Source organism: Eublepharis macularius, chromosome 10 (assembly GCF_028583425.1).
Source record: "Eublepharis macularius isolate TG4126 chromosome 10, MPM_Emac_v1.0, whole genome shotgun sequence".
Classification (NCBI taxonomy): domain Eukaryota; kingdom Metazoa; phylum Chordata; class Lepidosauria; order Squamata; family Eublepharidae; genus Eublepharis; species Eublepharis macularius.
In genome coordinates, this window is record NC_072799.1 from 32859999 (window position 1) to 32993925 (window position 133927).

General features: G+C 43.0%; 1 protein-coding gene across 1 annotated transcript; it reads left to right on the forward strand.

The window, feature by feature from the left end:
- The first annotated feature begins 20079 nt into the window (after positions 1-20079).
- Positions 20080-103610, forward strand: ENPEP (glutamyl aminopeptidase). The gene is made up of 20 exons (XM_054990714.1): positions 20080-20989; positions 41631-41772; positions 43869-44000; positions 45484-45604; positions 58059-58213; positions 59071-59184; positions 60630-60764; positions 64399-64464; positions 78108-78173; positions 78727-78878; positions 81689-81768; positions 85074-85213; positions 85321-85376; positions 90156-90306; positions 91042-91115; positions 91626-91727; positions 91827-91997; positions 96658-96798; positions 98094-98175; positions 100302-103610. Exons 1-20 carry the CDS (start codon positions 20379-20381, stop codon positions 100437-100439), a joined length of 2829 nt encoding a protein of 942 aa, XP_054846689.1. The 5' UTR covers positions 20080-20378; the 3' UTR covers positions 100440-103610.
- Positions 103611-133927: the final 30317 nt, after the last annotated feature.

A 133927-nucleotide genomic window follows, 5' to 3' on the forward strand; every position in this document is an offset into this window, starting at 1 on the left:
GGGAGCTGGGTCTCATGGAAGATTTCTGTATGTGCAGCTGTCTTTCTTTGCACAAGCACTAACATGATTCCTCCCTAAGTGAAAGCAGTTGTATCCCTACATTTATCCTTTCCCTGTGTGCAAAACGCTATTCAAGGTATTTCTTCTGACAAAATTTCAAAAGCAAATTCAGTAAAATTATGCAAACCATCTGTTGTACATTCCATTGCCCCATATGCACATTGTTAGTTTGTTAACCATTACAGTAAAGTGCTCTGTGCTGCTGCTACCCTTGCACTGTTGCGAAAGCAGACTGCGCTAAGTGCACTTTCCGTTCCACTCACGCATCGCTGGAGCCAAGCTCTGATACAGCACCCACTTCTAGAAGTGATGGGAAAGCTCAGTTTCCACATCTGGTTCCCTGGCAAACTGTACGATAGAAGAGGGACTTGCTGATTTGGGTTCAGTTTTACAGCTGCTAGTGCAGTATTTCTAAATCTCTCTCCTGAGCAGGAACACAAAACGGTTTGCAACCTTGTTAAAACAAGATTTAAAAAATGAAGACAGTACTATCAAAAATAAAATGAAAGCCAGATACAAAACCTGAGGTTGTACAAATTGCTACTGTCCACCTTCAAAAACTCTCTTATGAAACTCCATTTTACAAAAGTTTCTGAAGGCCATGAGGCTTGGTGTCTTCCTCGCACTTTCAGGAAGGCTGTTCCACAAAACAAGGGTAGTCACAGAAAAGCCCCAAAGCAGACAGCATGAGTCATCATCAGTTAAAAAAACAAAACTTCTGGGGTGCCGTACAGGTTCATGCCAGGAGAGGTGGATGTGTGTCCCGTCAAGAAGGGCTTTCAAGGCAATAAGCGGATGGTCAAACATCCAACATTTGCAAACAGCGAGCTGTTTTTTCATCGAACAGTTCGACTCTTCAAGAACAGTTTGAGCCTGTTCAATGGGCCACTTTTCACGTATTCAAACACTTTAGCACAGTACAGGGCAATTGCCCGTGTAGTGCTTGCACATTCTCACACAAGAGAATTCTATTTTCCTCCTTGCTCCTCTGCACCCCCCAGACTGGTTGCCACTACAAGCCACTTGGAAGCCAATCATATAAATAAACAAATTAGCAAATCAATCAGTCAGCCATTGATGATGTATATTTTTTTAAGTTTGGTGTTTGGTGTTAATTGAAGGCTGTGTTATTGATGCTATTTGAGCATGTGCATTTTTACACAGCCGTATGGGAAGGATAGTTCCTCTCTCAAATCATTTAATTAACTGACCCAGCAATCCATGGACCAAAGTAGCATCATCGCATTTACTGCACAAATTCAAAAGCCTCTTCAAGGCAACAACATGAAACGCCACCAGTACAGCTATTGCACAGCTTCAGCATTTTTGACAGCTGTTTGACATGGACAGTGGACAGGAGAAGAACATTCAGCTCATGTGTGCTTGTGGCTGTTGAACACGGCACGTTCAGCTGCTAGATATATTTGCTGAAAACTGCATGGCGGCTCTAACAAGCAGAACCTTGAACTGAACACAGAAACAAACTGGCAACCCCATGCAAAGATTTCAAGATGGTAATGATATGCACAAAATGGGTAAGCGCCAGATAATGAATAGGCAGCTGCATTCTGGATAAATGGAAGTTTCCAAGAGGTCTTGGGAGCAACCCCATGCTACAGTAACCTAGTCTTGAGGTTATCATAGCATGGACCAGAGTGGCTAGACAGACTAAGCCTGAGAGGTGAGATAACTATAGCTGAACATTTTTTTAACTACCACACAAACTTGTGTTTCCTAAAGGAGGGCTGGGTCCAGCAGGACTCCCAGACTTTTCTGTCTGTTAATGCAAAATTCAGCTCATCCAAAATAAGCAACCCAGTTCCCTCCAACAAATTGCCCATACCAACGAGCATCACCTTAATCTTATCTGGGTTTTTCAGAACCACCAGGAAGCCTCGTCTCTGTGCAAATGAGAACTTCTAGACAATTTCTGGTATGGTTAAAACTGAGCCAATTCATTACTTTTTTGTGATGTTAAAGTCTGCAGCAAAAAGTAAAATGTACAGTACAAGAGATACAATTCAGCAGGATAAGACATTGGAGATCCAGGATCAGACCACGTGTCTTTTACATTTACATAAACAGCTGCTATGTGGGTGGAGGAGTTCAGGACCATGGTGCTGAGTGAGGGGATAGCCACCCCTCTAAGGAGTTCAAGGTGGCATACATTGCTCATGTCTCCTCCTCTTGATCTTCACAACAATCCGGTTAGATAGGTGAGTTATCCAAAATGCACTTTATGGCTGAGTAGATATTTGAATTGAGATCTCCCCAGTTCTAATCCTGTACTCCAAGCACTATATCACATTGGTGGACTCGCTAACCTTATCCTTTAAAAAAAAATGCTCCCTACCTATGAAGAGGTGGTGACAGCACCAGAGAGGTGGTCCAACATCTGCCGACTCCTAAATCTGAGCCTTTATTGTCTCAGGAACAGCCTGAGATACCTTTAAAAAGCCTTTTGCTGATAAAATAACAGAAATACACTCTGATTTGGATGCCGGCTAGGAAATCATTCATAGCTATGGAATTGGATGCCATCAATAGTCCAATGACACCCACTTCTGTATCTATCCAAATGCCCTGGCATTACAATAGAGGTCTTGAGCCTGACTGCTAAATGGTTAAATGTCAGAAAGTGATGCTGGGTAGGAAACCTTAAATGGCATCATGCCTCCCACTTAGAAAGGCATGTTTATAAAGCAAATAAGGCTACATCATAACAGATTGCCCAAGTAAAATGCACTATGTTTCTACTGATGTAATACAGTGCTTTGCATTGTTTAACATGTCCTGTTTAATACTTATACTTTGTTCAGATGACAACTCCATTTCAAATTTCTTCAATTCCTGTCCTATCACGTTGCTTATTAGATGTATCATCCTATTGATTTACATTGTATGAGAAAGGTGGACTATAAATAAGAAAGTAAATATTATTTGCCTTGAAATGGGAAAACATATGGCAATCTGTAAGTTTTAAAGGCAAAAATAAATAAATGTTGTTAGTCCAAGAAGCTGTTTTTTCTTCGCTCTGCTTCTCCGTTGCCCCTAATTCAAATATCTCTCACATCCAGTACCACGTGAATCAGCAGGTCTGGACACTTGCAAAGCGATTCCTGGGTTGCTGTGTATGGTGTGGATTGCAAACTTGCAAAGAACTATTCAGCAGTTTATCTGGATAAAGATGCAGAGGAGTTTGCCATGTTAGTCTGTAGTAGCAACATCAAAAGAGTCCAGTAGCACCTTTAAGACTAACCAACTTTATTGTAGCATAAGCTTTCGAGAATCACAGTTCATGCATCTGACGAAGAGAACTGTGATTCTCAAAAGCTTATGCTACAATAAAGTTGATTAGTCTTAAAGGTGCTACTGGACTATCTGGATAAAGAGGGACTCAACAAATAATAAACAGAAAAGAAATGGAAAGCCTGGGACACGCACAGCCTAAAAGAGACTGCATACCTTGCCTTTGTATTTTAAATCTTCCTAACAAATCTGTTATCTCATGCTGGACCCTCCAGCTGCCTATCTCAGGTTTCTTTTCTCTACTTCCAAACCCCGGCACTTTCATATGCCTTGACTTACCCCTGCTGCCACTGATAAAATATTGGCAGCTATGTAAAAGCCAGCATATTGACAAGGGTCCAAACTGAAGAAAACTGAATGAAAAGATTAGATAGAGCAAGTTAAATTGACAGCAGCATATGGAGCCAGCTACACAGCCTGTACTAAGCTGGCCATTTTCACAATTCCAGTCCCATAAATGCTGTGTGTCCACCATTGTTTTACATGGCAACAATACATAGACAAATCTGTTGTCTCCTGTCGAAAGGTCATGGCACCACTCAGGGTGTCATATACTTGCATGTGTTACAGGAAGTGTTTGGAGAGCAAGCACTGAAAGTAAAATAAACTGAGAAAAGTTTTTGCCAGCTCTCACAAACACATTTCTAGTGCCTGGGGCAAAACCAACACCATGAAATAACCAGAAATATGTCAGGAATGCAATGTTAGTGTATGTTGCTGTCAAGATTCAACAGAAAGTTAATCTATCCTAATTGGGTCACTCACCACTACTGCAAACAAAAAAAATCTGGGAAATATCCCAAAAAAGCTGAGCACTGTTTAGTTCAGCGGATTTTAATGGGAGCAATAAGCATCCGGGCTGTCTTGTTCTGGGTTTCGGTTTTGAATGTTTGCTCTTTCCCCCTGATGAGGTTCCCTCTCTAATTTGCACAACCTTCTCAGCTTGGGGAGAGGTATGGTGGGGCATACACCAAGAAAAGGTACGAGGTACTATGAAAGACCTCTGCCTGAAATTCGGGAGATCTGCTATGGCAGTCAGAGTGTGCCATACTGATGCAGGTGGACCCATAGTCCAATCCACTGTTCGTGTTTGTGTATTCGCTCTCTCTCTCTCTCTCTCTCTCTCTCTGTGTGTGTGTGTGTGTGTGTGTGTGTGTGTGTGTGTGTTCAAAGGAAAATATGAGGAGAGCTCTAGAGTCAACACAGGGCAGGTTCACATGGTGAGCAGACCCATTAGTAACTTCGCCTCAAGGAAGATGAGATGGAAGATCACAGGGCTGGGGCATCAGATTAACATTATCAAGGAGACTGAGGGATGGCTGGGGCTCTCTCTTTGCAGTCTCCACTCTGCCTCTCTGTGCATAGAGCTAGTTTGGTGTAGTAGTTAAGATCAGTGGGACTCTAATCTGGAGAAATTGTTTGATTCCCCACTCCTCCACTTGAAGCCAGCTGGGTGATCTTGGGTCAGTCTCAGCTCTTTCAGAGCTCTCTCAGCCCTACTCACCTCACTGGGTGTCTGTCTGTGGGGATAAGAATGACATTGACTTTGTAAACAACTCTGTGGTATTAAGTTGTCCTGAAGAGTGGTATATAAGCACAAGGTTATTATTATAAATTGGGAGGAGTAGCAAACACCCAAGAAGATAGAATTAAAATTCAACAAGACCTGCCTTGATTCCGCACATGTTGGATAATGCACTTCCAATCCTCTTTATAGATCATTTGGAACGGATTCTTTTTGTGTGCGGAACAAAAAATCCACCTCAAACGATTGATAAAGTGCATTGAAAGTGCATTATCCAACGTGTGCGGAATCAGCCCTGAATACTCTGGAGAAGTGGGCAGCTGTGAATAGGATGCAATTCAACAAAGACAAGAGCACAGTATTACATCTGGGCCACAAAAATGGGAAGCACATATACTGGATGGGGGATACACTTCTGGGCAGTAGTATATGTGAAAGAGATCTTGGGGTAAGAGTGGACGATAAACTAAATATGAGCAGTCAGTGTGATGCGGTGGCAAAAAAGGCATATTCAATCCTGGGTTGTATCAAAGAGGCCATAGCATCGAAATCGCAGGAGGTCATAGCCCCTCTCTATACTGCCTTGGTCAGGCCGCACCTGGAGTATTGTGTGTGCAGTTCTGGAAGCCTCACTTCAAAAAGGATGTGGACAAAATTGAGAGGGTGCAGAGAAGAGCGACGAGGATGGCCAGGGGTCTGGAGACTGAGCCCTATGAGTAAAGGCGGAGGGCCTTGGGAATGTTTAGTTTGGAGAAGAGGAGATTGAGGGGGGACATGATTGCTCTCTTTAAGTATTTGAAAGGCTGTCATTTGGAGGAGGGCAAGGAGCTGTTCCAGTTGGCAGCAGAGGGTAGGACCCGAAACAATGGTCTTAAATTACATGCACAAAGGTATCGGCTGGATATTAGGAAGAACTTTTTCACGGTCAAAAGTGGAATCAGCTGCCTAGGGAGGTGGTGAGCTCCCCTTCACTGACAGTTTTCAAGAAGAGGCTGGATGAATATTTGTCAGAGATGCTTTAGGATGATCCTGCACTGGGCAGGGGGTTGGACTAGATGGTCTGTATGACCCCTTCAATGATTCTATGATTCTGTGATTCTCTTATTAGTTCAAAATTCATACTGTCAGCTTTAGAATGAGTTGTTCTAGATAGTTTTGTCCTATTGTTTGCTGCCTGAATATCTCACTACAGTTGCTGTGTAACATTTTTACTGAGGCAACAAGGATTGAAATATACAGCTGCCTTCAGTTTTTTCATGGAGAGATCAATAACAACAACAATAACAACAACATTCGATTTATATACCATCCTTCAGGATGACTTAACATCCACTCAGAGTGGTTTACAAAGTGTGTTGTTATTATCCCCACAACAAAACACCTTGTGAGGTGAGTGGGCTGAGAGCTAGAAACTGTGACTGACCCAAGGTCACCCAGCTGGCTTCAAGTGGAGGAGTGAGGAATCAAACCCGGTTATTCATATTAGAGTCCCGTGCTCTTAACCACTACATCAAACTGGTTCAAATTTGATCCTAAATAAATACTAGACCACTGGAAAGAATGGTGTAAGATTCATGCCACTATTTACATCCTTTGCATGTTGTATGGAAAAAAATTCCACTATGTGCCAGATCAAGAGTATGTCTTACGAAACTTTATTATCTTAAATGTCACCAGTAGTGAAATACACAACTAAAGCTTGTTCAGCACAATGGTGAAATTATTCTATTTTTGTTTGGTCAGCTTTCTAAATGGTATACCTAGAAAATTTGGGTCAAACATGGCAGGTGTTATTTATTTAGTATCCAGTCAGTGTTCAAACTACTGTGGCCATGATCTGCTACATGGTTAAGTACGGGGAGGAAAAGGGGAGTGGCTAAGGACTTCAAAGTAGGAAGGGGAAATAGTGTGGGGAGGGGCACACAGGGAAAATGCAATGCCCCTCATGAATGCTAGTGGGTCCCTGATTGCAATTCTGAGGCGGCTGCTAAAAAATGCCCAAGGCAGCTCAGCAGATCATTAAAACACATATCAATCACTGGGAGAGGAACCCAGCACAAAACCCACCAATTTAAGCAGTAGCTTACCATAAAATACAGCATATTCCATTCATAAAACAAATCACTAACACCTACAAGACAATTCCCACAGTTTTGCTTCCATTTTCACAGCTCTGTGAAAACTGCCTGCATCCATTTTGGAAACAGAGAAGTCAGAAATCCCACAGAAAAGCCACCAGCATTCGGTGAGTGGAGTGCACTTTTTAGGACAGGTGGAAATGGCCAGGTTTTATAGTGCAAATATCTCATAACACTGGCTATATTTCAAATGAGTAAATATGAAAACGAGTTGCTACTACAATTATTTTAATGCTAGTAGTCGATTTCTTTTGGTCCTCTTTCTTCCATAGTATACACTATAGGATCAGAGCTCTATAGAAAAAAATTAAGAGCTGTATAGTAGGGTGGCCATGACTTGGACCACAGGTGCATGACAGAGTAAGGAGGCAGCACAAAACATCTCTTGAGACTGGGCTGTGATTCTCTGGGAACATATCTCAAAAAGCAGGGTACTGAGGGGCTTTGTGGTACTCTGTTGGCAGAGTGAGTTTGCAATTGCTACCCCTGCTCCAGGGTTTTTTTTTCTGGGAAAAGAGGTGGTGGAACTCAGTGGGTTGCCCTCGGAGAAAATGGTCACATGGCTGGTGGCCCCGCCCCCTGATCTCCAGACAGAGGGGAGTTGAGATTGCAATCTAAACTCCCCTCTGTCTTGAGATCAGGGGGAGGGGCCACCAGCCATGTGACCATTTTCAAGAGGTTCCGGAACTCCGTTCCCCCGCGTTCCCCCTGAAAAAAAGCCCTGCCCTGCTCAAAGGAAAACATCAAGAGGAATGAAAAGGGGTTTTCCCTGCTCAAATTCTTCAGCTCTGTTCCGCTTCCTCTTTGTGAGGCCACTCCCTTGCTCAGCCTTCCTATATTGAAGTAAAATCAAAAAGAGTCCAGTAACACCTTTAAGACTAACCAACGTTATTGTAGCATAAGCTTTCGAGAATCACAGTTCTCTTCGTCAGATGCATCTGATGAAGAGAACTGTGATTCTCAAAAGCTTATGCTACAATAAAGTTGGCTAGTCTTAAAGGTGCTACTGGACTCTTTTTGATTTTGCTACTACAGACTAACACGGCTAACTCCTCTGCATATATTGAAGTAGGGAGCTTAGATATTAATGCCTTCCTACTCTCTCCCAATGACTTCTAGCTACTGAGGAGGAATTCTTCCTGACAGCCCATTTTTAGCCCTGAAGGGAAGAACCCATTGATGGCTAATTATTAAAGGTTTGGGGCATTCCTTCTCCCCTTGCAAAACTTCTCCCACTTCCAACTCTCTGGCTTTCTTGAATGACTGTGCCTGCATACCAGATAGAAGGCAAAGTGACCCAGCTGCATTAAGTTAAGCTGCCACATCATTGTAATCTGGAAGGGCTGGGAAGTACCTAAGCATCTCCTAGAGTGAGAGTTCTATTTGGAACTCACCATGCTAGGAAGGGGGCCAAGAAAAAGTGGTGGGGAAGCAGCATGGGGCATTCCCCATGGGTCCAACTATGGTGCTTTCCACATTGATTGTATAGAGGAGGGTCCCTTCTTTTTGCAGCCTGAGTTCCTCTGTCCTTCACATCAGAGGCATGGAATGAATCTACCTAATGTAATATTAAAACAGGGACATTAAGACAAGGATTCCCCTAGGTGTGAGAGGAAGTGGCCTGACTGCATGAATACACCAGGAGAACATGAATCAAGGTTCTTTTGTTTGACCCTCCAGAGCTCCTCACAACAGTGACCTTAAGCAACGGCCCAGTTTTCAGGACAATAATCAAAGCTCTCTGAATAACCTTCATGATACAGCCTCCCAGATGATTTAATTGTTAGTCTATCCCTGGCCATTGTTGGCAGGCATGACTAGTGCCATTTTAAATCAGTCATCTGAAAACAGTCCCTCTTTCTGTACGTCTTTGGGTATCCTCTTACCACAGTGAGTTTGAGCTGTCCAAAGAGCTTGGCTTCATACTGTTGCATCAATGTGATCTCAGATCCTAAAACTGCATGAAGCAGAGTGCAGTCCAAATTCCACCAATGGGCAGCTGTGTCCTGCACTTTCAACCCAATGCCATTGCATATCCTAATTCTACATCAAATTTAACCAGCAGCAATGTGTCCTATAGGTAGATTCAGGTGCATGCGAAAGGCATCTTTAGCCCTCTATTGTTGCAGATGACTCTGCTCCCAACAACCTTATTCCAATGCTGAAGTCATAGCACCCCCTTCTATATGGCAGATGGTTTTGCTCCAGAGTCTTCTTCCAGCACCATTTAGTCTATTCTTCTTTTCCTGACTCAACCCTCCATTAGAGTTGGGCACGAACAGCAATACGGGGAAAAAGCCATGAACAGCCCAATCTGCTGTTCGCAAACAAGCTGTTCGTGTGAGGCCCCCTTCTAAATGAACAGATGGTCATTGCAAGCCTCGTTTGTTGCTGTTCGTCAAGCCAGACAGTCTGGCACCTGCAATCAATTCCCTTGGCAACATAGGCAGGGATTGTCTGAACTCCTGCTGTTGCCCTGGAAACCCCAATCTAAGCCCAATTTAGCTTGATAGGCAGGTCTTCCTTCCAAGTGTGGCACTCCAAATTTGTTACAAGAGAACAAAGACCAGGGGGGAGGGGGGCTCCCAGCTCTGGCTAGTCTTTGCAGACAGTGGAGAGGGAGAGACAGCTGCTGTTGGCATTTTGATAGAGAGACAGGGAGAGTGCATTAGAGCTTGAATTTTATTTGTGTGTGGTGGGATATTGATCTACCCCTTCAGGTTCCAGGGCTGCTGCCAAGCTCTGGGGCCAAGCTTTTATTTATAATTGGTACCTTTCCTGCTGCCTGCTCAGGTAGAGTTTCTGGGAGTGGTGCAGTAGGGATCTACTCACCCTCAGGTTCCAGGGCTGCTGCCAGGCTCTGGGGCCAAGCTATTATTTATTATTGGTACCTTTCCTGGTGCCTGCTCAGGTCAGGTTTCTGGGAGTGGTGCAGTAGGGATCTTGACCAAACTTGGGTGATGGCTGGAGGAGAGCCTGCTGGCCCCTACAAATAGCCAACCACGAACATGTTCGTGAACAGGGTCATGTTCATGGTCGTGAGTCTGTGTTCATGGATGGCAATGAACAACGAACATCATGTTCAGGTTTTTTTTCTGTTCGTGCCCATCTCTACCCTCCATGCCTTCCTAACTGCTCCCACCTCTTAACATCCCTTCTCTGTTTGCAGCCATTCTACCTTACTGCTAGCCAATCCTTCCTCAGAGCATGAGCACCTTGACACATACTTGGCTAGGGATTTCCTTTTTATTTGAAACCCTTCCTGTTTTTCCCACTGCACATTTGATCTCATTTTGGGTCAACCCATCATCTCTTTGGGTTGCTTTTATATTAAAACGAGAGCCCTGAAATTTCTTTGGAGACTCTCACAGACAGTAGCTGACTTGCTGGAATGCTCCGAAGAATATTCTGATCAAAGACCTGTTGTCCTCAGCCTCCAGAAAGTCCCTCAAGTTTGCTGGTTAATAACCTAAAGCTATAACACTCTCTTCCTCATCCTGCCTAACTTGGCAACTCAATCCTGAATTTAGGGAAATACTATCAAGCTGCTACTCAGCTTGAGATGGCCCCCATCTCATCCCACCTGGCTGTCAATTATCCCACCTAAAAACTCTCTTACCACCTCCGAAGAGTAGTTCTCTGCACTCCTGATCTGATCCTACTGAGGATTCCAAGCTCATCCTTCTCAAAGCCCTTACAAAAGGCATCTCGAGCCCATCCAACCCTGTAACTGAGCCTGCTTCCCAGCATCTTGGCTGACTTGCTTCCAGGCCCTATGCCCTTTTGCTGAATAACTGAAATCCTATATCAGGTTCTTAGCTGGTTTAGGTTTGGTTTTTTTCCTTCCACCCAGACCAGCTTTCCTTCTTTTTTGCCCCAGATGATCTTCCCATGGACTCTTTCTTACAGGATAAGTCAATGTTGGTTTCTCTTCTAACCTTCATTTCTCCTTAGATTCCCCATTCACCCCAATCAGGCAACAACCAAGGGTAGCATTGCTAGGGCAGCATTAGCATATTGCAATGTTGTTTCATGCTTTTACTTTCTCTTGCATTTAATCTTCCTAACTCTGTACCTTGTTAAGGGGATGAAGATCATTTCTTCTTTACATTCTCTTTTTCTGTCTCATTTTTCTTTCCTAATCAAAGTGTTGTGCCAAACTAGGATCCAGTTACATTCAATGCCAATATTGTAGGGCTGGACTATTGACATGGTCCAGCCCTACACATGCAGAAGAAAATTTGCATGTTACAGGCCTGACATGTGTATTGATTTGGACAACAATGGGGCCTTTTAATTTTTGTAAGCAGTCTTTCAAGTGTATTGTTCCACTGTTGTGCACCCATGGAACAAGCATGCAAGTGGGCATGTTCAAGAGAGCTTACACTTCACTGGGCCCTCATTTGTATGATCATTTTATTGTCTTGCCATTTGCTCTTACGTTTTAAATTCATGGCGCTATTTCACTGGTGCATAGCAGGGAAGAGGCCATGGCTCAGTGGTAGAAAATGTCCATGTAGAAGGTTCTGGATTCGGATCTTGGTATCTTTGGATAACAGATCTCAGGTTGACTCAAAACTCTGGAGATCCACTGCTAATTGCAGTAGACAATACTGAGCTAGATGGATCAATGGTGTGAAAATATTTTTAAACTTCCACATTTCCAAGAAAAATAAACACGTCTACAAAATGTTAGTAGCTTATGGTTTTTCTCCTTTATCTAAATAAACTTTTAATAAACATTTCCTGTTCTTGCTTGTAACTACTAATAAAGGTAGGGACTGCATTGCAGGACAATCTAAAATGATTCGTGCTGCAATTGTTTAAAGCTAAAAATATCACTGCATACCAGCTGTGAGAAAAATACAGGAGGATTACCAAACTAGTGCAGAGGCAAACCACCTGTCCTGTAACACAGTAGCTTGAACCTAAAACTAATGCCTATCCTGTCTTCCTTGAAATCATCTGAATTAGGCAAATGTACCATTTCTGCCTTACTCTTTAAGTGCTTTCATCATGAGATCTGTTTATATCACTTGAATGCCTTTGTAATGACACAACCCCAACTTGTGTTATGGCTATGCTATAATCTCACCTTTCAATCCTTTTTATTTATGAACATACATCTGGGATTGAAAACATAGTAAGGGAATAAGCAGCCAGTTAAAAAGAAACTCCTGTGAGCCAAAATGTTGTTGGTGAAGATGAGAGAGAGGTCCTGTCTCAGCTACCCTCACCCTCTCCATTTGATTTACCAGAACTAATGGAGCCTCGTTGCCTCTGAATTCCAGATGTTGTCAGTAAACAATGGGAAAGACATTACCCCCAGGACTTGCTCATAAACTATCCTCCAGTACCTGACTGACTGCTGCTGGAACCAAATACTGGACAGATAGACCTTGGATATGGTCTTTCAGAATTCTTATGTCAAGACTTTGTCAAGCATAATTTAGCCTTTTGAGAAAATGTAATAAAGTTCAAGTCACAGAATAGGTCATTTTCCAGGCATTTCAGTGAGAAAACTGTGGAGGCAGCAGAGAAGGAGAGCAATTACAAATTGTTTTCATTGCATGAATTTAGTTCTTGTGTTTCCAGTCTGAGAAGTCATCACTTACGACTGAAAATTGTGACAAAATACGTGTTTAAACAAGCCAAGGCTCTCCATAAAGCTACAACATTTTGGTTTTTACCCTGGCCAGGGAATTACAAAATTTTTCAACAGTGTTAAAACAGAGATGAAGAAATCAGTATTTAATTCCACAGGAAACATGTAGCCAAAAGAACTATTTCAATTGTTATTCTTTTGAGTCACTTCATGACAACCAATCCTAATTTCCTCCTTAATTTTATGTTTAAGTGTTCCTGCAGAGAGCTTTGAGGGAGGCGAAATGGCTTGGTGACCAAAGGTCCCTGCAGGTAGCAGGTTTGAATCCCATTTCAGCTGGTAGTAGTTTTTTTGTATGCTCCATATGCCGCTAGTCCAGTCTTTGGGGAAATTGTCAGATGAAATGCTAACATTTCTGTACACACAATACACCATGTGATATTCATTTCTGTACACTTAATACACCATGTGATACGCACGGTAGGATACGCAATGTTTACAATGTTTAGTGTGCAATCACATATCACACACAATGGATGTCCACTGTCCAGTCTGAATGTTGCTAATCGAGATTTGATCCTAACTATAATTTAGTTATTAAAATATTATATCCTGCCTTTCTGTGTAGCTAAAGGCAGCTTACAAATCTCCATTTGAAAAATACAAAATAAAGACACCCCCCACCCTCCCCACACAAAGATGCCTGAATTAAAAGCCCTGACAAATAACATGGCCTTTTAGTGCTTTCTGAAAATTTCTATTCCTGTTTCATTCATAATGACCCTGACACCCCAGATAAAGATTCAAGGCTCTTCAAATGGGTTAAATTAAGGATTCTGACTTCTCAGCTGAATTGCACAACCAATAAACTCTCCCAGCCGTTTATGGCAAGTTCCTTTAAAAGCCTTTCCAAACATTTCTTTTCATCCCATCCTGTGGCAATTGCAGTCCGGGAAAGTGTGCTGCACTTTCCTTTGCCTGCCCAGAAATCTGTGCTTTAACTGCTGGCCTTCACCACTACCCCCTGCCATAGCAATCAGCGTAAAGGCTGAAATGGAGGTGCTCAGCCTGTTCCCACCTTTGTGGTACTCCACAGTTCGAAGGCTATTTTCTCTTGACCAGGTTCCAGTATTGGAAGAGGTCAACCAGGCTGGGAGAAAAATGCCAAAAGTACTGGGACATGGTGATTAAGAAAAGGAAGGAACAGGGTTTAACTGTCTTCACCCATCTTATTTTATTTATTTTATTTACTTTATTTATACCCCACCTTTGCTTTCCAATGGAGACCCAAAGCAGCTTACATAATTCTCCTATCATCCAACAACAACCCTGTAAGGTAAGTTGGGCTGAAAGAGTATAACTGACCCAAGGTTACCCAGAAAGCTTCCATGGCAGAGTGCCCAGCTCCTAGTCTGACCCTGTAGCTGCTAAATGCCTCTGTCTCTCACCCATACATTCTGCGTTTGTAAAACAAACTCAGATCTTGCCAACACCAGGCCTGCTGGAGGCTCCCTGGAAAAGAGGGGAAAGTGCATTCATGTGCCGAATCACATACCCCTCTGTCCACTCAGCAAGTGAGAATTTTAATAGCCTATACAACAGGGACATGTTTGCTTATCTGACTGAAATTTGGGATGGAGGACCCCTAGGGTAAAAGATACAACCCATGAGGATTTTCGTCTAATTAGGAAGGGGAAGTTACACAGAGAACTGCGATTCTCATTAAAAGAACAATCATATTGCTGTCCTAGTATGCCTGGCTTTAAAATTCATTACTAAACAAACTGATTCAAGTTTTAAAATAAGGGGGGGATCTACCTTTCATGGCATGCCTTTTGACACACACACACACACATTTCTGGGCTGCAAGGGTTGGATTTCATAACTTTCCAAACTGAAAGCATTTCCTGCTTCACAAATCTCCACACCTGTCAGTCACATTAGATGGTTTGGGAAGATTGCCTGACAGACAAATGAACTGTTCCTAGAGCAAATCAGAAGGTAACTGACCTTCTAGTTATGTTGTAACTCTGGGTTTTGATTAAGATACTGTCTAGGCCTATCCTATCACAGCTTTCTGAAAATGCTGGGAATCAAACCTTGGACTTCATCCATGCACAGAATGTTTTCCATAACTGGCCTATAGCCAGATGATGGTAGTAATACTACGTCAATGCAACTGTAGTATATAGCTACATAGTTTACAAGAAACGAGTCTCAGCAGCAGAGGAAGTTTTCAGGAAATTGAAATTTAAGATTCCAAAAAGTAAGAATAAGGAACTTACTCCTTGGGTCCATTTAACTCTCTGTGCTCTTATATTCCAAAAAAAGAACCAATGTGCTTCTAGTCAGAACCCCACTGAGGTTGTTGGCCTTGCATCAGAGAAGAATGTGTCCCAGTTTTATTTATGCATTTTGTGACTTGTTCCACTCCTTTTCTTTGTTTTTAGTCCTATGTCTTGAAGCTTTCCAGAGCAGCTGTTACGTGACCAAAGGGATAGCTTCAATTTTTATTTCTGTCTCTTCGCAGAACCAACCAGTAAACTTCTGTTCTGGATGAATTTTCCATTGGTGAGGAGGAATGGAGAACAAAATATATTTTGAAGACTTCTATATGTATTGGTGCAAAACTAGGGGGCATTCTTGCTCCAGAAACAAGCAACAATGTTGCTCCAAAGCCTAGTGCCATATAATTACAATGGCCAGAGTGCATCTCTTGATCTAGGCCTTGGCAAGTTAATTCTATTCAGGTACATCTCAGAAGTTGGCCACATGCATTTTCTGTGTCACTGTGACCATAGATAAATTCACAGGATGTGCTTTGCCCACAGACACGTGCCACTAAACTGAAGGGGCCATTGGGCATCTCCATCTCCTTTGGGTGAGGTCTTCTATAGCAGTCACTATCTTGAAGGTGATTCTGATAGGGAAAAGAACAAGAAAATAATCAGTGAATGTAGTGTCCTAAAGGACCGTGACTCTTTCCACTAGACTTTTATATTTATGCATTGCTTACATAAGGAGCTAGTTTATACCTCAAATGCCCAAATATTTTGTCCACATGATAATTTTTATGTAGGTGACCACCTACACATATTTATGTGGTAATGGCTAGTCATGCTTTCACAGCCACTATTGTAATAGAAATGGATGTTGGCCATAAGCTATTTTCAGGTATACCACACTGCACACAAACTTTTATATACATTTTAGTGTCTGGTTTGCATGAGTGAACTGATACAGTTATATATGAAGGCTTTCCTTAGCTGGCAGCTGTCTATGTCCCCATCATGTGATTCAGGGTCTGCTTCTCACAAATGTTCTCAGGGCTTCTAACAACGTAAGTGCCCAGTAAAGACTCACACCTATTGGTATTTCGAGAATCAAGTTCTCTTCATCAGATGCCTGGCATCTGATGAAGAGAACTTGATTCTCGAAAGCTTATGCTAAAATAAAATTGGTTTCTCTTAAAGGTGCTACTGGACTCTTTTTGATTTTGCTACCACAGACTAACACGGCTAACTTCTCTGCACCTATTGGTATTACTCCAGCCCCAGGCTTTATTTTCTCTTCTGCCCACAGTGACTCCTTAATCTGATTTGTCATGTGCAGAAGTTGCAAGCAACATTTTCATCAGACTGAGAAAGAAATGGGATACTGCTTCTTGCAGTAAAGCTCACACTCCAGCATTATATAGAGAAAATAGGGACAGACATCTAACAGCCCTTTTTCATGGTTAGGGTTACAGCCCACACTCCCCCGTTACTCATCATGATTGAATGCTTGGCCCTGTCCTGTTCTGTTTGCTGCTGCACAACAACCTGGCCAGTCAGATTTTAAAACCCAAGATGGGTATTCTTTAGGTTAAAGATATGCTAGAAATACATCATTGTCCAATGATCCATCGTTATCAGTGGTTCAAAATAAGTATTAACAGCACATAAACTGGCACCCTATGCACTTACATGTTTGTGTACTAGAGATGAGATGTATTTGCGCTCAGAGATTTACAGTGAAATCCTATGCAGAGTTACTCCAGTCTAAGACCATTGAAATCAATGGTGGCAATGCTAGCCACTCACATTTGCAACATTTTAATAAAGCGTTCCAAAAGACAAAATGTAGGACAATATTGGGGCAGTGGCCTGCCTCCCAAGACTCTGCTCAGCAAAGCTTGGCACCTTCTCCAGCTGAAGGAGCCTTGGTCTGATTTAAGTAAATTTTTAAGTGGTGGCAGAACCACTTAAGTTGGAGTAAGTCTCCTTAGGCTGCACAAAGGCTTCAAACTTTGCAGAGCTGAGCTACAGGAGACAGGACAGTGATTTAATAGGGACAGGATCTAGAAAACAGGGATGGTTAGACGGTACAGTAAAGCACATTTTTTAAAATAAATAATGTTCAAAAAATAATGCATGATATCTGTGAATACTGCTAAAAGAGATGGTTTTTTTACATCTATAGGTTGTCTTTCATAGAATAAGGATACAATACAGAAAAGAGTCAGTTGAAAAAATCAAATGCACATGCTAGTCAATGTAGATTTTACATTTCATTACAAGTTGGTGTAAACACAACCTAACCACCCCCATTTTACATTTCACTTGTGAAAGCATCTTCAGATGGCCCATACCATGACCAAGGAACAGCCATAAAAAGGAAAAGAAAAGGGGGGGGGGAGCCACAAGGAACAGGGTAGTTGTGCTTACTGGTTTGAGGGGCTTGACAGCTTCTCCTATTACAAAAGTGCTTTCTGATTCACACAACTCATGTAAACCCTTCATGTTAATCATGTGATGATCCACAAGTATGCAAGTCCTCACAGCTTGCATGTATGAAGTGTCATAACAACCTATGTTTATTTTAATGAACCTATGTGCAATCCTCAGCTGGACTGTGGCAAATTCTTACATAGAAGTGCTTCCATATTGGATCTCAGGTATGGTTGGAAGGCACAGTGTATTATACCAAACAGAAGTTCAGTGGCACCTTATAAACTTATTTATTCCAGCATGAACTTCAGAAATTTATTCCAGAATTTTATTTCACATGAACTTTCACAAGTTACAGATAACTTCCTCAGACACAATGGAAAGAAAGAAATTTCCTCATTTTTACACAAAAAAATTACAGAAGGGGAAGGGGAAAAGGAGGAAGAGTTAATCAAGGAGAGGCGTGGTTGTGGTTGAATGGCTTAGGTTGTTATACCTTACTGAAGCTAAACAGGTCTGGATTTGGAAGCCCTGTCAGGGATCCGTGGACACTGCCTTGGATTCCATGATGGACAAAAGGTTTAATAACTAAATGTAGGAATTTGGAAGCCTAAGAAGCAGATACAATTATTTATGTAAAATCAAATATGCTACTGGCATGTTTATAAAGTGATGGGGTTTGAGACAGTCTGCCTATAGGCAACATCAGGATAAGGCCTTGGCCTCGATGCTCTGTTGTTTGCCCTCCAGAGTAACCCTCTGGCCACTGTGTAGGACAGGATGCTGAAGTGGACAGACCACTGGTCAAATCCCGCAGGGCCCTTCTTGGCCGTTTTCACACGGCCACGTGCCCAGAAGATTGTATGAAACTCACGGCATAAAAGCATCTTCCTAACATGATTTCCCAGCACGATCCCATTTAATGGCACTTTTTCTGATGTCATCGGGCCATTAAAGGGGATTGTGCCAGGAGATCATGCTAGGAAGACGCTTCATGCTGTGAGTTTGCGCGATCTCCCAGGGCATGTGTGAAAATGGCCCTTATGTTCTTATATGTTTGGGGTGTGGAAGATCAAAGAGACATTTTATAATCTTTTACTAATATTGAGAAAGGCTGTGCTGTTAAATACATATCGAGGAAGCTGGGTCAGGAGTGGAGATGGGCACGATCCAAAACATTTTAACGATCCAGCGGATTGTGGATTGGCACCGATGACGATCCCAAATTAACTACCCGCGCCAATCATCTCCCGTTCCCAAGCTGTGCATCGTGGATCATGGATTGTGAAGGCCAAAGCGGGGCATGCTGGTATTATGTGGGAAGGTGGGTGATGACGGCGGCTGCCGGGTCTGGCGGGCACGGGGAGGTGGCGACGAGCCACCTCCCCTCATGTCCCATTCCCCTAGCTCCGTTGCCAGGGGAATAGATTGCTGGTGCCTGAGCGTCTGGATCCCCGATCCAAGCCCGAACGCCCCAATCCAGGCCTCTCCTGATCGCTGGATCGTTGGACGTGGCCAATCACGATCTGCCAGATCGCGATCACGCCATCGCCTTTATCATGGGTTTTTTTCGATCGTAATGCAGATCATGCCCATCTCTAGTCAGGAGGAATAAGAATTACCAACCTCCTGGTGGGCCCTGGAGATCTCTTGGAATGACAACTGGGCCATTTCCAGACGGCTTACCTGCCTCCGGAACGTTGCGCCATCTTGTGGGGAAAACGCAAAATATCGCATTTTCTCGCACGAGTTTTGTGATATTTCGCGTTTTCCCCGCGAGATGGCGCAACGTTCCGGGGGCAGGTAAGCCGTCTGGAAACGGCCCTGATCTCCAGACTACTGAGATCAGTTCCCCTGGAGGAAATGTCTGGTCCTGACAGTGGACTCTGTGGCATTGCATCCTCACTGTACTCCTCCCCTTTTCCCTATTCTTCCCTCCCCAACTCTCCAGGAATTTCCTAAGCCAGAGGCGGCAATCCCAGTCAGAGTACCTCTACATCCCCACAAAGTGTCATTGATTCAAACAAAGGAACAGCAGGACCGCTGAGGCATCCTGCTATGATCAGTCCACCCTAGTGAGTTACCCCAACTGAACTCAGTGTGATTTGCTTCTGAATGGAGACGCTTCAGATCAAGCTCCCAGAAACGTAATATGAAACCATTTTGATCTGAGGATGGCATTTTTCTCCTATTGTAACACGCAAAATAGCTCACAAAATCACCCAGACTCTCAAAGATTACATTTGGCTCTGTAAGTGCACAAAGAGCCAGTGTTTACAGACTTAAGCAAAACGATCTCTTTTATGGCCAAGTATAACCACATGGAAAAAGAGAGCCGAAAAAAGAAAACTGGAGGGGGGAAAAAACACTCCGTAACTAAAGAGAGAGAAAACCCAAGTAGAACGAAATGTGTGGATTTTTAAGAGCATTGAAATTTCCTTGCACAAGCGTCTGAGGTAGAAGTTCAAGGAAAACCTTGCTTGTAAATGAAATAGGTGGGCAAAATAAAAAGGCAGTGACAAAGGTTGAGGTTCCTGAGCAGTTACACCTTTCTATCTGTGGTCTGTCTTTTGGAAAGCTGCTGACTGAGCCTTGGCAGTTGATCATCTCCAACTGCTGATTAACACAGCACTGTTTTATATTTAACTCTGACCAGAGCAGGAGGAGTTGGGGGTGGGGTTGCCTGTCTTATAAGGCTTGTAACAGCAGCAGCTACAGTGTTTTCTGTGTTAATTTCCTCTGCCTTCCCTCCCTAGCTGCATTCTTTCTGACTGGTCACTTTCCTTCGGTTAAACCAAATGTTATTTTTTAATAAATTGAGTGTCTTCTAGGGAGGTAAGTGGGAGGAGAGACAAAGAGGGGAGGAGTCAGTGAGAGAGGAAAGAGATACAAATCTTAAAATATAAAACAGAGCTTGCTGAACCAGTATTTTAAAAAAATATATTCAAAAGCTACAGCACTGCTGTGTTGTTTGAACAAGTCTTTTTTAAAAAAAAACATTTATCGCTTAGCTGTGGGACTGGGAAACAGAGATGCAGGGAATGGATTTTGAAGATAAGTCACCCAAAAAGTACTGCATGAAGAAAAAGCACGTGGCTATCATCTGTGCCGTGGTCACTGCTGTAGGTCTAATTTTGGGACTTGCACTGGGATTAACCAGACCAAAGGACTGCTATACTTCTGAAGATGGGCAGGTGCCAACAGAACCATCCACAAGCCCTGCACCAGAAGACAGAGACCCCTGCCCTGCTCAGAATGATGACAGTGGAGACTGGAGAAATTTCAGATTACCCCTCTACGTTAAACCAATTCATTATGACTTGGAGCTGATGCCAGAGATGGAAGCAGACCGTTACACTGGAAACGTCATTATCTTCATCCAGTTGGAAGACTCAAGCAAGCACTTGTGGCTTCACCTCCGGGAGACTAAGCTCACAGAAATGCCCCTTCTCAAGAAGTCCTCTGGCGAGTCACTAACTCTCAAGCGATGTTTTCAATACAAACCGCAGGAATATATAGTGATAGAAGCAGCAGAAGAACTTCCTCCTGCCACTTATCTCCTGGTTATGAAGTTTCAAGGCCATTTAAATGGTTCCCTGGTTGGATTTTACAGAACAACTTACATGGAGAATGGAGTAACTAAGTAAATCTCTATTTTACAACATATTAATTCTTCTCTATTATTCTTTGATCAGAATTACTCTCTGCCTCTCTGTCTCATCTTCCTCTTTTCTGTGCCAATGTAAAACGCTGTGCTTTCATAAGAATTTATAGAATATTAAGTTGTATGGCAAGTGCATATGGTTCTGGCATGATGCTCATTCTGGGTTTGGGGAAACAGGTTAACCTCTGCTTACCAATTTGCCCTGTATTTAGAGAATTCAAAATTGGTAGATACGACTTGCGCTGTGTCAATTTCGAGCTGCAATTTTGTCAGGTATCTTCCGTCCATGGCTGCTTTCCCACATGCTGGATAATGCACTTTCAATGCACTTCAGCAATCATTTGCAACTGGATTTTCCTGTATGAAACAGGAAAATTAACTTGCAAATGATCTCTAAAGTGCATTTATCCAACGTATGTGAAAGCAGCCTGTGCTCAGCACTAATCATACTGTTTGTGATTTAATTGCTGGTTGAGTTGTACTGGAAGACTGATTTAAATGCATTTACTTGGAGCAATGGGCTGCATCCCATGGACTTGTTGCATTAGTGGCTGCACTTTCACCTGGGGCAAGTGGATCTCTGCCAGTATCAGCGGCAGGCTTTCCCACTGGACAAGAGTGCTGCCAGTGCCATTGGGGAACAGATCTGTGGTATGCAGCCCAGTAAGCAGAATTCATTTAATTCAATTCCTTTAACATATGGTAATTTCCATTTAAAGAATGATACTTTACTTTTAGACTAGAAAATTTCTGATTTGTAAGGTGTCGAAGAAGGAAACTGGTAACTTAAAGCAGGGATGTGTAATTTATTCTGGCTGGGGGCTGGGTCTTTCCTAGCTATAGTACCCTCTCCCTTTTCCCTCCAAAAATGCAAAGTAACTGTGAAGAGTCTGGCCCCACCTAGTGAAGAAGGCCAGCAGTGGCTATAACTCTGTGTATCCCCTTGTATTGCCTGCGGGGAGCCCATATGGGTATAAACTACATACGTAAGTGCTGTAGGTGAGACAAATCACGTGGAGACATCCTATGCACATACAGCTCCAGGGCATAACTCATAACCAGCTTTCCTTACATAGTGAGCCTTTAAAGGAATGAAGGGGAAACCATCAGAAACTCCCGTAACCCAGTTGCCAAAGCACACGTGCGTTTAAGTAGCTATGAACTTTTAATGAAATATATAAACCAAATTAGAACAGTACCTTTTACATTCCAAAACACTGACCTTCTTAAAATGAACACTTCCTTAAATAAGTAAGAACTTCTTAAAGTAACCGAATGTCCTCTGAACACTTTGTCATACTTACTAGCTAAAAGAATTTTTTTTTCAGGTTTCTGAAACACCGTAAGGGCAAAAATGCCAGGGAAGATATCGGCTGAGTAGAGCTGAACAAATCACATGGATGGTATTTGGCATACTACCAGTTTCGGAGAGAGCTACCCACCCCCCCACCCCTGCCACTTCCCTACCTAACCAGAAAACTTCATATTTTAAAAATAAGATCTTGTGTTTTAAATACAGGTTGTCATGTTACAAATTTAAAAACCTAATTTAAAAAAAAAAACTGGATGAGATCAATCATGTGGGGTGGATCACCCACTGGTTCCAGCCTAGCTGGGGGCCTGTGAATCAGCACTCTGTTGGTTCGAATCTCACTACTGCCATGAACTCACCAGGAGGCCTTGGGTAAGCCACTCTTCTAAGACCTAGCTCCCCAGCTGTATCGTGGGATTAACAGTAACACTGACTTTGTTCACTGCTCTGAGTCAGGCACTAATCTGTCTAGAAGAGCAGTATATAAGTGCAGTTATTATTATTATTTACAGCAGGTATGAACATAGGCTGTATACAGATGACTCGATCAATGCATGAGGGTCAAGAGTGCTTCCGTCCCCCACTCATGCACTGAGTCATCTGTATGGGACTTAAGAGAATTAAGAGAGCAGACAGGAGGAATAAGTCTTTGTCACAAAAGAAAAAAACACATACTGGAAAATCAACAATTAAATGGTGACTCAGCACAACCAGTGTAATAGAAAGAGGAGGGAAAAGATGTTCACAGAACCTGGGAGGTTAAGCAGACAGTTTTTAAAAATGTCTCTGTGTTATACAGTGGAAAAGAGCAAGAGTCCAGTAGCACCTATAAGACTAACAAAATTAGTGGTAGGGTATGAGCTTTTGTGAGCCACAGCTCACTTCTTCAAATACAGTGTGTTATACAGTATAACTGACTCTTAGCTGGTAGCCAATATTTTTCAGCACGTCGTTCATTAGTGCCTTCCATTTGTCCAGAGAATGCTGCTTGAGAGGCCATTTGGTAACATTTCAGGGACTCCCCAGTGTCAAAGACATAGGTTGCCCCTGAATTAAAAACTTCTATTCTTCTTGGATTTATCCCAGTTCATAGTCCTATGCAGATGGTATTTAGAGGCCTCAAGAACATTTGAAAATCAGCAGAGTGTATTAGTAGGCAGCAGAAGAGGAGGAATCCCTGTTTCATAGAAAATCTGTTGAGGAGGTGGCAACTATATAGAGAGAGAGCAGCAGAGGGAAGATTGGGGTGAGGGAAAAGTGGAAAAACAAGCTAGCCATTATTTGATCTCCATAGTTATCCTTGAACATCTTTTAACCTCCTTGTCATATACACAAGCTAGATGGTTAAAGAAGGTGAAAAAGCTGGGGCTGAGGATTCTCCATAATTTAAGTATATGTGAATGGGTGAAATGCCGCATGTAACTATAGATTAATAGATGCAGGTTAATAACCAAGACTAAAACTGTGTGACCACAGGCATGGTGCTTGGTCAAGAAGGGCAGTCTGGCAAGGGAGCTAAAGAGAAATCCCTAAAACAACAACAACAGAAAGCCATATTGACATATTCAATATTCAAAAGATCAAATAATAAAAGAACAATCCATGTGCGGAAATTTTTTTAATAGTGCTGGTTTATACAGATTCCTGACCATCATTTTTTAAAAAAAAGACTTAAAGCATTTGTAAAAGGTTGGAGGCTGGTTCAAACAACCCTCCACATGCAGGAGCCCAGCACCGAGGGAGTCATCCTGCCTGTTACAGCCCAACATATGCCCACGTGACATAAGAGCAGATCCCTGATGTGCAATTTATTTGAAAAAAGCACCCAGGCAGGGCTGGTGCCAGGTTTTCTGGCACCTGAGGCCAGATACCTGCACCTGGGGGCAGCTTCAGGGGTGTTGCTGCCTCCACGTGCGCATGTGCAAAGTGCGCGTACACGCCCAGACTGCGTGATGACATCACTGTGTGTGACGTCATCACGCAGGGCATGCTGCTGCAAGCTGGCCGCCCCATTGGTGAGGCAGGAAGCTGGGACAGCGCGCGGGTGGCCTCCCACCCTCCCGCTCAGTTGCCCTGCACCGTCCCGGCCGCCTGCCGTGTCTGGCTGGCCTACATCTGTGTGCTGGCGGTGGTGGCAGTGGCAGCATGGGGCAACTGAGTGGGAAGGCTAGGAGGCTGCCTGCTCAGTTGCCCCACACTGCTGCCACCAGCATGCACTCCTGGCCCAAATTCCCCCCTCCTCAGTCAACACCCCCAAATCTCTAGGAATTTCTCAGGCCAAAGTGGGCAACCCTACAATAATGTGGCGCTGGAATTAATCACAGACTATCCACAAGGCTCAGCCATTATTTTTGTTTTCACAGAAATTAGCGCTGTTGAATTCTGTGATGCTTCTTCCACCTCAAACATAAACATTGCTTGTGTAACCACTCATCTTTGAGAATGAATGAAGAACATTCCAAAAAGTTACACTTGATTATCTCCCATTCTGTCAGCAAGTTTTGTTTTAATACACAACCTCTGGGTTTAGAACAACAAACAACAACAACAACAACAAAAACAATGTACCACTGCTTCAGTGATGTTTTATTTTGGGAACAACAGCTGGATGTAGTCACAGAGCGGGACCACAAGTGACGCCTGACACAGGTTGGACACTTGCCAGCTTCCCTCAAGTTTTGATGGGAAATGTAGGCAGCTTGGCGGAATGTTGGACAAGTGACAGTTGAAAAGTCCATTGGACAGTAGTCAGAGAGTCAAGCTGCAAGACCAAGATGCCTACATTTCCCATCAAAACTTGAGGGAAGCTGACTAGTGTCCAACCTGTGTCAGGCGTCACTTGTGGTCCCGCTCATAGTTGCATGTTAATACTCAGAGTATATTTACCCACTTCTGGTTCTTATTTTAAGGCTAAGACACTATAACCTAAGCTGCAGGGATGGAACAAACCTTGAAGGAAAGACAGAGCTTTATTTTAACTCCATACCGTCTATTCTGAACATCTTCTATAATATTTCATTTTTATTGTCACTTTCCAATGCAAAGAAAGAAGGCATGTCCTGAAATTTTTTTGATTCAATCTTTAAGAAATGTCGAGAGAACTTGCTTAGCCAGTGGGAACAATTCAATGGAGAGCTGAGCAAAGACACTCTATATGGTTCCCATTCATTTTCCTGAGGCTTGTGTCTTTTCCATCCACTACAAAATGAGTAGGAACAGATGTATTATCCAATTATAAGTGACATGTACTTTCTTACTGGCAGAGGGATATAGGATAGAAAAATCTCAGAGCAGGATTTTAAAAGCAATAGTTTAAAAAAATATATTGCCCTATAGGCCAAGGTTAATGTAATCTTTGAACCCCATGAAGAGGAGGCATGAACAACAAATAACTATTGGATAATTATATTAAGAATTATTTGTTTCATTTAAAGGACGTCATCATTCGTGATGCTTCTGAGTTTGCCAGATCTGTAAAGGAAAATTTCTGGAAGTTTGGGGTGGAGCCTGGGGAGGCTGTATACTATGTAAACTTCATTTATACAGTAGGGGGGGAGGTCACCGTGGGTCATGCCCGCTATCAATACAAAAAGAAAAGTATCTGATAACGATGAGCAATCCCTATTTAATTTCTTTTAACCAACATTTTCATTTTCTATGCTTTTCTCAACTGGTTTTGGAGATTCAGTTATACTGTGTATGTACATTGTATGATTAAGTTTATACATACAGTGATCGTTTATGTGTGCAATACAGGGTTTTTTTTCAGCTGGAATGCAGTGGAACGGAGTTCCGGAACCTCTTGAAAATGGTCACATGCAGGGGCGGCGCAAGGTTTTTTGGCACTCGCGGCTGGCTGGCCGGGTGTTCCCCCACGCGCGCAAGCGCGCACGCTCCGCCCTGCGTGATGATGTCACACGTGACGTCATCATGGGAGCACGCACACACATGCCGCCGCCAGCCCGATCGCTGCGGTGGGCAGCTCTGACGGCGCACGGGTAGCACAGCCAGCGCAGCCCATCTAACTCCTCCTGCGGGCGAAGCAAAGGGCAAGGGCAGCCGACGGCCTCCCGCCCCCCCCCCAACAGACACATATCCCCCCTTTACCTGCCCTGCGGTGTCGCAGAGCTGCAGCCTCAGCGGGGCTCCGTCCACCTCCACCACAGTTGGAAAAAAGAGAGACGGAGTTGGAAGGGGACAGCGCAGGGCGGGAGGGATAGGAGAGCTCTGTGGCGCATGCTCCCGCCCCCCACACCTCCTCCGGCACCCCGCGCCTGAGGCCACCGCCTACCTGGCCTCAATGGGCGCGCCGGCCCTGGTCACATGGCTGGTGGCCCCGCCCCTGATCTCCAGACAAAGGGGAGTTTAGATTGCCTTCCGCACCACTGAGACTCAGTGGCGCAGAGGGCAATCTAAACTCACCTCTGTCTGGAGATCAGGGGCAGGGCCACCAGCCATGTGACCATATTCTCCGAGGGCAACCCACTGAGTTCCACCACCTCTTTTCCTAGAAAAAAAGCCCTGGTGCAATATATGTATATGTATAATGCTGATACACAAATAATGTTAGAATTTGGTATTAGCAAAATTTTGGCTTGGTTCCATGATTTAGTATGTCTTCAGTCTGTAAATATTCATTAATAACATCAATGGCCCTACTATAATATTTTCAAATATTATATTTCTAGTATGCACATATGAAGCCATCTGGACCTGACGCTTTGTATGTTTTACCACATCTTATATTGCTTCTGTGTTTAGAGACTCTTCAGGTATATTCCTGTGTTCATTCAATATTTTCTGAACAGGTAATGAATGTATTGAATCTCAGCTTGTTGAATATAACATTTTATATTTCTTTCACCTTTTCTCAGTGTCCCACTATATCCTATTGCAGATCTTTTCATTCTTTCTTTACCAGAAGCAGTAACGTTTTCTTACACCCTTCCTATAGTTGATACATATTCATCACCATCTTCCCAAATTACCTTTTGCTTTGTTTTTCTACATTGGCAGCCTGTGTGTTTCCATTTTTAGAGACATGGAGTAGGGCAGGAAATCTGGGTTCAAATTAATTCCTAGCCAAGAAGTTCACTAGAGTCTCTCTACATGAGATGACTGGGAGCATGTTTGTCAAGTATCAGGAGACACAATGTTAGCCGGGAAGCACAGTTTTAAAAGACAGAGCCAGTGGAGATAGCTCCAGAGGAGATGGATTCTCTCACAGCCCTCCGCCACATCTGGTGTGCTGGACTGTCTCCCCTTCGGAAGCCTTTGCCCTGCTTAAAACTTTAGCTGTTTTCACATGCACCCTGGGAGATCACGCAAACTCACAGCATGAAGCGTCTTCCTAGCACGATCTCCTGGCACGCTCCCCTTTAATGGCTCGATGATGTCAGAAAAGGGGCCATTTAATGGGATTGTGCCAGGAAATCGCGCTAGGAAGATGCTTTTATGCTGTGAGTTTCGCGCGATCTCCTGAGCGCGTGGCCATGTGAAAAAGGCCTTTGAATTAACCAAGCCTCAGCAGGGCAAAGGCTCCAGAAGGGGAGACAGTCTGGCATGCCAGAGGCAGAGGAGGGTTGTGAGAGAATCTGTCCCCTCTGGAGTGATCTCGCCAGCTCTGTCATTTAAAACTACACTTCCCAGCTAACATTGCATCTCCTGACACATGAAGAACACGTGTCAGAAGTCTTGTGTAGAGAGACTCTGGAACTTTGGATCAATCACTCTCTGTCAGAGCCAAGCAACGTGTTATACTTTTCCTGGGTTCATCCCCAGGTTAGATTAACAAGCATGGTCTGAGAGTTCTGTATTGCCCATGCATGCAGGGGCACAGTTCAGACTGGGACCATAAAGAGTTAAGACTTCCTCCCTAGACCATTTCCCCAAACCGAAACAGCCTCGGAGAGCTTCTATTTGCCCCATTGGCTATAGCTATAGTACATGTGAAACTCATCAGTAGAAGCATAAATTTCCCCAAACAGACAAACAGGAGCTCTCTGGGCCATTTCAGCATGGGAAAAAATCACATCGTGGTACAGGCTTAAGCCTGCTCTCCACACACACACACCATAGTATAAATTTAAATGCCTGTATGTCTGTGACTTGAGTTCCAGGCATGGAGTTTCCACACATCATCTGTTGATTAGATCTGGGAGTGCAACTGGGAAAGGTACAACATGTAGTTAGGCACTCAGTATAAGCTACCTTACAGGGTTGTTGTGAGGATAAAATGGAGGAAGGAGTAACCACATCTTGAGTCCCTTAATGGAAGGGTGGGATAAAATTGAGATATATTTTTGTTAACAAATTTAGGTACCTATTTATCAAGCTGCTATTTCTTAACTTTTCAAAAAGGTTTATATTCTAGCTGTTTTGTTGAAGATGAGCCATTTTTAAGCATCTTTTATAACTGGCCTATGCAACCTATGATTAACCAAACAAACACAACCCACGCCCATGTGTTGTAGCTTGCCCAGTGCTTAACAATCCTCCTATTTTTACAGTTCCCGGTAGGCAGGAAAAACAGGGCTGTTACTGAGCCTCTGGTAAACTACCTTACATGGATGATTGGCAGTGTTGGCGGATCACAAATTGTACAAGCCTGTTGCATAATAATTTCACACAAATCTGCTTGTCTATCAACATTTGCCTCTTGAATTGCTTAGATGATCTGGGCAGGAGCAATACCATCTGATAGCTAAGCTGTAGGCTGCCAACTCTGAATGGGGAAATTTCTGGGGAAGGTGGGGTTTGGAGAGGGAAGGAACCTCTGCAGGATATAAAGCCATACAGGCCACCCTCCAAAGCAGCCATTTTCTCCAGGGAAACGGATCTATGTAGTCTGGACATCAGTTGTAATTCCAGGTAATCACCAGGCTTTACCTGGACATTGGCAACTCTACCGAGAAGGTCTCCTGCATGGCATGTCAGCTTTGGCTTTCGATGGGGTTCGGTTGACTCTTACAAACTCAGTTAAGAGCATAATGTTATACTGGATCCAGTATTATTGCTAGAGAAGCAAGTTAATGCAGCTGCAAAAAATGCCTTCTTCAAACTCAGTTTAGCTTGGAGGATGGCCCCCTACATTGATATGGCCCATCTGGCCACTTGTAGCCATGGTATCATTGGTACGAGTAATGCATTTTATATAGGTCTTCCCTAATGCATTTTATATAGGTCTTCCCTTGAAGTCAAATCAGACACTCCAGCTGATGCAGAACGCTGCAACTGGATTATTATCAGGAGATAGGAGGAGCATGCATATTATTCCCATTCTGCACTCCCTCCATTGGATGCACTGCAGTTACCAGGCTCAATTCAAGATTTCGACTATTACATACAAAGCCCTTTATGGTCTTGGCTCCTCATATTTGCAGGACAACGTCTTTCCTTATGCTCCCCCATGGCAACTCCACTCATCAGAACAGGGTCTTCTGTAGATACCACCCTGAAAATGGACAGAATCAACAGCAGCCGGCACATGTGCATTTTCTGTAGTAGCCCCCACCTTATGGAATGGCCTGCCTGAAGAGGTTCTGGCTTTCCACAAAGTATGCAAAACTGAATTATTCAAGAGGGGTTTTTTACACAGATAATAGGCCTGTGCTATAGGGAAAGGGTCCAGAGAGATCTACTGGGAAAAGGGATACGGATTGTAGACTATGCTACTGCGTACTGTCTGTTGCTGTTAAGTAGGCTCATACTGGATAGTTCCACATTGTTTAATATGCCCTGTCAATCTACTTACATTTTGTTTCAGCATCATTGCAGCTCTGTATCAGATTTCTCGTTGTTTGTACTGACTTATAGTGTGTAATCTGGCTTGAGTCTTGGTGAGAAAGGTGGACAATAAATAGCGTAAATAAAAACATCAAAATAAATTTTAAAATGTGACCTGTGAGTCTTGCTTGAAAGGGCTATTGGACCACAGTAATCGATATTCAGATCACATCCTGGTTAGATTACTGGAATGTGGTTTGTTTAGGGCTGCCTTTGAAAACTGTTCAGAATCTTCAGTTGGTTCAGAATGTGGCAGCCAGTTTAATGTCAGGGTCTGCCTACAGGGATTCTATCACCTCAGTGCTGAAAGGTACCCATCTGTTTCTGTGCACAATCCAAACTTGGTTTTTACCTCAAAAACCCTAAATGGCTTCGGCCTAGCCATTTCCCCATGGTCTATAAATAGTGCGAGACTCACGGAAGGCTGCCTTACATGGATGATTGTGCGATTTTTAACACCATCTGTTTACAAAACGCCACAAATCATGTTTGTGGCATTTTGTAAACGGGTGGTGTGAGTCTCGCACTATTTATAGACCGTGAGGAAACAGCCTTAAAGGCTTGCCTCCTCCCATATTGCCCAGCATGGCAGTTGGGATCCAGTTCTCAAGCCCTGTTTCCCATGCCCCCAATTGCAGGTAAGGGGTGGGGGTGCAACCAGACATAAGGCCTTTTAGTGGTGACACTTTGCCTTTGGAATGCCCTCCCCGTCAAGGCTCGCCTGGCTGCTACCTTACAGTGTTTTAGGTGCAGGCCAGAACATTTTCCTGTACCCAGACTTTTAACTAAGGATTGCATCTTTGTAGCTATGTATGATCTGCGCCTAGCCTGAAGACTGTTTTATCAATATATTTGATACTTCTCAGTTTTATGTGCTTTAATGCCTTGATTTGCTTATAGTAGTGCATGTTTCTAATTGGAACGTTGTTATTACTGACTTGGATTGTTTCATTATATTTTTATGATTATTGGTTTTTATAATATGCTTGGTTTTGTTTGTAGTAAGCTGCCTAGAATAGGCCGGGAGAGGTGACATAATATTTTTCTAAATAAATAAGGTAATACAAAGCCTGTTTGGGGAGCATGAAACATATACTCTAGGAAAGTGTCTTCCAAAGGCTCCTTCCCAGCAGAAAAGAATAGCACTGCTTCTTCTTCTTCTTCTTCTTCTTCTTCTTCTTCTTCTTCTTCTTCTTCTTCTTCTTCTTCTTCTTCTTCTTCTTCTTCTTCAGGGACTCATGATTTCCTTGTATCATCATCAGCAATTAGTCCAATCCTCGCTGTATTCTCAGACTTAGGGCCAAGCTACACATGACGAATGACACTTGAACGGCAAGTGTATTTCTCCCTGTTCACTTGCCCTCCACTCAATCCACTTGCCGTTCAAGTGTCATTCGTCATGTGTAGCTTGGCCCTCATTTGCATGTTTAGTGAGCACACACCTCACACTACGGGCCCAGTACTGCCATGCTTAACACCATGCTGTGCTAACGGACTTGTTTTATTTCGTGCAGAATACCTCACATGGTTGTTGTGAGGATCAGGGGTGATCTTAGGGTGTCTCTCTAGACATGCACATTTTTAAACAGTTGGGTCCAGACCCAACTTGCTCGGGCTGCTAGTCCCCCCAGTGGGGGCAGGGGATCTCCCACTCCCAGCCTCTGCCCCCTGCCATCACTCACCTGGCTGGGAGGGTGGAAGGTGCAGGGAACTGGCTTGGGAGGCAAACCCCCTGACCAGTGTCCTCTAGAAGTGATGTCATTGCACTCACCAGGAGCGCACATGTACTTTGCATGCACACAAGGAGATTGCCCAAACTAAGTGCCAGGTGCCCCCATCCCGGTCGGGAGAGTAAGGCATCCTGGCAACCTTACAACTCAGGGAACCTTCAGCCACCCAGCAGCTATAGAGAATGACTGTTAAAAAATAAAGGAGAGACCAAACAGCCTCAGAATGCCTCTGTGGGGAGAGGAAGGTCTCCTCCTTCCCTCCTCAAGCTGTTTCTGTGTCAAAATAGCATAGAGGGAGGTTTTCACAAAAAACAGACACCCCTCACTCACTATTTTGGAAACCAGATTGAAGAGGGAGGGAGGGAGGAGCCAGTGGCTAACAGGGGCAGCTGCCCTGGGCCATACACCTGGGAGGCCTGACCACCCATGGCCCCACTTCCCCTGATAAAGGGGAGAAAAGAATAAGAATATCAGGTCCCTAGGGATGCAGGTCCCTTTACCCTCCCGGCAGGAGATTGGAGACCTGGCACTTACCTCTCTGCTGCAGCATTGCACGCACACAGAGGGCACACTCCCAGCCTGCACAATGACATTACTTCCAGGAAGTGATGTCATCACGCAGGCCATGTGCTGGCCCTGGGAGCATGCCTGTGCTCTGCAGGGGGCCGAACTGGGCCCAAATTGGACCGCTGCAGTGCACGGGAGTGTGCTGTGCCGCCCGTGAGTGCACCCCAGAAGATGCATTTCCTCTGCTGGCCAGGTAAGCGGGGGTGGAGGTGGGAGCAGAGGATCCCCCCCTCACGGGGGACTGGCATCCCTATTCCTGTTCCTTGTGCCTGCCCCATTTGGGACCTGAACAGGCAGCTGCATGGCAACAGGCCGACAGCCATGTGCACCTGCCTCACATGGAACAAGGGCCACCCCTTGCTTGACAATGATTCTGGAGCCTATCCTGGGCTTTTGCTCAGGGCCCCAGAATTAATGAGACCAGCCCTGGTGAGAATAAAGTGGAGGAGAAAAGAAGTCACTAGGGAGAAAAGCAGGATATAACTAAAACACACACACACACACACACACAAATAAAGGTCTATAAGACCCAGTTCAAATCAACACTCATCCATGGAAGCTCACTGGATTATCTTGGGCTAGTCATTCTCCTCAGCCTAACTTACCTCACAGGGTGGTTGCAATGAAGAGGAGAGAAAGACACTTTAAGCTGATTTGGGTTCCTATTCAGGAAAAAAAACAGGATATAAATAAAGTATTTTACTAACATAGAAACAAGGATAGACTACAGCTGAGTAGAACGGAAGGGAAGAGAGGGAGGAAGAAACTGGTGAAAGGGTTCAGAGAAAGCGGTGTATAGAAATAAAGGCTCCCTTGGGATGACTACAGTGAGGACAGGGAGGTCAAAGCCCCGTGGAAAGATAGCTGCAACTGGCATCCATCTACCCATCCAACTTTTTGTTAACACTTCCATACACTTTCACATTGTTTGGTGTAGGGAATGGATCCCAAGCGCCTGCTGGTGGTGGGCAATCTCCCAGCGGTTTAACTGCTGGCCAGCGACCAGCGGGAGGTTTTGGCAGTCTGTAGATCACCTGCCACCAGCACATACGCAGATGTCACTTCTATCATTGCGCTGGCTGTGGGAGTGCTCCCATGCTTCATTTGGGACTAATTCTCAAAGAATTGGCCCCATATGGAGTGTGGGAGTACTCTTGTGGGTGGCGTGATGATGTCACTTCTGGAAGTGATGCCATCATGCAAGCACGTGGAAGGCATGAGGTAAGTGCCCGGTCTCCTCCACCCTCCTGGAGGGCAAGGGGACCCGGCATCTCACTACTAACCTTATTTGTATCCCTCCACCAGGTTTCTAGATGCCACTTCCATTTCTTTATGATCAGCTAAACATTTAAGCACTATTGCAAAAAGTCAAGGACTGTTGGAATAAGTCAAGGACACCAGAGCACTTACTAATCAGCTGTCCAGATAACTTATAGATCTTCAGGAATGTAACAGGCTACTTCCTGTTTGGGATCCATGGAGGTCTAACGCAGCTCCACTTGCGGAGCTGACCGGACTGCCGTTTTAACCGGCCGGCGGGGTGAAAATAGCCCGCGGCCGACTGCTCTCAGGCGGGGAGCAGGCAAAGAACGCTCAAGACCCTAGGGTGAGCTAGATCTCGGACGAGGGGGGGCTCTACACAACGGGTCCCCTCCCGATCCTTGAGGTCCCACCTTGCGACGGGTCGGCTATAATCTCTGCGGCAGTTTTGGGGCCAATTCGGCTGGCATAAGACCTACATACCCAAGCATCGATTGGGGGAAGAAGCTGAGAGGAGAACTTAAAATCGAAACAGCGATTACAACCCGAGAAAAGTGAAGAGAAGGTAAAGATCATTATCTTCTGAGACGGGACAGATTGATAAAAACAGAGAGGAAAAAAAGTAGATTTTTAAACTGCAACAGACTAGTGAAAAGGAGGGGAAGACTCGGCAGGAATTGAATTTAAAAAGAGACTAAGTTTAAAGAAGTTATTAAAGAAATGGGACTATTGTTTTGAATACCTGTGGCTTTGGAGCTGTGAGAAAAAGACACCATCGCGAGATCTGCTGTGGGAAGACGGGAGACAGGAAGTGCGTAATAACAATAGAGTGGCTGGAGAGAAGCGGCCCTTGCTGGAGGGCAGGAAGTAGGGAATCGCCATTTTTGAAAGGGGAAGGGTCGCGGCTTCAGCGGAAGAGGAAGTAGGCCATCTTGGATTACAAAATCATAGAGAAACCATAGAGAAAAGACGCCCGACATTTTGGACTCTTTAAAATTTAATTTCTATAAGAAGACCGGGACATTTAAAATAGAAAAACGTTAAATTTTACGCCACGGAGTTAAGGAAGAGAGCGGATTCGTGGGAGCGAGCTAAAGCAAGCCCCACGATGTCAAAAAAAGAGTGGCAATCGGCAATAGAAAACCTGGATAAAAACCTGGACAAAAAACTTTTAGATATGATTAAAGAACTTAAGGACACGAAATTGGAGCTGATAAAAGAGGTTAAAGAGGTTACACAGACAGTAAAATCGGAGCTGTCAGAAGTGAAAAAAGGTATGGAAACAATACGAAGTGAATTACAAGGAACGCAGCAGAGAGTTAAAACAGTAGAAGACGCGATGGAGAATTTAGCAGACACGCAACAAACAGAGATGAGATTGGTGAAGGGGAGAATGTCAGTTGCAGAAACTAAACATATGGAGAAGCAGCTACGTTTTCGTGGCTTGCCAGAAGTGGAAGGAAAGTCAGCGCAAGAACAGATGACTGAGGTGTTGGCTGAGTACCTGGGGAAGGAGGAGGAGGAAGTTGTGGCTATCCTAGATGTGGCATACCGTGTGAATTCGAGAATAGCAACCCAGAGGAAACTACCAAGAGATGTGATTGTGCAGTTTACAACACGAAATATGAAAGAGAGGATTGTGACAAAACAGTTTCAAGATCCATTGGAGATTGATGGCAAGACGATTATTATAATGAAGGAACTGCCCAGATCAGTGTTACTGGACCGGAAAAAATATAAAGTGCTAATTCAGATTTTGAAGGACATGAAAATCAGGTACAGATGGGAGTTACCGGAAGGAGTGTCCTTTGAGTTTGGAGGGGCCAAAAAACGCATCAGATCTGAGCGAGAGATGGAGCAATTTATTAAGGACAATGAAAAAGACTTACCAACAAGATCATGAGTATGGAGTGTAAAGTATTATCTTGGAATGTAAATGGACTAAACTCACCGAATAAGAGGAAAAATACTTTTCACTGGCTACTAAAACAAAAATGTGACATTGTTTGTTTGCAAGAGACCCATATCAGAAAGCAGGATGTAAAATATTTAAAATCTGGAAAACTGGGCAAAGAATATGTAGCGGCCTCCAACAAGAAAAAAAGAGGAGTGGTGTTGTACATAAAAGAGGAGCTACAGCCAAAATTTGTTATGAGAGATGTGGAAGCTAGATTTGTAGCAGTGGAATGTATTTGGAATTTAAAGAGAGTGTTGGTAGTCGGACTTTATGCACCTAACGGTGCAAAAGAAAGCTTCTTTGAGGATTTAAGGAAGCATCTAGACGATCTTGCATATGACCAGATAATTCTTGCTGGAGACTTCAATGGAGTGACAGACTTGGAACTAGACAAAAAGACTACAACGGCACAAAAGAAAAGAGGACTATTACCAAAGCTTTTTTTTGAGTTGATTCAACAAGAGACTCTTGAAGATGTATGGAGGAGAGAATATCCTAAAAGCAGACAGTTTACTTTTTATTCTGCAAGGCATTCTACATTATCAAGAATTGATATGATCTGGGCCTCAAAAGACTTAGCATTATGGACTAAGGAGGTAGAAATAATGCCTATGGTAGGCTCAGATCACAACCCAATTATGTGGAAATTTGGAAAAAAGAGAAAAAGGAAAGCATGGAGAATAAATGAGGACTTGTTACAGGAAAGAGAGAATATGGAAATACTGAGAAGAGAGACAAAGTTTTTTATACAATACAACGTGAATAAAGAAGTACCAACCAATAAAGTTTGGGATGCTTACAAGGCGGTTGTAAGGGGCATACTAATGGACTTAAATGGTAGAGCAAGAAAGAAGAAAGAGGAGAAAAGACAAGAGATTGAGGAGAAAATAAAAGCCAAAGAAATACAGCTAAAAAAGAGACCAGGGAAAAAGAAGGTATACCAGGAAATTAAAATACTTCAAGAACAGCTAACAGCAATGAGCAATAAAGAATTGGAGTGGAATCTCAAAAGACTGAATCAAAAAGCGTTTGAGGGTGCTAATAAACCTGGGAAGTACCTGGCATGGCAATTGAAGAAGAAAAGGGAAAAGAAGATAATAAATAAAATTTGCGAAGATAACAAAACGTATTTGGAGCAGGCTACCATTAGTAGAGCCTTTTATAAATTTTACGCTAAGCTGTATAATAAAAAAGAAGTAAACAAAGAATCAATAGCGTCATATTTGGAGAAAACCAAACTTCCAGAAATCTCGGAAGCTTGGAGAAATAAGTTGAATAGTGAAGTAACTGACGAGGAAATAAGTAAGGCAATACAATCTGCAAATCTAGGAAAGGCGCCAGGGCCAGATGGACTTACGGCTAAATTCTATAAGACAATGGCTAATGAACTGGCACCATTCCTAAAAGAGGTGATGAATGGGGTTTTAAGGGATCAAAGGATTCCAGAAACTTGGAGTGAAGCGAATATATCATTGATCCCAAAAGAGGGCCAGGACCTGACTAATGTGAAAAATTATAGACCTATATCGCTACTCAACAATGACTATAAAATTTTTGCGAAGATATTGGCGGAGAGATTGAAGGGGTGGCTCTCGGAAGTCATAGAGGAGGAACAAGCAGGCTTTTTGCCAGACAGACAAATAAGAGACAACTTAAGGACAGTGATCAATGCTATTGAATATTATGACAAGCGTTGTGACAAAGAGGTTGGTTTCTTCTTTGTAGACGCTGAAAAAGCGTTTGACAATTTAAACTGGGACTTTATGTTTGCCACTATGGAAAAGCTACAATTGGGAGAAAGATTCATCAGAGCAATTAAGGAAATTTATAGAGACCAGACTGCAGCAATCGTGGTGAATGATGAATTGACCAAGAAATTGACGATAAGTAAAGGAACAAGACAAGGTTGCCCGTTATCTCCATTGTTGTTCATTTTAGTATTGGAGATTCTGATGATACAAATACGTCAAGATGATGAAATTCGTGGAATAAAAATAAAGGACTATTCATACAAGGTCAGAGCATTTGCGGATGACATAATGTTAATTGTAGAGGACCCATTGGAGAACATGCCAAGAGTGATAGATAAGATCAAGGAGTTTGGAGACTTGGCAGGTTTCTTCATTAACAAAAAGAAGTCAAAGATATTATGCAAAAATATGACTAAGCAGAAACAACAATTGTTAATGGAAACAACGGATTGTGAAGTAACAAGTAAAGTGAAATATTTGGGAGTCGAATTAACTGCAAAGAACATAGATCTATTCAAAAACAATTATGAAAAACTATGGACTCAGATAGAGAGAGACTTGATTAAATGGAATAGATTGAATTTGTCATGGTTGGGCAGGATTGCAGCAGTTAAGATGAATGTGTTACCAAGAGTAATGTTTTTGCTACAGACAATACCAATCATCAGAGACTCCAAACAATTTGAAAAATGGCAGAGGAAAATATCAGATTTTGTTTGGGCAGGCAAGAAGCCTCGAGTGAAAGTGAAAGTTTTACAAGATGCAAAGGAAAGAGGCGGAATGCAACTGCCCAATCTGAGACTTTATCATGATGCAATCTGCCTAGTTTGGTTGAAAGAATGGATGACATTAAAGAACAAGAAACTATTAGCCCTAGAGGGATATAAAAAAATATTTGGATGGCACGCATATTTATGGTATGACAAAGTAAAGGTCAACTCGATGTTCCTGCATCACTTTGTTCGGAGAAGTCTATACATAATCTGGAAGAAGTACAGAATTTATCTACAAGAAGGAACCCCTTTGTGGGTGGTTCCATATGAGGTGATAGACCCGAGAGCTGTTGATAATGAACAACAATGTTTAACGTATAAAGAAATAACTAAAACTGAAGCATCCAAACTTAGAATAAAGACACAAGAGGAACTATCACCTAACTACGATTGGTTCCAGTATAGACAGATCAGAGACTTATATAATTCGGACTCTGTAAAGGGAGGTATACGAATAGAGAATTCGGAACTAGAGCAGACCCTTCTTAAAGAAGATAAGAAAAGAATATCCAAGGTATACCAAGTACTGTTGAAGTGGTATACCGAGGATGAGATAGTTAAAACACAAATGGTGAAATGGGCTATAAACTTTAATAAAGAAATAACAATGGAGGCATGGGAATACTTGTGGAAAACTACAATGAAGACAACGACATGTATTAATATCAAAGAGAACATTTACAAAATGATCTATCGTTGGTACATGACACCAAAGAAGATTGCGCTAGGGAATTTGAATACTTCTAATAAATGCTGGAAATGTAAGAAGCATGAGGGCTCCCTCTATCATATGTGGTGGTCGTGTGAGGTAGCCAGGCAGTACTGGGGGGAAATAATAAGAGAAATGAGTGAAATTTTACAATTTCAAATTAATAAGAACCCAGAACTCCTGCTACTGAACTTGGGAATGGAGGGAATTCCAGCCCAACACAGGACGTTGATATTTTATATGACAGCAGCAGCTAGACTTTTGTATGCGCAAAAATGGAAAGTACAAGAAGTGCCAACTATTGAAGATTGGACTTACAAATTGCTGTATATGGCTGAAATGGACAAGATGACAAGAAAACTGAGAGATCTGGACTCAGGGCAGTTCAACACAGACTGGGAGAAGCTGAAACAATACCTGGAGAAGAAATGGGAGGTGGGAGGAAAACTGTGGCAGTTTGAGAACTACTGAAGTATTGAAGTAGAGGGGGGAGACTTTACCGGGGGGAGAAGAGATAAATGTGAATTAATAAGCAGTCAGATTAATAGATTGACATATATATAGATATATATAGGTTAACAAACAGAACATAGAGAAAATAATTAATTATAAGGACTAAATATAAGGAGCGATTAACTAACAATATTTTCTTTTTTTTTCTGACAAGTTTTGTACCAAACTGAATGTCTGAAGATATAGATGGGTCAAATTGATTGACTACGTGAGGAGAGATATATAGAACTATTATAAAAAGATAGAATGAGTAATATATATAGAGAATAAGTCAAATTGTTTGATATAAACGAATGTATGATCTATATGGTTTATGATATATAGAAATACCTGAAATTGAAAAATTGGGATAAATTGTTTATCTAAGATGGAAACAAAGGCTTACAGTTTGGGCATATAATGTTAAAAATAGTTAAGGATGTACTGCTTAGAATAATGGAGAATATATATTTGTTTTAGATAGAGGAAGTTAATAAAAGTAAGGGAAAGGGGACAAAGGGTTGGAAAGCTGTTGGAAGTCAACAAAAAGGGGGGGAAAGGGAGGGGGTTAGAGATGAAAAAATTGGGGAAAATTGAATGTAAATGTGGAAATAATGGATTCTAACCCAATAAAAATTTTTCAAAAAAAAAAAAAAGGAATGTAACAGGCTATGATCTGCTCTATGTAATTACTTTTTGCTTCTTTTCTTTTAAAAAGAATAACTACTTGTATATAGCTCAAAGTATTTGCAGACGTGGGCCTGGAAAACTGCCAGCATTTTAAATTAATCGAAGAGACAACTTAGATGTGCTTTCCCATCAATCAGACAGTAAGCATGCTCCATCACAGACTGCTAAATTGATATGAGGCGCTTAATTCAATTTAGGAAGCAGATATTTTTATGTGAACGTTGGCAACAAATTTAATGACACTAGTTTCCTTAGTCATTTATTTCCAGTGCAGATGAGATATTCCTGTTAAGGTAGACCCGCCCCCCCCCATGTGCTTCCATAGTATTTTTTTCACTATTTCCTATAAATATTCCAAACCATTCCAGATTATCCATACAGCAGAATACAATAGCAATGAAAGGCAGTTGTGCAAGGTTATCAAAGGATGATTAATGTCTCTATTATGAAAGTGCAGGTTGTAGGTAGCTTTTGACAAGCTGCTTGAAGCCATCCATCACCCATAAAAGATATACAATGTAAACTTGTAGCCTTCCTTGTGAAACCAAGTCCTGCAAAGAGTACAAGATAGGTTCAAATCTCAGGGATTCATCTGGTTATAGAACAGGGTCAAGTCACATGACTAAGTCAGCATGCTGGAAGTATAAATTGAATGGAAGTATACAGCTTTGTAAATGTGTTGAAGCAGCTAAAGGATTACTTTAACACTACTGCAGTGCAGCTTTATCCACATATATCATCATGACACCATAATGTTGGTCAAAATGTGTTCAGTAGTGGCATGGCTCCACGGGATAAATAGCAAATTGGGAGGATGGCTGAATTTGAAGACAGGCTACGGCTCAGTAGTAAAGAATATGCTTGACATGCCACAATGCCTGGTTCAGTTCCCAGCATGTTAAAAGCATTAGGCAGGTGATACGAAAGATCTCTGTCTAAGTCCTTGAAGAGCCACTGCCAGTCTGAGTATACAATACCAATCTTGATGGGCCCATAGTGTGATGCAGTATAAGGCCGCTTCATGTATGTTTGAAAAGTATTCGCATAACTATTACAATTTAGGTGGAATTCTGCATGGAAGTCTGCATATTCTCAGCAAGCAAATGTAATTGTGTGAATTGCTGCTGCGATCCATTCATTCAGTCAGCATATTTTTTAATCATATCTCATTATCATCTTATCAAGCCCTGCACAGTTTGTTTTGCACCAAGCTAAACTCAGACCACCTGTCTTAGTATACCTGTTTTTGTTGCCTGACTGTAGCTGTGGGAAAAAAGGGTAGTTAGTAAACACCTGACAAGACACCGTGCAAGATGGTTAGGCTACGCTCAGTTTGGTGGGCACCAGTTGTGTTGGCCAATCTCATCTTTACTCTTAAAATATTACAATGTAATGCTTAATAATATCTATTTTGTAAATAAGGTCTTTAGATGGTTCACCTCACCCTTATGAGCAGGATACTCCATTTTATTTATTTCAGATGTGGGATTCATTTTATTTGCCATCATTTGGTCTAATTATGTATTAATATTTGGTCAAATTACCTATTTGAGAACAATCGTTTGATTCAACAACCTCCCATTTGTTTCAAAAGGAGCATAGCAGCTACTGATCATGAGCCAACAGATGCACGGAAATCATTTCCTTGCTTTGATGAGCCTAACAAAAAGGCAACATACAATATATCCATTATCCATGAAGACACATATCAAGCTCTGTCAAACATGCCAGTGGAGGTATGTGCAATCTTACAATTTCTTTTTGTGTCTTTATGTGTAAGATAAATGCAACCCAGTGGAGCTTATCAGTGAATCACTTGCTCTGAATCAATCCCTTAATGCGCTTAAAGACTAATTGGAGTTATTCAAGAATACGCTGAAGTACATGGATTCAATCTATCAGAACAACAGACATCAAACTGAATGAAGATGGGTAGCCGTGTTAGTCTGTCTGTAGCAGTAGAAAAGAGCAAGGGTCCAGTAGCACCTATAAGACTAACACAATTTGTGGTAGGGTGTGAGCTTTCGTGAGCCACAGCTCACTTCTTAATCTAGGTGCTACTCCATCAAACTTAATCTCATTTCTTAATATAGGTGCTACTCAATTAAACTGAATGGGCACTAAGTGAAAAAAATATTGGCATTATGCAATACATTCCTGTTTGCCCATTCATAGGGGACATTGTTTGTCAAAACCCAGCCAAGTTCATGGGTTCAGAATGGGCTATTTTTAGCACCTCTGCCTCAAGTTCAAAGTTTTCAATGGAAGTCACTGACACCAGTTCTCTGCCTCTCGGATTTGCAATGGGGGAGAAAATTATATGGATCTCATCCATAAGAATGTCTGATGAATAGCCTAATTGAATGTCAAAGCCACATAACTTGGAATGAATGGTTTTCAAATTTCTAAGTTAAATAATTTTAAAAAGCTAATTCCAGCAGCCAAATTGCTAGCTAGAGATACTATTTCCCAAGGCCCACGTAAACATCCATTTAGTTGTAAGTTCAGGAAACTCAGTATTAGTGCTAAAGAAGAAAAAAAGAGATTCAGTGCACAGAATCATACTGTATGAAGGTATTTTTATTCCTGTCATGATGCTTATGTCCTGTTTACTGTAGATGGGGGGAGGTGTCAGAATGTACATAGCCACAGTCCTGCACATAGTTATTTCACTTTTATTTCAATGGCCTTTAAGTGCATATAACTATAATTTTAATTGCCCAACTCTGTTCAAGATCTGCCACCTCTTTACTTTGCAGTGAATACTCCTAGTATTGTCTTCTTCACCATCACATTGACCATTCAGCTGCAGACATTCTTACCACATTTTCCCAACGTTGCCCAAAGAAAGGGGAGCTGTCTAGACTTTTAAAAAAATGTAACCAGAGCTGACCACACTAGAACAGTGTATAATGAAATGCCATCCAAGAATCCATGTGCAGGCTGAAACGTCAGTTTACAGAAACTTACACGTTATCAGTGGCAGATTAAATGAAAACCAGTGTGGTAGTGTGGTTTGGAGTAGAGTGTTGTTCACATCCTCACATTACCATTAAACAACCTAGTCACACTCTCTAAGCCTAACCTACCTCATACGGTGGTTCTGAGGATAAAACAAGGAAGGGAACATCATATATATTGCACTGAGCTCTTTGGAGGAAGGGTAAAATCAATATGTCATAAATATATACATTAAAAGAATTTCTGAACAATCATGACAAACCGACAGATGGTTCAAGTAATCTACAGAACTTCCAAACTCTTTGTATTTTATGGAGAGTTATAAAATACTCCTCATAAAATACTGGTGGCCTCTGTTTTCAGATTTTCTTTTTTAAAAGTGCCATCACCCATAAAGATGGCAAAAATTACACAGGTAAATAATCTGGCAAGAAAGCCTTATTAAATAAAACATTTATCAATCTGCAAACAAGAGGACTGAGTTTTGACCAAACCAGCCAATTTCATCACAACAATAAATTCTGTAGAACAATTTCCCCAGAAGGAAAACATTTCCATAACAGTAGACTTATCCTTCAACATCACATATTATGCAATCTCAGCTGGTAAGTTTATAGAAGACAGTTGAATATGATCCATATAGTTTTGACCCCTTTCAAAAGTCAGAAATTAAAACTGGAAAAGCTATTCCAAGGGCATCACAAAGAAAAAGCTGCATTCCATAGGTGTAGTAAAAAACATAAAAAACCTTCATGCTGATGCCATGCAAAACACACATAAATAATAAAAAGAAAATCCATTCTATAGCAGAAGTTTTCTTGTAAGTGATATACTATTTGTAACTATTTTGTTTTGTCCGTGTCTTCTTTAGGAAGTAGTATCATTGGGTAATGGTTTGACTCGGACAACGTTCCAAAAATCTGTCAAAATGAGCACTTATTTGGTGTGCTGGGCTGTGCACCAGTTTAACTTCACAGAAAGAATATCAGCCACAGGAGTTCGTGTAAGTCCAATGATAAGTTTTAATATACTAGCTGTTAATATACTAAAAACAGCTGTTTTCATTAAATGGTTTAGGGTTTTTTTTTCTGATATTGGTATTTTGCAGAATAATCTAAACCTTGTTTAGAAAGGTCTCTTCTTTTTGTTTTGCTTTCCCCCCCAAAATCCTTAGCTTGATGTGACATGTGCCTCAGTATAACTAAACCCACTTTTGTATGGGTTTGTTTTAATGATGGTTTTGAAAGACACTTTGGACAAATAGAGCAAAGGTGGGATATAAATTTTAAAACATTAATGAATAAATGACTACTTTGAAAGCAATGAGATTTAAGTTAGTATACACACACTCTTTATTTTAATAGTTCTGGATGCTGAAGAAATCCACTCACTGCATTTTGCTAGCAAATGTAAAATCTTTGTTACCTTAGATTAAGCTCTTGAGAAACTTTGGTTGGTAGAGAAAGGGCCTGGGCTCTTTGTGTCAGTGTCAGTCATCTCTCTCTCTCTCTCTCTCTCTCTCTCTCTCTGTCCCTAGTAGCAGCTTTTCAGTTAAAGAAACAAACATTGCAAAAAATAAAGCACCACAAAAATGTTTGATCCTGGAAAGAGAGAGAGAGAGGGAGATGTTGGGAGGCAGGGTGGGGTTTCCAGACCATTCTTATCCTCCCACAATTCCTCCTGGGAGGCTAGGTTAAGAACAAAACAACTGCTTTCCTGGATCTGACTAGAGGCCCATCCTATCTTCAACTGCAGTCAGCCAGATGATCTTGAGAACGTTTCAGCAGAGCGGGCTGGTGATTCATTGCTACCCTTGCTGATTGTATCCAGCAGCACCCTTGCTCTAAAAAAACTCCATAAAATTCCCCTTTGCAGGTTGTTTTCTGAATGCTTGCCTATTCATATTAGATTTAATGAAACCTGATTAAGTGCAACTTTATGTATGGATTGTTTCCAGGCCAAAAAAAATGATGACTCTTACTGTACTGTTAGCTATGATGGTGCTGTATTTTAAACATGTATCCTCAGCCTAAGTAAAATCTTCCGAAGTAAAAATGATATGAATTGATGTATCTCTCTGCAGCTGTAGTCCTCCTAATGCTACTTTGGCAATATTTAGAAAGCTTTACATCCATAAATGCATTTGCTTCTCATAAGTAATATGTGGCTTGAGAAAATGCTTCACACACAGCCTGACTTTCAAGACAGAAAAGTCAATTGTATTAACTCTCTGATTTGCCACCAAGTACTCTGGTGCTAAATAAAGACTAGTTTGTATCCAGCCAGTTTTAGTGCCTGATCTCACCCAATTCTTCTCTTAGCTACAGCTTCTGATCCATATGGCTTTTGTTCATGCAAGTACCAATATCCCACAGAATAGCATATTTGGATAATCTCTTTTTTTTCTCCAGATGAAAAGCCAGTTGGTCTAACCCACTGAGTATGATTTGAAACAACTCCAATAATGCCTCTGTTTTGTTTTACAGCTCCGTGTTTATGCACAGCCACAGCAAATACACACAGCAGAATATGCAGCAAATGTGACTAAAATTATATTTGACTTCTTTGAAAAGTATTTCAATATGAACTATTCTATTCCCAAACTGGGTAATTATTACTGTTTATGTATCTCTACTGTTAATTTACTGCTAAAATTTATATTCTCCATTTGGTCTGACTCAGGCAGCATCCATCATTGAATATTATATGCTATTATTGCAGTAGAGCAATAATTTGCAACTGGATCTTCTTATGTGGACAAGCAAATCCAGTTGTAAATAATAATGTAATATCTTACAATGTGTAGATGAAGTCTCATATTGGCTCGCCAAAATCTCTGGTTACATGAAATCTTTTTAAACAGACACAGTACCTGGGGCCCTCTACATGTACGACTCTGATCACTGAGCTATTGGTGTGTGTAGGATGTAGGCATACTGCAGTCACAATTAAGAGACTTCACTCCCTTATTTCCAGCAGCTGAATTTAAATGCTGATACTAGCACAACTAATGTAGTACGTTTGGGCTGTGAATCATTGGAAGTCTTAGTGACGTGAGCAGTGAAAGAAAAGTAAACACACCAAGATGCAGCTGGCTGCTGTAAATGGATTCCAGTCCCAGGAATCTCTAGACCAAATCTGTTGAAGATCTAAAGTGGGTGGGACTAAGGCTCAAACTATCTATGACTTTTTTTCACAAGTTTTCCATGGGATTTGTAGCCATACTGCAACTGCAAGTCCCCACGACAGTTCATGTGTGAAAAAGTACATATGAGCCCAATTCTGATCTGGACAGTCATGCGGGGAGAGGATATATTGCTACCACCCATCCTACTTGCAGGGGTGCAGACTGGGCAGAGAAAGGGGGCCCCATCCCCATAAAGCAGGGAAGGAAGCTGGGAAGGAGAAGGAGCCAGCCAGATCTGCAGCTCTGCCAGGGTCTACACCTGGCTTGTACCAACTGGGAACCAACTTCCCTGGCAAGCCAGGATTCACTTTTCCAGGGCTTCCCTCCCCCTTCCATTGGCTGGAATGACAGGATGCTTCCAACTGATATAACCCACACAGCCTCCTACAATTTTGGGAAACTTGGTTTGTTTTGACATATAAAACATCTCCTCACTTGCTAGATGTTCTTATGGTAGTGAGTGTAAAGGCTTTGGGTTCTCTGCTGTGAGATAAGCTTTGTGGTAAGAATTCAGTTCACTGATGCAGGTGGTTTATGAAAATAGCAAAGATTTATTCATGTACAGGTTGTTTTTAAAAAACAGATCAGCAGCCCAGGTCTCCAAACATTCAAAGGAGAAACCTGGATGAGGCCCGTAAATTTAAGCTGGTTATGACTTCAGATGGTGATTTTAATCCTACAGGACTGCCTCCCTCCCTATGCTCTATTGGGAACATATATTTAGTTTGGACAAAAAATAAGGAGCATGGAGGATTTACATCCTTCCTCTTAGAAGACCATGGCCATTTTCACACTGTCTATAAATCACGCGAGACTCACGGAAGGCTTCCTCGCGTGATTTTTAACACCATCTGATTACAAAATGCCATAAATCACTTTGTGGCGTTTTGTAAACAGATGGCGTCAAAAATCGCGCAAGAAAGCCGGTAGCCTTCCGTGAGTCTCAAGCGATTTATAGACAGTGTGAAAACAGCCCATGTGGAGAGAGTGATTTCCCAAGAGGCACAGAGGCAAGAGAGGAGGAGTCAGTAGGCGTTCCCACCTTAGACAAGAGAGTGGCAGATTGCTAGACTTATACATTACATTCAAAGAGACATGCAACGCCCCCCCCAGTGTCCAAAGGCAGGCTGAGGGCCAAGCTACAAGTGATGAATGACACAGGTTGGACACTTGTCAGCATCCCTCAAGTTTTGATGGGAAGTGTAGGCATCCTGATCTTGCAGTTTGGCTCTCTGACTGCTGTCCAATGGACTTTTCAACTGTCATTTGTCCAACATTCCGCCAAGCTGCCTACATTTTCCATCAAAACTTGAGGGAAGCTGACAAGTATCCAACCTGTGTCATTCGTCACTTGTAGTTTGACCCTGAGTCGCCTGTTCCAACACGCTCCTCCATGGCAGCTTCATTCTTCTGAACAGGATCTCCTGCAGGTGCCACCCTGCACATTGGCAAAGTCAACAGCAGCCTGTACATGGGCTTTCTCTGTGGTGGGCCCCACCCTGTGGAATGGCTTGCCTGAGGAGGTCAGGAGATTCCCCCACTCTCCTGGCTTTTGCCAAATGATACAAAATCGAATTATTCAAAAGGGCTTTTTACTCAGATAGGAGGGCTGAATTGTAGGGAGGGGATCTCAGAAGATCCACTAATGAGTTAGGAACCATAGACCTCACCACTATGTTGTATTGGATTCCTACTAATGCTATGTCTTTATGAACTTGTATCTATTTACTCGATGGCATTGTTTATGGAAATGTTCCTGATATTGACTGTACTAATCTCACACTGTGTAATCTGCCTTGAGTCTCAGTGAGAAAGGCAGGCTATAAATGACATAAACAAATAAACAAACCAAGACCTTTAATGATTTCAAGTACAAATGGGTGTTCACTGACTAACCACTAGGTTAGAACCCTTCACACATGCACAGGATTCCACCCACAGCAGCCAGCCCTTTCCCAAGAGTCAGACTAAGGTCTGCTCATCACCAGAGACAGGCCTCACAACTCCATCCTCTCCCAGAGGTAAAGTTAAAACCATTCTGCCACCCTACCTACCACAAAACTGTCTGCTCTCTCCTTGAGGCAGACCTGAATTGAACGGCTGATGTGTGTTCCCTCCCACATTCCACCCCACTCCCGAGAGGTGATTGGCAGCTGGGGCAGCACTCCTATAGGTTCAGGGATGAAACAGCTGAGGAGCTGTTTTATCTTTCAGGGGCAGGACAGCCTTCTGTCAGTCACACCCAGGAAACCTGTTAAATAACAGGCCAGGGATTCTTAAATTGCTGGCCCCAAATATTCTCAGTAAAATACAGGACCAGATAACAGTATACCTAACAATCCCAAATACCATTTTGGATACCCAAATACACCCAAAGTGTAAGATTTTTTCAAGTATATATAGTGATCGGATATATCCAAGTGCACATCCCAAATGCAACTTCTTTATCTCAGTACCATCCTAAGCTCGGCTCACTTAGCTTCACTTACAATCAGACCCATTGCAATATGTGGATGACAACACTGACCTATTTTACAGGATTATTGTGAGGATTACAATAAGATAATGAATGTGAAACACTTTGGACACCTGGAAGTCCTGTATAAAGCCAAAGCCAATAGTACTAGACTAAATAAATAATGCATGTTCTGACATAGAACTCAAACAAATATTTATAAATTGCAAATTGCAAACTTGTGCATCCTCAGTTTGTCATGGGGGGAAGTGGGGAACAGGCAGTGAGGTGAACAGCTCAGCCTCTACTCAGTTTCAATAAGCAAAAGTGGCTTTTCCTCGGCTTTGAAAAGGAAGAAAAGATACGTTCTTTAAATAATGGCAGCAGCAAAGCAGGAGCCCACTTTCAATTAGTGGAATTGACTGGAGGTTGACTCTCTTCCTGACGCAAACCTAAGTAGTAGTGTGAGTCTGCAATGTGCATCTTATAACTGGACTAGCAACAAAGCACCCTGTGTTTAACAATACAATGGGCTCTAAGCAGGGCCTTGTGAGGGCATGTGCTGCCTCAGCAGCATTCCTGCGACAGTGGGCCAATTTTGGCTTAAAACGGGCCAAAATCTGTTAGAGCGAGTGTTAAACTACGCTGCGGAATTAAACGCCGAGCTGGTCAGAGAGGCAAAAGCTTTATTTGAGGAAGTTACATACTTGAGGGAAAGGGGGAGAGATAGATCCTAGCTATCTGACTACATCTTGCAGAGAGGGAGAAGAAGTGTGGCAGGAGAGAGAAGAAGCAGGATATTGCCCTGTTTAGCCCAATAGGAGACAAGACAAGGAAATGACCCCCAGGAAACAAGAGAGGTGCTACTCTCACTGTCCTAACTAAGTGATCCTTGCTGCCCCCTGCATGGTAGGCTCTTCTTACTTCTTGCTGCTGCAGTACACCAGACATTGTTATTTCTAACACCCCTTCTCAATGTCTAGTGTACAAAGTCCACAAAGTTCAGTCTTTCTCGTAGACTTTGAAATTTCTCTTTGGCAAGTGGCTTGGTGAGGATGTCTGCTATCATTTCTTCTGTAGGGCAGTACTGTAGCTCAACAAGCCCTTCTTCTTGCATATTTCTCACAATGTGATTCTTTATGTCAATGTGCTTGGTTCTTGATCCAATTCTTTCTGTATTTGCAAGCTTTATGCAAGATTGATTATCTTCAAAGAGTTGTATAGGTTTGGGTTCATTTATCCCAAAGTTTTCTAATAGTTGTAGAATCCACTTGAGTTCTTGGCATGCTTCTGCTGCTGATATGTATTCAGCTTCTGTAGTTGATGCCGCTACTAGGTCTTGCTTTCTGCTTGTCCAACTGATTGCTCCTCCACCATAAAAGAATACTCGTCCACTGGTAGACTTTCTGTCTGTGATGTCTTCTGCCCAGTCAGCATCCATGAATCCCACTAGTCTGGGATTGTCGCTTGCTGGTAGCTTGAGCTTCAGTTGTGCAGTACCTCTCAGGTATCTTGCCAGTCTTTTGACTGCTTGCCAGTCATTCACACTTGGTGATGCATTTTTCCTGCACAGTATTCCAACTGCTGCTGCTATGTCAGGTCTGGTCACTGTACTTATGTAGAGCAGTTTTCCAATTGCTTCTCTGTATACTTTAATGTTTCTCAGAGGTTCATTGTTTCCATTTTGTTTCAGGAAATCTGTTTCCATTGGAGTACATGTTGGTTTTCCATCTTTCATGTCCATGTAGTCTAGGAAATCCATGATCTTTTGCTTTTGATTGAGAAGATAGCTTCCATCTTCCTCTCGCTCTATTTGAACTCCAAGGTAAAAGCTGACATTTCCAAGACGCTTTACTTCAACCTCTTGGTTCAGGTGCTGAATTATTTCATCACAATCTTGTTGATCCTCATAACAAAGAAGAATATCATCTACATAAATCAGGATAAAAGTCCATTTGTTGTCTTTCTTTCTTGAGTACAGGCAGCGTTCTGCCCCGCCTTGCTTGAATCCTTCTTTGATGAGCATTTGGTTCAGTTTCTGATTCCAGGCCCTTGCAGCCTGTTTCAGTCCATAAATGCTCTTCTGCAGTTTGCATACAAGTCCTCTGTCTTTGGACTGTTCAAATCCAGGAGGCTGTGTCATATACACATCTTCTTCCAGCTCTCCATGAAGAAAAGCAGTTTTCACATCCAGATGCTCCACATGCATCTTCCTTGCGGCTGCTATGCTCAGTAGTGTTCTTACTGAAGTGTGTTTCACTACTGGCGCAAAGGTTTCATCATAGTCTTCTCCATACTTCTGGGAATATCCCTTTGCAACTAGTCTTGCTTTGTACTTTTGTACTTCTCCATCTGCATCAAGTTTGGTTTTGAAAATCCATTTGCATCCTACTGTCCTTTTTCCAGGTGGTAGTTCTGTGAGAATCCATGTCTTGTTCTGGATCAGAGAGTCAATTTCCTCTTTTGCAGCTTTTCTCCATTTCTCTGCTTCTCTTGCTGGCATTCCTTCTATGTCTTCCCAGCTAGAAGGTTCTGGTACAGCTTCTGTTTTTGCCAGGTAAGAGAATTTCAGTGGTGGAACTCCTTTGTTTGTTCTGTCTGAGCGTCTGACACTTGGCTCTGCTTCCCCTTCTCTTTCTGTGGGCTCTGCAGGTGTCTCTTGCGTCTCAGTCAGGTCCCAGAGTTGCACAATCTCTGGCTGCTGTGCTGCATCAGCTTCCTTTGGTGCAGACTCTCTGGTGTCAGGCTTGCTTGCCTTCTCTTCTTCATCAATGTGCACCACATGGCGGATCTTCACCGTGTCTGTCTCTGGGTTGAGGATTCGATATCCCTTGCATCCCAGTGCATATCCAACAAATATGCCTGCTTCTGTTCTGAGATCCATCTTAGACCTCTTTTCCTTTGGAACATAAGTGTAGGCTTTTGATCCAAACACTCTCAGATGCCTTACATTGGGCTTGCGGTTGTACCACAGTTCAAATGGTGTGCTGCTTGCACCCTTTGTAGGTAGCATGTTCTGCAGATAGGCAGCAGTGTTGATAGCTTCTCCCCAATATTTTTGAGGTAGCTGTGCTTCTTGCAGCATGCTCCTGCACATTTCTGTGAGAGAACGATTTTTCCTCTCCGCTATCCCGTTGAGTTCGGGGGTGTATGGCACGGTCAGGTGATGCTCTATTCCTTCATCTGCTAGGAAGCTTGTCATCTCCTTCCCCACGTACTCGCCTCCATTGTCTGTGCGGATAGCTATTGGTTTTCTCTGGAATCTGTTCTGCACCATTGCTAGGTACACTTTGAATTTTTCCAGTACTTGGCTCTTTTCCTTGAGCAGGTAAATCACAGTAAATCTTGAAAAATCATCAGTAAAAGTCAGAAAGTACTTACTTCCACTGGGTGTTACTGTTCCCATGGGTCCACAGACATCACTGTGAATCAGCTCCAGTGGTCTTGTCGTCTGCTTCTCACTCTGTTTGGTGAAAGAAGGTCTTGTGCCTTTGGCTTGAATACAGCAAACACATTTCTCTGCATCAGGACATTTTCTCATTTGCAAATCATTAGTCAGATTCTGCCTTTCAAGCTGATATATATAATCCATATTAGCATGTCCAAGCCTTCTATGGATAAGACTAGTACAATTCTTGTGAGTGCACTTTTCAATTAAATTCACTGTGCCTTCAGAGCAATCCAGCATATACAGGCCATCCTCTAATGTGCCTTGTGCAATTAATTCACCTTCATTGCTAATAAAACATTTCTCTCCTTTGAATACAGTCTCAATTCCTCTTTTGGCCATTGCAGAAACCGATATTAAATTAGATTTAAGTTCAGGTACGTATAGACAATCAGTGATCTGCACTTCTCTAGTTTGGCCACTGGGTAGTGCACAACATGCAGATACGGTCCCTTGTCCCTGAGCCGTTAAAGCCTCTCCATTTGCTGTATACAATTTATCGTGGCTTTCATTCATCTCATTAAAAAACTTCTCGTTGTTGCAAAGATGGTTAGTACATGCACTGTCAATTGCCCATTTGCATATGCTTTGATCATTTTTACCAACATTTAAACAATTCTTATCAGATCTGCTTTTCCTTTGACCATCGGCATTAGGTGACTTAATGGCTGCATTAGCATTCCTAAAGCCCTTTGTTCCCGTCCATCGTGGCGGTTTGATCACTCTCTGCGAATCACGAAACCAACAGTCTTCCTTTAAATGTCCTTTCTTTCTGCAGATGCTGCAGGAGAAATCCCTTCTTGAACTGACTCTTAAAGCTAGCTCTCTTGGCTCACTTATATGATCCAGTTTGCTAAAACTTTCCTCTTGCAGTCTTGCAAGTACATAGTTTAAGCTTAAATTTTCTCTCATTTCCAAAACATGTACTATGTTTGTATAAGATTGAGGAAGACTAGACAGCAAAATTATAGCTAGATCCTCATCCTGGATCTCCTTTCCAAGGGATCTTAATTTCTGTGTTAATTCCATGAAATTTGCAATATGATCTTTCAGTTTTTCCTGAGGCTTCATCTCAATCCGATACAATTGCCTCATTAGCAAAATTTTAGTTTTAATTGATTCTTGACGGTTTATTTCTAGAAGAGACGTCCACATTTGTCTAGAAGTGGGCTCATGAATTACTCTTATCAATTGTTTATCACTTAAAGCATTAATGATAATAGATCTTGCCTTATTGTCGTGCTTGACCCATTTGGCTTCCTTCTGAGGATCTCCAGTCGGTTTTTCATCTGTTACTGCAGACCAGACGTCCAGTTGAATAAGATGGGCTTTTATTCTTTCTGCCCAAAGATCGTAGTTCCTCCCGTCTTGTAGTCGGTCGATCTGGAACCCCTGCTGTGCACTGTAGGAGTCAGCCATCTTTTCTCTATTGTCTGCCCTCTGTGCTTTAGCCTGCGGCTACGGCAGAACTTTTATTGCTCTCTCTTAACTTCAGCTTGCGTTAATTTGCCTCTGTGGCCCATTACCCTGTTAGAGCGAGTGTTAAACTACGCTGCGGAATTAAACGCCGAGCTGGTCAGAGAGGCAAAAGCTTTATTTGAGGAAGTTACATACTTGAGGGAAAGGGGGAGAGATAGATCCTAGCTATCTGACTACATCTTGCAGAGAGGGAGAAGAAGTGTGGCAGGAGAGAGAAGAAGCAGGATATTGCCCTGTTTAGCCCAATAGGAGACAAGACAAGGAAATGACCCCCAGGAAACAAGAGAGGTGCTACTCTCACTGTCCTAACTAAGTGATCCTTGCTGCCCCCTGCATGGTAGGCTCTTCTTACTTCTTGCTGCTGCAGTACACCAGACATTGTTATTTCTAACAAAATCAGACTGGTGTGGAGCTCAGGAGCACTCCTGGGCCCATCATGCCTCCCGGCAGCATTCCTGAGCTCCTCACTGGCCTAATTCGGCCTCAAACGGGTGGAAATTGGGCCAGTACAGAGCACAGCAGCACTCCAGGGCCCATTGCGCTGCTCCGGCACCATTCTTGCGCTCTACACCAGCCCCATTTGGCCTTGAACAGGAGAAACTGGGCCAGTGCAGTGCACAGGAGCACTCCAGGGTCTGTCTCACCGCCTCAGCAGCATTCCTTCACTCTACACGAACCCAATATGGCCTCAAGTGGGTGGAAATCTGGCCAGTGCAGAGCACAGCAGCACTCCACAGTCTGTTGCAACACCCTGGCCTGCTCAGGGAGTGCTGAGGGCCAGGCTGGCATGGCAGGCCTCCCCGGTGCCTCAGTGGCTGTGGCAGCTCAACCCTCTAGAGACCCCAATGAGGCTGCTGCAGCGATGGAGAAGACTGTTGGGCTGTGCAGGGCCTTCTCGCAGCTGCTGTGGAGCCGTGGAAGGAGTGTGCTGGCCCTCCTCGCCCCCTCCTAATCAAGCCATATTGGCAATGACTCTTTATCCTTGCAGAGGCCAGAGTGCACCTGTGCGGGGATAAAAAGTAAGTTGCCTTTTATATAGTAGGATGAAAATACATGGGAGAGTCGTGATTTTGTAACGTGTTTAAACCTTCTGTATAAGACATACATTTATATTCTTGGCATGTATTTATTTGGACATATCCTGCCTTATATCTGTCATAAGTGCTTTTCAGAAATCGACATGTGTTATAGCCAGCCAGAGCCTTGGGAACAGTGCAAGTTATTATAGGATGTTTAATATTAATGTGTGAAAATGTACAGGCTAAAACTAAACAGAGAGCAGTGATTTCAAGCTTCTGAACCAGAAAGGTTGTGCCCATCTTTGAATCCATTTGAATTCTTTGCTAGACCAAGTAGCAGTACTGTGAGTCCTCTCAGAGGAAACCAAAGTCCATAATTCTCATTTAAGCTGGTATTGATTGCCAGCCATGAAGACATGACCCTACACGTTGTGGCGAGCAGAAGCAGATGTCGCTCATTATATGGGGATTTACTTTACTTAATATGCCAATAAATATTTCTTAGCCCCATTTACAGAATCCTGTTACAACCTAATCACAGGAAGACATGGTAGAGATTAGTTTGGCATTAGCAACAAGGCAATGAGTGTGGGGCAGACACTCTGCCTGCTAGGAATTGTGCATCTGTCTGAGAGATGCTATGCTTCTCTGTCGACAGCCTGCTCTTTGTGCAACTCTTTTCCCTTCCTGCCTAAATTTACAGAGAGAAAAGTGGATACAAGGGTTCTTGTCAGATGAACAAGACTTACGCCATTTCCACATGCCCTTAAAGGGATGGCCCACTCATCAAACGCTGGTGGCTTTTCCTCATGAATCCAGATGTCACTGTTTGCGAAATGGTTGTGGGCCATTTGGCTTCTGTTTTATCGGCACCTTTTTTGGGAACACTCTTTCCATGATCCCAGAAGAGATGCTGAAAAAACAGAAGCCAAACAGCCCACATCCATTTTGCAAATGGAGACGTCGCCAGTGTTCCATTTGTGTGCTGTCCCTTTAAGGGCATGTGCAAACGGCATTACTGAGAAGAGCCTCAAAAAGCTGTGATGTTATAATATTTTGAAATATTAAGTGACGCAATATGTATTTCCTCACAACCAGATAGTATATTTTCACAACTCAAGTTTTGCTTTTGTCTTGCTCCAATGTCTGATTTCTATAGCTGGCACATTTGTTCAGACACCAGTGATAAAGCCCCTGAAATTGCCACCAGTATTAGGGAGAGGAGGAGGAGGAGGACAAATATCAGGGACCACTACAGCTAGCCACCTCCTCTCCCTGCTTTCCCCCACTTCTACTGGGCAACAGGACTGGTAGCAAAACAAGAGAATCCACAGGAGCTATACCATACACACTAACTCTCCATTCCACCCACTCGGTTTCTCTCTTTCTCTCTGAACTATTTCCAGAGAGTAGGTGAACTGAGCATCTGCTTTGCCCTTTCTCTTCCATTTCCAGTCTACCTTGCTATTTTGTTCACACATGAAGCTGCCTTTCACACAAAGGACCTTTCTGTACATCTTCTGAACAAAAAAGGATACCTAATTAATTGGTATAATTGGAGAAAGGGGGTTGGAAATTGGCCCTTTCTGCTGATTCCTCCATGGTCCAGCTTACCATTCAGCCCTCTGAGACCTCTAGGTGCCCAGCGACCACCCTGAGTGTCTGCCTGGTGATGCTCTGCTCTCCCAGCTTTCCCAACCATCAAAGGGGTTTTCTCTCTTGTTTTTCCTTTGTTGTGCTGCCACCAACAGGCCACTGTAGAAATTACCCACTGAGAGAGAGAGTGCTCCCAGCTTCCTTTCCCGTTGCTGTTCTAAGATACCACTTAATCCCTGTGTCTTGCACAACCCAGCAACTGATTACCACAGGGATGGCTTACTGCACTTCTGCATTCCCAGGGAAACAGCAGCTTAGCAACTCCTTCCTTCCCTGGGAACCCATTTTAAATAGTGTGTTTGAATGATGGGAGGCTATGTGGTACAGAGAGCAAATACCCAGTATTTAAAAGTAATAAAGACCCTATTAAAAAGTAAAAAGACAACACAGTTGATGCAGTATGGGGCCAGAACTGATGGGAAAGCCCTGTGCAGAAAAGACTGTACTCTATGCATAGCAATGGATTGAGCAAGAAATACAAAATAAAGGCTTAAACGTACAATTCCCCTGTCCCTCACTCTGCACATGTCCTAGTAGATCTTGTTCTAAGGCAGGCTCTTAAACTTAGAAGTCACAGTTTTCTAAAAGCTTGACATTACCTCAGAGTCCTTGTTCAAGTGGGCAGATGTTTGCTCCCCATGGCATCAAGATGGAGCTCTGGTGTCAAAGCTCCTTCCTCTCAGTGTATTCAGGCAGGACAGACCCACCTAAATGGATCTTCTCCATCTGTGCCAAGGGATTTTATCTATTTTATTTTCCTACACCTCTTGTGGGTCAAAGAATCCTTTCCTGAAATCTCCATGAAGATACAGTCTAGCTACTCATGCACTGGTGTCTCTGTGGCCCTCCCAGGTGTCAGATTCCAGCCAATGCGTGAGCTGACCATTTCATTGTCTCTGGCCAGGAGGTCCATTAGCATTTCCAAAGCTTTGATGGCTGGTACCTGTGCAGTACTTGAAAGCAGTTAACTTTCCTCTCTCTGCCTAACTTCTGCTAGGAGAGAGAAAAACTTTTTAAACTAAATGTGGAGGTAAAAAGGTTTTTCTCTACACACTCTTCTTGTTGCAGAACCCTTCCATGCCATTCCTCTGGGTCCATGATCCAGGGTCCAGGAATAGCATTTTGTGGAGGTCAGTGCCTTCAGTGGAAAGAAGGATGGAGAGAAGTTCCATTCTGTTACTAGAAAATTAATCTGGATCTAACCCAAGGGCTCCTATCTACTAATTCTATTCTTATCCCACTCTTCCTTTAAGGAAACACAGTATTAATTCTCCCACCCACCCCCTCCTCCATTTAACTTCACAGAAACCTTGTGAGGTAGATTAGGTTACAAGGCTGCAACTTAGCTATGGTCACCTAGTGATCTTCAGGGCTGAACTAGAATCTATACTGGGTCTACCCTGTCCTAATCTAATAATCTAACCATTTGCATCATATTGGCCTTTGGTCCTTCTGCCCCTCATCTTTATCCTTTTATATCAGTCCCTACTTCTCTTACACACACGCTCCTTCCCTGTATCTTCTCATTGGCCACACTCCAGTGTACAGTTAAACGTGCATCCATGAACTTTACTGGCTAAGAAGATGAACAGAGGGACAGAGCCACACATAAACAGGACTTCCCTGAGAACATCATGACTCGTGTCCCAAATATGAGACCTCTATGCCCTCATCCCTTAAAAGCAAAAGTCCTATAAAACATACTTATGCAGCTGCCAGAGTGGGGATGTGAAATTGGGTCGGAAGTTCTGTGCCCGATGAGCACTGAAGGATTTGCTTCAGTGCTCATTAAAAATTTCTTTCTTTCTTCCAAATAGACAAAATAGCCATTCCCGATTTTGGTACTGGGGCCATGGAAAACTGGGGGCTGATCACCTACAGAGAAACAAATCTCCTTTATGATCCCAAAGAATCTGCAGCTTCTAACAAGCAAAGAGTGGCCGCTGTAGTTGCCCATGAACTTGTACATCAGGTAAGGCTCACAAAGTGTTTCATCATCAAGGCACCAAGGACAGCATTCAGTTCATGAAAGTAGCCAGTTGCTTATCCCATAAATCATATTTCAGGCAGTTTTCTTTGCTTCTCAGGTTGCAGAATTGCAAGGTTTTAAAGTATTGAAATACACCCGAGATAATATTTTGGTATCATTCAGATCAAGAATCAGTGCTTTAGAGGTCAACTGGAAGAGACGACTTCAGCATGGGGCTGTAGCCAAACCTGTCTCTTGTGGGATTTTACTTATGCAAATTTTAGTGGCTGTTCATTGTCTTCTCTCCTGCTCCTCCTCCTCCCACAGGAAAAGGGAGGAGAAATCAATACATGAAATCTCTTTTGTCTACCTAACTGACTTTAGCAAAAAATGTATCAGAAGAGAAAACCCCAAAGAGCTATGCATTAGCATTGGGATGTCTAATAGCCAATTCACAGAGGTTGCCCTGAAAATGAGCGCTATTCAGGGCTCAGAACCTGATTTTTAGCTCTTGCAAAGTTTTAAGCATACAAACGAAGATGTGTTGTTTTGAGAAAAGATGCTCCAAATGTGCGAAACAGCATTTCAAACTAATTTAAAAAGCAACCCAGGGTGAAGATCCCAGACCCAACCTGTGTACTCCATCATGTGTGAATTCTCTTCTCTAACATGTAATTTACTTTTGAAACAAAAATTAAGCATCAAGAGAAACTCCAAACAAGAAACTGTTCTTTATGTTAATTTTAACCCAACAACACATACTTTAATAGCACTGTACATATACTATACTATGAAGTTTTGCTAAGCTTTCATAGAGCTATTACCCTTCACTAATGCTGCTTTACTGCTTCCATTTATAGTGGTTTGGAAATATCGTGACCATGGATTGGTGGGATGACTTATGGCTGAATGAAGGGTTTGCCAGCTTCTTTGAGTTTATAGGTGTAAATGAAGCAGAAAAAGATTGGCAAATGGTAAATATTCATGTGATATTTTGTTTGCTTTTGGATTGTAATGACTGATTTGTTTAGTTCAAAGACTTGAGTAATAATGATGTACTGAAGAAAATAAACCAACAATGAAGAAAGAGCATGGAATCAGTTGATGACATCATATGCATCCATCAGATGTTAAGTATACTGAGAGTTGCTTCAGTGGAGAGAATTGGGTTTCATGACTCTTCAAGACTTCCGCAGCCCTAAGAATGGAAGTTCTATAGAACTGGGTAATAGTCCAAACCCATGTGTTCTTCCTTTGACAAGATACATCCAAAGCCAGATACAGGGACAGCATAAATCCACTGTATTTTGCTACTTACTGAATCTTCACCCTCTTTCCATAGCATTTGCTGAATCTCAAAAACCAGTCTCAGCACTTGACAAACATGCAACTTACTTCGTTGTATATGAAGAGCAAAGATTGGTGCTGAATTCTGCTTTAACCCAATGCCACTGAAAGACAGCCTAAATAAGAAAGCACTACATTGCTTCTAAATGCTCAGGCTAGGGCTTTGAAGAGAGAAACACACGAAGAGTTGAATATTAGAAAAGACATCCTGGTGATTACAATTGGTCAGTTTGAATATTATATAGGATGAAGCAGGGCTTTTTTTTCAGCTGGAACACAGTGGAACCAAGTTCCGGAACGTCTTGAAAATGGTCACATGGCTGGTGGCCCCGCCCCCTGATCTCCGGACAGAGGGGAGCTTAGATTGCCCTCTACGTTGCCAAGTGGTGTGGAGGGCAATCTCAACTCCCCTCTGTCTGGAGATCAGGGGGCGGGGCCACAAGCCATGTGACCATTTTCTCTGAGGGCACCCACTGAGTTCCACCACCTCTTTTCCCAGAAAAAAAGCCCTGGGATGACATATCTAAAATCTGCCATCTGTATATCAAGGCATGTGTCATATGTTGCTATACAAAAATAAGGGATATGCAGAGGATAGTACAAATCTGTTTACAGAGCCCTTAATCCATTTTATAGCAGGTTACCAAGCTAAAATTAGCTATATGCTCTCGCTCTCTCTGTTTGCTAAGCTACAAATGCCATGTAATGTGTATCTGTGGGAAAAAATGTTGTAAAGAGTAAATGGTATAAACAGAGAAATTGCCTGGGTGAAAATGTTTCCATCCTTGAAATATTGTTCTCAAAGAAATATCCTGGAATAGGACATTTGTTACGGCCATGTTCGTACCATAAATGAGAGACGTAAAGTAAACAGGGGGATACCTGGCAATTGAAGCCTTTTTGTTGGTGAAGATGTACAGATCATTCTTAATTTATTCCATTTAATCAAAGACATAGCTGAAAATCCTACACGGTAATTATTTTTAGTAATAAATAGAACTAATAAAACATTTTTTCTTGGAATAGGTTTAACACAGTATGTTTTGATTTCCCCCCTTCATTTCCCCTGCAGCTGGACCAAATTTTAATTGATGACCTGTTTCCAGTCCTGAAAGAAGACTCTTTGCTCTCCTCCCACCCTATTGTAGTGAACGTGAATTCTCCTGATGAAATAACCTCTGTGTTTGATGGCATATCCTACAGTAAGGTAAGAAAGTGCTTGCATTATAACCACAGCTATCATTCCAATGAGATAGTGGGTCCCAATAATAGGATTGGATCCAGTGGAGCCTTTCTGCTTGTGGAAGGACTTCTTTGCAATGGGCACAGACGGTGGAGTTGGATCCAATAACATTGTCTTAGAAAATGGCCTGGAGATGGGGTTTTAAGGAAGCTGGTTTTCCAGCCAGCTTTAAGGGTGCAGTCTGGATTGTGTAGAGTTCTACCTTTAATGCAGGAGACATTGGAACAAGTGGAAGTGATTTCCTTTAAGACTAGGAATGGTGTGATATGGACTGCCCTGGTACAGTTTGGTTGCAAGCTAGTGCAGAACCAATGCACCTGTGCATATCATCACCTTCCAACATTTCAGAGATGAAGAAAGAGATGTTCTTGCCTAACACTCTTAAAGCCAAGGATCACTGTAGCCCGCCAATATTAGACATTGTCAAGATGATTCTCCCCATGCTGTATGATATGTCAATTGACTCCACAATAGAACTAGTGCTGCAATGATCAAAAGTGAAGAGAATATTTTGTCTTTTCATTAAAGAAACACTAGAAAAAAAATCTCTGGTAAGTTAGACATTAAAAAAAGGTAAAGGTAGTCCCCTGTGCAAGCACCGAGTCATTACTGACCCATGGGGGGACATCGCTGTAACATATAAGATAAACCAAAACAACCAGTCGTGAAAACTAACTATGGCCCTTTCCAGATGGCTTACCTGCACCCGGGACATCGTGCCACGTTTTGGATCGTGCCGGGGAAAACGCGAAATATTGCGTTTTCTCGCACGAGTTTTGCGCGACATCGCGCAAAACTCGTGCGAGAAAACACGATATTTCACGTTTTCCCCAGCACAATCCGAAATGTGGCGCAACGTCCCGGGTGCAGGTAAGCCATCTGGAAACGGCCTATGTCACAGAGTCAAAGAGATATATCATATACATCGTATAACGGCACATTTAAAAGTATAAATCCAATAAAGTTTTTTTATATGCATTTAATCATATGCTGCTCTTTTAGTATCTAATAAAGTTTTCTAATGCCTAAGCAAAAATTTATCAATAACATAACAGAGATAGGATATATGAATTTCAAACCCACTGAAAGAACTAGAAAAATATCCAAATCTTATAGAGTGAATGTCAGAATAGTAAAGTGCTAGTGCAAACCATTCAAGAAATATATTGTACAAACAGTTTGATTAGACCTATATGTAATACCAGTCACTAAGAAAAATATTTCACAATCTAATTATTCATCATAGAGAAGAAAAAGTCCTTTTAAACCATTCTTTAAAGTGTCAGTGCAAATTTAGTGTATTCATAAATAGTTCGTGTAAAGTTGTAAACTATCCTGCTATACTTGAAGTAATCCAAATTGGTCCTTCTTAGTGAAGTAATTTCTAACAGTGACCACAACAGGCAATTCAGTTCATTTCCCCTGTTTCCAGAATTCTTTTTCAGATTAGTCACAATTTCTAGATCATGCATATACAGAATTTCAAAGACCAAGCCTAATAGATACACAATTACATTGCAAGGAAAAGCAAACACATTTCTGAGTACTCACAATGAGATTTTCACTCTGTTAAGAATATTGCCTCCTCATACCTCTCACCTAAAAGGCTCATAATACTGTGAAAGCCTGTCAGACATTTAACAGACATTGTTTGTGGCTTTTATCACCCTACCCCATACTTCTAAACGGATATACCTACTTAACAATATGCCAACCACACTAGTGGTCAGGAACGAGCCAAACTCCCCACCACATACTGTGATTAAAACATTAGCTCTTTTTAGACATTTTGTTTTGGTGTCTCAACTGTGCATAATGGCAGTGCATGCTATGGGACACTGTCACCATGATGTATGACTGGGTCACTGTGCATATTTTCCATGCACAGATGGCTTTGATACCCACAAGCAATCCATTCCCTCAAAAATCTTGTGTTCCATTCATGTGTACCAAATCTGATATGTACATTAAAATATGCACAGTGACCCATTCGTGCATGGCAGCCATACATAACAGGAGGATCCTGTGTAGGGCATGTTCTTGTTACATACAGTTGGAGAGCCAAAATAGAATGCCTGAAAAGGGCTTCACATGGAGCTGAAGTCACTGATGTTAAGCAAAACTGCTCACAGCAAGCAAGATAGACATTTTGCCATGAGCATCAGTTGACTCAAGCAGGAACTCTTTCAGTGGTTCCCAGAGCTAAAACACACGAAACGGATTACACAAGGACACTCAAGTGAAGGGTGATGTCATGTTAGCCAGGAAGCTGAGTTCTAAAAGACAGATTGGAAGGCTATGTCAGTTTCTCCTCTCTACAGAGCCACCCCTCCTCCTAGGGTTTGTTTATTTCATCTTTGCCTCCCAGAAGGGGAGGTGAAACTGACAGAGCCTTCCTAGAGGTGAAGAATAAACAAACCCTCTGAGGAGGGGTGGCTCTGTAGGGAGGAGAAACTGACAAAGCCTTCCTATCTGTCTTTTAGAACTCAGCTTCCTGGCTAACATTGTGTCACCCTTCACTTGAGTGTCCTTGTATACTTCGTCTCATGTGTTTTAGCTCTCAGCCTTTTGTAGTGAAACTCACTTAACATACTGCACTTTGTGGGACCTACTTTTCAACTTACTGTTATTTTAAAGACCCATTCAGGAAACTCTGAACAAGCTTATTTTTGGTCATGTATTTATTTACAAATATACATATATATCATTACTGAGGATCAAACTGTATTTCATGGTCCTTCCCCACATTATAAAGGAATAAGCCCAGATTAGCCACTGTGCTTCCTCCAAGCTCCCCCTCCTGCTGTGCAGGAGAAGTGCAATTCACTCTTGGGTCCCAACTCACAGTTTGGAAACCACTGGGCTAAGGAAAGGAGTTGTTCACAAGCAGAACGATTTTGGTGTTGGATTGGTGCCTGGTCTCCAACTCAAAAATGGGTAAGATCAGAGAACTGAATGGATCTGACACACATTTCTTGGACTATGTATTCTCACGTCATGCTAAAATACTGCACATCAAACTGTGTGTATATTCTGCTTCCCTGTGTACATATAGCAAAGTCTGGTAGCCAGAATCTAACAAATCCAGGAATTTCTGAGAACCTTGGCTTTTGCAAGCACTTGCTCATTTGAAAAGAAAATTCTGAAGCCTCTGAGAATTGGCAAACCAGTATAAGAATGCTGGCAGTATCCGCTGAACCTACAGAATCTAAGTGAGTGTTTTGTGGCCAGAGGGTGGAGTTTTCCTGAATTTCCTACCAAGCCAAATTTAAAGAAAGACTCCACCATTTGTTCATGAATGAAGTTGGTTGAGTCATCCTTGTCTCACATGTGTGGCTGCTGGTCCTGGATTATATGTTCACGATGATGATGATGATGATGATGATGATGATGATGATGATGATGATGATGATGATGATGGAGTAAGCTGAGCTGATAATTTAAATGTAAGGAATGATATACATTAACATGTTGTACAGAAACAAGAAAACTACATTTTATGAATCTATACACTTATTTCGGAAAGCAAAGACATTTTCCAAGAATCAAGAATGTGGCCTCCTGAAGCTAAGGCAGAAACATTTATATCTTTGTTTAGGGAGCATCAATCCTCAGAATGCTTCAAGACTGGATCTCACCAGAAAACTTCCAAAAAGGATGTCAGGTATGGTTTATATGCAAGACAAAAACAAAAAGAAGAACTGTTAGTAACCTGAATCATAGCATGAGGTTTTTATCAGATCGAAAGGAATTATGCTTTTAACTTCCATGGTTTGCCAAGTGTGGCACAGTTATTCTTCAGAAGGATGCGCCATCCATTTTCTTCCTAAAAGAAGGCCATAGGCTATCTCTTTGTGAAATCTCCAACAACAGCAATTATGAATTTATGCACATCAAATACACATACTCCCTCCCCTCTTTCTCTCGCCCAACCCTCTATCATACAGGGACAGATTGTGCTGAGATTATGTATCCAGGTCAAATTTGCTCTGCATGTAACAGAGAAACCACCCCCAAAACCACTCCCGTGCCTGCCATGTTGAGGTGGAAGTTCAGGTCAATCACAGCTGTCGCTGGAAAAAACTACAAACAGAAATCATGCGGGTGGCTTGGTTAGTTTCAACATCAATCGCATGACCAAGGAAGGTATAATGCTGTCATGTGAACTAGCCATATGATCCCACATAGTATCTGTTTGCTAATGTTGCATCTTTAATGGCCACATGGAAATGTTTTCAGCAATATCTATGAGTGCTTCTATAAGATTTTTCTCTGTGTGGCCCTCAATTGTGGAAACTATGGGAGGGGGGACTTCTGTACAACATCATCAAGGAGCTATCAGCTTTTGAGTTTCCCAAACCTGCTTTGTAAAAATTTCCCTGCAAAACCTCAGGCATGGGTTGTGGTGTTGTTGTTTTTTAAAAATAATATCCTTCATCTTCTGCCTACCATTATATTATGGGTGCATCTAGTGTCCAGAGACAGTGTTGATATCTCTGTGATAAAGATATATAACCCAACAGTTTCCCTCCTGCTATCACACCCTCCTGCTATCACACAAAGCTCACAATTATGGCGGAAGGTGCTGGTTGATTATATAGCCTCACAAACACGTAGCAATTAGTCTTCACACTACAGTCCTTGGTTGCCATAATAAAAACTAGCATAATAATGCACAGAGCTATGAGTGAGACAAACAGCACCATCTACTGCCACAGTGTAGCAAGTGAAAAAATCTATAGAGGTGTCAGGAAAAATGGCCAATGTGCTTTTGGATACAGCTTGTCAAACATACCCTCAAATGAGAGAAAAGTTAGCAGTCAAATCATGTTATTGGGCCTTTTGGACAACCCCATGTATATCATGGGAAATGTGTGGATTTCCCCAAGGAGCATCCTCTAGACGGTATCTGAAGAAGTGAGCTGTGGCTCATGAAAGCTCCTACCCTACCACAAATTCTGTTAGTCTTATAGGTGCTACTGGACTCTTGCTCTTTTCTACTGGACTTTCTCAAGTTTAGAAAATGGTGATGGGGTGGGGAGAGGCTGAAGCCACTTATTCATCTGTGCCATGGTCTTGCTCCTAAGTGGACACTGATGGCATGGGAACTGAGGAGAATCTATAGCTTGTGTGCGGCTGTGGTCTTTCACAGGCTGTGGACCCCAAACCCTATCCATTTACTCTGTAGTATGTGAAGAGGAGATAGGTGGTTGTGCAGGACCATCAGTAGGTTTCAGAGCAGCTGGTACAGTAGGTCAGACACTCTCTTTCTGTGTTTCTTTTATATACACACATGCTCGTGCACACACACATACACACACACACACACAGAACAAGGAAGCTTCAACTGCATCAATGCCACTTCTTGAATACTACAAAAAAAAAAGTAAAGGAGGAAATCTTTTCTCACACATGCATCCCCTCTCAATATATTCTCTGCTTTGTTTATTTTGTAATGATATATGCCATATGTTGACATTTAGCCCTAAATGGACTTGCAAAAGCAACACTGAAAATGCAAAAGAAAAAAGTAAAGCAAAACAGTACGTAAACAATGTGGTGGGATATTATTTATGCTCTATGTGGAGTCTCTTGGAGTTCCAGTTGGGGGCATTAGAGCAAAGTAAGCAACATGTCTGCATAGTAAAGGAGTGCCTATCCTGGTACTGGGTCTGCCCTAGAACTCCACAATGAAAACATATTTTGGAGAAAAAGATTTCTCCAGTAGGCGTGTGCACAGTGCAAGTACTTATTATGGAAATAGTCATAACTCCAGGTCAGATTGGTAGTTTACTAGGATAAATCCTGGTGGGCTCTTGCCCTGAACCGCCAACCCTCCCCATCCTCACAAGGTGTGGAAGGGCACAACAGCGCCATTTTTCTTTCTACTCTGCTCTTTGACCCTCCCTCTGGTGGCGAGAGGAGGCACGGCCCTTTCCAGGACAGTTTTGGTGCCTCAGTCTGTTCAGTCGACTTTTAAGCTACACTCACATTGGAATCAGCACTGTTTGGATTAAGCTAGTTAAAGCATGGACTCGAAATTCCTTCAAAGCTTTCTGAGTACATTAGGTATCCTGGTCACAGCATCAACCAAAAAGGCTCTTTTTTAGACCTCTTTTTGAACAGGGCAATGGGCATCAGAGGAACATTAAGGCCAGCATTATTTTAAAAGATGGAGTGGACCGCATTTTCTCAAAAACTTGACAGGTTCTGTTTGCTATCAAACCAGCAGTGGATAAGGAACTTACAGTGCTATCCTAAGCAGAGATGTACCCTTCTAAATCCATTAAAGTCAGTGGGCTTAGAAGGGTATAACTCTGTTTAGGATTGCACTGCAAATCAACGGGAAGGAATGGGTGTACTTAAGAAAGTTGATTAAAGTGAGTGGGCCAGACCTATTATGAAGAAACAAATGGAGCCATCTAGAAGCTTATATAGCTCCTAAAACTAGTTGTAGCAGGGTTAGAAACAAAGGATAACAGTAATCAGATGGAAGGATATTGAACACTATTAAAAGCAATTTATAATAGGATGGAACTCAGTTGGTACCCAGATATTGATAAAAAAGAATGTACCTAGAGAGAGAGTTCCAAAATCTGAGTACCACAACAGAAAAGACCCTCTTCTCTGGTAGTCATCCACCTCACCTCAGAAGATAGATGGAGAAAACCCTCATATGAAAATCTTAACTGATGGGAAGATTCATGTGGGAAAGGGTGGCTCAGGCCTCAGTTTAGCCTTTACAGAGTTAAAATATACACTCTGAACTTAAATCATGACAACCAATAAAAGTTTTTTTAGCAATGGGAGAACTGTTAACAGTGGCAATTACCCACTAACCATCTGGCTGCTGCATTTTGTGCAAATTGAAGTTTCTAGACACTTTTTAAAGACATATAATTGTTGGAGAAGTGACAGTCTGCTAAGAGTCTAGTTATTGTAAATACTGTGCGGAAAGTAGTTTAGTCCACTTGTACCCTAGGGGGAGCTGTGGAACATTCTCTAGTGTTTAGGGTTTATTGAATTTTTCCCTTGCAGTTCAATCTACCTCTTGTTTTTTTTCTCTCTGCTGTGTATCAGTATGTGTTAGTGCATGTGCTCTGAAGGCATCTCTGTTGCATTAATGGCTTGGAGTTATTTATTGTTTTCTACAAAAATCCTGTTGCAGTAAATTTATTGAAAGCAACTTCCAAAGTGTGGATTGGATGATTTTTTGGACTCTGCCAACAATAAAGATTGCTGCCACCTTTGCAGTTGCTCATGAATGTGTAACATTTGCCTCTTCATGGTTTACTTGCATGTGAGGAAGCCCTACTATGGAGGTTAAAGTTTTTCTACATTCCCTGGAATGACATGGAACAACTGCAGATGCAAAGCCAACCACATTAGCCAGATATGTGCAATGATGCCTGGAGGGAGACAATGATAATTTAGAGATATATAGTCCTTGCAGATTACACTTTCTAGGCAGTGGGTGACTTAACAAGAGGGTTTTTTTTGCCATGGTGTGCATGTAGCCACTTGGCTTTTGAGTCAACAGTGTCATCTTACAAAGTGGTGTGGAGAGTTTCCCACATATTTGCACATGGCTTAAAAAAAAACTGGAAAAGCAGGAAGTGGTAAAATTATCTTCATGGCTTGGCAAGATAACACGACTGATCAGCTTACCAAGTGGTGGTGTGTATACTATGGTAAATTACCGCTTGGTAAATGGCCATCTATTTTATTTATCTTCCATTTCCAAACAACGCATGCGTATAATTGTAGCCATAAAGAACCTGTTATCCCGCATTCTCTGTATTGTCTGTTTTCTTTTTCAAGCTGACCTCAGGTATAAGTGTGTGGGGGGGGAAATCCATCTCAATTAAAAACAGCCAGCATACACACATACCAAAAAAGACAATTCAGCAAAACCCCAGCTGTTCTTTGACAATAGAATTCAAAATGAAAAATAAACCCTTTCCCACTTGCATTTCTGCAGTATCCATTCACTGGGCCCTGAAAGTAACTTTCAAGGCTCTCCAAAGGACAATTCTATTCTTTATGCAATGGTGGCATTGGGAGTCAGCGTTTTCCATCTTGACCCATTCCCATTGGGCAGTGCATTAGCCCTGCCTGGAGAAGGTTCAGGCTGTGCTCTTTTTTATTTACTGAAGTCTACACACTGTACTTGCATTATACATTCCTGTCTTGTTAAATAGATGGGAGCTATTTTAAGTCGAGCTCTCCAGTTGTTGGAGTATAAGGTGAATCAGGATATAAACAGAACAATCTGTACAATAACATCTAATGGGAGGGAAGTGATGGTTAATGAGAGTTCCATTTGTATCACTGCTTCCATCAGGACAAGCTCTTTTAACAAGAAATTAATGAAGTGCCCTTCTATTCATCTTGCTGAATTTTTTCTGTAAAATTATTCTGGCCACAAAAGATTGAAATAATAGGCTACTCAGCATTCTTACCCCTGGATCCTTTACATGTTTATTCATAAGGGCTTCTTTATTTACTGGAACATTATTACCTAATGTTTAAGCTAGGGAAAACATGGCCCACCACCATGCAGTGTTTTATATCATTCACTAGAGCTTATTGTCTGACAGCTAAAACATACGAGATGAAGGATTGCAGCCTTCAAGCCAGAACCTGAATTCTTTTGAGAATCTGGCTTTCAACACTATTACTTCGTTTAAATGTATTTGCGGTTGTATGCACCTTTGATTAGATAACTGCTGCATTCTTCTGCCAAGATGGGCTCCCAAAGCAAAAACCAATACACAGGCACAGAAAGGTATGTTTGGTAGGCTATTCTGCCCTCCAGCAGTAGATGACACAGTTTTGGTTCTTCTGAGCTCTCCTCTTCAGGAAGAGCAGCATCCAAAGTCAAAGGTTTTCTCACTGGTAACAGATACCATCCAACAGAAGTAACTGTTTCATTCACCTTCCAGCCCTTGGCCACTGAATATTGCCAATCTGTTGCAAAAAGTTGCAATGTATACATATCCACTCCTGTTTCATCAATATCCATTTCTATTGCTCTGTTTTATGTACTTTTAGACATTGGCTTGCTTTTTTGGCTTTTTAAATTGGCCATTATTTGACTTTTCTATTGGCCATGTTTTGGCTTTTTTAAAAAAATGGCTGTGACTTGGCTTGTTTTATAGATTCATTATTTCTGACTTGGTTTTAATGGCTTGTTTCCTTTTAGTTGTAAGCTACCATGAGCTGGTCTGGAGAGGCAGCATATGATTTTGAGGGAGGGGAAGGAGGACCAGCATGGTGTTGGGGTTAAAGTGTTGGGGCTCCAGGAGACCCAGGTTTGAATCCCCATTACATTATGGATGCTTGCTTGGTGACTGTGGGCTATTCACACAGCCTAACCTAATTCATAGGGCTGTTGTGAGGATAAAAGGGAGGAGAGGAGGACAATGTGAGCTGCTCTGGTTTCCTATAGGGAAGAACGACCAGGTATAAATGAAGCTAAATAAATACATTTGCTATATCAGCAATATACCTACCAACAGGGCTTTTTTCTGGGAAAAGAGGTGGTGGAACTCAGTGGGTTGCCCTCGGAGAAAATGATCACATGGCTGGTGCCCTCCCCCCCCCAGTCTCCAGACAGAGGGGAGTTTAGATTGCCCTCTGCACTGCTCGGCAGCGCGGAGAGCAATCTAAACTCCCCTCTGTCTGGAGATCAGGGGGCGGGGCCACCAGCCATGTGACCATTTCCAAGAGGTTCCGGAACTCCGTTCCACCATGTTCCTGCTTAAAAAAAAGCCCTGCCTACCAATATATTTATTTTTTTTTTTGTTTATAAACTTTTTATTAAACGAAAACAATTACAACATACAAACTTGAACATGTACAACAAACAAACAATCAATTCAATGCATGGAATTTTGTTACAGAAGGAGAGTCAGCACGTGTCAACAAAGTTATATACATTGTGGAACTTTATAGTGTAAAACCCTTTGACATAGTTATTGTTTGAAGGATTTTTGATTTCGGCTGAATGTTATGTTTTTCAACATATTCAAAAAACGGGAACCATTTCTCCACAAAATTAGAGCTCACCGGAAACTTCTCTGCTACATAGAGATCGTTGTGTGTTTTTTCCACAATGAAATAATTCCACACTTTTTCCAACCATGCTTCAATTAAGGGAGCTGAGTTTTTCTTCCAAACCAAAGCTATCTCATTCTTTGCTACTACAAGAAAAGTTGCAATCAGATCTCTTCTAATTTTAGGTATAGGTAAATCACCCCACTGATTCAAGAAGATAATCTTGGGGTCTAACGGGATTATATACTCTGTTATTACTCTGATTTCTTCAAGCACTTTACCCCAATAATTTTTAATAAGTGCACATTCCCACCAACAGTGGGCGAACGTTCCTACCTCTCCACATTTCTTCCAGCACTGTGGGGAGGCCAATGGGTATATATGTGATATTCTCTTAGGGGTAAGATACCACCTGTGCACAACCTTGAAAGATTGTAACTTAGTTGAAATAACATTTGATTTGAAAATGTCTGATGTCCAAATTTTTTTCCAGGTTTCCAAGGATTGGTCTACCTTACTGTCTTTGGCCCAGCTGGATTGACATGAAATCTGTTTTTTATTCACCGTGTTTAGAAGGATAGAATAAAGTATCGATATCATACCCTTTTTTTGCGTTGTATAGGAGCGTAGCACCATTTCAAATTCTGTCAGTGGTTCTTTCATAATTGACTTCAGACCTATTTGTTCTGACATGCTTTTAACCTGTAGATATCTGAACCATAACAGTTTTTGTTTCAGTTTACGTTCTAGTTCTAGTCTTCCCAGCAGACCCGCGGGTGACGCTAAGTCAATTAATCTTGTCAAGTTGGCTTGTCGAAAAATGTTTTGGAAAACTGGATCTTTACCTGGAGAAAACCAGGTTTGATTTATGAAGGAAGAAAATCTGGATATGTCTGGAACCAGTTTATTTTTATGTTTATCCCATGAGTTCAGTATTGCAAATAAAAACCTATTTTTATGAATGCTATTGGGCCTGTTTGTTTGCTTATTCCACATTAGATCATTGATAGTGTATGTGTCTATAAGCGTCTTGAAGAGAGTGACCCAGCCTGCTGTATTATTTACGGAGATAAGTTGAAGTAAATTGAGAAGCCTGATTGCTGTTTGGTATAGGTTGAGGTCTGGGAAATTAAAACCACCATCTCTGGATTTCCGACGTAGTGTGGAGAATGGGATCCTGGGGTGTTTATTTTGCCATAGAAAGTTATTAATTAATGTCTGCCATTGAGTGATTAGAGTTATGGGAATTACCGCTGGGATTGCCCTAAAAATGAAGAGAAATTTGGGTAAAATGAATGCTTTTATTAGTTGGTATCTGTCAAACCAGCTAAGTTGTAATTTGTTCCAATTAGAGATCTCAATCTTGATCTGTTTTTCTATCCTTTGGTGGTTTAATTTAATAAGGTCATTTAAATTGGAGGGAATATTAATGCCAAGATATGTTAGATATTTTGATGCCCATTGGAATTTGTACTGTGTGCCAATTTGATCTTCTAAATTTTTAGCTATATTTATGGGGAGAATTTGAGATTTTGATTGATTAACCCTCAGGCCAGAAATATTACCAAATTCCGATAATAAGGGATGGAGATGTTTCAAAGAATTTACTGGATGTGATAGATAAATAAGCATGTCATCCGCAAAGAGGGATAATTTAAGGGAGTCATTTTTAATGGGAATACCATGAATGTCCATGTTTTCCCTTAATGCTATTGCAAGTGGTTCTAAGGCAATTGCAAAAAGTATGGGCGATAGTGGGCAACCCTGTCTGGTACCTCTATTTATTACAATTTTCTCTGATCGTAACCCATTAATTTTGATGTTGGCCGAGGTGTGTGAGTATATAGCCCCTACAGCATTCAAAAATTTTTCCCCAAATCCAAAAAATTGGAGGGTACTACTCAAGTAATTTTTCTCCACAGAGTCAAAAGCTTTTTGAATGTCTAAAGACAAAAATAAGGCTTCAATTTTGTTGTTTTTGCAATGTTCTATCAAAGACAGAGTTTTGTAGATATTATCTGTGATTTCTCTTTTTGGGATAAAACCTGTCTGGTTGGGGTGGATATAATTGCTTATGAATGAGTTTAGACGCCGGACTAGAATGGATGTGAATACTTTATAATCATGGTTGAGCAGTGATATCGGTCTATATGATTCTGCATTTAATGGGTCTTTCCCTTGTTTATGTATTACGATAATGTCAGCCATGTTCCAAGTAGGGGGCATTTTACATTCATTCAAAACTACATTGCATGCATTGGTTAAGTGTTGAGCTAAAAGAACCGCATATTTTTTATAGAACTCTGATGGATAACCATCCGGTCCCGTAGCTTTGTTATTTTTTGCCAAGTTAATTGCTTCTAATGTTTCCTGCAAACAGACAGGTTTGTCTAAGAGAGTCCTATGGCAACTTTCTATTTTTTTGACATTTTTGAGGGATTGTAAGAACTCCATGATTTTAGATTGATTAGGGTTCGTTGATGAGTACAAGTTCGTGTAAAATTCCCTAAAAATTTTTAGAATTGATTTGGAATCGTGAAATTTAACCTTGTTTACATCTTGAAGAAGATGGATATCATTCTGAGTGTTCCTCTGCTTTATTCTTTTCGATAGGGTCCTTAAAGCTTTTGGAGTATTAAACCAGTATCTTTGCTTGGTCTTAATTAAACTTCTATGTACTTTATTTGTTTCTAGCGTCTCCAAGATTTTACGTTGAGCCGTTAGAGCCATGTATGTCTTTTTATTTCCTGTTAGTTTATGTTTCTCCTCCAATATTTTAATGGACTCTTCTAATTCCTTCCTTTTCCTCATGTTTTCTTTATTTATTTTTGATGACAAAGCTATAATATGACCTCTAGCCACAGTCTTGATCGTGTCCCAAAGAGTGCTAGCCCCTATTTCTTCTGACATATTCTCATCTATGGTCCTTTTTAAAATTTTACCTATTTCTTCAGATGACTGTTGGTTATAAATCAAATGCTTAGGCAGACACCATTGTTTAGAGCCTTGAATATGTGGTTCTGCTGTTATTAACACATTGACCCAAGAATGATCAGAGCATGTGCTTGAACCAATATCTGAATCAGTCACTTGATCAATCACTGAATTAGAGATCAATATGAAATCAATTCTAGTGTATGTGTTGTGTCTTTGGGAATAGTACGTATAATCTCTTTCCCCTTCGTGTAGTTGTCTCCATATATCAGTAATTTTATGCTTCATTATTATGGGAAACAGTTTGGTTTTACTATGTTTCTGAGTGGAACTTTTCCCAAAATTTGATTTGTCCCACTTATAATCCATTATGTGGTTTAGGTCCCCCCCCAGTATGAGATGACCTTCCTGAAATTTTCCCAATTTATCTAAAGTTTCTTCTATGAAGTTCAGTTGTTGACTATTGGGGGCATATATAGATGCCAAGGTATAAGGTTGATTCCCCAGTAAACCTTTCACAAAAATGTATCTTCCTTTAGGGTCTTTAAGAGTTTTTTTGTGTTGGAAAGGAAGACCTTTGGCCAGTATTATTGCCACCCCCCCTTGACTTAGAGTTACCTGCTGCACAATATTGGGATTGAATCCAGCTTGCTTTTAGTAAGCATGGAACATCGTTTCTAGCATGAGTTTCTTGTAGAAAGATTATTTGAGAGTTAGTCTTAGCTAACATTGATATCACTCTTCGTCTTTTAATAGGGTTTCCCAAACCTCTTACATTCAGAGTAGTTGCTTTAAATTTGGAAGCCATATTATACTAATTAAATTTCTACTGTTGCACTAAAATATCGTTTCAGAATTCCTGTAATATTATCAGCAGCGATGAGCTTACAATATATTACTTTATATAATTTTACAAGTTTACATACTATCAATATACGTGCAGCCAAACCTTGAATCTTGTCCCTAGATAAATACCTTATTGATCAACCTTGCTTGCTTCTGTATTTTTTCCTTCTTTTTTATTTCCCACAGTTTCAAAAACGATGTTATCCTTGCTTGTGTTTTACGTTCCTTTGGGATTTTACTACCTCCTGCACTAAACTATCCTGTACAACACTCCCCCCCTCTTTCCCTTAGTATAAAACTTCCAATAAGAATGAATACAAGCCTCAAACGTCCCCCCTCCCCTCCCCACTCCCTTACCCCTAGAATATCAAGTAACTTTATGACTTTCCCAATCAACTTTAACACTTTTAACCACTTTTTAAACTAATATATATTTTCCTCAAAATTGTTTCAAACAAGCTTAATTTTCTATAACTTGTAAATAACAAATGACTTCTTATTAGTTTAACTTTTCTTTAAACATGCAAAATTCTGCACCTCTTCCCTTTCTTCTCCAAACACTTTGAACCTTGTTCCAACAATGAATTCCCCCCCTATAAACCAACACCCCCTCCCCCTCTTCCCAAACTATCTAACAGCCCTATAAACACTCTCTATCCCCCCCAACCTCCCAATTTGTCTAATAACTCTGTAAATATTCTTATATATAAGTATATTCTAACTAGTTATCACCTGATATCAACAATTCCAGCTCAATATAGAACTTTCAGACTAGAGCGATCAATACCCACTCTAGTCTTGGACAGCCCAGCTTCCAAATGAAAAGTTCTACAAATAAGGAGCTATGCCGAGGTCACCCTTCTCCCACCCCCCAAATCCCCATTTGGCATTTATTAAAGATATTTAGTACACAACGAAAACTACTTGTTACTGAGATATCAATCCTGTCTTCCAAGGCACCTTAAGCATGTCTTATGGGAATTTTACTTCCCTTCTGCGGAGAAAGTAAGTCCGTTGATTTCCTCTTCTGGTTCTGTTTGCTTGTCTCCATAGGGATCTCCACCCCGATGTTGTTGAGAAGTTCTGTTCCATTTTCCAAGTTAGTAGCAATATGATGCTTCCCATTCTGTATTACTAATATTTTCACGTAGTTTAGCCATTTATATCTAACGTTGGCTTTCCTCAGTGTCTCTGTGATAGGCTTTAGTTCTTTTCGTATCAGTAAGGCTTCTCTTGGCAAGTCATTGAATATTTGCACAGGGGATCCATTAAATAAAAATGATCCAGTTATTTTAACCTTTTCGATTATCTTCATCCTTATTCTTTGGTCAGGAATTTCTATAATTATGTCCCTTGGTACTGATTTATTTCTATATTGCTTGATTGTTCCAACTCGATATGCTTTGGTGATTAGGGGGGCTATACCCTCCTCTAATTCAATTTGCTTTACAAGCCAGCTTGTAATCACAGATGTTAAGTCCTCCTTTTGTGTAAAAATCTCATCAATTCCTCTTAGTTTAAGGTGATTTTGTCTGACATTGATTTCAAGATTAATTAGTCTCTCTTGTTGGGTCTTGATGGTTTCTTGCAGCGTTTTTATTTCACTTTGTGCAGCAGAGCTCATATCCAAGGCTCTGTCTGCTTTCTGATTTGCTGACTGCAGATCGAATTTTATTTCAGCAAGTTGTGAAGTTAATGGGGCAATTAATTTAGACATTTGGTCTAGAATGTCAGTTTTCAGTTTTGCAAGCTGTGGAACCAGTATAATTTCAGAATTATTTACCTTTTCAGTCCCATTTGTAAAGCTTCCGTCGGCCATTTTGGCCTGCTCCATTTTTCCTTCTTCGCTTAGTAGTGTCTCTTTTGATGCCGAAAAGAATGATTGTAAGTTTTTCACTGCTCTAGAATCGTTTTTCTTCTTTTTAGCACTTGGATTTCTCATACTCTATTGTTTAAAAGATCCGTTGTGTTGCTTTTAATGGGGATTCAGGGGATGGGAGGATCGGAGATCTCTCAGCATGCATCCATCCCGCAGGCAGCGATGCCACACCCCCCTCCCTACCAATATATTTATTATTCACTTATTTATACACTGCTTTTCTCCTTAAAAGAGACACAAAGCAACTTACAACATCCTCCCTTCCTTTATTTTATCTTCACAATCACCTTGTATGGTAGACTAGGCTGAGAGAAAATGACTGGCACAGTGTTAACCAGCTGTCATCCACGGCAAACAAAGGACTGGAACTGGGCTTCCCAGATCTTAGCCTGGTACTGTAACCATACACCATGTTCTGATATATGAACTCACTATCAAAAGATATAACGTTGTCATAGCAGGCATCTTTACTGGCTTTCATTAGATGGATTCAAAACATTTCCATAACATCAACAGAATTTGTAAGATCTGTTGTTTGTAAGATTCAAGCCATTTGTATTTCCTAAGATAAATCCACCCTGCGTTAGATGACCCAGGCAAGACTGATCTCATCTGGAAGCTAAGTAGGAGCATCGCTGGTTAGTACTTGGGTGGGAGATAGGGTTGCCAGGTCCCCTTACCCTCTGAGTGGGCAGTGGGAGACCTGGCATGCACTGCACAGATGGGCTTTGAGTGCATGGTCTCCCTGCGCTATGTGATGATGTCACTTCTGGGAAGTGACTTCATCACACAGACCGTGTGCTGCCCTGGAGTGCTCCTGCACTCAGCAGCAGGCTGGTTTTGGCCAATTATGGGCTGAAATTGGCCAGCTGCAGAGTGCATGAACACCGCTGGGGAAATGTGACGGGTCCTGGAGTGGTCCTGCACTCTGCAGAGGACTGATTTCAGCCCATTTTGGGCTGAAACTGGCCTACTGCAGTGCACGGGAGTGCACCGTTCCACCCAGGAGTGTGCCCTGGGAGGTGCATTCTCCTGCCTTTTCCCCCACTGGCCAGGTAAGCAGGGGCAGGGGGTGGAAGGTGGGAGTGGGGGATCCTCCGCCCCCAGTAGGGGACTGGCAACCCTAATGAGAGGCCACCAGGGAAGACTAGGGTTGCTATGCAGAGGCAGGCAATGACAAACCATCTCTGTTGATCTCTTGGCTTGAAAAACCCACAGCTGTGACTTGATGGCATTTCTCTCTCTCTCTCTCTCTCTCTCTCTCTCTCTCTCTCTCTCTCTCTCTCTCTTTCTCTCTCTCTCTCTCCAGCATCTTGAATTGTACCTAAAAAACAACAGGAAGTCAGTGGTGAGTGTAAAGTTGATGCTGGCTTTAGGGTAGCCATCATATACCACACTGCAAGGCCTATGGGCACAAGTTACAGCAACATGGCTGAAGCTACATAGGTCTAGCCCGCTTGAGAATCTTAAGATAAATATAGGATGCAAGAAATACAATAACATCAGGCCACCTCTTGTGCACTTGGAGGTTGTTGTGATGAGTGACATTTAAACATATGTAGTCATTGTCTCACTTTCCTTCCCAACAGAACTACTTAGCCGAGAACGATTTCAAAAATGCAAAAACAGATGATTTCTGGGGAGCATTGGAAAAGGTGGGTTCTGCCAAATGTAGACTCATGATATGAAATGTTTGTTTTCTTGACTTGTGGAGAGTCTGTTGCTGCCATTTTCCCCATGCTTAGGGAACATAATCATACAAAAAGCTCACTTAGTTCAGTAAGGGATTCAAACACTGCACTGCTGGAGTTTATTGCAGTTCAACAGTGCCAGCTAGGGTTGCCAATTATGGGTTGGAAAATTCCTGGAGATCTTGGAAGTGGAGCGTTGGGAGAGCAGGATTTGGGGAGGGGAGGGGCTTCAGTGGGATGCGATGCCACAGAGTCCACCATCCAAGGCAGACATTTTATCCAGGGGAACTGATCCCTGTCATCTGGAGAACAGTTGTAATCCTGGGAGATCTCCACTGTGCTGACACATTGAATGGAAAGGGATGGGGCAACAAGCATCATGGGGACAAGGCATGTGGACAGTGTTCCTGCATGCCTTCCACAGCAGGGGTGGCTTTTCCTGCCCCTGGCTGTGTGGAAGCATCATAATTCACACTGCTTTGATTTTCTGATCATGACCATCTTCTTTTATTCTTAGGCAAGTGGTAAACAAGTGAAAAAAGTGATGGATACCTGGACCCGGCAGATGGGATACCCTGTGTTGCATGTGGACTCTAATTCAAAAATCACACAGAAACGTTTTCTCCTGGACCCCAAAGCAAATGCTTCCCAGCCACCTTCAACATTCAGGTAGTTTCTCCACAGTTTGGCATGTTGCTGCCATATCGGCTGGGACTAGCCAAGATCTTTTGCTGCTCCAAGAGGATGTATCACATGATTTGGGGAGTGGGGGTGTTGCTGTGTCTTTACTTTTTAAAATAATGCTTCATTCATAATGCTGAAATTAAAGAAAGATGATATTTCTAACTTTAGAAAGATGGTTCATAATAGTTGTTTATGAATTTAATGAAATTGGGTTTTATTCCCATTCAACAAAACTCATGATCTTGATCATCCACTTTTTGATCCTTGTAATTGTCACAACCAGGCTAAATGCAATCAATTGCTCATAAAATAATAAGTTATCACAAGTAATGTAGTAGGCACTGAGATAGTTATATCACCCAAATAATTTATCAGTACAATCAATCTGGTTTCACATTATTACCACTTATTTGAAAGCTTGGACCCAATATTTAACTACAATATTTCCATATGCAGTGCCGTCCCCCACCACAAGTGCTGAAATTCTACCTGCCCTGTAGAGCATTTCTAACATTTGAACCTGTTAGTGTTATTTTTTTTATTTGGCCTAAATGGAGAGGAATACCAGTGCTATTGCAACTTATATTGTGCTTCCATCAGGGAAGAAACCTTATGGCATTTTAAATCAAATCATAAATCTTCACCTACTCCACTGCATGTTTCAAAAGGTGTAAGTCAACAGATGTTGCATCATAGAGAATGCTGAGAGCAACTCTTCATTGGCACTCCTGCTGTATTTTCACATTACTATAAAGCTAGTGCTTTCCTATTGGTCCTTAAAGAGAGAAAATCAATACAAAACATACAATTTTCATCAAGGCTATCATCATATGCTTTTCCCTTTAATACCTTTTCCATGTTGCCAGTTGCTTCATGATCCCTTTAAACCTAGCACATAATTATCATCATCTGGAATATGACGGTGTCTGGAGTAATTTAGCTCATTCTTGGAATCAATGGAGATAGTGTTTTTTCCAGAACTTGTGGGCGAGCCAACACAAAATGATGCTTCTTTCTATTTGCAATCCCAAGCAGATACCAAAAAACTGGGCTGAGTGAAAATATCACCCAGAAGAATATTTGATGAGAAATTGGGTGTTGATTTTAGAAGGAGGGGCTGTGAGGTTTACCATTACATGTTTTTCTGTCTTCAGCTAAGAAGACCCATAATCACTCAGTTGCAGGAACCATGTTCTGGCAATATGCTGCAGAACAAAGCCAGAAAACATGGAAACACCCCCTCTTTGTCTAGGCAACTGAGCTACATTTAATGTTCCAGTGCTGAGTCACATCAGAACACCACAAGACAGGAAAGCAACACCTGCACAGTAGTGAATCTCACAGCACTTACTTCCAAAGCTTTATGTGGTCCAACTTTGTAGCTTATGGATGTTACTTGTGGCTCAGCATTAGTATAAATAGCTTTACTAAGCCTAGTAGGTCACCACTGACAACTAATGAGTTGCATTCACACCATTAGAGGATGTGCAGATCTTTCCTAAGGGGAAAAAAAGGAACCTGCTAAAAGTCTGTGAGTGAGCCCTTCGAAAGCAGGGGTGAAAATAAAATAAAACAGCATTCTGTCTCAAAAAATGAAGCAATGAGAAGAGAGAACTGAGTCTGTTGTTTTCTAAGACTTGGTGCAATGGGGGATACTGAAGTAGGAGAAGAATAAACAGGAATCTTGTATGAAAACCATACCCCCAAAGATCTATTTTGTGTTTGTATGTCATTCTGGAGTTGTAGTTAGAGTGTTCCAAGTGGCTACCCATGCTGGTCTGTAGTAGAAGAGCGAGTTTTGGGTCCAGTAGCTGCTTAAATACTAACAAGATTTCCAGGGCATGAGTTTTCAACAGTCAAAGTTCCCTTCATCAGATAAAAGGAGTGAAAAAGGAAGAAGTTTTTATAATCCAGGCAGAGGGTGGGAGGGGTATTGTAAATTAGAGTGTCAGGAAGCTAGCTATAATGCATGTTGTAATTAGCATGATAGAGCAGGTGTGCAAAGTGCCCCTTGCATCTGTAATGCAAGAAAAATCCCATGTTCCGATTCAACTGGGTGGGGGGTGGGGTCCATTGTTCCAGATTTGCAAATGAACTCAATTTCAGCAATCTTACATTGTAATTTTCCTTTGAAGTTTTCCTGCTTGAGAACTGCTACTTCTTAGGTTAATGATGGAATGTCTGGCAGGTTAAAATTTTCTCCTGCTGGTTTTTGAATGCTGTGATTTTTGATATCAGATTTATGTCCATTCATTCTTTTGTGAAGGGATTGACCTGTTTGTCCAATATAGAGACTTGAAGGAAATAGCTTGATGAAATGTATGGCATTGGAACATGAACAGGTGAATGAGCCTGAGATAGTATAGCTGGTGTTGTTAGATCCAGTGATTGTGTTGTTGGAGTGAATATGGGAGCAGAACTGGCATCTTGGTTTTTGCAGGCCCTGATCCCAGAGTTTGTGTTAGAGTAGAACACTCATATCCTCACTCAGCGATGAAACTCACTGGGTGACTTTGGGGCAGTCTCTCATTCTTCCAGCCTAATCTCTCTCACAAAGACATTGTGAGTATAAAATGAAGGAAGGTGAACTATATATGCCGCCTTGGAGGAAGGGTGGTATGAAAATGGAATGACAGGTGTACTCTAGTAACTGTGGAAGATTTGAACACTAATCTTGATGAATCATACCCTTTGTCCTTTTGCTTGTTTAAAGCAGCAAGAAAGATCACGATACATTGCTACGTTATGTTTCACAGGAGTTTTTTTAACATTGCTGTGTTTTCCAAATTTTTCAGTTACAAGTGGAATATTCCAGTGAAATGGTACGAGGGGGATCTGACTAATGTAACATTCTACAATATGTCAGAATTATCAGGTAACTTTAATTTACAGGCAATGGCTTCCTGCCCAAGGCACTTTATTAAAAAGCAAGAAAATGGTGAATGATTTAACCCTCTGTTTTCTAATGCTAAACATACTTATTAAGAATTATGCAGAAATGTATAGAAACAGGCAGAGATTTCACAGAAAGAGAATACAATTTACGCGGTTGCCTTATATCAAATGAGACCATTTGTCCGTTTGGTTCAGTATTGTTTACTCAAACTGACAATGGCTCTCTGGCAGATAATTTTCCTGTTATCCTTTAACTCAGGAGATGCTTGAGAATAATAATCTTTTACATGCTAAGACACATGCTCTATGACTAACCTATGGCCCCACCCTCAGGAGCAAGTTCAGACCAATTCATTGGTTCTACTCTCTAACTGTTGTTTTAAACAAATACCTGTACCAGTTGTGAATGTCAAAGAAAAAAAAATCCTTCTTCTGAAAAAAAGAGTGGCCAGTTTCAAGATATATTACCTCTGGTTGATTAGCAATTTCTGCACTTGAGGTAGTCTGAGATGGTATATACATCCTAAAGGGAAGCTCTTTCTCTAGAATTATAGCAGATATCTATCACAATTTTAATATGCCCAGATGCAGGCTAAGGTTAAGACCAAATCACACAATCAAAGTGCCATGGTAAGTGAGTGAGGTCAGTGGATTTGGGCTAAATTCAACTCATCGTCTCCCAATCCACTTATAACCCTTCCCACATTTATTGTTCACTTGCAAATCTGCTGTAGGGAGTTATGGTAAATATGATTTGGATTAAGGGCAGCAACCACACAAGCAGTCTGCCAAACCAGCTCATATCGATTCTGACAACAAAGGTTACTTACCACATGAATTTGGTTATATAAATCAGTCATGGCTGGGTGGGTGGTAAGCACTGCACTGGGGTTTAATCCATAGTTAAGAGGTCGTATGAATGTTTCACCATTTGCCCAGGAGACCTCCAAAAGTCAATTAACAACATTATTGAGCATGAGCTGTGATCTGCAACAATCAGATACCATTTTGCTGAGGATTCAGAATTCACACATCCATTACCCTACATGTCACCATGTTAAACCATACATTGTTGAGTGTGAGGTTGACAACTATGGTCACGTCCATGACAACAGTGAGAAAATACTGTGTGGGCTCAGTCTTAAGCTGCAAACTTATACTCAGCTGCTAGGGAAGAAGTCCCATAAACATACTTCTGAGTAAATATGCTCAAGTGCATAGTGTCACTAAGACAAATAGTAAATATTAACAAAGATATCATCACCATCTATCTTGGGGGAATAAATATTTCTCAGTCTGGATGAGAAAATTGCCAATTAAATTAATTTCATTAATTCGGTTTAAGTTCTTTTGCCAAGATACTGGTTTCAGTTTTGAAGCAATCCTTTTATCAAAGTTAAAGACTCTCTAAATTGGGGTACCAAAGGTTCCCACTAATTTAACTGAACAAACTTAATAGAACATTTGCAATTAAATTGGTTCAGGTTTCTTGTGAATAAAAGCTGTAGCCATCTCATTGCCTCATTGTCTTCAGAAGTTACTGGAACAGGGAGAAGTAGTGAAAGAACTTCATGCCAATACCTCCATAGTTAGCTTAGCTTCAAAGCTATGAAACAGCAGAAATAAGAATTTGGGGTTAACTTTGGTATTCCATTAACTCGCACATTTTATTGCTGTGATTTCTCAAAAGAAAATATATCTGTGGAAACCAAGACAGGGCATAAAGAAAAAACAATGAGTATAAATTGCAAAAATGTACACAAGATAAATGAGGCTGGAAAGAAAAAAATCAGGCTAATGAAAGTTATACAACTAGTTACCGATTGATCACTTTAGGAAAGAGATGCTATTCGAGTTATATCCTCTTGCACTTACTCTTATTATGACAAAATTTTCCTTTTGTGGAAAGAAACCAAGTTACCACAATAACATGAGCTTTGAGCTGGTCTCAATAGGTAATGAACAGCTCAGTATTACTAGGTTTATATTTCAGATTATATAGTTCGTGTGACGCATTCCAAGTTTTTCACATACACTCTATCAGTAATTCTTACAATAGCTATGTTTTATCTCTTGGCTTCAGTGTGAATTACAAAAGCCACACAAGAAAGGCCATTCACAGACACGGTAGGGGTCTCTTCATGATCAGGAGACCACCCTTGTATGAAGCAAAAAACGGCTTTGTAAATGAATCCTAAGATAAAAGAACAAGCTCTGTTCTGTCATTGCTGTTTGGTGCTCCTACTCACACAACAGGAGGCTCCACTGTCCATGATGCTCCAAATATGTGCCCTCAAAAGTCTGTGTTTCTGTTTAAACATACTGAAACTGGAAAATACACGTGATGCCATATTCACACAAAATGGCAACTATATCTAGCTGGATTGTGTGTAGCATGCTGTTCCATTACATAAGGTTCGAGAGCCAAAATCATGACTGAACATGGCTACAGCCTGATAAGAAATGAGAATGCTTCAAAATGGATGGAAAGTTAGGAGCAGCTAAATGTCAGTTAAAGTGGTAAAGGTGGAGAAATGAAATCAGCCTGCTCAAGCCCCAAGACCTCATGAAATGCTTAAAGGGGAGCATTGGAGGATTATGGGATATTGTTCCAAATTGTCCCCCCATCTTGTGAGTTCACATGGATCCCTAGTTTAGTATCAACATATGATTGATGGGTTCAGAGTAGAGGTGGGCATGAACCGAAATACAAACCAAAGTTTGTCACGAACCTAGCTGGTTCATGAACAACGAACCAGTGGTTCATGGGAGCTCATTTCTCATGAACTGTAACAAATTTTAGCCTGGTTCATTTGGTTCATATTTTGGTTCGTTACTGCAGACAGCCTGGCACCAATCAATTAGTTTCCTAGGCAATAGGGGGATGGGCTCTTGAAGACCTTCTGCAGACCCAGAAGTGACGTTTTCATGAACTGAATGAACCGGTTCGCAAACCAGGGCAAAGTCATGAACGTTTGTGGTTCATGAAACGTGACGAACCATGAACTGCACAGTTTGGAATTTTCCCAGTTTGTGCCCATCTCTATTTCAGAGGGTAAAAAAAATGGGCTGGTGTAAAGCCATCTAAAAAGTTAGTGACTGACGTGACTTTTTAGTCAGAGACTTCCTAGCCTGTACCTCACTCTTCGCACCCCATGGCTTTCTGCATAATTTCAAAGATAATTTTGGACCTTCCTGGAGTTAACTGAAAACAGTTGCTCAGAGAGCAATATTTCATGTAGCCTCACATATTTGTCTTTCACTACTGTTTGTTTACAACCACAGGAATTACACTTACAAGGCCCAACAATCCCAGTCCTGGTTCTTTCTTGAAAATAAACCAGGATCATGTTGGCTTTTATCGTGTCAACTATGAAAATGAAACCTGGGCTGACTTAGCCAATATTATGATGAACAACCATCAGGTCAGTATGCTGCAAATAATTAGTAGTTACTTTATGGGATACCAAGTGAATGATGTTTTTTACCCATCAGGCACTAACTGATTTTCCTTTCCTTTTGCTCTCACTAGAATTTTTCTTCAGCTGATCGTGCTGGGTTTTTAGAGGATGCCTTTTCATTGGCCAGGTAGGTGTTATAACAAATTAATAAGAAATGTTCTGGGAAACTCAAAAAATGGCTCTCTGCTTTGTGACAATCTGATTTATGCTAATAAATAGGTTATTATACCACTGCTGTTGTGAGAATAAAAAAATTAGTTCACATAGGCATATTGCATTATTATTTATACCTTTCTATAATGAAGTTGTAAGTGGTCATACTTGCCCTCACGATATTAAGGCTTATGAACATGGCAATATCATAAGCCCTCCTGCTTGTGTGTTTAAAACACAGACATGCTGCTTGGCTAGGCAGGAGATGGAAAAATGCTGGAATGTGAGAAGTGAAGTAAGACTAAATCAATCCCACAACCTGGAGTTGTGCATAACCACTGAACAATGGTGGTCTCCAGAAGTACTTGAATGAATCCATTCACACACCTTTCCAATGCTATCCTTACCCACTTTCCTAACCTCACCTATCCAGCCACTGTGAGCCATCAAATAATCTTTTTACACCTTTAGTTCCTCTCAGGGAAACCAAATCAAACCTTCCTAGTTCATTGTCCCACCTTGAAGACAGTTCGCCAGCCTTATTGTCTCATCCCAGAGACAGTTTCCCAATCCTTTGTCCCACCCTGGGAAGAACCATTAAGGTATTTAGGGCAGAGACTCTCAGTCTCTGACTGTCCTGCCATGTGCTCAGTGTGTGTGTTCTCTGGACCTTCCACACGCCCTCAGATGGCATGTCTGAGCCCCTTCTCCCTCTCCTTGCCACGAAGTACTGGTCACTGAAGCTGCTCTTCCTCGGACATCCTCCATCCTCTGGACCTGGTAACTATAAGCCCACTTCTGCAGCTCTCTCTCTCCAACTTTCCTCCCTGTTTTTCTAGTCAGCTCTGTGTGTGTGCTGTGTGTTTTGAGTGCAATTGATCTGTAGTATTTTAAATAAAAAACCCTTTTTGATTGAATATCTGCCTGCTTATTGAAAGGGTTCTCTAGAGGAAGGGATCATCATATAAATTGGCACAAAAGATCCCAGTTACCCCCCTCTCGCAAGCATCTCCTTGTTGCTAATTCCCCCTACTTACAAGGCGACCTGCTCTTTGGGTAACAAAGTCTAGCTAGTCAGAGAAACATTTATGTGGGAAAAAATTGGGAACAACAAGATTTTCAGGGTGTTAAGAGCTCCTTTCTTCAGGCACGAGTCTGGAGGGAGCTCTGACTTTTGAAAGCTCAGAGCCTGAAAATCTTTTTGATCTCTAAGGTGCCACTGGACTAAAATCCTGTTGTTCTACCGCAGACCCACATGGCTACCCACCTAAACTAACCTACTCTGTCTCTTTTCTCTTAAGACAGCAGTTCTTTTTAGACTTACTTGAAAGTAAATGACATTGGACTGAGGGCAACTTACTTCTGAGTAAAGATGTCCAGGATCAGGCTGTCTGACCTAGTGAATGCTTTCAGAGGATCCTGCATTTAGATGGATGAGTCAGCATTCCTAATTGACATCTCAGATCGTTATGTGCTGCAATGTCAGCACTGACTCCTCACAGATGCCAGAAACAAAGTGCCGTATCCTCAAAGGACAACAGAAAAACATTCCGTCTGGTCATGTTTTTGCCAGCCTTCCCCCCCACCCCCACCCCGCATTGATCCTAAACATTTTCTTCAAGTTCTGACCTATATCTAAGTTCCACTCCTTCTGTTAATTACTCTCAGGCTTATGAGCTACATTATTTCCCCAATTCTTTTTATGGCTTTACTCTTCACATTCCTGAACCATCCACTTCTATTTAGGGGATAGAGTTGTGTGTCTTCCCAAAATATTATTGAGCCCTATATCGAATCAAAAGATAGTGTAAATTCAGATAAAGAAGAAAACACACACACTATATTTCAGAATTCAGTGTCTTTAACAGCTTTGCTTCTCCCGGATTGCACCTTTGGAGTAACCAGTTTTGTTTTGTTTTATTTTTTGTTAACAAACAAAACAAAATATAATCTAACCATACCAAAAAGTCAGGCCCCTGCCTTGTAACCACAGAGCTCTGTCCTGCTGCTTGAGAATCCTTACCTCCTTCTTCAGGAACGCACTTATTGTTCCAAATACAGTATACCTGTGTATCAGTCGAGACGTACTGCTGGTTCTGATTTCTGCTTTATACCTACTATGCTCCACACAACCTTTCTCTATTAGGAGCAGAGCCGCTCTCCAGAACAGAATATAAAGATGGGTGAGAGAATTAAGGCTGGTAGTCTTCTTGAGCACAAGTTTTTGAGTGGCTTGGCAAAGAAATTTAGAAGATACAGCTTCACCCTAACTTCCCAGCTTAGATTTTAGCTTTATTCATGGTCATACTCTTCTCCTTTAGAGTGGTAGGCCTTTTTTTTGTGGTCAAGTTGCAGTTGACTTATGGCAACTCCCATAGGATTTTCAAGGCAAGAGATGTTCAGAGGTGATTCATGTAATTTAATTGTTCAAACATAACAGGAAGGAGGTTCAGTAAAGGAACACCAAATGAAACAAGGAGGTTTATAATAATACAGACAAATAGGGACAAGGAGTACATACAATACAGACAAGAAGAACAGACAAATCTCCTTGCAGGGAAATTTCTCAGTTTTGGTGCCAGGTGATTTAAGTATAACTAGATTTATTAAACCAACATGTTAAAAAACACTCTTAGGGGCTATTCACAAAATGCAAAGTCCTCATTTCCACCATAGGTATTGATGGACATGCTTTGGGAGTTCCACAATTGGAACTCAATTCCTCAGCCCACATGGGCCAGATTTGGATTAGGACTGTGATACACAGGTAAAGGGAGTTTAAGTCTTCTTCCTGTGCTATATTCCCAACCTGAGATAGTCCCAGGGAGCATCTATTGATAATTATGTATGCATGTATGTTTCCCCAAGACTGGCTTACCATTTAATCAATCTTTTCTCTGTGCATGGAGCGTGGAAGACACTTGTCTTCCCCTCTATGTTTAACATATCTCAGACTTACTTTTTCTAGTAATATCCCTGAAACACTCTGCAAAATGATGGACCAGAATGAAGTACACAAATGAAGTAAATCGAAGCAAACTTATCAAATTAGTGTACATCATTTGGGAAGAGGGATCAACTCATCTCACCAAGTCTTTGGGGTTCAGGAATGGGGAGCATCTGGGATAAGAAAGAAAGCCCGATGGGGTGCCACATGAGAGCTGAACTATGGAATGGGCACATCCAAGCCATGGAGGTGGAAGGAACTAGATCTTCGCTGTGGCCCAAAGCACTCTTCCATCCAGGAGAGGGGACTACAGCTTGCTGGGCAATAAGACTTTATACTTGTGTGAGGTCCCATTCATGAGTATTAATAAGAAACAGATACGATTTTGAAAGCTGCCTATTCACATTTAAAAGCTGAGGCTGAAGGGTCTTTTGAGCTTCATTTAAGCAGCATAGAGACATTCCAATCCTACTTCTAACCTGTTGTTAGAAATTTAGTTGTATTTTTGTTTGTAGTAGCCAGGGCTGGATCAAGGGGGCAGGGGGGTAGTCTGCCCCCAGCGCCACCAAAGAGGGGGCGCTGGGCACAGCTGCCAGCCGCCGGGAGCGCGCCGGTGGCAGCGCCGGCAGCTGAGCAGCCGCCTGCGCCATTCGCCTGCCCAGCAGGACAGGGAGTTCATGGCAAGCTGGCCTCCCCCTCAGCCTGGCAGGTGAATGGTACGGAGAGCTGGGAGGCCACCCGCACCACTTGCCTGCCCCGCTGAGGGGGCAGCCAGCTTGCCACGCACTCCCTGTCCTGCTGGGCAAGCAAGTGGCACGGAGGGCTAGGAGGCCACCCACGCAATTCGCCTGCCCTGCAGGACAGGGAGCTCGCGGCAAGCTGGCCGCCCCCTCAGCAGGGCAGGCGAGTGGCGCGGGAGGCCTCCCAGCTGCCGGTGCTGCCGCCGCTCCGCTGGTGGCATGCCCACCCTGCACGATGTGCCGGGAGCACATGTGCGAAGGCAGCGTGAATTGGGTTGTCCCAGGCGCCAGGCGCCCTAGATCCGGCCCTGATAGTAGCAGCGGAGTTACTTAGTCAGAAGCATTTAACCCCAATGTACATTAATTAGTCTTCAGACAAATTCTAGAAAGATATAACTTACAGTTTTATTGAGGTAGATTCCATCCACAGCAATATCTTGGAGTAAAGAGTGAAAGAGTCCTAATCTAAAGAGTTACTTTCCCTATTACTAAACCATGGCCTGAGATAGGCAGTGAGGCTGAAAGTGTGGGTTTGTTGACAAGGCCTTCATGGCAGGAGCTGAGAGAATCACATCCTCCTTGGAAGACCATGAGGGGGGGGGGGGAGAGAGAGAGAGAGAGAGAGAGAGCAGTCTTCCAAGAGGCACAGAGACAGAGGAGGAGTCAGGAGGCGTTCCCATCTTAGACAAAAGAGAAGCAGTTTACTTGGCTAGAGTTACACATGCATTCAGAGAGACATGCAGGGCCAACCCGCCCACAATGCCCAAGGCATGCTGAGTCGCCTGTTCCAGCACCTGTCCCATCACTGTCTTCTGTGCACTGTAGCACTTTTGTATACTGAAAAAGCAACTTATGTGTTAGATGCAACTCAATATAGTCTATTCACTCTTCGGTTCTTTGATCTAACTCTACACGCTGGTGTTCAGTGTAGCAGCCCCCAGATGGACACACCCATTAGAAAGAACACACTAATTCAATGTATAATCAGTAATAAATTAGACAATTCCCTATATTGTTATTCTTAAATAAAGCAGAACTTAAAGCTTCTTTCCCTTTTTTCCCTTAGGGCTGGACTCCTGGGTTATGCTTATGCTTTGAACCTCACAAAATATCTACAATATGAGGAAGAATACATACCTTGGCATAGAGTCATAGCAGCAGTATCCTATATTGGAAGCATGCTGGAAGATGATCATATTCTTTATCCCAAGTTTCAGGTAGAATTTTTGCCAATGAAATTTTTATGTGGGAGAAATATATGCTGCAATAAAACAAACAAAGCCTACCTCTAGTGCAGTCTTACTGAATTCCTACAGTGGGAAGCTTGAATGTACTTCGAAGGCACTATTCTTTATGAGCTATTATGGAAAAATAATAATCAGTTGGATCCAACCAGCTTTTCTGCTGATGAAAAATGAGAGGTCCCTTTGTTCATGAGAAAAGCTATCCCGGGGAATCATGAGATCTGCATAGACAAAAGCCACGTGGGACAGGGGCTATGGAACGGTGGTAAAGAATAGGTAAAGAAGTTGGCTGGATCTAACCCAGTGATTTCACCATAACACACCAAATCTCCAAGTTGTTTCTGCCTAATTTCTCCCAAATATTTGCTCAAAATTTTTCGCTGTTTTCATCTCACTTATTACCCAGTATGAGTCCAAGTGGCCATTATATTTGGTTCAATGATAATTTACTTTTCCAAATGCAGTCACTGCAGGCCTGCTTTGTCGAGGAGTGAGGGGGCTCTTTAATCCCTTACCTTCCCTGCCATTTTCCCACTGCCTCCCAAGACACTTGTATCTCCACTGGGGAGAATTTATGGGTATGGAGTCCTCTGTTTTTCCAATTTTAAAAACAAATTGTAAAACAAGCTTTATACTGCTGTACTGTTAGCTATGTTTTGAGTCACAATGGGCTTCACAATAGTCACTGATACTGTGCTTATCTTTCAGGAATATTTTCGTACCCTAGTCAAACACATTGCAACTCAGCTGGGATGGGACAATAAAGGAAGCCATATCGACAGGTGAAGCCTTCATTTCACCCAAGAGGACAAATTGTGTTTGCAGAACTTGTTTGTCAGATAATTCTTGATTCTAAATATGCTGTACGCTTCACATTCCATTCAAGCTCATCAACAATCCCTTCTCTATTGGAAAGAGATTAAAGTTGTTGGGAAAGATTTCAGTCTTGTACACAGTTTAGGATGCTTAATTTCCATTACTGTGTACAGGAAGTCAAACTCTTTAGCGTTAAGGAGACAATCAGTTCTAAATGGTTGATCAGTTCTTTACAGCTCTTTAGCATTAATGAGCTGTTTCACAATTAAAACATTTGAATCTTCTCTATTTAGAATGCTCCCTTTTATGGTGCAGCATATGCTCCTGAAGGTGTCTGTAGAATTTTGTTCCAAAACAAACCTCCAAAGTCGATTTACACATGCAGACCTAGTGTTACAAATCCTTTTGATTTAGGCCAAATAATTTACATTATTTAATATATAAAAATTAAAACCTGGTTTTTCTTCCCTTTCCAGTCTTCTCCGTGTGTCTGTTCTAGAATTTGCATGCAGCATGGATGATCCGGAGGCTTTGAATAATGCATCTAGTTTATTTAAAGACTGGCTGAGTGGAACAAGGTAAAATATTTGCTTCAGCTTTTCATTCAAAGAAATGCATGGCAAACACGTGTAAAATAGGTCAACTATGTAACCAATAGTATTATTTTTCAAATGTAGTCTGGATGTAAATCTCCGCCTCCTGGTGTACCGCTATGGAATGCAGCACTCCAGCAATGAGGAAGCCTGGGATTACATGTTTCAGAAGTATCAAAATACAACATTAGCTCAAGAAAAGGAAAAGTTGCTGTATGGCCTGGCATCTGTGAAAAATGTTGCTCTGCTGAACAGGTAAAATAAGCCAATGATTGATTTTTTGATAAACACAATTCCACTGGTGAGCAAATTATGGCTCTGGGGTCTGCCTGAACTCCAGAACCGTTTTGCTTATCTCTCAAGCTGCTTCATGCTATGTAGGGAGAATCTGCTTAACATGCTTTAGTGAACCTATGCACCTGAAAAATGGTTAGTCATTAAGAGCTGCAGAGTGAGAAAGTGGCTGCATCTGGGTCTCTCTCTCTTTGGATGCTCTGAGCTGGATACCAGCTCTTCCTGTTTCTATCACTAGAGCCCCCAAACATAGGTGGAGACACAGATGTGGACTTTACACTGAAAAACTTGATCACCCTACACTATACCATTCTCTCATGTTTTCATTTCATGTACACTGAAGAACAGTGAACATTTGGGGTTCCTCAGTTAGAAGGTCAGTGATAAACATGTTTCCCTGAAAGATAGCTTGCCTACCACTACCAACCTTCCCCTGTGCAGCTGCAGGGAGTGTTGGAGGTTGCAAGGAAGTACACATTCTGTTCACATATGGATGGTTTTAGGTGGGTAGCCATGTTGGTCTGCAATAGAACAGCAGGATTTGAGTCCAGTGACACTTTATCTTGTAAAATCTTGTTGGTTTCTACAGTGCCACTGGACTTATGTGGTAACAGTGCCTGAGGCCTGAGGGCAGGAGGAATTGAGAAGATACATTTATGGTGCCCCAGAATTATCTGATATGTAATGATTCTTTGCCAGGAGTTCCTCAGCAGACCAATAGATAGGGAAGGAGCTCCTGAAAGTAAAGTTGCTATATCTATACCATATTTTAATGAAATTATTCCCAACCATGGAAGGGAGGCATTGCTTAGAACAGGCACATGGAACCTAATTGTCTCTTTTAAAGCAATGCATTAACCACTAAACCACAAGGCTGTGTGAAGAATGATCAGTCTCTTCAGTGATCATTTGGTACAGGTAGTAGCTTCTAACTGGAAAAAGGTCAGACGTTTATTTATACCAAATCTTGATGAAAACTCTGTATCCCAGCCAATGATCACTCAACTTTTAAGAGCTTTATTTAAAAGTTATTTAAAATCAGTCTAGTTATTTTTGAACAGGTTAAATAAACCAGAATCACAATTATACAGAAAATACTAGCAGATGTAAATGCATACATGTCATCCCTTCTCCTCCCTAGCCTGCATTTAAAGATAAAATGCAATTTCTAAAATTCTTACCAAGCCTTTTCAGAAAAAATTAATCTCACTGCAGCCCAGATTTGAGTGATTTGGGGGGGGGCGGGGTTAGGGTGTGATTATCCGATATAGACATAATTACGTGAGCCTCACATAACTTCCTCAAACTATCGAATTCATTTTCCCTAGAGGCATGTTAGATATCTCTGAGCATCCCCCAGAATAATAGTTACAAACTCTGTTCCATTTGTTCTAGGATTTATTCTGGGCACAAGCCCACAAGCTATTCCTCTCAAGGCTGAAAGCTGTAAGTTAGCTAGAACAGTGTGGGCGGGGGGGGGGGGGGAGGATGCGTCTTTGCAGATCTATGCAAGAACCTAAAAGCAAACTCTCAGGCCTATTGTTTCTTAAACAATGGCTTCAAGTTAAACTCTGCAAAAGTGTGATATATCTCTGGCAAGAATTTATTTATTTATTAAGATTTTGGTAAGAATCTACTGTGCCATAGTGCCATATGTGCATATGGCACATATGTGCCATACTGTGCCATATGTGCATAGTGTTGTGCCATAGAACCAGTATAGTGGCTAGAGTATCTTATTTGGATCTGAGAGGCCCAAGTTTGAATTCCCACTCTGCCATGGAAGCTTTTCCATCTTGGGCCAGTCACATTCTCATAGCCTAACCTACCTCATAGGGTTGTTGTGAGGATAAAATGAAGAGAGGAGAATGAGGTGAGCCACATTGGGTTCTCATAGGGGAGAAAGGCAGGGTATAAATAAAGTAAGTAAATAAATAATGCAATGCATTTATTCCGTTTCTTCTCATATGGTTTCTTGCTAATCTTAAACAAGGACAGTACTTTACTGAAGGGCTACAACTGTAACACATATCATGGAATTTAATTTCCCTCACATATCTATTGTATGAATCTGATTCCAGATGATTACAACTTTTATATTGCCTTTATTTTTATTTTTATTTTTTAAGAGCAAAATTCTGGTCATCATGGTTGCAGCTTCAAGTAGGGTTGCGCTATAATGGGAATTATCATCCCCAGTGAAACACGCCTCTATACCTCACAATGTTTTGACAATTTTGAAGAGAAGCTTCAAATGGGGCAAAAATATTTGCAGCCTATCTTTCCCCACGGATCTCTGTTCAGAGCAAGGGCAATGTCCTCACTCTAAATTCGCTTCATAAAGTGGCTAAATCACACTGGCTATGTGCAGGGTTTTTTTCCAGCTGGAACGCAGTGGAACAGAGTTCCGGAACCTCTTGAAAATGGTCACATGGCCGGTGGCCCCGCCCCCTGATCTCCAGACAGAGGGGAGTTTAGATTGCCCTCCGCGCCGAGGGCAATCTAAACTCCCCTCTGTCTGGAGATCAGGGGCGGGGCCACCGGCCATGTGACCATTTTCTCGGAGGGCAACCCACTGAGTTCCACCACCTCTTTTCCCAGAAAAAAAGCCCTGGCTATGTGACAGCTTAACACTGTGGGATCCCTGAATGGCTCAGATTATACAGTGGGAAAGAAACAGAGCTGGAAAAGCAGCAGAGAGTATAAAATGTGAGAACTGCATACACTATTCCGAATCTGTGGAGAAAAAGTATGAAAAAATGTTATAGGTGATCAATAGGTTAAATGAGGAATCAATCTATCGGCAGAAAAAAAAATACTGTGAACAGGGTAGGAAAACTCTGAAGGCACAGTTAAAGGGATTTAAGAAACATTGAGCTCCCTCAAAATCTCCCCTGCCCTGTTCACTGCCAGATATTGAATACTGCCCTAGAATTAAGTGAAGGCACGATCTTCTAAGAGTGGAAATGCACATTGCATATTTCCTGGGGACATGCAAGTGCAGGAGTTTATAACTGGTCCTCAATTCACATGCAGGCTGTTCTTGCTTGGTGCATGTGCATGTCGCTTTCACAGGAGCTCCATTTGTGTGATTCCATCTGCTAGGCTGTCCAGACGGCAGATCGCTGCTAGAACAAGCACTGTAGGCTCCTTTGACTTGCCAATTTGCATTTCTTTAAGGCGTAAGGAAGTGTCAAGATCTACATTTAAGTGAATTGAAATGGGAGGTGGGGGAAACTGGGATACTTTTAGCAGTTGAGGAGGAACTGATATCTAAGGCATAAATGTATTCACGCTGAGCAAATTGAAGTGTGCCTGTGTGAACTAGTGCACGGAAAGTTGGAGGGGAGACGCATGAAATGAGGTTCACTTGAGCATCCCTAGGTAGTTAGTAAGGTGTCTTTCCATCCTAAGTTCTCTGATAGTAGAGGGCTAGCTGGAAGAAGAGAGCCAGAGTGGTGTAGTGGTTTGAATACTGGCCCCGTAAGTGCTAGGTTCAAATCCCCACTCACCCGTGAAGTTTACTGGATTAACCTTGGGCCAGTCGCTTTTTCTCCTCACACAGTTGTTGCAGGACAATGGAGGAGGGGGAAACCATTCAGCCACTCCCAAGCTCCCAATACAGAAGAAGAAAGTCTTCTTCAGGCACTCACTCTCTTCCCACAGATCTAACCTCAACCCTCATTCATGTACTTGTTTCTGAACAACACCTTCCTTTCTGGGATAATGTGGTTTTCTGACTAGGATGCTCTGAGTACCTTCACTTATATCAAATAAGCTGTTTGCTTTCCTGCTGAAGCCAGAGTGAATTTGACTCTAATATACCAAATGTCATTTGATCTCAGGGTTAAACGTTTGCATAATTTCTGTAATTTACATGCAGTGAATTTGCAGGACTTTGGTTCTAACTTGCAATAAATTTGCAGGTCCAATCTTAGCACTGAAAGTCACCTAGAAAAGTCCCGCTTGAGGATCAAGCCCCCTTTTATTAAGCATTATTTAATTGCACATGCTCCAATCCAGCAAAGTTTGCCCATGGATGCAGAAGTCCAAGTATGCATTTGCCTCACCACTCTCACAAGAGATGGAGGGATATGTTCTGCATCTACCAGTCTTAGGTGCACATATGGCTTTAGTTCCAGTCCAGAGATCAGCAAACACAACAGCAGATGCACAAGAAAGAGATTAGGAAACTTTGCATGCACATGCGCGCGCGCACACACACACACACACTCCTCCACAACAGTTGATGGGTACTGCAAAGGTTGGCCACCCATTTGGCAGTGGACAGATTCTGCTGCTTGTAGATTCCCCACACCAGGACCATAATCCATCCCTTCCTAAATAATTAAGCATTTCAAAAGATAACATCTGCAAACATCACAGTCCGTCTGGTCCTATGCCTTCTACTCACCATTCTCATTACATCCTTCCAGAGTTTCCCTTTGAAGATCCTGACTTCATGAACAGAAGATATGGAAATGGTTAAAATAAACTTGCCTATTTCTTAAAAATCCACCTTGACAAATGCATATTTTGAGACATAGTTTATGGCTCCTTTTCTAGCAACTCTAATGAGATAATCATCATCTATAATTGCTTCATATTTGATTGCTTCTAGATTTTTAAATCAAATCAGCGAAACCAATCTCATTAAAAGTCAAGATGTGTTCACTGTCTTGAGGTACATTTCCTACAACAGCTACGGCAAAACAATGGCTTGGGACTGGGTACGACTCAACTGGGAATATTTAGTCGGCAGGTATGTTAATAGGTTCTCAGAATGGTCAGCTTTCCTTGCAAAGCTTCTTGTGTGTTTAATTTTTTACTTCAGCTAAATGTTAGTACTTCATAGTACTTTTTGCCACATGCCATCAGAGCTAAAGATAAAATTGATTCATTTTTGTTCTTGTGAAAGCAAGCAAACCTTATGAGTCATGTTGTTTGCATAATAAATCTAGGAATAATGTTTATGTAGCCAGTCCAAGACATTTTGCCACATGAGCCAACAGATGGTCTTGAGAATCCTTGCAATGACACAGATAGTCCATGGCTAAAAATCAAAAGCATGTCTTTTTAATCTAGACTAAGAGGTCTGAGCTTGGGGTTTGATGGAAAGTTATATATATTGTATTGTCGAAGGCTTTCACGGCCGGAGAACGATGGTTGTTGTGGGTTTTCCGGGCTGTATTGCCGTGGTCTTGGCATTGTAGTTCCTGACGTTTCGCCAGCAGCTGTGGCTGGCATCTTCAGAGGTGTAGCACCAAAAGACAGAGATCTGAGACACTGAGAGATCTCTGTCTTTTGGTGCTACACCTCTGAAGATGCCAGCCACAGCTGCTGGCGAAACGTCAGGAACTACAATGCCAAGACCATGGCAATACAGCCCGGAAAACCCACAACAACCATCAGTCATACATATTATTAGGAAAGGGGTTTGGAACTTCAGGGAACTGGTCACACGTTCCCTCTCCAGGTTCTAGAGTTAACAGATGAGCAGATTTCAGATTCTCAGGCACTCCTGGGTGAGATGTTTTATAAAATAACAAGGGCAAAGAATTAAACATCTTAGCCTGACAATTTTACAGCGCATGACTGACTGCACAGAACTGAAGCCCTGCTACAGATGGCATGCAATACCTTTGTAAGGCCAAGTTATTTAAAGTACTGACTTGATTCCAGGGAAAGAATAGCGTCTTACCAAATGCTTTTTACTATCCTTTTCTAAGTGATTTTCCTCAAGTCAGTTAAATAATAAAGAGCATAATATTCTAAAAATCAGAGTGTTACAATGATTCAGTAATCTTATTGTATTAGGGTCTGATTAGATGATACATTGACAGTGCAATCCTAAGCAAAGTTACTCCAGTCTAAGCTCATTTATTTCAATGGGCTTAGACTGGAGTAACACTTCTTAGGATTGCACTGTAAATATAAGTTGGGTTGGGTTTCCCACACTTTTAATGCTAACCATTTAACATATTGTCTAATCAGGCCTTTAGATTAATAAGGCTTGAAGTAGGATATCTATGTTTTACCTTTTCGTTGTTTTCCTAGATACACTCTCAATGACAGAAACCTTGGCCGTCTCATATCAAGAATAACAGACTCATTCAACACTGATATCCAGCTTTGGCAGGTAGGTATGGATATATTTTCAGCCACAGAGTAGTAAGCCTATGTGAATCTTAAAGATTGGGCTACCAGTCCAAGTAAATTCATATTTATGGACTTGAGAAATGTAAAGCTATATGTTGGATCTAGCCAGCTTCTCTCCTTGCTGTATTATCCCAACCTGGCTTTTGTCCCATGATCTCCAGCATAGCCTTTTTAGTGGTCAAAGGGACTCCCGCCTCCCTTTTTGACCAATGGAAATCAGGTTGGATCCAACTTAAGAGTAAATACCAAACTTTTTTAGTGAATCTAGAGTTATCTAAATTTCTGCCATACAAGCATCTCCACAAGAATTTTTTTTTAACCAGATACACACACACCATTTTATTCAAATAGTTTAGACATTCTCCAGCCTACATATACACACCCCACACACAGGCATATGTCATTCTTGTGCTGCATATATATTCTGTTTCTAGGACTAAAGTTGGAGGTTTGTTTGGAATTTTTGAAGACACTCATGAAAATGTGTCTGTGCAAATGTGTCTGTGCACCGAGCCAGCAGCTGTGAGCAGCTTTCTGAGAACAAGGTTGACCGATGCCGGTCCCTTAGTGCATGACTTTGCATAAACTCTGAAACTGACTGCAGACAGTAGTCAAGCACTGGCTGGTTTAAGCTTTCTGTAAATTGCTCCCCTTGACTGATAAGCCATTTGTGCATCTTGCATTAGCACAGTTCCCACACAGCAGGAAGCAGAAGAAAAGGCCACAAAACATGTTCCATGCTTTACCAGGAATGATGTTGCATAGGACAGTCCAGTTCTGACATCATTCCACACCCCAATGCAAATACAGTCATGCCAGTTTGTGGCAATGATCTTATAGTTTCAGTCAACACACAGCCAATGTGCAGCAAAGCCAAAGTCAAAACAAAGGTTGCACAGGAATATACTGGCATGCAGCTCATGTGAAACCAATGGATAGATTTGCTCGGTGCATTCGTTCCTACACAATTATTCAATAGCTTATCTCAGCTGCCCTCTGGGTATGGCTGTTTCTTGAACTGGTACAACATCTGTACAGGCACTGAGAGTAGCAGAAAGTGGGAGGCACATGGCAAGGCAGCTAGGCAGTTACAGCAGAGCATTGATGGCAGATGGTACAATGTGAATATCAGGATCAGAAGACAAGAAACAAAATAACATACTAACGTTCAGCAAATAGCCAGGATGGAACAGTGTCCCTTTGGGTTTTGCTGCTTGCCTGTATAGATATAAAGGCAACATTTGATGTTATAGATTAGACTGATGTGTTCCATGTGGCACGGTCTTAATTATGAAAAGGCATTGGGGCAGCTAGGGAATGTGTCATATTGAAGCAGTTGTGCAAGATGGCCCTGTGTTTTGAAGGGTTACGGTGCTGTGATACAGTACTGCAATAGCCACTTGCTCAGAACATGTGGTCATGTGGTGGTTAGCATGCCAGACTCGTGATCCAGGTGAAAATTCCTACTTAGCCATGAAGTTTACTTGACTTCTATGGACTCGAAAGGGTATAAATCTGCACGGGGTTGCAACTGTTGATGACCTCAGCCATGCTCTCTCAGGCCAGCGTACATCATAGTGTCACAGTGAGAATTAAAATGGAGACGAGGACTGTTTATTGTGCCCTGAGTGTCTAGAAATATAACAGATAGGATGGATTTGTGGCATGATCATATGAGGGTGCAGGACACCTTTATGTGAAGGGATTCCAACAGGACATGAGTTTTCTTCCCTGCTCGCCCCTCAGTACATAGCATAGCATCAGTAGGTGTTCTCCTGCATACTAAGACAAGCAGAAAGCTAGCCAAGCCACAGTGTTTCTGGCTTTTGGTTGCACCAAGTTGGATCTTGAGTTGTAGTGCTCAGAAAGTTGTATGAGGATATAGAAAACATGCATAGATCTCCCATTCCTTACAATGCCCAGGCAAGATGCTTCTCTGTGTGTGAAGGGTAGAAGGAGAAAAATAGAATAAAACTCATTTGGGACTTGTAGCTTCCATACCGTTGGAAGGAAATATTGTATCCCTTCAATCCTGCAAACCTGGAATACGCGTAAGTCTCATGGCTGACAAGTTCTATGACTAATGCCTGGTTTTCTTTTCTTAAGATGGAATCTTTCTTTAAAAAATATCCTAATGCTGGAGCTGGAGCAGCATCCAGAGACCAGGCTCTTGAAACGGTGAAGAGCAACATTGAATGGCTAAAGGCCCACAAAGAAGAAATAGCAGCCTGGCTGACCAGTTAAGAGTGAACACACCTTGCATAAAATTCCTTGCATTTATTGCCCCGTACACAAACTCTTTAGGACTTTATATTCGAAGCACAACAAATGGGGGACTTGTATTGGTCTTTTATTGGGGTCCTGAAAACAACAAACACTCCCATTTGCAAACAGTAATTTATTTAAAAGTTTGCTCCAGGTAGCCAGATTGGCATCCCTTGACCCTGGAAACCTTCCTTGTCACCAGTATCTTTGATCTCATTTATTTTTGTGGGATGAATTGTGTGTGTAAAATGATCATGTGGCATTGCTAATGATAGGGTCAGGGTCCTAGCTTTGTTCCAGGCTATTTATGTTTGCATTTTGGTACAAAACCTCTACATTTATTCCATATAGTCAGGATGCCCTTCCAAATATAACTTAGTAGAAATCCATTCTGCAGTGAAACTTTTGGCTCTAACTCCATTAAAAAAATGATGTAGAAACATTTTCTCAGATAGCTGATGTTAACTAGGAAGTGAAATCACAGCCAAAACAACTGGGCTTGAACTTTGCCCATCCACTGCCGATCAACATGGCTACTCACCAGAAACTAATGTGCTCTTGTTAAACAAGCCTTCAGAATGATGTTCTTCACCATGTGCACAATTGTGTGCGCAAAATGTATTGGGCTGGATCCGAAGTTTAATTTCTGTTCATGGAAAGATGCTTCCGTCAAGTGAAGAGAACTTTCCCCCCTTCCCCTTCCCTCTGCAGCTCACTGAGCTCCCACGAATGGTCTGCTCCCCCCAGGGGCAGCATTTCCGGTCGTTCAGTGGACTGCATTGGGAAGGAAGAGGGAGAGAAGTTAAATGGCGTGCCTTCTATTAATGGAAAATTAAGTCTGTATGCAACTCATGATTTCCAAATAGATTTTTGTTTCCAGTCATTTTTGATCTCATAAATTTGGCATGCTGCTGAACAGAAACTTGAGAGCAGAGCAATTTTACAGTCTGGACTTAATAGTCTTAAAGGGTGATATAAGTAAATGGTGATATATACATATAATCAGAGGGTTGGAAGGGACCTTCAAGATCATTTAGTCCAACCTCCTGCACAACACAGAAAATTCACAACTACACTCCCAGCGACCCCTACTCCATGCCCAGAAGATGGCAAAACACCATCAGGATCCCCAGCCAAACTAGCCTGGGGAAAATTGCTTCCTGACCCCAACATGGCAATTGCCACTACCCTGGGTATGTAAGAAGGGGCCATGCAAATGAAGCATAAATGCAAAGTGGTGACCTGTCTTTGGGAGCTGTGCTGAACTCTGAAGTCCAGCCTGATGGCACCCATGCAACTAACCAACAAGGAACACTGTCTGGTCAGCGCCCTCGAGGGCTGTTGCCAGTCCATGGATAACAGACCAATGATCTGACTGCCAGTTTTCTGTCTTCCTATCGCTCCGTTCCCACATGGAACTGCATGCGGCAGGGAGATAAGAGTATACGCAAAACAACCTAAAGCAAACACATGTTCTCTCTGGCCCTGGCTAGTACTTGGCTGGGTGACCACCAAGGAAGCTCAGCATCACTATGCAGAGGCAGGCAATGGCAGCCTCCCTCTGACCATCTCTTGCCTTGAAATCCCCACAGGGTGGCCATAAGTTGGCTGCAACTTGACTGCATAATAGTGAAATGATGAGGATGATGGACTAAATTCTTTACACTGTGATTCTAAGTGCTTTAAACTAACAAAACCAAAAATCATGCCTGGTCTACCAAGCACTGTGAAAATATCACCCAAACCAGCCATTCCTGTGGCAAATAATTCCACCTGCCAGCCGTTATGTTAAGAGCTGCTCACCCCATTGGTTGTGATAATTATGCAAAGAACCTTCATACTTTTGCCAGCAGTTGGCAGAGACGTCTGGTTGGGGTCATGGAGATTCTCAGTTGATGGATTCAGCGTACACAATAAACAACTGCGAACATTGTGTTTGAGAGCAACTGTTTGGGGTAGCAAAACTCTGTGGTGAGAACAGCGCACGTGCTGACCCCAAGCTCCATGTGCTTGTAATCTGAGTGCCAAAATGATCTTGTATCGTTTGTGCTATTTTTAAGTCACTCTGGGAAAAAAAATTGCACTTTCTAATTTTAAACACTGATTTGTTCTCCTCTTAGAAGGACTCTATGAACGTGTTCCAAAGCTGCAGAAAATAAGCAGCAGTATCGCTTGGCTTGTCCTTCCTACATTTCCTTTCCGAAGTGCAATATTTCACTGCTGCAGGACTGCCTTTGAATGTTAATCCAGACAGTCGGTGCCAAATGCAGCTGCCAAGCTCTGAACTGGGGACGGGTGTGTGTCCAGAAGGCACATCAATAATTACTGAATCAGTGGGCTTCTGGGTACGGCCCAAGGTACTGTTCTTTTACCTGCAGGGCTCTTCATAGTCCGGATCTGATTTTGCTATGATGTGAAGGATTTAGAAATGGTCTGTGATGATTTGTGTTAAACTGAAAAATTAATCTAAAAGAGATGAAGTTGTTTCTAAACTTCTCAGGGACTGAGAGTAGGATTTAATCACAGATGATTACAAGGACCTGTCCAAAGCTACACAGCATCGTAGCGTTTGAGTGTGGGTCATATTCAGCCAAACTTTGCGTTCCATCCACTGCAGCATGCTGGCTTTCCATCATAAGAATGAGAAAGCCCCCCCACCACCACCACTACACACACACAGCATGTGATTTTAAATGCTGGTGCCCCATTTTCCATTTTGATAATACAAATTTGTTGAATGAAAATGAAGGTAGGGATAATAGCACAATTTTAGTAGATAAACAAAGAGAGGAATTAACCAATGGGGTGCACTGCAGAGTGCAAGTATTTTCAGTTTGACCCTATGATGTATCATGATGTATTAAGAGCAGCCTCTAGTGGCATACTGAAGTCATTGCAGCCAATTAAAAAGCCACACAAACTTTCGCTGTATGTCATGCAGTCTTAAGACATGCTAACCGGGGCTGGAGAATTCATGAAACTGGGATCTTTTGGTTGACTAGAATGCCTGTGTGGATGGAGATAATAAAATGCCCAGTGTTTGTTAGTCATTTAAAGCTTCAGGGCTTGGTATTTAATGTTTCCAAAGATCTCTGTATGGACAGATGTAACTCTGGTGACATAGCAAGAAATAAACACATTTTTATGATATTGCTTGCCAACACAAATCTCTGGTTTCCCATAGTAGTAACATATATTAAGAAAAAAATGTAGGTACCCAAGAGTAATATAGTAACTCGTTATTAGGGCCAACCCAATGATCACAAAATGAGTGCAAGCTTGAAAATTCCCCTGGACTCCTCATCAGACTAGATGTTAAGTACAAAATTAGTAGTGGGGGAAGTGAAGAGAAAAGAAGATGCTTCAGGGCATGATTGAAAAGCCTATGAGAAAGCTGAAACCTCTTGTCATCTTGTAACAGAGACAACAGACAGCAGAAGGTACTACAAAAGTTATGAATATTGGTGTTGGGTGTGAAACAGATTTCAAATTGTTGCAATGGAGAAGTAAAAAAAATGAGATCGTCCCTATAAAAATAAAAAAGCCAGACATTCACCTGAACCAGCCCCAGTGATATCTAGAACACACATTTCCCTTGTAAGGTACAGAACAGAACAAAATAAGATAATTTATATTAAAACTATACATGCCTAGTTTTGCACACTTCTACTACACGCACTCCCAAATGCCCCTATCAGTCAAAGGCAGAACCTATTTTTTCATGTCTAAGTCTGGCAAAATACTTACTGTCCCTATTTTTCTTTTTGGAGAGATGTTGGGGAGTGCCTATTAAAACAATTTCCGTGCAAGCATCCATGTATGCTAGAGTTCCTCTGATTTTGCACCATCCACCCTCAGATCTTTGTAATGTCTGCAGGAATGGGCCAACATGCATTGACTCTGACCCTCTACGGTCAATATTATGAACGTGGAAATCAATGTGCATAGACAAGAAGCATACATGAGGAGTATATTGACCCTGTATACTTGTGATTGTAAGATTGTAAGCACTGAGTCTATGAACATAGAAAGTGCATGCACATGGGCTTCCTCCCCATGGTCAGGAACTTCACAAAGCTGTGTTCCTGCCCACAAGGGCAAAAGCCTGTGTGTGCACATTTGTATGCAGGTAGACTTTGTGCTATGAGCCAGCCGTTCAGCGTAGGAGGGGGCAACATATGTATGCCTGCTCCCCCTCTGCATGTATTGATTGCATTACATTTAATGTTGTCTATCTCACAAGCATGTACATGGACATCAAACGACGAGTGGGCTTCTCTCCCAACCCCACCCCACATGTGCCAACCAATATTGCCACATGCATTTAACATGTCAGCTACAACCACATTCATTTAATTTTTTTTTTAAAAAAAAAACATGAATATCGCATGACGTACACAAGAGTGTCTCTACGTATGAAATGTTAAAGGACTTGCTACTGGCATAGGCCATCATGCCCTAAGATCTAAAAGCAAAACGTGTTTTGGCTTTCATTAGCCAGCCCACAAGAAGCAACAGACTTTCTGTCTCCATAGAGAGATCTATGTTGCTACACAAAGCGATTATATTTTTCTTCTCAGTCTTTGCCTGTGTAAGGGATCGTGTTACATAAATAAGAGCCTTAATGAAGAAGGGATATGGAAGAATCCATGTTCAGCCATTTTGATCTCTAGAACCTTCTGCTATAAGTGTCAAAGTTCTGCAGCCCTAATGAAATACATAAATGGTAAAGCCCACCACCTTCCCCTCAACAACTGCTTCCCTAACCCCTTTTAGTTTTAACATGCTTACTGTCAGGGCTTTTTTTTCTGGGAAAAGAGGTGGTGGAACTCAAGACCACACAACGACGTCACTTTGGGTTAGCTGGAACAAGGGGGGAGTTTTTTAAAGTTTAAATTGCCCTTGGCGAAAATGGCCACATGGCCGGTGGCCCCGCCGCCTGATCTCCAGACAGAGGGGAGTTTAGATTGCCCTCCGCACCACTTGGCAGCACAGAAGGCAATCTAAACTCCCCTCTGTCTGGAGATCAGGGGGCGGGGCCACCGGCCATATGACCATTTTTAAGAGGTGCCGGGACTCCGTTCCACCGTGTCCCCACTGAAAAAAAGCCCTGCTTACTGTATGTTACCTTTGTTTCCAGAATTTCCTGTTCATGATATTCTGGAGTTTTGATGGGAACATTGTCTTAAAAGACTAGGCTTATAATGAATGAAGATGAGCCCACCACCAAGTGTGCTTTGCTATTATGGCTGGCAGGCAATGACATATATGATCATTTCAAAACATTACCGACTCCAAGAGACAGTGATGGCTACAAAAGAAAAAGCAGAAGTAGCCCTTGGCAGGTATTTCAATTCATGCATACCTAGATTTTGAACAAAGTTTGAAACAAGCAACATGAAGAGAAACTACAGAGGTGCTTCATATAAACCTAAGCTAATCATTTAATTAACTTTTAAAAAATTCTGCTCTCCCCGCAAGCAGGCTCAGAGTGGATCACAACATTTATAAAATGTACAATAAAATATAATCTTCAATAACATAATATTTTTTAAAACAGACACATGTATTGCACTGGCATCTCAGCCTAAACAATCCATGGGGCAGGGTGGCCAGTTATAAAGGGACACAGGATCGGGGAGGACATGTGCTCCCCCCGTGGCAGGAGGCTGCACAATTTTGTGTTCATGGATCATAAGACAAGAGAGCAAAAAACTGAAGGAAATCATCATCCTTGTACCCTACAATAACTTTAAGCTTTTTTCATTAAAATCATTAGATAAAGGTTAAGCAGATGAAAGTAAAGAAAAAGTACACAACCAATACAGAAAGGGAACCTGTCAAAAAAAATGGGAAACGGCACCTATTCTTCATACTCAATGATAAAAGCTGCACATCTGCCTTAGCAGAGGTTCGAACCTTACTAATTCTTATAAACTCCTATGGCATATTCATTGCAAGAATCAAAATTATTGTCCAGCCTCTCAGAGTTCTCATTTTTTTAAAAAGGTTCGGAGAAAAATCATATCACGTTAAGTAAATTAAAGAAGTGAAGGGAGCAATCCTAAGCTAGTATTCGCAGAAGTCCTAAATTTTTCCACTGGGCTTCCTCCCAGGAAAGCATCCATGGGACTGTAATCATAGTCAGGTCTGTCTGTTATCCTAGCAAGAAGACTGAACTTTGGGTAGCTGTGAGCACTGTTGGTTTAGGAACAGATTTCTCACTGTGACCTCTAACACTAGCAACAGTATTGCTTAAAGGCTGCACTATAATTAGCTATAAGAAGATCTCCCAGTGTTCTATTGCAGATTAAAAAGCAGCAACAGCAGAAAGGGAAGAGACATTGGATTGGTATCATAACATTGGAGAAAGAGTTAACCCTCCCAAACCCACACAGTGTTTCCCCCAAAACTGCTGTTAGCCACAAAGGGGAGAGAAGAGAGAAATACAGCCACAGGAGGCAGAAAGGTTGTTGTTGCCTCCTTTTGGTGGCCAGCTCCTTCCACCTCACCTGGCAACTTCTGCCTCTCTTAAAAGTGTCCAACACTGTAGTATCCCAGTAGTGAGTGGCAACATTTCCAAGGCTAAAAGAGGCCCCCAAAGTAGCTTCTTCTCCCACAACAGGGCGGCCTACAGATTTATTGGTGATGATGTTCAAGCAGCAAGGAAACACAGGGAAGCATTCTTTTTTGGCTTCTTAAGGACTATCTACATGACCTGGAGATTTGCCAAAATAGGGTATGTCTTTTCATAAGATAGTATCAATCAATCTTTATTAAAAACAGTCCTTGACCAGCATAAAATGTAACAGGGTTCATATATGCTCAAAAATTCTAAAACTGTAGATTTTAACTCCCACATTAATTAATATAATACAAAAATTAAAAATGCAATTTTAACATTTCATCCAATAAAATTATTATGCCTTCATTCGCTGATGGATTTTGTAAGCTGCCATGAAAAACTTCATATTACACGCTGTAACCTTTGGATGTTTGTCTATTAACAACGTTCTGGTATACACTGATTCCAAACAACCTATTAAGTAAAGGAAGGATGATCTTAAATACAAATTTCTTGATGGAAAGAGGCAATGAAATAAAACATGTCCCGTGGTTTCCGTCTCCCCAGTACTGCAAGGGCATAACCTATTTTCCATCAGAACCTTTTTATATCGTCCCTCTAAAACTGCAGAGGAGGGGGCATGGTTTCCTGCAACTGATAATGCCCTCCTACGACTGGGTATCTCTATAAGATAGTGCATTTTCAAAGCATAAGGCAAAACATGCATTCAGTTGGAGCATCTGTTGATTTTCTTATATTTTTACACAATTATTCATTTTAAGCTATGGACTACAGAAAATCCTTGAGCTTACACCAGCCCAGTGCAATTGTTTACTATTTCTTTGAATAGCTGACCTATCAAAAACAAATTTGAAGATCCCCTCAGTTTCAAAAGCAGCTTGCCCTGAGGTCTATTTGCAAAACAGGGGGGCTGCTATTTGAGAAAAAACAAGTATAAAGCTCCCTCGGGTTCATGGAAGTAATTCCGTATCTCTTTGAACCTTGACCATCAGAGACAGATTCTTACTTAAAAAGAAAAAGCCAATGTTCCACTGAGGCTAATGGAAATTAACTAGCCAAGGAGTGCTGGATCTAATTCATACTTGGGGAATCAGAAGTTTCACCAGCTCATAAAACAAAGCGGGAGCCAATGGTTTAGTCACATCCATCAGGCATCAGTTCTGCTGTGACCTCACTAGAGGGAGCAATTTATTTTGAAATATTAGTCAATATTAGCTCAGCGCTTAGCCAAAACTCTTGTGAGTCAGAACTCCAAAGACCTTTCTGAAGCAAACATGCAGCTTTGGGGCTGGGGGAGATGAGTAGAACAGTAAATGAAAACACAACATTCATTCAAAAGCATCTGAAGATATCCAAAACTCACACTGAAGCTGGAACGTTTGGGACTTGCATTAACGTAGACTTTTCCTGCTAAGACTGCTGCCATTAATGTTTCCCTTGCAAGTTCTTTGAAGAAAGTAATTCTAGCCAAAACTACATTTTAAGCTTTGTTTTTGAGAGATTTGCCTTTTAAAACTCTGGTTTGGAAATCAAAATAAATTCCAGAATACCGACTGTTTTTCACTGACAATGGGACTGAGAGTATGTCAACATTGACTCTATAGCCTCTATTCAAATGTTAGGCATTTATGACTACTGTAAACATTCATTTAGGACTGCCTCTTGAGAGGCAAGGCCACCGCTGAGGTAATATGTTGGTTTTATTGTTCAAAACCCTAAATGACTGCTTGTTTTGAGGCAACATTTTCAAGGCTAAAAGTCTGCTCCACAATTCAGGTAAGACAACGTTTTGGGATTAAAGGTAATTGAGTCCCATCAAAGCCAATACAGGCTTAATTGTTTCAATCTAGATTTTTTAATTTAACCAGGCTCTCAACAGAGCTGCTACATACAAAAAGTTTCAGAAGTAAATCAGACATGAGTCAAATGTAGATATTTGCCATTTTTTTTATTCAGTTTTCCTCTCCAAAGTGTTGGAATCAGCAGTGATTCCTTGTACAGTCAAATTTTAAAGCCACAAATAAGGTCATCTGTGAGACCACATTACCTTGTATGTAAAGCCAACAAGAAGCCTTCGAATCATGTCTCGCACACCTTTTGCCAGCTGCTGATCTACTCAAGGGGATTTTTATAGGATGACATTAACTAGCCCTCCTGTGTCAGAAATGATTTTAATAGTTTCCCTTACTAATGAAGGAAACTTATAGGGCCACCCTAAGCAGAAATAAACCCTTCTAAACCCACTGATTTAAAAGAAATTAGAAGCAGGGCTTTTTTTCAGCTGGAACGCGGTGGAACGGAGTTCCAGAACCTCTAGAAAATGGTCACATGGCTGGTGGCCCCGCCCCCTGATCTCCAGACAGAGGGAAGTTTAGAATCTAAACTCCCCTCTGTCTGGCGATCGGGGGCGGGGCCACCAGCCATGTGACCATTTTCTCCGAGGGCAACCCACTGAGTTCCACCACCTCTTTTCCCAGAAAAAAAGCCCTGATTAGAAGGGTGTAACTCTTACAGTAGCCCTGTGAGGCTTACTACTTAGTCAGTCCTATTGCATTCAATGAGATTTACTTCCTGAGTATACATGCTTAGAAGTACGCTGTTAAGTTTGGCCTAAGTGACAAACTAACCACACAGACCAGGTGCTAGATGGTGGTTATACTTGAAAATCTAACAGCATATACCTTGCTATATGTTGTGTGAGCCACAAATATGTAAGTACCAACTGTAGGGATCCAATGCTTGCCCTGAAGATTTTATTATTTAAATACATGAATGCTTTGAATTTTTTCATTACATTTGTGAGTTTTTTAAAGCAAATGACGGAATAGGGCCGAGAACATTTTGTGTATGACCCCCGTGCATGTTTTGAGAACAAAGTGGGCAGCGTGATGGGGAGGTAGTACAACAGTTTGATACCTCTCCCTGCATCCTCGAAAAGCCTGTTTGCAAGTTTCAGCAAGCACAAGAAAAATCTGTAGGGGCAGTCCTAGTAATAACAACAACATTTGATTTATATACCACCCTTCAGGACAACTTAATGCCCTCTCAGAGTGGTTTACAAAGTATGTCATTATTATTATTATCCCCACAACAATCACCCTGTGAGGTGGGTGGGGCTGAGAGAGCTCCAGAAAGCTGTGACTATCCCAAGGTCAGCCAGCTGGCTTCAAGTGGAGGAGTGGGGAATCAAACCCAGCTCTCCAGATTAGAGTCCCGCGTTCTTAATCACTATACCAAACTGGCTCTCATGGGGGCCCTGGGCAGAAGTCCAAGATAGGCCACAAGAATCACTGTAACCTCCAGCCTCCGTCCCCCCCCCCTACACACCAGGACTAAGCATGAGGCAGCCTTTGCCCTGTAGAAGATAGGCAAGAGCGATGGAGGAGCCATGGCTGGAAGCCACCTGCCTGAGCCTCAGAAGGGGGAAGCCAAGGGTGGCAGCAGGACCCTGCTCTTCTTCTTTCTCCCCTCCTTGAGGGGGCAGGGCCACAGACATTTGTCCCCACCCAGGCCTGGGGCTGGGGCAGCTACCTGTGTCGCTCATTGCCCAGTGGCAGCCTGTGTACAATATATATTTGGATTTTCTTTACATTCAATGCACGTACATCTGAATGTGTGATTTAAACCCTACATTTATCCCGGTTTTGGGCCCCCATTTCCTTTGTAAAGTGAACACATGTTGGCTCTTACTAACAAACAGATGTATGCATGTACAGGGAGGATGTGCATGTGTTTGCTACAATGAAGAGGGTAGTGATGACAAGGAATGGCTGAGAGTTCAGTCCTGAGTTTTGGGGAAATAGAAGATGTATGTAGGTGGTTGAAAATCAAAAGTGCTGATGGCTTTTTAAAATGCCCTAACGAAAACCTCCAAGCTGCAAAGAGTTAAATCTCAACCTGAATTTCTCTGCAAACATCTAGGATTACACGTAAAATCTTTTAAACACTTGAGCTTACCCGTGAGGCCCAAGAAGCTCAAAATCTTTGGCCTGGGGGGTGGAATTCACAATGGGCCACCCACTAAGAAAGTTGAAGTTGGCACCTATGCCAATGTGGTCTGTTCTTAAGGAGCTCTTCCAAGTACTGAAGTGGGCTTCCCTGTGGAAATAGAAACACTAATGAAAAGGACTGATCTGATTGACATAATCTAGAAAAGGGTTAAGGCATAATTCACACAAGGCATTACATTCTTTTAAAAAATGGAGGTAAGACTCCTGGCGTTTATTTTGTCCAACTGGCCAACTTCAGTCAGCTACTTAGAAATAACATATTTGCTGCTGACTGGCTCAGATTTCAAGCGATTGCTTGCACACATGCACTCCTAAATGTATTAGGGCTGAAATCTTTAATCAGAAGATTAATCTACTAAGGATCAATCAACTTAAGCAGGAGAGGCTGTCCTGTTTATTTCTGAGACTATTTTTGGTTTGGAAATGGTGCTTTAATAACTTAACAGAAAATGTTAAAGACTACCTTTCCTTTCAACAGTAGACTAAATAAATAGACCCTATGAGTCTATTTTCACACGTCCACCTTCATTGTGCATATACTTTTAATGTGAATCAGAGTATGCCTGCACAACGGCCCATGTAGGTAGCCCAACTCTAATCTGAGCTCTACCTCCCGCCAATGGTGCATATATGGTGCATATATTACATGAGTAAGATTTATGCACTTGAGCATAAGTACTGTTCTAATTAAAGGTAGCCTTCATGGCCATGGAGGATCAAGAGACTGAGGCACAGTTCCACAGCCTACTCCACACATCGCCCATAAACCCAAACAATGGAATAGTTACAAACTAAATTGGCAAGTTCCACCCATTACCTTTTCCCTATGCAGAACCCCTCATGTTGATCCTCAGAGTCCCGTATTGCTCAGGAGCAGCAATTTGTGGAAATTAGTGGGCTGCAGTGTGGCAGAGGGGAAGCAGGAAAATTCCATCCTATCATTAGAAAATTTCACCTGGATCCAAACCCATATGCGGACAGGCCTAAGGAATGCAGCTTTTGTTTAACAGCATGCGTTCTCAAACATTTCGATTTTTCGGAACAAGACTGAGTTTTTGAAATATGTACATTTGGTTCAGTGTAAATAGATTTGTTAATAGATTCTGCCCTATTAAGTATGTGTGTGTGTGTGGAAAACCACACTGTGTGTCATGAGTTCATACTAAGCAATAAATTAAATTCCTGTATCAAACCATCTCTGAAACTGTGGCCTGCGTTGATGGGCAGGACCATGCCTCCAGGGCCGGATCTAGGGTTGCCGGCGCCCAGGGCGCGCATGTGGGGCTGGGAAGCCACCTGCGCCATTTGCTTCTCTGCAGGCGAATGGCATGGGCGGCCTCGCAGCCCCCTGCACTGCCTTTTGACTGCCCTGTGGGACAGGGGGCAGCTGGCAAAAGGCAGCACGGGGGGGCTGCGAGGCTGCCCGCGCCATGCGCCTGCCCCGCAGGACAGGGGGCGGCCAGCTGCCCCCTCTCCTGCGAGGCAGGTGAATGGCATGAGTGGCTGCACTGCCCTTTGCCTGCCCTGCAGGACGGGGTGCGTGGCAAGCCAGCCGCCCCCTGTCCCGCGGGGCAGGCGAAAGGCAGCGCAGGGGGCTGTGAGGCTGCCCATGCTGCCGCTTGCGTGCTCCGGCAGCTGGCAGCTGCTCCCGGCGGCGCCGGGGGCAGACTACCCCCCCTGCCCTCCTCGATCCGGCCCTGCATGCCTCACAACCTCTGTTACCAAGTTGTTTACAACTTCCACACGGTTGACTGAAAGACTTGTGGGTTGGGTGAGGATTTTTTGAATGTCTCACTAAAAGCACATTTTAGCTGTCAAGGAATGTTCAGATGCTTATTTATTCATAAATCTTAAAATTTGCTTTGACAAGCACCTTTTGTTTGTTCTTCCAGGTGCATGTAATAACCTTTTACCTTTACAGGGAAAGCTAATTTGGAAATATATGGAAAGAAGCAAACAAGATGTGCACTGATGTTAACTGATGAGGCTGTAGGCAGCTGTGTACATGGGGAGCTGAAGATATATATATTAGCAGGACTAGAACCAGAGTTGGGATGAAACATTGGAGCAGGGTCCCAAGATGATCAGTCAAAGGTGAAGAGATTGCAGACAAAGTAGAGAAGTCCACTGAACTAGGAAGCAAGGGGAGACGTTGACTCACCAGACACACATTTGACAGGCTCATCATCCAACCTGAACACTTAGCCCATGGCCACACCACACATCATGTACGTCATGTGATGGGGCAGCTCCTCCCCCATCACACTGCTGAATCAATGGCCTAGCAGCAGCTCTCATTCTGTACGACCAGAGATGCTGCTTTCTATTGACTATGCCCCTAATCTTGGGAATGATAGCAGTTTGGCAGAAGGTGACTCAAGGGGACATAGCAGAGGCATGAACCTAATTTCTTGGAGAATCATCACCTGCTTAGCACTTCCAGTGAAAAAGGCAACAGTTTTGTTAGTGTTCTCTGTAAAGCAAGAGAGGGCCTTAATGCCTCTTGCGGGTGGGGGGGGGAGGCAGTCAAAACATCCAGAGGCCAGTCGTATTGTGCTCCATCCCCCCACCAGCCATGTGATATTTGCTTTGCTGAGTGAAGAATTTTGCTTTTCTCTAACACAGGAAAGCAAACCATACATGTACATCCCAGGGCAAAACGAAGCAAGAAATGGACCGCATAATGCACAAGTTCAACCACACACATATAAAGCAAGGGTGGAAGAGCTGAATATTTAATTTACAAAAATGGAGCACAAGAGTGAGGGGAGATAAAGCACTGCCGTTTCCTGCTAGCTTCTTGGTAGATCCTTAAGAAGCAGCTGTGGGGAAAGTGGACCAAAGGATGTTAGGCAGGGTTTATGTGGACCAGGTTTAGCCCCTATCACCACTGTTATTTAAAAATAGTCCATCCCCTCCCACCTGGATCAGGATTCTAGGAAACTACAGACACAGACAAAAACAACAGCAACAAAATCAACATACCTTCATGTGCCCTCTCTGCAAGGGAGAACTCTGGTATGTAAAATGGAGAATCTTTGTCCTCTTCGTCTGCTGCTTACAGTCCTGAGAATCATCTCAATTGGATGGGAGAAAAACAGCCAAACTTGCTTCTAGAATACAGATGGTTTCTCTTATCAGACTGAAATTTGGGAGGGAGGAAGGTTCCCTTGAGCGTGTATATGTCAGGGTGGAGTTACACTAGTGATATATTTCTCGCTGAAACCAATGGAAACAACTACCTAATTAACTAATGACCCTCATAATGATATTTAAGAATCCAAACAGTGAACAGAACAAGCTAAACCAAAACACGAATGTCATGCACGATATGCCCTTGATCAGTATTGCAAATTATCAACTGAAAATAATGTCAGTTTAAAGAAAATATCTGAAAATGCTTTGTATAAATTAAAATTTCTTTGGTATATTTGGCAACGAAATCATTACACAGACTTAGTGTATGGCCAGAAACATATAAAAAACAGGGGAAAAATAGTCTTTGTATATGGGTCACAGATACATGACAATCAACTTAAAGTTTCCTCCTGTAAAAGAACATTAGGGCACTTCTTACAGAACCGGTGAGAATGTGAAAGTACACGAAGAGCAAAACAAAAAGAAAAGAACAAATGGACAAGAGGTAACAACCATTCCTATCAACTGGTGGACCAACCAAGATTCCATGCTCAACCTCAGGACAAAGTTTGGAAGGGGGCAGGGTTGAGGCTAGAAAACTTTTCCAAAACAAAACAAAAATCTTGTTGCGCCAGCTGTTGTGAGCCACAACCCACATCTTCAGATGCATGAAGTGCTACCCTCATTTGGCAGATACACACACTGGTGCAAACAGAAGAAATGGGAGGGGGAGAAGTTAATACCAATTGAGGCCAGAGGTTAAGCAATCAAGAGATAGGTATGTTACGCCGCAACACAGACCCACATGACTCACTTCTTTGGTTTCGGCTAGGAATGCTGTTGCCTTTTGCAACTCTGCTGCTTCATCTCAAAAAACCCCAGTTTGATCAAGCTTCTCCCTTGTGCAAACTAAACCCGTGAATGCTTCTTGTCACACCATTCTGTTTCTTAGGGCCAAATTTTTACTGTTCAATTTATGCAATTCTCAACATTATTTTTGTATCAATTGAATATAAAAGGCACAAAAGAAACTAGCCACACAAAAAAATCATAACAACAATATATGAAAACAAAACAAAACGTAAAAGGGGCATCTTTGTATATCTCTAGTTATTATAACAGATCCACACAGCTATGTTTTTGGAAGGATTTCCAAGCATACCTGAAACTGCAGACACAGGCAGAGGCTTATTTATTACTTTTTCCCCAGACAAGAAAGGCTGTAAAAATGTAACAGTTGTGGGATCTGATTCCAGAGTGTTTTTCTTGAGCAAGGCCCAGACCATTGCCAATTTTAAACCATCCAGATCCCTTCCCGATCCATTATACATCACATTAATACATTAATACCTCAAATGAGCAAAAGCTTCATTTTCTTATAGATGTTTGTCATGTATCAGTCACGGATATAAATGCAAAAACTGACATTCTCCAGCATTCATACCACAACTCCCCAACTAGTCAATATGTTTTTTCACTGTATTCAGTTTGCATGCAAGCCTCAAAAGAGAGGCATTCGGGAGATCCTGGAGGAAGACACACACACACACACACACCAAATATGGGGGCATTTGCTATTTAAAAGTAAATGTTGTTGCTAGAAGGAAAGGGTCACACTTCAAATGTTCTTCTGAAGTTATGTAAACAATGCAGAATTTGTTATATGTGAAAGTTGTATATGTGCCTGTTTATCAAATGAATGTGCAGCAACTATTATGACAGGGGAAAGGAGAGATTTCTTTCACATTTTTTTAGAAAATGCCACAATGAATGCCAGAGTGGTACAATGTTTGCGAGTGCAATGAGTGAGCCGTCCTTGATTCAAATCTTCTCTCTGCTATAAACCCACTACATGATCTCAGCCTCCCATCTGTAAATGGTTCAGAGACTATGACAGTGTATGTGAAATGGAGTGCTATCATCATCATCATCATCATCATCATCATCATCATCATCATCGTACGAATAGGAGTTAGCAGTGGTTATGAGAGTGCAAAAGAGGTACATGTGATTTTAGGCTGCAGAAACATTTTAGTTACAAGAGACAGGGCTTTTTTTCAGCGGGAATGCGGTGGAATGGAGTTTCGGCACCTCTTGAAAATTTTCACCGAGGGCGATTTAAACTTTTAAAAACTCCCCCCTTGTTCCAGCTGACCCAAAGTGACGTCATTGTGCTGTCCTGAGTTCCACCACTGAGTTCCTCCACCTCTTTTCCCAGAAAAAAGCCCTGATAAGAGATAATCATTCCACTCTACTCCATGCCTGCCAGACCTCATCTAGATAGTTTCAGGCACATCGCTGTGTTGATCCTCAGGAGAACAGCAGGATTTGAATCCAGGGGCACAAGATTTTTCAAGGGTATAAATTTTCGAGATTCAAAGTTGAAGAAGGGAAATTTGACTCTTGAAACATCTTGTTGGTCTCTAAGGTGCCCCTGGATTTAGATCCTGCAGACCTCATCTAGAATCTGATGCCCATTTCTGCCATTGCACTTTTTAAAAGATGGAGACAGATTGGAACAGGGAGGCCAGTGAAAATGGGTGGGGATATGAAAAATAAGTCCTATGGAGAAAGGCCCACAGAACTGGGTATGCTTAGCCCAGAAGAGAGAAAAACCAAAGCCTCCCACATACTCCGTTTTGGTGCTCCAAAATTTGTAGCATGTGCTACAAGTGAGGTGACACACTCTTCTCCATATGCATACAGCCTCACGCACAAATGGAACCCCAGATTTTTGATGGAACACATTTAGGCATACCAATCCAAGGGAAAAATGCGAGCACTGCTCTACTTGTACAAAACGGCAACCGCATATATCAGGAAGATCAGACGTGTGTGGTCTGGAAAGGGCTTAAGAGGGGATATAATGGCACTCTTCAAATACCCGAAGGACTGTAGCAGGGGAAAGGGCAAAGAGTTGTGCTCTGCTGCTCTAAAGGACAAGACTCGATATAATGGGATTAAGTTGCAGGAGGATACATTTCAGTTGAACATTATAAAAAACTTAATAATGGTGGAAGCAGTGCAACAATGGAACCAAATATCTGGTACAGGAGGTGGGGGCGGGGGCGGATGCTTCCCCTTACCAGAAGTCTTCAAGCAGAGACTGGGCAACCATCTCTCAGGGATGTTCCAGCTTTCGATTTCCTGTGCTGAACAACACGTTGGTCTAGAGGGCCCATCAGATCCATTTGAACTTTTACAACTATAAATGCTAAGCGGTGGTTATTAGGAATAAGTCAGCTTGTGTGCAAACTGACTATCTTTCCGGTGGTCTCCTCCCATCTTCTTTCGCTCATCACAGGCTCTCCAGGAACCTAGGAAACCTGGCAGGTAGTAAGAAAGAACACCTGAGAATTGCCTTTCCAAATAATAGATTTAGGATCAGGGGATGTCTGAGCAAAGACCTTTGTGGTAGGAATTTCTGCTTTGGGGGAATGTAAAAACTTCATTTTGTGCATGATCTTTGTGTCAGATGGATTTGAATTACGGCTAAGATGCAGTCCTAACAATAAGGGACAGGGCATCTGACAACATAAATTGTGGGGAAAGTCATGTTCCAGTCACGAAGGGGGAAACGAGAAACATAAATTGAATTCACACTTGCTGAATATTGCAACCTCCTTCTCCTCTGTGTCCAAATATGCTTTACTTTGTGGTGAAACCATGTAAATGGGCTCCCACGGTATCAGAGAATTTAGTCCCTCTGGAGCAGCAGTTCAGGAATGCAGGCGGAAGAAAGCCATTCTTCTCCTTGTCTAAGTTGCTGTTTTCCTTGAGTGCTGCTTTGTCATGCCGAAAAGGGGGTGGAGGCTGGCCAAGAAGTCATAGATTTGTGACCCTACAACAATATCTGGAAAATGTTTCTATCCATTCTAGACATCCTTTATATATGTCAAGCTACAGAATTGTGGAAGGGTCTGTGCACTACCTCATTGATTAAAGCTACCATGTCCTTAGAAACATGGGATAGGACACATCATAATAGTGGTGTTCAAACAGTGGGTTTCCATATAATGGACACAGAGAATATTGCCTGATGGTTTCAGTGTTCGTCATCTGTAACTCCACTTTTATTTACTACTACTTTTAATTTTTTAAATTTCAAAAGCACTGACAGAGCAATTCTAAGAAGAGTTGCACCCTTCTTAATACACTGAAGTCAAGGGCTTAGGTCCAACCAGACATCAACAGTGCAATCCTAAGCAGAGTTACTCCAGTCTAATCCCATTGATTTCAAAGAGCGTAGACTGGCGTAACTCTGTTTAGGATTGCACTGTAAGTCTGGCATAAGTTGAATCAGGGGAACCCCAACCTGATGATCATGTTTGCACACCTAAACATGACATTGGGGGACCAAAGTTCCCAAGTTCACTGGGACTCAGTTTGGCTTGGGGCTGTGGCCTAGAGGAGGGGCTTCAGCCTTCCTCTCCTCCACAGCATTTTCCCAAGCCAGGTAACTGAGGCCTTCCCCACCACCACCATTCTGCAATCCCAAACAAAATCAAGACTCACCACATGTGGGAATTTTGGCATCCAACATCACATCTGGCTCTGCAAACACCAGAGTCACATAGAGACCATCCCAAAACATGGCAAAGATAACATCTGGTTTGGATACAAGCCCACTGACTTCAGTGTACTTGGAAGGGTGTAACTCAGTTTAGAATTTTTCTATAGAATCCTCAAACACTAAAATCCAGCATCACATGAAATGGTAGTCCTGTTGCAAAAGATGACGAAGTTCCATAGAGGAAGGGGTGCTGCTCACTGGTAGAATATCTGCTTTACAGGTCTCAACTTTAATCCTTGACATCATGAGTTAAAAAGATTAGCTAGTAGATAACATGCAAGATTTCTGCCGGAGACCCAGGACAGCCACTGCCAATCAGAGTAGGCTACACTTCAGAATAAGGTAGCGTCACATTTTTGTTCCAGTGTGTGCACTGCTAACAATGGTAAAGTCCGGCTTGCACACATGGCGCTTGACAGTTAAAGCACTGCTATGTGTCAGCCCCCTGTTCGTGCAGAAGATGATTCTATATGCACTAGCAAAGTCCCAGTGCCCCTCAGCTCTAGATATGCATAACACCAGCACTTGCAGCCAGCCTTCAGGACCTGCCAAACTATAAAGAGAATACAGGACCATTGTTACCCCAGGTCTGATGTGCCACTGTACATCGGGGAGATGCTCTGCTGTCCGAGCACTCATTGTCAGAAGCGAAGCAAGGAACCCTCAGAGACAGGCCCTTCTCCACTAGATTCTGGAATTTCTTACCCATAGGTTTGGCCTGGAGCCAAATCTGCAATCTTTTAGATGCTAGTCAAAAATATCTTTATACCCTTGTGCTTTTGTGTAACCATTCCCCCTACCACTGTGATTTTTTTTTAAAAAACTCAGCTGGTTTATTAATGGTTTTAAGCTGGTGTAACTGTTTTTATGGGGAGTGTTTATGTTTTACCTGCCTGATACACCTTTTAATAGTTTTTAAATGTGCTTTAAACACTTTTTCACTGTTCCTTTTTATGATTCTAGTTTTCAGATGTATTTTATTGTTTTAATTCAAAGTTTAATTTAAATTAATAGGATCTACACATTTGAATGCATATTCTTAATGCTGTGGCATTGTGTTTTAGGGCTGCGGAGAAGAACTCAAGTGGTCATTAGGCAGTGGCGTTTATAAACACAACCCATTCATTCCTTTAACACACCCACTGTGTCACTTTTACAGTTTGCTTGCTTTGTAGAGAGGTTATAGTAGCACTGTTTGTTTAAATCCCAGATTTTTTTAGGCATTGACTGCTACGGCAACAAAGATTAGCAATATTGAAGAGAACTCTCTTGATGAACAAAAGTAACTAATATGTAGGTAAGTTAAGTTAATGAGGAGCCTGGATAATGGTGTGTTCTCCTCAGGGCTTTTTTCAGCAGGAATGTGGTGGAACGGAGTTCCGGAACCTCTTGAAAATGGTCACATGGCTGGTGGCCCCGCTCCCTGATCTCCAGACAGAGGGGAGTTTAGATTGCCCTCCGCGCCGGCAATCTAAACTCCCCTCTGTCTGGAGATCAGGGAGCGGGGTCACCAGCCATGTGACCATTTTCTCAGAGGGCAACCCACTGAATTCCACCACCTCTTTTCCCTGAAAAAAAGCTCTGCTTCTAGTACCTGTAGGTAATCACAATTAGATCTTTACCTGCTCACTTGCAGTACAGGCCACAGTTAGGATAGATTCCCAAGTAAGCCAGGGCCATGCTTAGACCTCAATAAGTACTTCAGGCTGGGCAGGTAGCTGACCATTAATGTAGATGGTATACTCACCTGTTCCACTCCCGTATTTGCTTTATGCAACCCAATACTGTAGTAACTCTTATTAGTTGATAGTTAGTGGTGGTACTGACAGTCCCCTGAAAGAATTAAAAAATAGTAAAGAGTCCAGTAGCACCTTTATTGTACCAACTTTATTGTAGCATAAACTTTTGAGAACCACAGCTCTCTTTGTCAGATGCATCTGACAAAGAGAGTTGTGTCACTGGACTCTTTACCATTTTGCAACTACAGACTAACACAGCTAACTCCTCTGAAAGAATTAAGAACATAATGGATTGTCTCAGTTGTAGTTCAAGGAAGAGTATGGCCAAATCCATATCCTGCATGTTAAAACCATTATTTTTCTTGAAGGAGGGGATGAGGGTAAAGTGGCCCATTTTTAAATTTGCTGTCAAGGCTCCTGTACCTTTGTTAGATTAAGGACAGAAGCGACAGGCAGAGTTTTCCTGTGCCACTGCATTCCCGTGTTGGGAACAGCTTGACTTTCTGCTTGTCCTGCAGAATTATGATCACTTAATTAGCAAAGGTGCAGGAGAACTGCCAGGAAAAAGGAGCTGTGGCATGCCTACGGGGAGAGCACCCTCCGTCAATGTTCCTTCGCCTGACTGCAATTAGCATACTGTTGGCTTGGGGGTAATAATGGCACTGCTCATCAGATAATGTTAATACACCCCGATTTAATCAGCTAGAAGTACACATAATGAAAGGGTTATAATATTTGTGACATTAGTTATGCCTGTTGTTTTTAGAAATATGGTGATCAGCATGTGCCAAGAGGTTTTTTTAAGTGCAAGGCGCCTGGCTAAAAGCAAATGGAAGCATCAGGCACAGTATTTACTCAAATGCAAGCCCGGGCTCCCCACCCTCAGGTATGCCGTCCAAAAAAAAGGGAGGGGGGTCATCTTACATTCGCATTCAAATTAGTTATATCCAGTAGTAAGTTTTTTACATATGTAACATTTTAAGGTGTTCCTCTCATCTTCAGAGCCCTCTTCCCTTTGAGTAAATGAGGTAGTAATCCGGAAGCAATAAAAGGTTTCACACAGCAGCCACCCGCCGTGGGAGCCCCTTCCTTTGCCCCTGTGTTGGAGCGATTTTACCTGCAAGTGGAGAAGAAATCCTTCCAGATCCCGTCTCGTTTTAGGAAGGAGGGAATTCCCTCCGGGGCGTCCCATTGGAAAGTGGGGGGGGGGGCTTCCTGCGCGGCTGGTCAATTTCCCGGGTTCTTTGGCCGGCGAGCGGCTGGCGGCGAAGGCTTCTGCGGGAAATTGACCGGCCTGCCACGGTCAGTTGGTGACCTTTCCTGGCGGTCTAGGCAGGCGCCGGCTGCAGCGTTTCGCTCTCACAATGTGCGCAAATGCTTTGCCAGGCTAGTGCCGCAGCGCTGCGCCTGAAGGCGGCCCACAGAAACGAAGGCAAGACTCGTCAGTCGTCGCTGCCTGCAGGGCACTCAGCTCCCGTGCTGGTTTGCAGGAGCGCTGGGCTTTATTGAGCAAGATCGGGATGCGTCTCGGATAGAGGAGCGAAATGCTGGCGTTGGTTAGGTGAATGTGGTGGGCGGGGGGCAGCTTGCTTAGACAAGGGAGTAGGAAGCGGATCTTTCGCCACTCATTCTGCCAAATGCAAAGCCCAAGTCATCCGGCTGGGCGCTTACTTGGGAGTAAGCCCCAGTGAATTCAGCGAGACTTACTTCAAAGTGAGTGTGCCTGACATCAGACTGCTAGCAGCTTGACTCTTACTCCGAATAGTCCGCAAGAACTAACGCTGTGAGCCCAGGCACGCCCGAGCTGAACTGACTTGACCCCGTAGCTCAGCCTTCACACCGGCTAGCTAAAGGGGGGACTCTGTTCCTGCCCGCCCCGATTCACGCCCTCGTTCGGAGGGGAAATTCGAATCGGTGCGCAGATTGTGAGCGCGGAAGCGGAGAGAATTACTCCGAGTTACCAAACGAGAGTGAAACTCAAGGGCGCGGGAATTCAACTAACTGTTCACTCCCTCTTGCTCAGTTCTCTTGCTTACTCCCTTCCCACGTGGCTTTTGCCCGTTCAGGTCTGGTGATCTCCTGCAGAGCTTTGGGGGATCGCAAGACGCTCTTTCATCCTTTTTTTCACCCGCTGAAAAGCTAGTTGGATCCAACTCCTTATGTAAATCCCTTGAACAAGAAGGGCCAAGAAAACACCCCACCCTTCCTAAGTGAATACTACAGGATAGATGGACTCGTATCCGCTTATGACGTCGCTTTGTTGAGGAGTACTCTAATCACTACTCTAGAGTAACTGCTTTGAGAAGAGCTTCAAGACAGAGAACATCTCCTTTAAACGTCCTATAGGAAAAACCCGCTTTACTTGCTTTAGAAAGCCGCGGGATCTTCAGATCATCTTAACAGCAAACATTTATACAGCGCTTTCTGTGTTCAAGGCTTGCTGTGATCCTTAGAACCCTCCCACAAGGCTGAGAGACGGAGGCTTTTTTCGGCTTACCTGGAGTGTTCAGGCCAGATGTGAACCGAGCATCTCGCAGGCCCCAACTCACCCCCCGAGGCACTGGGCTGCAGTGGCGTCTACCTCTACTGGACTCTGACCCGCTGATAATGGTTCCCCAACGCGATGCTGACCTCCGGAAGTCCCCATCCCTGTGTTTCCATATCACGGTTCAATTTTCCTTTCGAGTTGGGTGGTTATTGGTAAACTCTTAAAATGTGATTGTGCGTGTGTGTGTGTGTGTATGGAGGGGGGGGGTTAGCTATTGTGGCGTTAGGAACGCAACCCAACCTCCAGACGGTCATTTAATCGCCGCAGCAACAGGTTTCTTGCTTTTGGGTTGCAAATATTTAGTGGTAACATAAGAAGTCAAGTCCAAAGGATTAAGTGCATACCAAAATTTATTGAGCTCCTTCTATGAGGCCTTTTACAAGCATCCGAGAGATGATTTATTTTTATATGTAACATTTTACACCACGACGCAGCTCCCAGGCTGTTAATGTTCAACCGAGTTTGGAGGCAGGAGAAAAGTCTGGGGTGTTTTGGCTGGGCGACTTTTTCGCCTTAGAAGAACCCTTTTCAGGGAACCGAATCCAGCCCAGCAGGGGCCTAAGCAGCGGCAGAGGTGTGCTTTTGCTTTGTTTGCTGCTTACCTCGAACAGGAATGATGAAAACGAGAATATAAACCTGTAACCCTGACCTCGGGTGCTGCTAAGGACCGCACGCCAAGGCGGCAGTCCAACCCATCTGCTGTTTATGATCTCCAGCCCGGCCTGTTTTGTACGCCGCCTGGAGCAGGTTCCCTGGCAAGGCGGATTATTAATTTTCCGAAAAAATAAGCAGAGCAATAGCAATCCTATTTCACGGGGGGGGGGGTTACTTCTGAGTGAACGTTATAGGATTGCATTGGAAGGCTCGGCTCTCATGCCTGCTGACTTGAAAAGCAGAGCACTGTACTCTGCATAAACATAAAAGCGTAGGCTCGGGTTTTGCAGCACCTCTGAGATCAATGAGTCTTGCTTCCGAGTCAGTGGAATCTGGGCCTCAGGGTCGCAGCGCAGATTAGGAGCTGCCCAAAGCCAAGAAGCGCCAGCGTTACCGGCCCCTCTTGTTTGGCTTCACTCCTCCTCGGATCTTGCCACGAAACAAGGGTCATTGCCCAGCTGTGGCTGGCGTTTGCTCTTGGTTTTCCAAAGGAGAGGAGGTCGGCTTTGAAGGACCGAATTGGCTGGCAGGGGGGCATCATGGAGGGGCTCTCCTTGAACCGTTCCTACTGGTGCAGTCCTATGAGCACTTGTTTATAAATCCCGTTGAACGTAGTACGACTTACTTCCGAGTAAACATGCAAAAGCTGTACGGCCATAGTCTTACACACTCTTTTTACAAGGAAAGATGTTTCATTTAATTTAGCTGCATTGACTTCCGGTGAACATGCTGCAAGACCACAACCCGATGCATGTCTACCCAGGAGTAAGTCTCACTATGTTCGATGGGGCTTCCTTCCGGGTAACGGCACACCGCATTGCAGTCCTGCTCAAAAGAAATGTACAACTACAACAATGGGCCTCTCTTCTGAGTAAACTTAAGTTTCTGTTGTGGCAGAACCACCAAACAGGACAGTTGCCAACAGACCTGTAGAAACTGTCCTGTCCCTTTGATAGACCGTAATGCGTAAAGGGCAGCTCCTTCACGGCGTGGAGGTAAATAATCACCTGGTAAATCAGGTCCCACTAAGCCTCCAGAACCGGAAAGGGCATTTCCCCCCCTCCAAACAGTTGGTAATCCTACCTATGATCTGAGAATTAAAAGTTAGTTTATGAGCTTGTTTTCCTTCTTTCAATGAGCCATCTTCTCTTCACAACAACCCTGCGAGGCAGGGCTAGGCTGAGAGAGTGTAACTGGCCCACTGGCTAAACAGGGGTGGGTGGGTGTTAGCATTGTTTCCTCCCTGCTCCATTTTGCCCTGCCAGTTACCTCCTGCGAGAGAGGGAGGGCGGCCAACGACTGGGGTTTTAAAGCTGGCCCTGCCCCATCGCGCAGCCTCTGCTGCTCTCCCCCTCCCGCCCCCAGCCTGCTTCTTCTCCTCTTCTTGCCTTTACCTCCTTAGGAGTGAGCACACTTGGATTTGATGGGGCTTAACTCGGTACGCTGGCACAGGGCTACGGCCCGGACAGACTTTCTAGACAGTAAATCGCTTTGGAAACCTGCAGTGGAGCAGGCAGGTTAGGATGACTGGGCAGAATGGCTTTGAGCGACACCAGCGCCCGCACACCTCGGAGAAAGTCCCACTGCATTAAATAGGATTTGAGTCTGAGTAAAATCCATCGGGGGTGGGGGCTCCTTTCAAATAAATAGAACGGGGGTCTTGGTGCTTAGGTCAGAAGGAGTCCCAGTGGTTTGGCTGGAACTTCTCCTCCTCTGCAACCCGAGTCAGGCTTTCTCGAAAGTAAATCGCGCTGAATGCCATCGGACTGCACTGTATTACCCCGAGTGAGCGCATGGGACTGCAAGGCCAAGCTGACGCTCCCCTGCAACTCTTTCGGGTTCCTTTGGACCGGCCGGCTTCTCATTTCCTCCCATAGCCACGAGGATGGGAAAAGACAGATTTACACCAGCGAAAACCGCCGGTAACTCGGAGAGCGTTTTACTCTGGGGGCACGCCTGAAAACAGATCCCTTAAGTAACACGAGACGCCGGCTACTCCGTCAGGCGTGGACTTTCTGGAATTACATCGTCCTCCAGACACAGCCGGGCCACTCTGAAGTCACAATACACGTCGCAGCTACGGCTGTTCAGCGGCTCCAAGGCCGCAGTCCCCAGGGGAAATTCTCCTGCGTAACTTCCAACGGGAACTGCGCAAGAGCACCGACAGCGTCTTTCTGTGAACCCGCTGGAGAGACAGAATAAATATTGAAAAAACTGTTTTCTTCCCGAGAGAGCCACGGAAGCCCGGAGCCCTCCCCGGCCCTGGACACGCTCGCTTAAATCTCCAGAGCGCTGATGGATTCCCTCCACTCCCGCGCCCCTCCTATGACTTCGGATCCCAGAGTCCAGGCAGCTGCTCCGCGTGTAATAAATCCAGCGGGGTAGCCGGGCTCGTCTGTGGCGGCAGAAATGAAGAAGACTCTCGAGGCACATTGCTTTTTATTCCACCAAAACTTCCGGCTTCTTCGGACGCCGTGTGTGCATCTCCAGTAAAGGCACGAAATGTTGGAGGCATGAAAACGAGCAAGCCGCCGGGTCACAGGGCCCTGAAATGCAGGACGGGCCGAGTCAAATGGAATTGTGTGATATTTAATCCTAAATACAGAGGCCGTTCATCGCAGTGAAATTCTGCTCAGGATTTCACTGTCAGTTAAGCTAAACTAGTGAAGACCTGTATTGGGTGGGGAGTCCCGGAATTTGCTTAGTCCCAGGCGCTACTGCAGTGCATTTCAGTCCTCTTAACCCTTTTGGTTTATTTTCATACCTTGTGCATTTGTATGGAGCCTAGGGAAAACCTACACATGGCACCCCCCACACCAAATAAGGCCCCAGGGGCTACTTCTTGCAGCTGAAGAAGTGAGCGCCCTCTCGCTCAAACTTCTGCTGAACTAAATGTTGTTAGTCTTCGAAATGCTCCCTGGCTCCTGTCTAATCAACAAAACGCTGCTATAAAACACCGCCAGTCTTTAAGACGTCGGTTAATTTTCGGTCCCTGTAAGTATCTCTCAATCCACAAACCAGTTCAGCTAGAAACATTCAGGATTAACAGTGAAATCCTAAAAATAGTTACTCCAGTCGAAGCGTATTGAAGTCAATGGTCTTAGACTGGAGAAGCTCTATTTAGGATTGCAATGTAAATCAGTTGATCGACTTTTAGTTCAAGCGGCTTCCTATTCTAGGAGCCGCTGGGCGCTGAGATCAGCGGAATCCGCTTCCACGTTTAAAAAAAGAGGAAGAAATCCGCCACAGAGAATCACAGATTTACAATGCTATCCTAAACACCCTTCGTCTGGCGCTGTAAATCTTAAATCTCGGGGTTTGAAGCCCCAAGACTATGAAATGGGCCGATAATCCCTGGCCCTGGATTTATTAAAAAGGGGGTGAGGCGGGGCAGAGGCGCCTCCTGGGCGGTCAGGAGTTGGAGGCGAAAAGGCATCTCGGCTCTGGGGGCAAAGAGGGCTGGTTGTTTTGATGCCTGCAGATGATGAATCTGTAACTGCTGACAAGTCCAGCGCAACCCCGCCGGATAAACACACAGCTTGCAAATGTCCCCTCTCCCCGCCTCCCTTTCGGCCTTCTCTAGGAGGGCTAGAAAGCCACACAAGCGACCTCAAATAAATAAATAAGTCTTCCCTCCTTATTGGGCGAGGCGAGAGACTGCAGAAGCCCATTCCAGCTATTCTCAGCGGAGCTGCATTACATAAAGATCGCTCTTCCTTTAGGCACTGCCTCAATCTCGTGCTGCAAACTGAGCACGCTTACTCGGGAGTAATCCCTACCGAAAGCCACGGGGCTTACTTCCGAGTAAACATGGCTGGGACTCTGTTGTCAGCCCCCGACTCCACGCAGTTGTGCCCCAAACCCAGTACTGCTAATAATGCCAGATAGCTTGATCACGGTGCCAGGCCTGGTAGAGTTGCCAGCGGGCCTGGAGAAAAAATGCCCCGTCCCTGCCTACATTCAAGAGACAGGGCATTTTTCTCCAGGTAGTTGGCAACCCTAAACACTAAAGAGACACATCAAAATGTCCATCGAGACCGAAACAGAGGAAAGGTATGAGGCAGAGGAAAGCTAATGCTGCATAATAGACTGCTGATTGAATAGTCCCAGAGAAACCCGGGAACTCGAGGTCTGCGCTGGGGGGCTGGACAGACGGAAACAGAAAAACTCTCCGGCGCCTCTCCAAACTACTAAAGAGCCCAGGAGCACCTTTAAGACTAAGGAAGAGAGCTGCGGTTCTCGAAAGCTTATGCTACAATAAAGTTGGTTCGTCTTTACTGTTTTGCAACTACAGACTAACCGGGCTAACTCCTCTGGATCCATCTCCAAACTACAGTTCCCGAAATTCTTTAGGGGAGCTGCGACTGATATGCACGTGCAGAGGAGAGGGGAGCCGGGAAGAACAGGTTCAGCCGTGGCTCTTGGCAGAGAAAAGAGCATCTGAGCCTAGAGGGAATGGTCCGAAAGAACCCGAGGGAGAGCAGGGGGGCAAGTGTGCGGGGAGGGAGGACGGATGGGGAAAGGGAAGGAGGAAGGAAATTCACCGGAGCAAAGAAGGGAGGCGGTTGGGAGCAGAGACAGGCCACGGTCGTTTGTCTTGCTTTCTCCCCCAGGACGCCTTTTTGATTCGATTTTTCTTGCCTTTCCTCTGAGGAGCCCAAGGCGGCGCCTCCGAGAAGGACGTTAGATTGAATGCTTGGCCCCGTAAGCTTTATGAGGGCTTGCTGCTGGGATTGCTCCTGGTTCGTGGCAGAACGTGTGCTTGGCGTATAGAAGGCCCAGCCTCCAATCCCGAACATCTCCAGGTGATGCGAGCCGCTGCCGGTCAGAGTAGACAAGACCGACCTTAACAGACCAACAGCCCGTCTCGGCGTGTTGCGGCTTCAGGCGTTCAGATTGGAGCCCACCTGCTCTTAGCCTGACGCTAAGCTGCACCACTCCTGGCTCGTCTCCGAGGGAGGCTGAGATCCTTCCTAAGCCCACCTGTTCGGAGGGCTTATTTGCAAGGCCACGTTTGCTCAGGGTTAGGGTAGTTAATGTTCTGTGGAAGTTTCCTTCGGCAGGAATTTTGCAGCCAGAGGTTGCCTTCCGGAGCAGCGGGTGCTACCCAGCCAGTTCTCGTTTCCATCCAAGCGAGTCCGCGGCAAACTGCGCTTGGCTCATCCGGAGCCCCTTGGAGCATCCACGGCTGGTTATATGCACCATTTTAGACATCCTTGCCCTGTAATCCTAGGCACCATTTTGCACTGGGCTTCTGCCTAAGAAACCGTACCCACCGCATGCCTGGCTCAGGTGAAAGCCATGCGGGGCTCTCCTCATCGCCCCATCTCTTAGCCTCCGCTCTGCCTCAGTGTCCCGGCTGCAAAACGGGCATGAAATCAGCAGGAGCTGCCCTTCCTGCCTCGCTTCAGCCGGGTGTCGATTCACTGCAAGTGAGCCTGAGTGGATCTGGAATGTGTCCATTTAGATCCCCAGGCCCACTTTTTTCCCCAATAGGGACCCACAGCAGCTTACAACACCCTCTCCATTTTATCCTCACAACAACCCTGTATGGTAGACTAGGCTGGGGGGGGGGGAGGCCACCCAACTTCCATGGTCGAGTGGAGATGGGAACCTGACTAGGCCAGTTCCTGGTCAGACCCTCTAACCACTGCAGCAGGCTGCTGGCGTGGAGCTGACCTTTCCAGTTCGTCACCTGGGGCCCTGGCCCCTCCTGCGGTTTACAATGTCTCTTAAAACGGCCACACAACCGGATCCCGCCTCTCTTTGGGGAAGGTTCTCTCGCCCCAGCCCCGGACTTCAGATTCAGCTCTGCCAGAGACTCAGCGGTGCCCAGGAGCCCCGGGTGTGCCTTCGAGACACATAGACCGTCTCGCCTCCCGCTCGAATCACATTTTTAATCGAAACCCCGCACCTGCCCGTTGAGCCGGGAGAGCAAAGCTGCCTGTCCGCGCAGGGGCGAGGCCGGGCTACTGCTGATGCCAGCGGGGCGACCGCAGAGGAGGACCGCGGAGAACAAAGGTCTCTCGTGCCTGCCCCGACGCAGCCCAAGCCACGGGGCGGAGCCACTGCGGGAAGAAGGGGCCGGGCGCGGCGCAACAGACGCCGCTCCTCCTGGCGGAGACCGGAGAAAGGCCAGAAGAAAACCAGGAAGCGAGCCCGCGGAGAGCCTCTGGCAGTCCTGGGAGCAGCTCCCGGGAGACGCAGCTCTGGGGAACACTGGAGGGGGGGGGGGGCTTACTTCTGAATAGCCACACCTGGGGCCAGACTGCAACAGGCGTCTCTTCTTTGGATGGAGCTCCGAAGAGCAGGGAGTTCTAGTTCACACCGCGCATTACACACACACTGAGTATCCACATTTTAGTAAAAACAGTCAGTTGGATTTCAAGCTCATGAATCCCATCTAGGTGTCCAGGATCTCCCTCAGGCGGTACCCTGAGAGTCTGCGAGGAAGCTCAATGGAACTCAGTGGGCCTTTCTTCCAGCTACGCATGGGGGAGGTCGGCCTGTTTCGCTTTGGCACCGATCTGTGGGGACGAATCCGACTGCATTGAGTTGGGTTTTCTCTGGGGAAACAGGCAGAACTTCTAGTCTTGAATCTCAGGTCGAAACCTGGAAGTCCCCATGATTTCCGTGGGGCTTCTCTCCCTGACTTGGAAGTACATTCCATGGAAAGCAATAGGGTTTATCCACCAGTTGGAAGCGGAGATGCCCGGATCCAAGTGTTTTGGTTAAATAGAAGCTTAGATAGATGGGCCTGGCTAACAGAGCTACACCTTCCTAAGCCCCTTGACTTCGATGGGCCTTGAAGAGTTGACCTCTGCTTAGGACTGCAGTGTGAGATATGGAAAGAGGAGGCGCGAGATGCGCTTGGGCGTTGGTTTTGGTTGTCCTGGCTAATTTTGGATGTTAAAAAGCCATCAGACATTACTGGACTATAACTAGTTTAGGCTGAAGTTCCTGGGTGTAACAGTGCAAACCTAAGAACACTTCCCTGGAAGACAGTCCCACTGACTAGACCTGAGTAAGAGTCTAAGTAAAGAGAGCCAGTCTGGTGTAGTGGTTAAGAGCTGCAGGACTTCAGTCTGGAGAACCAGGTTTGATTCTCCACTCCTCCGCTTGAAGCCAGCTGGGTGACCTTGGGTCAGTTACAGCTCTCTTAGCCCCACCCACCTCACAGGGTGATTGTCCTGAAGATAATAATAACACACTCTGTAAACTGCTCTGAGTGGGCTTTAAGTTGTCCTGAAGGGCAGTATATACATCAAATATTATTATTGTTCTAGATCTGCTTAGGTTCGCTAAGAAACCAAAATCTGGGGACCTGATGAAGCGCCACGCCGTTCAAATCCAGGCCCGTCGCTGTTGCTAAGTAGTCATCCGTTTCCTGTCGGGCAAACAGATTCGTTGTATGTTTACTCCCAAGCAAATCTAGCTGAGTCTAAAAGGGCTCATTGCCGCACTGCAATGAGCCTTAGGCTCAGATCCAGCTAAATCCCTGTAGTTGTATCTAAATTCATGTGTCTGGGAGGTGCCTGAGCCTCTTAAATCCCAGCGTCCCATTGTTGGGGGAGCCGGCGAAAGGATCCTGGCGCTTTTACACATCTGGGCAGAAGAGGTGTATGGAGGGGGGAAGTTCAGTGCAAACAGTTGTGATTGAGGGGGAGGGTTAGCAATCAATTAGTTCAGTCTTAACAGGGCATTTCAAAGGTGTAAATCCTTCCTCCTTCGTGGATTAGGGACTGTTCCGGTCCATCATGGGCAGAAGGCTACATTTGTGTAATCTGCGTACCAAACCAGGCATTTAGCAAGCTGACTTATATGTCCTTAAAAAGCGTGGATAACCCTGAGAATGGGGAGGGGTCAAAATCAGCCTGCACCCTAACCAGCGGGATCGGATTAAAGTAGGTTTCACACGGTTGTCTTGCTTGTCTGGTCTTTCTTGGAGAAGGAAAACTTTGCTCAGACCGTTAAATTAAATACCCGTGTATACGCCGCCCTGGCTCGAGTATACATAGTGGGCAATGCACACATAATTCTAAATGAGCAAATAGTTGGACTAGAACGCTCCGAATAGAAAACACGTAGGTCTTTTTCCAAAATAAAATAAATACACGTTGAAGCAACTCAGAGTTCATACTGAGTCTGGAATTTGGAAAACTTGTATGCAGAGTGCGCTGAAATAAAGTAACAGTTAAATATTGTAAAACCTCTCGGAATTCCCACACACACTGGGTGTGTGTGTGTGTGTGTGTGTGTGTGTGTGTGTGTGTGTGTGTGTGTGTGTGTGTGAGAGAGAGAGAGAGAGAGAGAGAGAGAGAGAGAGAGAGAGAGAGAGAGAGATTTAAATGCTTCTTCGATTTTAAAATCAAAGGAAATGGACTTCCTCTTTCCCCTCCCCCTCTCTTTGTTTGTGAAGTTCCTCGGTCTTGTCTGGTCTGCCCCTTCAGAAACCTGGCAGGGATCCCATGCCAATTTTGCTCCTTTCCTTTCTGTTTCTCTTTATTATTTATTCCCCTGACCTTTCGACGACTTGGAAACTTTAACAATTTATCGATCCACTCCTCCCGGAGTTCAGGATGCCAAATTGTGGCTTTATAAAAACCCGAAATTTCCGGGGAGGGGGTGGAACCAATTGCTCCTCGAGGCACACTCATGCAATAATAACCCGGGTCGGTACATTGAAAGAAAACGCTTTATTCCCCTCATTTCCCTGAAGCGTCTGCAACACTACAGAGCCCAATCACAAACACGTTTCCTCGGAAGGAGGTCCCGCTGAATACAGTCAGGCTTACTCCAGAGTAAGTGTATGTGGAACTGCAGATTTACTGCACAGCTTTCCATTTCAGGTGCCCCCCCCCCCGAGCGAACGTTTCTGCTTGCTCGCCTTCGATGAGATGAGGGCGATGCCCGAGGTGAGATGGAGGAGGCCCCTCTTCCTTCGTGGCCACTGAACCCTCCGTCCTCTCCCGCCGTTCCCCCGCAGAAAGGCAGCTGCCCTTCGCCTTTCCACTCCCGCCTGGCTCTCTTCCCCAGCCCTTGACTTACGCGCTGAGCTGCGCCTCCGAGGTCCATCGACGAACGTCTACATCCATCGGCTTGCCTCTCATTCCTGGCCGGCTTCCCTTTTCTCCCTCCCACCTCCGAGCCCATGAAAGGGAAACGAGAAGGCGGCCCAGAGCGGGGCTGGCGGAGGAAGGAGCCGGGCCCTTTTGTGGATTGCGATGTGGATTCGCGGCCAGACAGCTCTGTTTGTTCACACGCCTCGGGTCAGCCATTAGGATCTCGCCGGGCTTTTAAGAGAGTCCCCAGGAGAGCAGCCGCAGCTCCGCAGGGGGGATTTATGGCCTTCGGTTAAGACCCGCGACTTTGCAAGGCGAAGTTAGGACGCTGCTCCCTCTCGCCCCCCGCCCCGTCGATTCTCCCAACTGCAGCCGCCGCTCTTAAACAGAAAAGCCCCCCCCCCCAGATCCCCTGTGGTGATTTACTGCTTGTTGGAAACGGCATTTCTGGTTTGCTCCAGAGGGGACGCGCCCCTCCTCCCTCCCCCCGGGCTTCTGGAAGGCAGAAATTTCTCTCTCCCACTCGGGAGCGCTTTAATTTAGGCCCTCTCTGGGACAGGGTGTAATAATAGTATTATTAATCATCATTATGCCGAGCTACGGATGGCAAGATGCTTTTGAAGGGGCTGGACGGATTTATGATGGGATTGGGGAGCGGGGTGGAGCAGCAATCCCGGGCAAATGCAACTAAGTGGGACCTGTGGCTCTAGCCACGCCGCCAGCGCCCCCCAAACCCCCCACTGAGTCCAAGGGGATTTGCTTCCGAAAAATCCTAGTCTTTCTTATGAAGATCACCCGTTTGTCCCTCGGCCCAGGCAGAAATCGACACGAAGGACAACACGGCTCGAGAATTCTCAATCGATAGGAAGTATTGAGCTCAAAGGGAGGGGGTCACTGCAGGTTATCGAAAATGAGGGCGACGGCCAAAAACAATTGGATCAGTATTAGCTTTAATAGCAACAGTTGCAGATCATAAACACCGCTCCGGCTCTCATAGGGGAGGCAAATGGCCAGAACACCTCTCCATGGGCCAGGGAGGCTCTGTAGTAGCAGAGCGCCCTATGTCTCTAGCAGAAAGGGACGCGCGGGCAAGGCTGTTTCTGGTCTCCAGGGGTCCCAGCTAAGGCAGAGATGGCCCAAATTCGGGGGGAGGCAAT

What these genes read in the sequence shown, in the direction of transcription:
- ENPEP (XM_054990714.1), top strand. Translation starts at nt 20,379, where the DNA reads ATGCAGGGAATGGATTTTGAAGATAAGTCACCCAAAAAGTACTGCATG. An exon ending in CCCATGAACTTGTACATCAG is followed by an intron (nt 58,214 to 59,070) that starts GTAAGGCTCACA and finishes TTCCATTTATAG; the next exon opens with TGGTTTGGAAATATCGTGAC. An exon ending in ACTTCCAAAAAGGATGTCAG is followed by an intron (nt 64,465 to 78,107) that starts GTATGGTTTATA and finishes CCTTCCCAACAG; the next exon opens with AACTACTTAGCCGAGAACGA.